The sequence below is a fragment of the Enoplosus armatus genome, chromosome 3 (assembly GCF_043641665.1).
Source record: "Enoplosus armatus isolate fEnoArm2 chromosome 3, fEnoArm2.hap1, whole genome shotgun sequence".
NCBI classification, from domain to species: Eukaryota; Metazoa; Chordata; class Actinopteri; order Centrarchiformes; family Enoplosidae; genus Enoplosus; species Enoplosus armatus.
Window position 1 is genome coordinate 11,801,906 of NC_092182.1, and position 117,994 is coordinate 11,919,899.

The 117,994-nt window shown below is 41.2% G+C and overlaps 5 protein-coding genes across 9 annotated transcripts; 3 read left to right on the plus strand and 2 right to left on the minus strand.

Moving 5' to 3' along the window:
• Nucleotides 1-2,858: 2,858 nt before the first annotated feature.
• On the plus strand, nt 2,859-8,294 carry calcoco1b (calcium binding and coiled-coil domain 1b). The gene is made up of 14 exons (XM_070902809.1): nt 2,859-2,990; nt 3,127-3,229; nt 3,587-3,789; nt 3,968-4,180; nt 4,325-4,473; nt 4,573-4,642; nt 4,909-5,163; nt 5,250-5,375; nt 5,694-5,789; nt 6,054-6,141; nt 6,235-6,290; nt 6,345-6,401; nt 7,772-7,854; nt 8,267-8,294. The coding sequence occupies exons 1-14, from the start codon at nt 2,859-2,861 to the stop codon at nt 8,292-8,294; spliced, it is 1,659 nt and encodes a 552-aa protein (XP_070758910.1).
• Nucleotides 8,295-11,671: 3,377 nt separating this feature from the next.
• On the minus strand, nt 11,672-35,048 carry rargb (retinoic acid receptor, gamma b). 2 transcript variants are annotated; one of them, XM_070903435.1, is made up of 8 exons: nt 34,865-35,048; nt 15,470-15,618; nt 14,320-14,461; nt 14,028-14,191; nt 13,696-13,872; nt 13,242-13,446; nt 12,929-13,087; nt 11,672-12,391 (listed from the first exon to the last, which is right to left on the minus strand). In XM_070903435.1, the coding sequence occupies exons 1-8, from the start codon at nt 35,031-35,033 to the stop codon at nt 12,072-12,074; spliced, it is 1,485 nt and encodes a 494-aa protein (XP_070759536.1). In that variant the 5' UTR covers nt 35,034-35,048; the 3' UTR covers nt 11,672-12,071. The 2 variants fall into 2 exon arrangements, with proteins under 2 accessions (XP_070759536.1, XP_070759535.1); XM_070903434.1 differs by lacking the exon at nt 34,865-35,048 and adding an exon at nt 25,954-26,445.
• Nucleotides 35,049-58,425: 23,377 nt separating this feature from the next.
• LOC139282421 (nuclear receptor subfamily 1 group D member 1-like) lies at nt 58,426-69,380 on the plus strand. The gene is made up of 8 exons (XM_070902124.1): nt 58,426-58,891; nt 64,546-64,857; nt 64,965-65,053; nt 65,177-65,321; nt 66,774-67,345; nt 67,448-67,633; nt 67,746-67,956; nt 68,055-69,380. The coding sequence occupies exons 1-8, from the start codon at nt 58,846-58,848 to the stop codon at nt 68,249-68,251; spliced, it is 1,758 nt and encodes a 585-aa protein (XP_070758225.1). The 5' UTR covers nt 58,426-58,845; the 3' UTR covers nt 68,252-69,380.
• Nucleotides 69,381-73,048: 3,668 nt separating this feature from the next.
• On the plus strand, nt 73,049-75,759 carry faim2b (Fas apoptotic inhibitory molecule 2b). Of its 2 annotated transcripts, none has more exons than XM_070903142.1 (12): nt 73,049-73,063; nt 73,629-73,677; nt 73,991-74,058; nt 74,163-74,227; nt 74,342-74,395; nt 74,486-74,536; nt 74,661-74,700; nt 74,801-74,838; nt 74,964-75,051; nt 75,131-75,226; nt 75,463-75,516; nt 75,610-75,759. In XM_070903142.1, the coding sequence occupies exons 1-12, from the start codon at nt 73,049-73,051 to the stop codon at nt 75,757-75,759; spliced, it is 768 nt and encodes a 255-aa protein (XP_070759243.1). The 2 variants fall into 2 exon arrangements, with proteins under 2 accessions (XP_070759243.1, XP_070759244.1); XM_070903143.1 differs by having other exon boundaries at nt 73,632-73,677.
• Nucleotides 75,760-80,605: 4,846 nt separating this feature from the next.
• On the minus strand, nt 80,606-107,116 carry LOC139282386 (RNA-binding motif, single-stranded-interacting protein 2-like). Of its 3 annotated transcripts, none has more exons than XM_070902070.1 (14): nt 106,993-107,116; nt 95,184-95,350; nt 90,710-90,768; nt 90,097-90,188; nt 85,896-86,053; nt 85,677-85,756; nt 85,441-85,547; nt 85,218-85,261; nt 84,920-85,013; nt 84,578-84,628; nt 84,271-84,381; nt 84,023-84,103; nt 82,395-82,482; nt 80,606-81,296 (listed from the first exon to the last, which is right to left on the minus strand). In XM_070902070.1, the coding sequence occupies exons 1-13, from the start codon at nt 107,062-107,064 to the stop codon at nt 82,402-82,404; spliced, it is 1,197 nt and encodes a 398-aa protein (XP_070758171.1). In that variant the 5' UTR covers nt 107,065-107,116; the 3' UTR covers nt 80,606-81,296; nt 82,395-82,401. The 3 variants fall into 3 exon arrangements, with proteins under 3 accessions (XP_070758171.1, XP_070758170.1, XP_070758172.1); XM_070902069.1 differs by having other exon boundaries at nt 85,438-85,547; XM_070902071.1 differs by lacking the exon at nt 84,023-84,103 and having other exon boundaries at nt 85,438-85,547.
• Nucleotides 107,117-117,994: the final 10,878 nt, after the last annotated feature.

Below are 117,994 nucleotides of genomic sequence, written 5' to 3' on the forward strand. Positions count from 1 at the left end.
GTTATGGGGGAAAAGCTCTTTACTTTTTATCTATTTATTCATTTATGAAAACAACATTTCATAAAACACAACAAATTGAAATCTTGTCGTGTTTTGTGAAATGTCATTGTGTTTTGACCCTCAGGGCCACCGTACATTACAGCCTTTTGTAATGATCATATATATTGGGACACACAATGACGTCTAAACATGACAACGAAAAATACATTTGAAAATGCAGTGCTGTCAGTGCACGTATTAGACATATTCATTTACTTGCAAAAGGTAGTAATTTACCAAATTGAACAACTGTCGTTATAACTTTTCTGCATACATTATATAAACAAGGGCTTGCATGTTCTGTGTTTCCTAAAGAGGTTTAGGCTGTAAAGGGGCAGTCCTCAAGAAGAAAACAAAGTACCTGATGTAGCTTTTGACTGGTGACATTACAGAGTTCAGAAGTCCTCTGATATGACAAAAAATATGTTGTAAAAATACAGTTGTAAGTATTGTACAAGACTATTCTTTTTAAACTGTCTTTTTAATTGTCATTCATTTTGATAATGTGTTTTATTTGTTTATGCACTGATTTTGTCCACATTGTTTTTACCAATTCTGTGTATTTCTGGGCTCAGTAATACTGAGATTAAGAGCTTCATGTTTAGATACAGATTTGATAATGAAATATATGAAATAATTTTCTTCCTCTGATGCTCCGAAGATGAAGGCTTACTGGCAACTAAGGCTTGTATTTAGCTACTGAATGTTATCATGTTACATTAGCTACTTTAGTTACTGAAACATGCTAAACGTTAGCATGCTAAGTAAGGCTAAAGCTGATGGGGGGAAAAAAGTTTTAGAGGGATCCTGTCATGAGCTGCAGTGTTGGACAAGTGGAAGTTTTCACCTGTTGGAAAAAGTTGACAACATTTTGACATGTCACAGTAGAAATAAGCACAACATTAAAATGAATGATGGCTGAATTCCATTTAGCTGCTTCAGTCTCAGGGTCCTGGTATTGTGCTGGTTTACTGGGACACTTGAATAGAGTGAAGCCATCATTAATGTTATCAGTAACACTTGTGCTTTTTCTACTATGACAGCAGTTAAAGTTTGATTTTTCAGGATCACCAACAGATTTTGTAAACCTCTGTTGTTTCTCAATTTACATGTTGGAACTGAAAATTGCACTGGATTTGACTGAGATATAAACAAAACAAGTGGAGACCTTTGAGAAAGTTGCTTCTCTCTACAGCTATTGCCTGCAAACAAGTGCAAGCAGGAACTTAAATCACATTTTCCACCGGTGCCACATGGAGAGCAGAATTTCCCACTGGCATGTAGACAGGCAGAGGTGATAGAGGGGGTGAGGTGTTGTGCAGTATAGTTAGTGGGACAGAAGAGGTGAGAGCAAGTGATTAATTATAAAATAACAACATTTAAATAAATTGTTTAAAACCTCTTAACACACTGAGCTGGATCTGTCAGGGACGTCATAACAGACCTGCAGTTTTAATACACTAATGTACATGTCTAGTTGTCAAACTGTCTGCCATGATAATCTTCAGGGTTTTGTCTTTTGATTTTGGATTTACTTCAGACTGAGTGAGCCCATGTGAAAACCATCACTCACTTGTTGAATGTGGCTTTGTGCTAAAACTACACTGCCACCAAGAGTTCACAAGTGGCACCACATTTCTTACGCAATCACTGACAGTTCGAGGATAAAAGTCACATTCATAGAATGTTATATTTGTTGGCTGTATCCAAATGACCGCGTTCTCACACGTTCAAGAAATGAGTTCGCAGCATATTGTAGATGTTTTTATTCCTTTCACTGATTTCAGCACAGTGGGTTCACTGAAGTTGTTATTAAGAGAAGTTGTTATTTTCCTCACCCCCTCCACTGCCTCTACTGAGAATTGCAATGAGCAATACCTCCCAGCAGCAGATCCTGTATCCTATAACAAGTGTCCTGTAATGGGAGTTGAAGTCTGCCGCACCGCTTTGCTGTTTGATGGGCTGTGCGCTCAAGAACTGCATCTCCCAGGAGTCACGCTGATTTCACTGGTTCAGGAGATGTTGTGAAACTCTTGCACCTGACAGAATTGCTCATCAGTATCTACAGATTGATGCACAGCTCTATCCTTCATGAGGTGGCAGAAAAGACATCACATTCATTTCTCAGCAGAATAAGGTAAGAAAACAGCTCAAAGTTAATTAATTCATGAAAGCCAAGCATACAGTTATCTGCTGTTCTTAGAAAGCCACGAATACTAAATTATAGCAGATAGAACTGCACTTAACAAGACTAATAACAAAAGGCAAGATTTATCTGTTGTCTGTTTTTTATTTTATTTATTTTAATTAGATATTTATGAATGCAGTTATGATGTCAGTTTTGTGGTTTTTAGGGAAAAAATGTAAGATTGTTTCACTATTGGAATATAAAGCAGAGCTACTAATTGTCTATTTTTTATGATCAGTAATTAATTGTAAAAACTGCTACAATAAGATTTTGATATAATTTATGATGTATGATGTAGTATGTTGATAGGGTTAGGGTTATAGATCATTTTTACTGTTGAAATAATAAAAAAAAGATGCATCCTCACACAAGTATACAATGAAACAGTCCTCTCAATATCTCTATTTATTGGCAGATTACATGGTGTAATGTCAGTGCTCAGTCGGTGTACGAGCTTGTTGTTTAGCAACATATTGCAGCGCCATAGGCGACCGGTGTTATGACCAAGTTGCATTCCTGAACTGACTGTGCTATCACCTTTCATCAGCTGCTCTCCTCCAGATTGAAACTGCAGCGCATTTCACTAGATCCTCATATGTTTTCTTCCTAAACAGCACAGCTTCCTATTACCATGGATAAACAGTCCACGGTGGTGTTTCGAAATGTGGGACAACTGTACTTCCCCCAAACCAGAGTGGAGTGCCACTACAGCCTGACCTTGGACCACCAGTGGAGCAGCAGTGACTGGATAGGGATTTTTGAGGTAGATGAAGGCTCACTTCAGCATCACTCCTCCACACTAAAACATCATCGTTAATAAGTTCTGTGTCGCAGGGGAGTGTATGGGGATGCATGTTTGAATGTTTTGTGGTCTAAACGTGTTTGTTGTCGTGCTGCAGGTGGGCTGGTCTTCAGTGAAACAGTATTACACATATACATGGGCTCTTGTTCCTGAAGGCTACACTGAGGGCACCAGTGTCAACTCCTGTGCACTGTTCCAGGGTAAGAATTCAGCCAAACATTAAATAAACACATAAATATGACATAGTTAATAATTCAATAGATCTTAAAAGAAATTTAACACCAGGCTGGAATGTTTCACTGCTCCGTCTGGTTGAACGTTTCGGGTCTGTGTGCTCTGTTGTACCTGTAACCACACCCCACAGTGATGTCACAGTGTACCAACACATCCTGGAGTACACTGCCACTTCACTGTAGCAAAATGAAAAAAAAAAAAAAGATTTTCAACTGCTGTTAAGTTGCTACAGTGCAGTTTCTTGTCTGTGCTACTTGGTAAAACAACAAGTCTAAAAAGGTGTACAATTGTATAACTAAAATATAAGTGTCTACTTCATGCAGCATACTATCTGCCCCGCCCCAGTCCCGTGGAGTACGAGTTCGTATATGTAGATAAGATGGGAGAGGTGTGTGCCCAAAGTCGCCCCTTCACTTTCTGTGCTCCAAAGCCGCTGGAGGAGCTGGAGACCCTGAGAGAGGAGCAAGATGAGGAGGACGGAGAGGAGGAGCTGCTCCTAGTCATCCCCAGGGCTCAGCTGCTGCAGGTGGGAATAAAAAAAAAAAAAAAGGATATTATCTTCCATCACAAGGCCCTTCAGTGCTACTACTGTGTACCGTTAATCAAAGGAGTAGAACCACGAACATGACAATTCATCTATTTCATGTTGAAACAGAAATCTTTAATGTAAACCTCTCTGTCCTCTCTCCCCGTGTTGGGAACAGAGTCGGCTGGAGGAATGCATCAGGAAACAAGTGGACATACAGCGGGCTCTGGACGTGACAAAAAAGGAGACGGAGAATGAGAGAGAGAACAGCAAAAAAGCCCGGATGGAGTGGGAGGGTGAAAGAGAAGCAATGAAGGAGGAGATCTCAGAGCTTCGAGACAACTTGAGATACAACTGTGAGATGTTGAAGAAGATAGATGGAAAACACAAGGTACACACACACACACACACACACACACACACACACACACACACACACACCACATCTCTTGGGGTAGCCATCTCCTTTTTACCTCCAAAATGTTCAGAATTTCATAATCTATAATTCTCTTTCTTCTTTCCACAACACTGAAAGGATGTGAAATATAGTCAGGAAAATCTGACCTTTGAACTGAGCAAACTTATGGCTGAGAAAGCTGAGAGTCAGCAGCGAATCAAAGACCTGGAGGAGGACGTCAAGATCCTGAATGACCGCGAGAAAGATGCAAACATGGAGCTGGAAAGGCAAGTGTTCGAGACATAATGTCAACTTACATTATTTATATATAGGCATATTTATTTCCATGGGCCTAAAACTAAGCTTTCTTTTATTTTGCCCCACAGGCTGAAGGAGAGAGTGAAGAAAACGTCCAGTCAAATGAAACACGATGAGGAAAAGAGAAAGACTCTGCAGGTAATTGGTGCTTCTTCTTCTTCTTCTCTTGTGAAACACAGACAGCTTGGTCAGAGAGGATAGGCAACTCTGTAAAGTCCTCCAACACAACACATCAACCAGGACAGACTTTAGGTGGTGGGATGTCATCTTGTCAGCAGTGGAGTAAGAACACTTGCAACTCAGGAGTTGTCACCTTCCTTTCTTGTGGCTTTATCAGGCCAGACTTGTGACAGCTGAGACATTTTCTCTCCCTTATTTCAGTTGTTTGCCATTTCTCTCTGCAGGTGGAGAACGAGGCTGCGCTGGTGGAGGTGCGAGGGCTGCAGGAGCGTCTGGAGGCTAGTGAGCATGTAGCGGAGAGCCTGCGTAGGGAGCTGAGGGAACTGGGCACCCGTCAGGGCCATGCACACACCGAGCTGCACCAAGCCCGGCTGCAGGTGGCCCAGCTCACCCTGCAGCTGTCCGAGGAGAACCTGGTCCTCAGGGAGGAGCGCGCCAACTGGGCCCTAGAGAGAGAAGCATGCAAACATGCAGCAGAAGTGAGGATGCGGCAGAGCCCGATACTGCACATGTCAACCTGACTTTGCTGTTAAACTTTCTTTCATGTTTTTTTGTTTTCATGCAGACTGATAAAAATAAATTACAAGAAGTGTGCTGCGAGGTGCAGAGGAAGGAGGAGTGGCTCCAGGAGGAGAGGATGGAGAGGGAGAAGCTAGAAGTGGAGCTTGGGCAAGAGAGAGACTGCAATAGAGTGAGTAAACAAAGTACATCGCAAACACTATTATTTAATACACAAACGCATTTAGCTCCAAATATAACCGCCCCTGTGCCACGAATCTGCATCATCAGCTGCCCAGATTACATTTTGGAAACCGGAGAACGGTGCCAGAGTTCAGCATAGTTATTTTATTACTCGCACACAGGCACAAATAGAAAAGCTCCCATGAACAGTGAGTAAACATTTCCTCTCACTGTCACGTGATCAACAGCAGGGTAGAGAACAAGCCAGGTCAGATGAGTGGGGGTTCAGATGGTCTGAGTGTTATAATGCTGCTACTGCCCCCTGCAGGTGCTGCTGAGTGATGCTAAGAGAGAGCTGCAGGAGCTGAGGGCCAGTCTGAGGAGAGCCCAGGCAGAGAGAGAGGAGCAGGAGGTGGACAAACAGGCAAGGAGTCCACATCCAGCTTATATTGTTTCATGATATGTATCCTAATAAGACGGGTCTTTTAGTCAAGGCTATTAAATAAGTACAGTTTTGTTCATGTTTTCCTCTTTTGCCCTTTCCAACTGCTCATGTTTGGATTACAAAAAGAAAGAAATGAGAGGACAATACCATTATGACTGTTTATATCAAAAGCCACTCAGATTTACTCAATTCTTATTCCTTGTCTTCTTCCTTTTCTTCTTCAAATCTGTGGGACACTTGCAGGACATGGTGAACTACATCCATCAGTTAGAGCAGAGGTTGGGGATTGTGCCGGAAACTACATCAAATAGAGAAAGTCCCACGTGTATCTGTGAGTAATGAAGTCTCTTTGTACACAGCAGCATTGCTAATTCACTGCCCTGCAATGAGTACCAAAGTGAAGAGTCTGTACTGATTTAAACAGCTCCTGGCTCTTCCTCTGAGGATGACGAAAATGCTTCCTCAGCTTACCCCAGATCAGTCTCGTCACCTCTCATCCTGTCCACTCACCTGGAGCGGCCCAGCAGAGCCGAGATCCCTGCTGAGACACACATTCAGAGCAAAGACGACACGCCAGCCTCTGACACACAGGTATGCCCTCCTGTTCACACCTGTTCACACCTATTTACACCTATTCACACGTAAACTGAACAAGGTTAAACACCACCTGCATTCAGAGCTAACAGACCTGAGTGAGCTAATATTTGACTAGTTTCCCAGAGTCCTCAAGCTCCCTCGTCCTGTGAGTTTTTGCTTCAGCTTCATTGTCGAACACCAAGTTTTAGTGCTGACTGGTAGAAAGAAGTCATGACAGTGCATTTATTCTAACTGGGTCAGGTTTAAAAGAGGACGCATGGAACAAAGACTTAAACAACAACACTTAAGTTGTAAAGTCTCTAAAGTAATCTGTTATTGACCAGAGTTTGTGCTTTTGTTTCACAATATCCACAACCAACGCACGTAGGTCAAAGATTAGGATTATAGATTATAGATCAGGGTTATAGACTATAGATCAGGGTTATAGACTATAGATCAGGGTTATAGACTACAGATTAGGGTTATAGACTATAGATCAGGGTTATAGACTACAGATTAGGGTTATAGACTACAGATCAGGGTTATAGACTACAGATCAGGGTTATAGACTACAGATTAGGGTTATAGACTACAGATCAGGGTTATAGACTACAGATAGGGTTATAGACTACAGATCAGGGTTACAGACTATAGATTAGAGTTATAGTCTATAGATCAGGGTTATAGACTACATATCAGGGTTATAGACTACAGATCAGGGTTATAGACTATAGGTTAGGGTTACAGACTATAGATTAGGGTTATAGTCTATAGATCAGGGTTATAGACTACAGATCAGGGTTATAGACTACAGATCAGGGTTACAGACTATAGATTAGAGTTATAGTCTATAGATCAGGGTTATAGACTACATATCAGGGTTATAGACTACAGATCAGGGTTATAGACTATAGGTTAGGGTTACAGACTATAGATTAGGGTTATAGTCTATAGATCAGGGTTATAGACTACAGATCAGGGTTATAGACTATAGATCAGGATTACAGACTTGCCCATTTTTTCTACCTTGTAACCATCAGTCTTGTTACATGCTGAAAAAAGTTTATATATAATTGTTTTACAAATACCCAACACTAAAATGTTTAAAATCACTTCATTTTGAAATCTGATTCAAATTATATATAAATTAAGATATACATCTAAGGAAGATATTTAGATGCTAATGAAATGAATACAAGCACTGTACCTTGTATTGTGTTCTTCAGTAATGATAGCTTCTAGATTATTTGACGTTAAATTAAAAAAATACAAGAATTGACCAGTGTTACTGGTTCTCACACAAATATTATTTTGCGTGTGCATGTTATTAAATGACAGATAAGTCTGCAGTTTACATCCATCTCAGCTTCTGTCTGTTCAATCAGGACGTGAGGAGGCAGCACTGTGAGAACCGAGCTGTTGAGGTGAAGCAACTGATTCTAGCAGAACTCATCAACCCCGTCCTGAGGTGACAATTCTGGCTTTCTACCAGTCACACAGTTAACAAACCCTCGTTTCCCCCGTCTATGACTGGAATCTCCTTTCCGAAAACATTACGTGATGACTTCATTCTGCTCCTCCTGGGCAGACTGGTTGCTGTTTTATAAAAGCCGTCCTGTTCCACTTACTGGGCACTTTCTTTTCTCGAGGGACGAGTCACAGGGCACCAGAGAGTAAAAATAAGTGTAAATAATATCGAAATTAGAGTAAAAATAAGCAGCAATAATAAAATACATTGATGTTGAGCAAGCAGTAGATCTGCAGGAGCAGAGACATGGGGTTTATTTACCTTATTTTTATTAACAGTGTTGTCTGTCTATTGTTTTATCGTCAGCACCTTCTGTAAAACTTTGAATTGCCTTTCTCTCTCTGCCTTTCAGTCAGCTGGCTGACTCCCCCATGTGGTAACAGAAAGAAGGATGGACGGCAAGTTGCTTGTTTACCACTAATGCAAGTTCACGTGGGTCTTAAGAAAACCTGGTAGCATTTGTTGTTATTCTATTGTTGTTTTGTAGGTGTTCATGTAGTAGATGGCCTTCACAAAGGTCATATTTATTTATGAGTGCTAGTGTAGAGCTTTTACCTGTATTTATAGAAAACATTGCACCATTTGTAAATCTTAAGTGTCCAGAATTTCTTTTGTTTTATTAGTTTAGCTAATCCTGTTTTATGATTAATAAACTCAGGGTGAACATTAAGTGCTAATAACAATTTGTGTCTGCGTATGCATCTTCATGCTCTCCTTTAGACTTTCATATGCTTTCTGTTTATTTTAGACTCCATTTGTAATTCCTAAGCTTCTTTAGCTGATTAAAATGTAGATATGTTCCAACTGTTCTCAGATAAGTGTCAAATGCTGCCACGATTAGCTTTGAATTGAATACATTACATCTTGTTTTGGTGGCATATAACCTCTGCATGTGAGTGTGAATCCTGAAACCATGTTGAAAGTGTGGGTGTGTGTTACAGACAAGTGTGAAATGTCTTGCTGCAGCTTGCTGAGCACAGCGTCATGTTGGAATAACATGAAAGTTAAAAGAAAGTTTGATACTTTTGTTTATTGATCTCAGAGACGGGGCTCTTTAATAAAATATGATAATGAATACATGATGATGGCAGTCTGTGTTTTGGTGAAAACGTGTATTGCCTTACAGTGCAGAAATACTGTACATTCAAAACATACTAACTACAGTCTTGAAAAGATCAGTAGTTGTGTTTCCATCCCAAGACTCTCCGTGTAAAGAGATGATGGCAAAGAAGATGACAACTGGACGCTGAAACATCTGAGAACAAAAAGCGCCTTTATCAAAGTACAAGAAAGAGAACAACAAATAACAAATAAGCAAACAATAAGCAACAAATACACAATAATAAAAATGTAAAAATAAGAACAGATCAGCCCAGTCTTTGTTTTTGCATGTGTGTGTGTGTGTGTGTGTGTGTGTGTGTGTGTGTGTGAGAGAGCTATTAAGTCCAACTGAAATAAAACTCATGAGGTGTCTGAATCCCTGAACATGAAGACAAGTTATTGGCACACTACAAAGATTGTGTTTATAAAAAGACATCTGTTAAAAAAACAACAACAAAATGTAACAGAGATAAGATGGTTCCAGCTTCAAAAGTAATTTGAGATCGTGAAATCTCTTATCACACAACACAAAGTAAATATATCTCACATCGATGAGCTTAATAGAATTTTTTATGTTTTGTTTTTGTCCAAATGTGACGTAATATCTGTCTTTGGTCTTTTTTCTTTTTACTCACATGCTTACATACAGAGCTGAGGCCTGTGTGACCTCCTCCATGGCTTTTCTATTGCACCAGCTCAAATTCAAAGAAACGAAACACGTTGAAGAAATAGATAAAAGGAACAGGAAAAGAATTTGTCATGAAATATTGTGGTTATGTGACGCAGAAACATCTTTAAATACTAAACAACATAGTATGTAGAATTGGCTGACGTGCAAAATGTTAACGGTTTGTGTCTGGGTGTGTTTATACATGTGTGTGTGTGTGTGTGATAGAGGAAGTGAAACAGAGTGAGGAGAAACACTGACGATGTCTTTCACCTCATATGGTTGTGATGTTTCCACCCTATAATATCGCAAATCACAATTTATTTGTCTTAAAAAACATAATTATGGCGTCAGTGTTGATTGTTTAATACTTAAATCAACGTCTGTGTCCTCGATGGCTTCACATCTGATGCTAAAGACCTAACTCGTATATATGGTCACTGCCTCAAAGCTGCTGGTGTGTTGCCACAATGGTCATGTAGGATCTGTTTTCTGCTTATATCTTCTCTTCCTCTGCTTCATTCAGAGAGTGAATGACTCCATTTATGATACAACATATCATAGCTTCATCTCATTGTATCCCTCATGTCAACAAACTACATCAAAAACATGTACAATACAATGTACAGTGTTTCATGCCATGAAGGACAACATGCTGATGGAGAATCTTTTCCCTTACAAGCTATTTCAAGTTCAAGAGTTCAGTAAGACTCACATTGTCTTCCATTACACAAATAATGACAAGTTTATACATCTTGCATAAAAACAGTTGTATAGTCTCAATGAAAAACAAATGATAAGTATTTATTTTACAAAATCCATGTTTAGCATCACTCAAAAGACACAGCACACTTGAACACGCATCATTTGAAGCTCTCGTCCCCGTGCTTCAGCAGACACGTCGCCCAATGTAAAGCTTTCGTTTTGTTGTCAATCATGTTGGACGGTTGCGACCTCAATTACAATTGATCATGTGATTCTTGGCCAGCTTGCATCAGCATCAGTGTCCTACTGTCCACCAGAAGCCTTCAGGTGAGTGACTTCTTCTAGATGAAATTTATTTTTGCTACAAAACCTATTTTATGTGCATTTTTAAGATATTAATAATTGGACTTTTGCATAAATGTTTACTGTGGGTTATGGTGGTAATGACAGTAACATCTCATCCCTACGACGTCACTCTGTGTGTTGGTAAATGCTCTCCGTTACACACTCATGCACACACACACACACACACACACACACACATATGCACACATACACACCTGAGGTTTTCTGTGAAGTAAACGGCTTTTAAGGGTCTGTTTGGATGATTCTTTGCTTACAAATTGGAAATATTATGGCTTACCTGTACCTGGTTGCTGTACCAAGGGCATGTACAGCAGGGTCAGCAACTGCCATTTGAATAATCCCTACTCCTTTGTGTGAAAAGTATTTTTGTTGAAGATGGGGGACGTTATGTTGGAGCATTCACACCAACAGTTTTCTTAAAACACTGTATTGACAGGTGAGATGTGGCCCTGATAGAATCAACCTGAGACTGTGTGATGACATTAAATCTACCCTGCAGATTCTTTAGTCCAAGTATTGTCTTTTAGTTATTGTGTGTTTTTGTCGAGAGGTGGAGATGTGTTGCTGCATTTGTTTTGCATTCTTTGTTAAAGCTTGTCACATCGTGAGTTTGAGTCCTGCTCATGACCTGCTCTCTCTCTCGCTCTGTCTTTGATATTGCTCTCTTTACTATCTTTTCATTTCTTTTGTGTCCAATAAAGCAGAAATGCATAAAATTAAAGACAGTCCAGTCAAATGTGAGCAGGACTGAGTGAAAAATATACAAGAAAAGCAACGCAAACGAGCATAAAGAAGGAACTGAAATGTGTACATGCTTAGAAAAACCATACAATAAAAAAATAAGTAGCATATCTCTGAATAGTAATAAAAGGAATTCTGAGAAGACATTTTGCGGCAAATGGACACGACATAGAGTTCTGTTGTTGCAATGTATCTTTACCATCAATTTTGTACAAAGCATAGCCCTTATAGATAGCTGAGGAGTGCATTTTCTTCTGTCCACCACCTCTTGTTCCTCTTTGGGTGGACGAAACACTTTTGAAATATATTTTAGACAGTCTCATTTTGGCACAGTGATTTTTCAATGGTGCTCTCCTCAACACACTGACATTTAGTGCTTTTGCTTCTACCGCTCATCACTTCCCATACTGAATCTAACACATTTTCCTTTCAGTCAACATGTACAGTATATGTGAATATGTGCTGTATGCAACGCCGTTGTATAAGAGCCTAATTCTGTGAGGTTTCCGGGAGGAGATATTGCCGGGCGAGGGCTCAGTGATCCGAAGGAGGAAGCAGCATCATCGCGTCATCTCTCTCACTGTGTTTTCCCAGTCACACCTTTCTTTTGCACGCCCACTGCCGCCTCACCGCACAGATCCCCATCACTGTCCGCCCCCCGGTCTTTCTCTTCATCCCAGTAGTCGTCCTCTTCCTCCTCCTCTTCCTCCTCAACGGCCGACTCCTCTGGGGCCTTCTCCTCTTGTTTGATGGCTTGAATGGCAGGGGGAGCGGCTGCGGCGCTGTCCCCCGAGTCACTGCTGTCCTCGAAGGCCTCGGGGTTCTCCAGCATCTCTCTGATCAGTGGAGGCATGGGGCCTGGGATCTCCGTCTTCAGTGTGATGGCTCTTTCTGCACCTACAGGCACACACACATATTTATTTAATGGTTAGTGTGAGATCATCAACGTCTCTTCACTGCCACGTTCTTCATATATACAGATGATGATATATTCTCTCTGACAGAAGTATTTTGCATGCATGATTCTTTGGATTAAATTATTTCAATTTTCACCAATCAACTCTTTTAAAAAGATATTCTATTGTAATTAATATTCTAGTGTTATTTTTGAATGAAACTCCTCAAATGATCTCCAAGGCACTTCCTAAGTAAGGCTGGACATTGTTTGAAATGTTTTGACACCAGTGCCAATATGGTATTTGACTTTGGATGCTAATACTAAAACAGTGTAAAATGTTGTCTTGACACAAGTAGCAATACCAACACTTTGTCTAAAAATGGCAAAAATACAAATCTGACAAGACATGATGCCAACTTCCATTATTTTCCAGTTGTTGATACTCAACAGTATATAGTCTGCAGTAGAAAGTATTACAATTTGATACCCAGCCCTACTTCTAATCTGTAGTTATGACTTGTAAAAGCTCAGCCGACCTTTGGTGCTGATTCCTCGGAGATCCGTGACTTTCATCAGCATGCGGGGAAACATGTGAGGCTTGTTCGGGCGTCTGCGGCGGGTGTAGATCTTCAGAGCCTCTAACAGCGGCTCCTGCAGCTTGTCTACCTTCTGTGGCTCCTCCAGGTCCATACGGTCTGAAACGATGACAGAAAACACAAATTTGAAGAGTTAGCAGTTTATAAAAAATTGCTGAAAAGATGATAGCGAGGGAACTACAAAACAATGAGACAAAGTAAGATTTTAAAAGCCTGCAAGCTAATGACAGCATGCTAGTAGGCACAACTGTACCCCCGCAGATGAGGCAGATGGCACTGAGTAGGCCCGTCTCTGTGTCATCCATCTCCAAAGGTAGCAGCTGACCAGCAAAGGCAAACACCAGGTCTGTGAGCGGGCCGAAGCCAGCGTTATGCATCTGGGTCCTGTTGAGAGTCAGGCCATCTGAGAAGGTCATCGTGTCCTGTTCCGGGGTGTAGCGAGTGCATATCCTCAGCATCTAAGAAGAGAAGATGACAATGACAAGATGGAGACGGAAGAAAAAAAAACACCCAGTTAGTAAAATGAGGATGAAATTCAGTCAAAAAAAACAATCATGGCAGCCGTTCAGAATCACATTTTAAGTTTTCAGGAGCTGTTTATATTGACAAGTTAAGCAGCGTGACAAATGAGAAAGCATTAGGGAGGTGGACGGAGTGGAAGGGGAGTCGGTTAAAGAGGAGGAGTAATAGGAGCATGTGGTTGGTACCAGGATGTCCAGACATGCAGATTTGAGGAGGGTGATCTGGTCAGCGATGGTGAGCGTAGTGAAGCCTGGCAGCCGCTTGGCAAACTCCACAATCTTTATAATGCACTTAGTGGACAGCTCACTGAACTTATCCCACAGGCCCAAGTCCAGCTGTACTCTGTGGTCAGCACTTGAATTCTGGGAGAGAGAAAGAGGGACACTTTTGTCTGTGTGGCTGAGTGCAGAGTCCATACTGTGTTTGTCCTTCTGGCAAAGCAGTGAGCTATATGCTTGACTGTGAGTGTGAATGTGTTTAGGGGTGGATGTGATTATGCTTTAAGAAAAAAACTCACTGTGGTGTATTTTCCTAGTTGGCACAGAGATGGAAAGGTCTCTTGGTGAGCTTTGCTGACTTTGTTAACCAGCTCCTCCAGTTCTCCACTCAGCTCATAATTCTCTGGCAGCACCACCTCCTCCTTCACGTCCTTCTTCTTTTTGTTTCTGTCGTTACGCACCGCTGCAGGGAAAAACAAGGCACATGGTGACACACTTAAAAAGCCAACCCCCCCATTAGCTTTTTTCTTGATACTGACAGTAAAGTAATATTTTATGGAGAAATTATTGAGGCCCATATTGTCTTCTCACCTTCTTTGGACATGCCAACCTCAAAGCACTTCTGCAGCCGACAGTACTGGCAGCGGTTGCGGGTCACTTTGTTGATCTGACAGTTCTTGTCTCGGTGGCAGGTGTACACCATGTTCTTCTGGATACTGCGCCGAAAGAAACCCTGAAACCGATATAAGAAAATGTCTTGTACACTGAAAAAAAAACCCTCAATAAAATCTAAGAAAACTAGGGATGGTGTCAGTCGGTCATCCATGAATTTCTTTATAGATGTTCATGGTTTCCAGACAATATATCCAAATTAGTTTGGTGATCCCCTGACCTCTCCGATTGTAAACACTATGGTGATCCTTTGACCTGTCATCTAACGCCATCATCAGGTCAAAATATCAACTTCTAATAATTTGGTTTAAAATACCTGCAAAACTAATTATGTTCTCGTCATCCTCAGCTGTACTATGTGCTTTGAGCTAATTAGTAAATGTTAGCGTGCTAACATGCTAAACTAAGATCGTGAAAAGGGTTAACATTATATCAGCATGTTAGCATTGCCATTGTGAGCATGTTAGCACATAGCTCAAAGAACTATTGTGCCTAATTACAGCCTCACAGAGCAGCTAGCGTGGCTATCCTTTAGTCTTGATTACTTTAAAATTACATAATGTTTATAAAATAAAGAGCAATATGCTCATGGGTGATGCAGTGCATACATACAGTAGCCTAATACAGAATATTAACACAGGATTGACTGTTGTCTCTGGGAAGAACTAGGAAGTCTACTTTCACTGCTTCTGTCTTAACTGTGAACATCCATTTATTGGTTCTATATGGTACATAGAAACTACAAGCACACAAAACCTCCATTGAATGTTCTCCAAATTGAATGTTCACCAAATGCTCTAAATCTCCACTTTAACTGCAGCTTTGTTCAGTTTAGATGCAGTAACCATTTGCTGGTCACATACAGCACATTGTTTAGCTCGGTTACATTACTCATGTGTAGTATTAGTGAGGACACACTAGAGGGCAGCTTAACAGCAGCAAACATGACAGTTTTGCTAGTGCCGACATCTGTCAGGCTCCAGTCGAACATCAGGTTCTCACTCTGGCCTTCAGCTGTTCACTTCATACACGTCCTGTAAACTCTTCACGTGTCTCTGGCTTCATTTACCTTGCAGCCCTCACAGGAGCTCACTCCATAGTGATAACCAGATGACTTGTCCTGGCACACAAAGCATGGCTTGTAGACACGAGGAGGAGGAGGAGGAGAAGGAGAGCTGGGCACCATCTCCTCTGAGCTGGTGCTCTGGGTCTCCACCGCTGCAGAAAGAGAGAGAGAGAGAAAAGAGAATTAAGTCAGAGCATCTTGTTTACATAAAGTCTTTCAAACTATGATGAAAGCTAATACAACTACTGATTAAGAGAGAATGGTCAACAAACAACCCCCAACCCCATGCAGGCCACCCCTTGGAGCCAGAAGGCAAGCTCAAAGGCAGACATTTTTAAGAGAAAAGGGAGGGGGGGCACTGATTGACAGGGACTTAAAAGAGACACAATTAGCTGATGGCCAGATGGCCCTGCTGATAAAACGCTGATTGGCAGCTGAGATTTGATTGGCTTCTCCATTTACTGGTGAGTGGGGGAGCAGCATACCTCTGTTGACTTTTTGACTGACATCTGAATTTTTGCATCTGTCGTGGGTGTTTGTGTGCACGCACAAGCTCACGCTCACATTTTTATTTGAGAGGCTGTCCAACCAGACCTGCCCATATACCTCAAGCCCCATGTGAACAAACAGAGGCGGGATGTTTATGAGACTCGGCTGTCTCCCTCTGTTCCTTCTCACTGTCTCGCTAAAGAAAATGGCACACTGTATAACACCATTTGCTGGCCACAGGCAAAGTCATTCAACTGCTGCTAATGAAAACGTTCAAAACAAACAATGTAAAACAGACGCAGTGACGAGCGCATCGAGCCGATGGTTCCTTACGCTCAGATTAAAGCAGGAAAAGAGTGAAACAGCAACACGCCTGGTACACATTTGAAGGTGATGACTAAAGAACAACCAGATTCCTTCAAACATGCCTTTCAACTTTCACCTTCAGTCACCCCAACTTCACCTCCCTCTGCCCATTCCCACCCCCACTCCCTTGTTTCCTGGCCCTAAATTCCTCAGTGCACGCTGGACAGGGTTTAATAGTTGCCCAGGCTCATAAGCGGCCCTATAAAGGTTGTGTCTGGGATGGGAAGGAGGCCCCCGGCCAGGCTGACGGCCTCTTTATTGGGATCCAGTCACCTTGGGCAGCTATTCACATCAACAGCTCCATCCTTGGATCCCTTCCTAGTAAAAATAAAGAATCTGGGGTCAAAAACCCAAAGTCACAGCCCCTCCTGTCACCTTCAATGGGTAGCACAGGACTGAACCAAATGTGGCCCCCAACCCACCGCAGCAACCCCAACCTGAACCCACATCTTGTCATTAACAAGGGTGGTAAGGTTTCAAAAAACAGAGAGGCAAAAGCACAAAGGAATAATCTAATAAAAACAGAGAGTGGAAAAAATGAAAAGAGAAAGAAGGGATAGAAGGAGGTGAATCCGAGGACAGAAACTTCCCAGTGGCAGAGAGGTTAAATACAATCCTGACCATTTAACTTTGACCTTGACTGAAGAAGGCCATTACATTACACTACATGGCAGCAACTTGCTTTAAAGTTCAAAAATGTCTTCGAATATGACACAACTTTCAGTTAATCACGACTGACTTCATCCCAACGTGTTTCTGCGCAGCACTAACAGCTGTTGTCCTGCAGCTTTGAAACAAACAAAAAATACATTCAAATTCTAACAAAATTACATATAGTCTGGCCTGTGTTCAGCTGGCTGTAACGTTGTTAAAACTGAACCACTTTGTGCTGCTTAGGTCTTTATTTTGCTTTCCCATTTGGTGCATTTCACAATATTGACATTTAACAGTTAGTGGAGTAGAGACAGAGAGCCAGAACAAAATAGTTAGCGTGTCTTAAATTTTTGAATGTTTACACGTGTCAGGACCTTTTAAAAAACATAAATAACTTAATATATTTTATGAAACACGTACGAATTCACGTAGGCTCACTTCTGAAAACAGCTTAATACTTTGAGATGAAAGCGGTTTGAAACAGCATGGTAAATAGAGCTGAAATAATTCATCAATTAGCTGATCAACAACAAAAATCTGCGACTATACTGATAAATGATTACTCTTTTAAGTCATGTCTTTCCCGTGAATGTGCTGGACATTCCCCAGTTCCAGCCGGGGTTTTTTTGTGACCATTCATCAAGAAACAAGAAACAATGAAGAGACAACAAGAAATCATGTAAACAGAGACAAAACCACAATTATTTTCCAACAGTGAAAAATAAGCAATGACAGAACCAACAGCACATACAATCAGTAGTGATGCAGTGATAAAAACAAAAAGAGACCATTCTGGCATCCGTTTTATCTGCTGTGTGACTCAAGGCTTCAAGAATGCACTGAGCCCCTCGCTTTCAGTTTCTCACTTGTGAGGATCTGCTGCTTTTCTTTGTCTACTGTGAAACTAAATTGAATACATTTTCTTTTTGGATTGTTAGGCAGACTAAATAAATAATTTGAAGACAGCATCTTGGGCTTTAGGAAAGTGTGAGAGGCACTCTATTTTGACATTTTATAGACCAAATGATTTCTTGAATCATTGAAAAAGTTCCAGCCCTAATGGTAATGTTAATACTGGAACTGATGATTTATCTGGTCAGGCAGCGAACCAGATTATGAGATTATCATTTCTTTCCAGAAAAGACTGTAAATAACGTGCCGTGTTCTCCAACAATAAGTGAGTTGAAATTATTCAGAGAATGCAGGAAAAAATATCATGTTTCATTTGAGTTTATGAGTAAACAAAGAGCTGCTTGTTTAGCAGGAGGTAAATACTATTATGTCTTCAGTTTGGGGGCATCAGAGCCCAGGTGGAGGTGGTGGAGGTGAAAGGGGTGGAGCTGAATGAATAGCACTGTAACTTGATCACTGTTTTCTGTTTATATAGTAACACTGACAATGTAGAAGTGGCCCGGCGAGAACAAGTGGAAAAAATTGGTCCCATTGAAACGGAGAAGCTGCATCTGGCGCCAGGAGAGAGGTAGTGACTGACGCTGTCTGAGGGTGGTGAGAGCGGGTGAGGAGGGACGTGACGGGGAGAGACAGGGTGAGAGACGCTGGGCTGAAGGCAGCGAGAGAGACAGAGAGACAGAGAGACAGAGAGAGGGAGGAGGGGACTTTACCTGGCGTGGAGAAAGAAGGAGAGGAGCCAAAACCTGTCAGCAGCTGTCATCACCCTGAACTGAGATCAGCCTCAGAGCCTCGGCTTGAAAAAAATACATCTCTCTCCTTAACCTACGACTCACCCCTTGGCGTGTCACAACATCAATCAGCACACCTCTATTGGACGCAGAAGAGACAAGATGACTCGTGTGAATCGGCCTCATCAGGTGGCTGGATACATCTCCTGTGTAGAGCTTCACATGCAACCCAAACTATAAATATAACCTTCACTTTTTGTCACTTCTAGCTTCTATCACCTAGGTTACCATACAATAGTATTCCTTGATATTACTTCACTCGTGATCTTCTCGTGTTTCTTTGTCTTTCCCACCTTCCTCCTCTCCCATTTACTCAGTGTTTGTTGTCAGATCAACACACCCCTGTTTAGACAACAGAAGCCCCTCTGAAAGCAGACACCTTCCTTATCAGCTCTGATGCCTGAGAGAGTCTTGAAGCACAGGAACGACAGTCCGCAGAAGTTTGCTAAACCTGCATAATGTAAAGAATTTCTAACGAGAATTTATATCAAATTTAGAAACATGGACTCGCTCGTAACACATGCTGCGTCCCAAATCCATATTTATTGTTTACACTACACTATATACTATTGTTTACATCGTATACTGTTTATACAGTTAGTATACAAGAATTCAACATAGTTTTATACTAACAGGAAATGATATAATACTTCAGACATCAGTCAAAGTGCAACTTTAAAGAGACAGTGCCACAAGAAGGGTTTTCTGAGGTCTCCCTGTTTTACTGCCATCCACAATTAGTTTTCAGCAGTGAGCAGCTCCTCCATTTCCTTTGTGCATTGATTGAATAGTGTCCATCAACAGCACACAAAAATCTATGTTTTTTAGACTGCATACTAACTGTTTTGAGTAAAATTTAAATAGTATTAAGTATAGATTTGGGACACAGCTACAGCTTCTCCGAACTTGTAAATATTTGGGGGGGTTTTCTGAGGGTGTGAGTGAACCTGTTCAGGCTTTAGAAAGCCACAGCAACTGAATGCCTGTCTGCTTGGCATCTAGCACTGATGATCTATACAGCACCGATCTGTTGGGGGGGTGAGAGAGCTGATGCTTCAGCAAGACAGAACTGATCTGTCATTCTGTATTAACAAGCGCATGAGATTGAAAACAGTGATTGACACCGCGTGACATCGAGCTGCAGTCGTTTCAGTTCTGTAGCCTGAACACGACGCACAAGCGCTTGAGCAGAGTGAGCATGTGGCTTGTTTTGCACTGACGTTGAAGGTGTTTTTTTCATTCCTCTCCGAGTGGCTGTGTGGTCGACACAGTGTGACATATGGCCTATAGGGCCTGCAGCCTGGCTCGACCTGCCAACATCGCACATCTCATTGAACTAGACTTTGGCCTGGGGGCTCCAAAGAGCCTCCCACTGGAGAGGAGTGGAGGATAACGCCAAGGACTTTAATAATAAACTTTAGCCATGATCATTTTTCATTTGTTTTGATTTTGAGTCAGACCAGAAATTTTAGGAAAATTATAACTCAATGTAATTGCAAAAATACAGCAAATTCAAAATAAAGCAAAAGCACAACTTTGACTCATACTTCTTTCACCCTCAAAAATACGAATTTGGATTACAGATCCAGTTTTTACAGAACTTCTCGCCTCACAAAATGTTCAGCAGCGTACTGTGGAATGTGCGTGCACATGTGAATATGTGTGTGTGGGCTGCTGCATGGGGCCACAGGTCAGTTGGACTGTGTGTGAGGGTTTTCAGTGTGACAGAAACAGTGTGAGGAAACAGTGGAATAAATGTTACTCATTATTAAATAACACATAAAATGCCTCTGTCAAATTAACGCGGCTTGTAAATGAAGTTCTGATTATGTGACTATATCTTCCATTATAAAATGCATGTGTCATGCTTAACATTACTGTACTATGTTGTAATTCATGAGCAGACAAACAGTGGGGGAGCGCTGCAACCTCAAATATGCTGAGCGAGTAATTACCATGACAGCAGGGAGGAGATGGGGGAGATCTGAGTGACAATCCCTTTCATCAGCTGTTCTAAGTTCAATACCAGCCCCCCCCCCACCCCCACCCCCCACACTCTCCCCTGTCCTGCCCTCCCCCCCAGCTCAACCCTCACTAATAACCCTCTTCCCCCCTCTGTCCTCTCCTGCCTTCCTGCCCTGGCAGGAGGAGGAGTCCTTCCTGTCATTGGCAGCGCCTTTTAAAGGAAAGGCTGTGAAAACCAGGCTACTGTCCAGGAGATGGGTCCATAAAAACAGCAGCACAAACACTTAAAAAGGAGGCAGACACACAAACACACACAAGCAACAGTGCTCAAAAGGCACACACACACATTTACACACTTAGGAAAACAGAAATCCTGGACAAATCCTCAAACCTACGAACTCTTACACAGTCGTGAACCTTGTCCTGCTATTTTCAGAAGCGCTCTAGAAATTTGGGCTACAAGAGCATAAAACAAATCTTCAGGAAGTCACCGTTCACTCCCAGCTGAGCTTGACAATGTGTCATTCAAGGTGAGGTTTAAGACAAAACCTTGAAAACAACATTCATGTAATATTGTTTTTTTTTTCATGGTCATGGAGTTGAGCTTTGTCTGCAGAGTGTCGGGTGGGGGTGCGTTTACGGGACAGGTTGTTAATTCTGGGTTTGTCCCTCCCATTCATCATCATACATACAATGCACCCTTTCTTTTTTATGACACCCAATAAACCCAGCTCTCTATTTTTGCCCTTTTTTGATATTAGTCCACAGAGTAAGCTCCCACCTCCATACTGGGCACCCAAACACAACTTCTGCTACCAACCACAGTATAACCATCAGGCAATGTGGAAATGAAAACAATAAAGTTGTGCCAGTGAGATGATGAATTTAATCTCGTCCCTTCTTGTATAATAATGTTTTTTGTACCTGGTTTCACTTCAAGTTTACAGTTTACACACTTGTTTTGTCAGCTAAACAACCAGTGTGTAAACATGTAGCACAGTGTGGGATATCTGACAAATACTTTAGTAGACACATGAGATGGACTAATAATTCAGAATCATTAAAGGCCTCTGGTGGAGACATGGCTGAAAGCTGCGACGCCACAATCAAGTTGGAACACGACTCGCTGAACCTCACAAGATGTTGTTTTAAGTTTCACTCAGGAGCCAGTCAGCAGCCAGGGATCGTCTCTGTTCCTGTAGCTTTTATAAGAGCATTGTAATTGCAAAAATATGCTATTGTGAAATTTTCTTACATGTTTTAAATAGGCGTGGGTTTATCATGCATCATGAAATGCAGCTCAGTCTGATCACTACTCATCAACTGTCCATACAGTAACAGATGAGTCTGTAGACACTAGTTCACAGTCAAAGGCAAATGCTGTACGTTAACAGGCAAACTGTAATCATTACTGTGAATAACCAGATTAGAGTAATAATTTGATTACAGTGTTTGCATGATTCACAGTAACTAAATAACCTAACCTAAATAATAAGTTGTTTGATAGTCTTGTTTATGACCGGAGAGAAGGATGTGCAGGAGACATCTGATGCCACAAAGACAAAACGAATGAAAGAAAGAAAATAGTGAGACTGCATTTCAGTGCATCTTCTCTCTCACTTGCAGGGTCAGTTGTAACCCGACGCCTTCTTTTTTTCTGTCCACCTATCCACTCCACTGTTTGTGTATTAAAAATCTGCTTTTCTTTGGCCTTTGTTGCAGACTCACAAACACCAAAAGAAATCAGAATAATATGTAAACACACATTTGGAAATGTGTACATATTATATAATCTAAAATATAGATCTGCTAATCTAGTTATTTCAAGTTAGATAACCTGGCTAGGGTTAAAATCAGAGTGTTGCTGTGGCGACGCTCTTTTCTGCTTTTCAAAATGTACCACTATTGGTAGTGTGTTTGATGCAAAATACATTTTCAGAAACCATTAACAACATTTTACTAAACACATAACAATATCACCTAATAGTGTTCTATATATATAATGGTATTATACGGCATCATAACATATATTCTCATATTGCGTTTCTTATCATGGCAATTACAATTGCTTTAATCTGGTTATTATTAAACTATTAGGTATTAGTGCATGCAAAGCTGTTTCGACGCAGCTACAAGAGTTTCTGCTTTCCTTGAACACATCACACACTGACTGAACTTGAATTTCCAGGTTCACAGAGGTTGTTTAGGCTTTACGGTGTAATTTCTGCCTAACCAGCGATGAGAAAGCGGCAGTGTTCTGGAAAGAAAGCCCACAGGCATCAAGAGTACAAGAGTACAGGCCAGTGTTTCACGACCCAGTGACACAGATACTTTTACTTTTATTAAAGACTAGTGATGCTGGAGCAGGTACAGCCAAAATAATTATCTGAGCCCCTTCTAGTCCAAGAAACACAACATAAAAAACCCCCCATTATTATCTGTCTCATAAATCAGGCTCATATCTTCTGTCTTTATCAGCTACTAACAGTAACAGCATCTACCATAGTTAGCTGTTCTCCTATGTGATGATATGATGGCCGAGGAGCATTGTTAAACTAGCTTTGAAGAGCTAATTTAAAGAGAAGAGGCTGCCACAGGAGAAAAAAAGGAGATTATCACTGAATGAAGAGGGGAGCATTTCCCCTCAAGGCCTGAAAAACACCAAGATACGGGGGGGGGGGGGGGGGGTTTAATCCCAAATCCAACTTCATCCCTCCACTTTTCTTTCAGCCCTCATCTCTTTTAACTGCCCGTGCCCCGACACACCGCCTAATCTCTTAATTGACTCTTTGTAATTGTAATTGAATCATTAAAAACTCTTGGTTACACAACACATGGTGTGTCAGATGAGCCATGTGTGAGCAAAGAATACACACACACACACGCAGATACACACACTGATACACACACTGATACACACACTGATACACACTACTGGAGGGGAAGATCAAGTGTAGAAAAAGGGGTTCTTGAAAAGAAGAGAAAAACAAATGTCACATAGAGGAGAACCCCCCCCCCCCCCCGCACAAGAGGCAGTGACATAGAGAGCAGACAGACTTTGGCATGTCCCCGCTCCCTTTAATGCCTCCTGACGTTGAAACAAAGGAAGGCAGAGAGGTGCTGAACTGCCTCACATAAAAAAAACACAGGAAAAGATGACCCCCCTTTAACACACACACACACACACACACACACACACACACACACACACACACACACACAGAGGCCAAAATGCTCTCAGGAATTTAGATCTGCAGTGTCCAACACATTTTCACTGAACTTTTATTCATTTTACAATGAAGGCTGCTGATCATCGACCTTCTTTAATAATGGAAAAAGTCAAAACGTTGCCACGGACCAAAAGCAAAGTGATCAATGTCAAAGAATCAGTGTAAATATTTTTAAATAATTAAAGAGATGAGGTAGATTTTATTTGCTTGAACTTTTACAATGGGCAAATGGCTGAGACTCAAGAGGTAAACTATAATATTGTCTATTTCACTCTTAGTCTGACTGAAATTATTTAAAATATATACTATATAAAAATATTAGAATAAATTAGTCGTAAAAAGGTTTACAAATAACAGACCAACCAGCAATAATAAAACAAAGTATACCAGCAATACGGCTGAGTCAGCGTTATACGTGGAGCTGCAACAATTATTTTCATTTTCAATTAAACTGGCAATTATTTGATCGATTAATCAATTATCATTTGGTCTGTAAAATGTAAAAAAAAAAGTAAAAAATGACTGAGGCAATTTTGACGTCTTCAAACATCTTATTTTAAAATGATTCATTGTCAATGACTGAGAAAAGCAGCAAATCATCACATTGGAGAAGCTGCAGCCAGAGAACGGGATGACTTAAACGATTCATCAGTTATTCATTGAGCCTTTTATTTTTCTGTTGTTTGCGTGTTACTGTCATTAATGTTAACAGGTAACTCAGAAACTGGGCTGAATCCCACAAACCCCAGTGGCCAGTCAGTGAACATCAGACAAAAAAGCTGTACACATGTATAGTTTTTTGGCTGAAACTGGACCTGCAACCTTCACAGCTAAAATACACTAAACCGATTTTTATATGAAGAAAGAGGATTAATGAACATTTGTGGACATTCGTCTGTCAGGCTGGCATCTGGCGAAGCTCCTTAGCGAGTTGGAACAGGCTCTGCTGTGGTGTTTGTCATCCTGACTGCTCATCCATCATCATTAGCGAGCACTGAGGACCTGACAGTGCTTGATGCCCTGGTATCTAAATAATTACTGATGATAAATAGACTCAAGGTGCTCAGTGGGGACATCCCAAACCGCTTGAGCACAGTGGAGGGGATGTATATTTGAAAAAACTAAATTGTGCGCTCAGCTCAGTGACATGTGAATAGACTTCAGCAGGTCTGTTTCTATAGATAGATAAGAGGCCATGTTTGATTTTCCAAGCCACAAAGCCAAGTGTTAAGAGTCTGAATGTGGACTCATGACAATAACAAAAGGTTGGCTTATTACGTATTATTATCGTATTATTATTGTCTGTGTGACTACTCCTGTGTGGCGCTTGGGCTTTTTTTCTTTAAACACTGTATGTTACATCAATCTGTGCCTTGTCCACTCAGGTCTTTTGAGGAGCTGTCAATTGGATGTCTAGCCCATGCTAGGGACTGCTTACTATGTCAAGTGGTTCATAATTTACCTTTTAACAATCAACATGTTTTCCTGTGAAGAAGATTGCTGAATCGTAGCTTTGAGTAATTTCCTTAAATTGCATATTCGCCAACATGATTCAAAACTATGTAAAAGTAAGAGATATCTCATGTTGTGGAATGATTATTAGCCCATTCCTATCTTCATTCATCTTATGCAAACTGTCTGTTTCTAGCCAACTGCGGCTCTGTGTGTGAGTTTACTGACCAAATCACAGCCACAGTGTGATTTCATTTGCCTCCGATCTGTCAGTGCTGTTTCTGTTTGGACGTCGGTGGTTGCTGTTTTCTGAACAACGTCCCCCCGGATTGTTTAAAAAGAGCTGTCAATCACATGAAGTCATTCATAAAGAAAACAAACACGATGATGTATAAATATGCACTCCCCCGGCTCACTCACTCACTCTCACAAAGCACACTAAGCACATAAACAAACACAAAGAGGGGTGAGAATGGGTACACAGAATCGAAAGGAATCTGACTCTTCCTGTGGAGAGAGCTCTATGATAACAAAACCAGGACTCTGATAAGAACACACACACACACACACACACACACACACACACAGCTGCTCTTTTTTTCCAGTCTGATGGACAGGATGGAGTACTCACACTGAATGCTGCCAGTCCCGGCCCAGGCGAAGGGGTCCAGGCCCGAGAAGTAAGGGGTGGCCTTGGCGAGCATGCAGGAACCTTGTCCGGACACATCAAAGAGGGGCCGCGGGGCCAGGCCCAGAGCCTCCATGCAGTCAAACATACTCCTCTCAAATCACAGCAAACACAACTACAGCCCTCTGCTTTTGTTCTGCAGCCAAGCGCACAGAGAGTGACTGTAAAAACTGAGAGAAAAGCTTCCTGTGGCTGAAAGTAACTCAATGCCCTGCTTGGTCCAGGTGTTCCCTGTCTCTCTGTCTGTCTCTCTCTTGTTGCCCCTGCCACTGCCCCCTGACCGCCTGTCCTGTCTCTTCCAAACTAAGTCCTCTGGATGGACTAAATCTCTTCTCTCTTGTCTTATTTCTGCTCTACAACCTTGTTCTCAGATCACTTGCTTGCCTGCCTGCTTTGCCTTGACTGCAGTAACTGATCTGAGCTCCCCTCTCGCCGGCTCTCTGGGCCTCTCACACTCCACTACAGACTCAGCCAACTATCTGCATGCTCTCTCGGCACAGAAAGAAGGAGGTGGGGTCGAGGAAGAAGAAGAGGGAGGGACGTGGTGCCTGAGGGGGTGTGTACCTGCTTTCTGATTGGCCATGAGCCAAACTTTCATTCCCTCCCCTCTTTTCTCCTTCAAGTTTTCCAGCTTGCCTCTTCATATTTCATATTCTGCAAAAGAAAACAAACACTCCTGACCTCCTCTACCTCCTCCCTCGACTCTTTCTCCTTTCTTTTTCTGCATTAATTCCCTTTTGTTCCCTTGTTTCACTTCAGCAGGGAACATTGCATCTCTTCCAAACACAACAGCTCTGTCACCTTCAGCAAAAAACATACCTCTTATATGCATCTCCGAGGCCTAAATGGCCACAGGGACACACCTGCTCGCACTGCTCACAGTTGAACATTAAAAGCCTTGTGGTGTATTTTTTCTATGATTTATATTTATTATAATTGACATAAGTGTATATACAAATACAACAAAACAGTTCATAAATAAGTACAAAAAACAGAAAAAGAAACTCATCAAATAAAACAAAAATGAGACGATAATGATTTATTTTATGGGTTCATTATTCCCTGACCATTTTTTGAAAATGTTCCTGAAAAAGAACCATATCATTTGGCACGACTTGTATGTAAAATAAAGTTCTAAGTCAGTTATTAGATTTTTGTTAGTTGTGTTAAGTTTATAAGCAGCTCTTGATTTACACGGGAATTTCCCTAAAAAAACTGTCCACTTTAAACCCAAATATATATTCATTCATTATTAATTTACTATTGGAAACTATGCCTTATATAAGTTACATATTTACCTGACCTGCTGTGCACTGGCACCTAATTGGAATTAATTGTGTACCAATTGAACACTGTCTGTACTTTAGTGCCACCAAACTAAATAGTTCTTTCCAGGAAACTTTCTAAGAAATTAACAGGTAATAATAACTAAAGGGTCTGCAGCAAGGTGGTCCTAACAGATACCCCTAATTGCATCCATTAATGAATATTTAATCATTTTGCAAAGTGAAATGAAAAGTATGGCTTATTTGAGTTCAGTTTTAAGGAAGTCTCATCTGTTTCAGTCCACACATTATTCTGTCTTTTCCTTTTTCAACAGTCGTCCATCTTCATGTCTCTCTCTTGCTTGAAGTTTTATTTGTTTTTCTCTCTTTCCATTTGGTCTTGCACATGTGCAGGTATTTGATTCAATTCCTTCAATTCACTTCAAATGGATTCAGTTATCTTCCCTCCTGGAGCTTATTGGATACCTCAGTCACACTGAAGTGCGAGTCTGCTGCAGGCGAACAACACTGGCCCGGAGTCTGGATAGTTTGTGTACGAGACAGCCTCACCCTCCTCCCTTTCCTTCCCTCGTTCAAGAGGGATGAACTCTGGAAGAAACCCCCACTGGGGCTCTAACACCCCCCTTCACACACACACACACACACACACACACACTGACTTCCCAAATTGTCCTGCCTGTGGCTTCGCATGTTGCATACTGCTCATGTGTGTTACAATTCTCTGTTTTTCTCCTGTTGTTTGTTTGTTTGTTGACATTTCTCCCAACCCCCTGAATCCATTTCTTTATATATTTGTTTCATTATTATTGGGAAAATAATAGGATGCACCCTCTCTGCTGTTTTTCTCCATAACTTTTTTATTCATCATGCAAGCACTCTTTTAGTTATCCCCTCCTCTTGTGGGTCTCTGGGTGAGTTTTTTACCTCTCTTTCACCATCATGGCCAGGAGCCACACACACACACACACACACGCACGCACACTACAATGACACACTGCAGGGAGCAGAGCTGCACAGTATCAGCCTGCTGAGCTCTCTCCACACCTTGAGACAATTACCCTCCCCGCCTTGCAGCACCCTGCCCCCTGTTGCTGCTTTGAGGAAAGAGGCACACAAATGCAGGGCGAATGTGAAGAAGATAAAAAAAAAGTGTCACTTTTAACAAAACATAAACTCTATTATTAAATTAAACTATTTTAGTTTGGCAAATTGCAGCTCTCTGCCTGTCTCACACACAATTTGTACGAGGAGCGAGTCACATTACAACTATTCACAATCAGGTTCTTCGGCTATTCATCCAGTCGTCATGTCTGACACAAACACACAGAGCTGAACAATGGCCTCTCTCTCTCTCTGTCTGTTTCTCCACCAGCAGCTCCTCCGGCTCGGCCGCAGATATTTGCACAAAGTCTCACTGCGGTCATCAGCCAGGCGCACAAATATAGTCACAAATGTGAGGCAAGGAGCGCAAGACTGCTGGTTTGTGATATTCATGGGTGTTGGAATGTGCAGCCTACAGAGTGGCAGTGGAAATGTGTGTGTTTCTGTGCGTGTGTGTGTGTGTGTGCATGTGTTCGGACGCATGGACAATTATATGTGTATGTGCTTAAACAGAGTGCCTGCGATGAAAGACACAAAGAAAAACACACAAGCCTCACTCTGTGCCTTTAGGTTCAAGTTACTAATATCACACACACGCAGACACACACTCAAAACATTACAAAGAACAAGATGTGACTAGTACAGAAATTACGAAAGGACATTGTGTTCAGTGTGGAAAAATACACTTCTTTTCCTCGTGATCACTACAGAGAGATTTCTTCCTTTTCAAAACTAAAATATGATTTAGATGTTGACAGATTTTTGATCCCGATGTCATGAAAAAACACAAAATACATTGTCCCAAAAAAACTTTTGAGAAATATTTACTTATTCCTGCGAAAATCCAGAGATGGTATCAAGTATTTACACCGATTCCAGGAAGCACCGGGCAAAAAAAAAAGATTTAACCAAAAAGAGTTCCTTGTGTGCTCTTGTGTGTGTTCGTCTTCTAATTCCCAGTTCCCACTGCTATTAGGACAAGAAGAGAGAACTTACTGTAAGATTGAATGCACAGCAGGGAGCTTTTGATGTGGATATCCGCTAATTTCAAGTCCAGGGATGTTTTGAGTTTCATCTCATTAGGGAACAAAGTCCAGTCTCCCACTCGTGCTGATTAGGACCTGGTTTGAATTAATTTGCAAATCCCACTTAAACTTATACTGTAATTTTGTATAATTTCGTTCGCTCTGCTCTAATGAGAGATAAGTCATTCATTGTAGCTTCACTTGATGGTAAAGAATGGGCTCATTGTTTGCATGGTTAGCCTTCCTCTTTGAAAATAATCAGTGCTGAAAACTCTTGTTGGGTAACTGCCGCAAGTTTACAGAAGGGATGTCTACAGAGCTGAAGGATGGATAAATGTGTCAACTCCTCTCACACATTATGATGAGAAGAGCAGGATGAGTAAACTACCAGACAAGAGGTGAAAGGATGTAAATGTCTCTTATCATATTTAAATGATCTTACACTTGCTTGGCATATTAAACAGATGTGCTCAGTACATTCTGACTCCACTAGTGCATGTTGTAAGGACCCCGGCTATAAGCTGCATATCAAACATCCAAAACATATATACACCCAGCATACCTTTGTGTTGTTTTTCAATTGGTTGAGCTGTTGCTCCCCATCAGGTTTCTTTAATATGGCGTCATGCCGTTTCAAGAGGACCATTCCCTGCCAGCAGTTGCAGTCAGGGGATTCAGTCCGTCCTTGGTTGAATAGTCCCGCAAAACTGCAGTAATGTGCGTTGAAGTCAATGCAGGTTAACCCCGCGGTCAACTCAACTCAATTCAAATACAGAAACCAGGAAGAATCGTGAAGCCCCTGGAGGCGACACTGACCCTGAAAGCTGGCTGTTTCTGCTGGATTGACTGACGTTGAGTGACTGACTTACTGTGTTTGTGTGCCTGACATTCTTCATGGGTTGACTCGACACCGTGAGTAATGTTTTTTTTCTAAGCAGGTGGTTCACCCGGCGTACAAAGCCGTCCACTGGGCCCTTGGGTGTCCGGTGGATATTGAGTTCTGCTGGTGACGTGGACTCATGGACAGCAGTGTTTAGAGCATAGTGAAACTCTTGTGAGTACTCATCCCAGGTTTTGTGTTTGTTCTCCACATATGATGCCATCATATGCTTGAGGTTTTGGTTTATTTGTTCAGTGAGATTTGTCTGCAGACGGTAAGGAAAGACATCCTTCTAAGTTCCACAGGTTTCTCTAAACACAGAGGAGAATTGGGAACCCTGAACTGAGAGGATGTAGTCTGGCACTCCTCTGTTGAGGATCTGGGAAACAGATTCAACAACTCAACCCAGCACAAGTAATAATGTACAAAGACTAGTAGGAAGATGTTAGTGAGTCCCATAATGTCGCCAAGCACTTTTTGCTGACAGCATTGGACATAGTTTTTAATGTCATTTTAGGCCAGTATGCCAGTGACTGTAGTCTCTTGTATGCTTTGTATCTGTCCAGGTGACATGCCAGTGAGAGGTGTGGTAATGTGTAATCGATAAAGAGTCTTAGGTGGAAGCTGTACAACTCTGTAGGATCATGAATCGGGTGGCAGAATTAATGAACTGTTCCCCGGAGATTAATGTGGTCACATACATTTCCTGAATCTCAGGGTCGTCCAGCTGAGCTTTTCGGACCTTCCCTCTACTTAGGGAGAGAAACAACAACAAAAAAGGAAAAAAGAAATCCTGTTCATTGATCTTTGGATTGCATCTTTTGCATAAATACCTGCACACACAAGCAAAATCCTGTATGCTCTCAACTTCACCTTGTACACAGGTCCTGACTATCTCTGCTCACCCTTTCTATCAATCCTCTGATAGAAATACAGACCAAAATCTGTCCTCAAACTCCATCCAGGTGGTAATCTCACCACGGGCTGTCCCATGTAGCACATTGTGGAGAGGGGCAATGAATTCAACATCTGTATGTGGGTGTAAAGCCAGAAATTCCTTACATTTTTCCATATATAATAATGGATCTTGTGTGTCAACTCAACTCAACTCAACTTAAAGAAACTTAAACCACGGGGGACAGTGAGACCCCTGGGGCGGACACCTCCCCAGAGCTGGCTGTTTCTGCTGGATCTACAGACGTTGACTAACTGACTGACTGTGTTCGTGTGCCTGCCGGCCTTCATGAGTTGACTTGGCTACATGAGTAATGTAAGCGGGTGATTGAAATTAACTTATTTTGTTTTGGGACTTTTGCCTTGTTTTGGGATATGAAATTAAATGAACTGAACTTGAAACATTTTGTCCTGCTGCATTGATGGACTCTTAATCACACACACACACACACACACACACACACACACACACACACACACACACACACACTCTCTCTCTCTCTCTCTTTAAGTTTCTTGTACATTGAACAAAGATCCTGTGTTGACAATTTAAATAATTTCCTGTCCATTCAAAAGCAGATTTGCCTTCCCTCTTCAATAAATCTTTTTTGAATAAAATTATGTACAATCCTGAGAACAAAATCCAAATGTTGTGAAATCATCACATGGAAAAGTATTTGCTGAATGTTGTTGATCTGTTAGAAATTTGCACTATGGGTTCAGTTAACTTGACTTCAAAACTTAGTTCATGCACCTTTAATCTATTTCGACAACATCGAAATGCCACTAGAGTTGACAAGAGTTTACGTCTCAATTTACATTAGCCTGATTCATTTACACGTTTGTCCATCTTTCCTGCCTTCCTTTTACAGAGCATGACACACACACACACACACACACACACACACACACACACACACACACACACACACACACACTTGAATTACTCCACTACATACTCAACATATAATTACCAAACATATATTAAGGCAAAGAAAAACAAAGAAGACAAAGTATGACATTACAGAATTAAACTTTTAACTGAAGTTAGATTTTTGATTATTCAATTCATGTTACTTTGCTTTACTACAAGTTTAAAACAATCAACGAGGTGTCCTGGTGTTACCATGTAGCTGTAATCCTACGTTTGATTCCAGATCACAATCTACGTTGTTGTTGGCCTCTAAATCAACTTTCAAATAAAGTTGAAATGCCATAGATAAATGTGACTTAGATGTTCTGTATGTACCTGACAGGTTTTCTGGGCCTCCTGTTTTGTCACATGTGACATACTGACATGATGCGGCCCCTCATATCTTTCTGCCACTGTCTGTATAAAAGTCCCAGAGGCAACATGTCAAAGATGTAAAGACATTCTGAGTGCTACCAGCTTACTAGACTGGAGATAAACTGATAACGGCTGCTCACTGAACACATTATCTGTGTGCTCACAATGACACACACACACACACACACACTGATTGTCAGTGTTCAGCAGGTATTCTACACCTGATGTCAGTCTCACAGGCTGACAGATACTCCACAAACATGTCTTTGATTGAACACTGCACAGTCTGCAGAATATTGATCAATATAAGGATACAAGCTAAAGCTTCAACATACATTCAGCAGTCAAATGTAGCGAACTCATGATAATAGCATTCATATAAATACACTAATGGGTTTAAGCTGCAGGCAGCTGTATCTGTTTGTTCTGAAAGTGTAAGTTGCACTGTGCAGGAAGTAAAGAATATCCAAATATATAAGGAAAACAAAATGTATCTACTGTCGAAAGGGGACATTTTAATAACATCACCACAAAATGGTACCTTTGTTCCACTTGTTATCTTTCTCTTTTCAATATTGATGTTGAATGTTTCCAGTAAAGTTTTGGAGAACAAACAAGCCAAAGACTTGAGACCAACAAAAAATATTGTATAACACACTATAACACACAGGTTTACCCTCGCTGAACATAAAATACTATGACTGGAACAGAATACATACCCTTTTTTCTGATCACTGTAACTCAGTGAGTTTCAGCCAAAGTTTCTCTCTCTCATAAGAATTTAAAGTCCACCTGTATTATACATTTGGTACAACACTAGCATTACAGAGGAGTGTAAGGGAAACAGATTCAACTAAATAGTGCTGTGACCCTGTACTGTCTGAGTAACATAATTAAACACTACAAAGAGAAGAGAAATGAAGGAAAACATATAAGAAAAGAACTTTCGACTTTTTCAGGAAATAGCGGAGCAAGTAAAGGAGAAAGTGTCTTCAAATGAACTTCCTTTTCAAAATACACAATGTTCTCAGTCTTTGTATAAACTCTTGCAATGACTCCCTCTGCAGTCTCTCTGCCGCTGTGAAGTGCAATAGCGCCCCCTATGACTCAAAACACATCTCTATCCAAACATTGCTTTTGCAAGTTGAATCTGCCAAAAGTCCCGTCCTTGTTTTAAGGAAATGTTTGCTTCTATCTGTTCTAAAGAGGATTTGAAAGATTCAGATTCTATGGAAAGCAGTAAATTACACAAGGGACCCTGTCATGCTGTTTTTTCCAGCCTGCCCTCTCTGCCATCCGCCTGGTTTACCACATGGAAAAACTCTCTTTTCTTCTCGATGCATGATTTAAAGCCTGATTATAACCTCAAACTGGCCCTGAAGACTTTTCCAAAATTGTGGAGAGTCTCCACTGTTTTACAAAGAAACATGGCTGCTAAGGACATGGACGTTCAGCTGTCACAGTTTGCCTCTCAGTCCTTTCCTGCAGCCTCACTCTCTCATCCCCAGCTCTCTGCATTGCTCTCTCTATCTGTCTCTGTCTCCAGCCCCTGCTCACTTCTCCCAGGCCATGTACTTTCTTCCAACTCCCCAGACCTGCCATCCTTGAGTCGTCCCACAGATGCCCTCAGACTTTCCCACCAGACTTCCTCATTCACCTGCTCACCTGTTCCTTCATCAGCCACTCACCACATATACCAGCCCAGATCCTTTGTTCCTTTGTTAGTTTCTATCTTGTCTTATGTTTGTTCCTTTGAGCTTCTGAACCCGAACCTGGATCTGTATACCTGCCTCCCTGCCTGTTACCTGCCTGCCTTCCCACCTTCCAGTATGTGCCTATAAGTTCATTTAATTACAATAAATCATTGAACCGCACCTGTTTGTCTGCCTGTTCGGTCTGCATTTGGGTCCTTCGCCTGCTGCCTGCACTACCCACCGTGACATTGGCACACTGTCTTGTCATGTGCAAGGGTGTGGGATTAGGATTTCTTGCCTCCTGATTGAACCTTGGACCACATTGGAGCCTTCATGATTATATCAAACTTTTGTTTCTAACAAATCTTTTCTGGAAACTGAATTAAGCTGAATGTGACATAACGTAAAGATGTAGGTCTAAATACGACTTTCAGTAAGGAGCATCTTTGTGCATCTCCTTGTTGATGTGTGTTTAAGTGACATTAAGAAATATCTTGAAATTTCTTTTTTTTGTAATGGACCCAAATGGTAAATCAGAGCAATGCACTCTATCACAGTGATGTATAAAACATCTCCATAGTTGTTTGCGTAAGTTGTGTTAATGAATAGTTGTTTTTATTACTCACACAATGCAGCCATCTCTTTGGGAAGGTCTGCCCCAAACCGGCCGAAGAGGTGGCTACTGGCCAGTAGATCAAAGGGGGAGTGGCTCCGCATGGAGTTAAAGGTGAACGGGTACATGGCACGGGGGAAGCCGGTCATGTGACGCACTTGGTGCTCCCTGTTGGTTGCCATCGTGAAAAGTGCTGCTGGTTGGTCAAGTGACTTTTCTCTGACTGTCCCGTTGTTTCCTCTTCCTGTGTCGTCTTCGTCAGGGGCCTGTGGTGAGTGTGAAATGGGCTGGTGCCATTCAGCCCCTCTCAGCTGTTGGCTTCTCTGCCGTTGAGCTGCAGAGAGGTGACAAGGATGCTGACAAGGGAGGAAGAGCCGGAGAGAGACGAGGGGCTGCGTGACCTGACCAAGGTCCAGACTCTGTAGAAAAGGAGAGAAGACAAGGAGGAAGGGGTTAGATATTGGAACCTGGAAGCCTGGTTATTACAACAGTGGCATAACAACTCACCTGAAGTCAAATCAATAACAATTCATACATAAATATCAAAAACACCCTAAAATAACTCAAAAGCAAACTCCAGTCGGGGAATAAAAACAAGAAGAAGAAAGAACAAAAAGAGCAGAGAGCATAGGAGAAAGAGTTGACAGAGCAGAGAAGCGCAGGCTGTACAACACTTTTCTCCAGCTTTTTGTCTGTCTTCAAAGTAGTGAAATAATTTCAGGCAATGCCATATGATTTCAATCAGCAGAACTCTATTATAAAGGGTCTCTCTGTTCCCTCTGCCAGCCTGACTCCAGCCAGCCTGCCCGAGAACAGCCAGCCACAACATGGGTACAATTAACCCTTTACGACAACAGACACACATAACCAGTCATTCTCACTGTACCCCCACACCATAAACCCTCTGCTGAAGCTGAAGCCGAAGCCGCTGTGATGGTCACAGTGTCTCACCTTCTCTGTCTCTGAGGACTCGTGTAGTGGCTCTGTGACCCTGTCAATACGCTGAAATGAGGGTAGCCCCCCTCTCTTGTTTCTCTTTGACTCTCTCATCCCCTTCAGTGATTTCATGAGTGGGTGGAGCTTAACTCTCTGTGGTGGAGCTGTGGTAAATACAGCTCGGCCAAAGAATGTCTTGTTGTTTTGGGCCTGCTTCGGCATGGGAATCAAACACCCAGGGTGAGAGGCAGAGTGAGAGAATTATGAATTTACAAATGTCCTTCAGTGAACTACCAACGATGAATACACAGAATCAGCAGAATCAGACTGACAATGACATATATATTCAGAGGAACTGTTACTAATCTGTCTTTTAAAGTAGCGTTCATGGGCAAATCCCTGTCCCTGTCAGGTACCACAAGTCAGTTACACACAGAAGATCCTGCCAATTACAGCGCTACTGCAAAGGGTCGCCCCATACCAGTAAACTGTTCCACATTTGGAGGTGAGAGTACTGGACATGCAAACACACACACACACACACACACACAGATGCACAAACACATGGTCACACACAAGCAATACTATAATTTACTTTTTTGATTATAAAGCAGGTCTAGGTGTTATATAAATACTGTGAAAGTATCAAATCGCTCAGTCCACAGAAAAATGCACACAGCCCATTTTCAGAAACTGTGCCATTAAACAAGCCATCAGAACATCTGTAAGGTTGTGATGTCACAGCAGGTCATCCGCTCCAGGAACGGCACGACCACCAATTACAGGGACGCTCATCCACCCGCTCAGTGTGTCTAACTTATTTGATCGTGAACTGAGGGGCTGCATAAAGGTCAAGTATAAGATAAATAATTTTTGAACTGTGAATCATGCAAAGCTACTCAAGTGGAGTCCCAGAATAAAAATATAGAGCTGAAATGATACGGGAGCTTTGAAAATCATATTAAAAAAATTCAACAGCAACATGTCTTTCCAGAAACTCTCCCAGTTACTCTCCATAATCCACAGACCTTTCTGTGAAGTTTTCATAGGGACTACTTCCGCCAGATCCTAAGAAAATGTGTCCTTTAAGTACCTGGCAGTTCATACTGAAATGCACAATATAGTCACAACAGAATCTTTTTCTTTAGATATCAGGACATTTTAGATTATAAATAAAACATGCAGCACTGCAGTAAATCCCCCCTTCATGAAGGTAATAATGTTCAGTTCTTGTTGACATAGTCTTGTTAGAGGTGTTCGTTTGTTTTATGAGGGGTGTTTGTAATATTTAGTCTACCCTCATTGATATAAATGGGGTGGACAAACTATTAGACTAATCATCAGGCATCTGTGCTGTTATTATTAGAATAAAATTCTTCTCCATCCTTTTGTTGTTGCGGCAGCTATTTCTTCCCACACACACACAGTGCATATGACACATTCACACACAAAACCACAAAGTCAGCGCAGTGAATGTTGTTTTTAAAGTCATATTTCCCATATTGACATTTTTTCTGTAACTGCTTGGCTCTGCTGCGGTTTTTCTTCGCTGCGAGGGCCAGTCAGGGTGAGTCCCTGCAACTATTTCCACAAAGAAGTTTTGTGTTTGACGATCAAAGAATGTCAAACACAGGTTGGACAAAGTGTGTGGTGATTATAAAAGTGATTACATACATGGTGTGGAATGGTCACATTTCGCAAAACATATGCATTCACGTGCCTCTTTGGAAGCAGAACACAGAAACATACAAGCACAGACATGTAGGCCGCAGACGTGAACATACACAGATGTTCTGTGACTTTAATCATGTTCATGGGCAAGTAATCAGCGGAAAACACACTGCGTTCACACATGCTGAAGCCCCATTGAAAGCTGCAATTGACCTTGAAGAATGAAGGAGTAAATACAGGACGGAGGGATCCTTCCACAGATGCAGCTCTTGAGTCGTTCGGCTTCAAGTTGACTCTTTAACCAATCAAATCCTGAAAGACTGAAATCACTCGTATGAAAGCCAGATGTATAAAAAGGATTGGGATGAATAAAAAAATCAAGTGTCGAAAGCTGAAAAAAAAAGATGGAAAAAAAGATAGAGGGAACCAGAGGAAAAGAAAGGGAGGGGAAGCTCATAGGAGGGAGTTTCAAACATCTGGCAGGCCATGTGTAAGAAATGAACAGTCCTATTAATTAGAGCCATACTGGAAACTGGATTAATAAGAGAAAGAACGGACTGTGGTAAAGCAGCATGGGAGGAGGGAGGAGAAAAAAAAACGGGCCGAGTGGTTGCAGAAAACATACATAAAAATAAAGAAACGGTTTTATTTCCACTAATAAACTATGAAATAATGTGTGCCCAAGCCAAGGAATGGTTTCTTTCTCTCTAATGAGTAACACCCCCCCGCCCCCTCACTCTCCCTCCAGGGGGAATACACCTTGGGTAGGGCAACAAAAGCAGCGCTGTGTCTCCGGGCCTCCGGGCCTCAATGCTGCTTTTATGAGACCTGGCTGGGTCAGGTCAGACTGGGTCACCTGGTGCTGGTCCTGCTGACACACAGACACACACAGAAATATACCAACGCACACACACACACACGCACACACACGCGCACACACACACACACACACAACTGATGCTCCTTTTTCCCAGACTGTGAGGATTAAAAACAGCTTTGGTGTAAAAACGATGGGGCTTTCCATCTCGCTGTCTTCTCCAAAAAGCTGCTGCATACTGTCAACTTTGCTCGTTTTCACACAGCTTCCATCAAACTGCGCTTTTAGGAGCTACGTCATTGTGTGCAGCGCATTGTTGCAACAGTTGTAAACATCGCTCAGCTGTAAACAGTTGAAATGACAAAAACAATTTTTTGAATAACATGTTTTAAGGGCTTATTAGGCGCATCATCTGGATCTGGTTATGCTGGGTGTAAATGTAACTGAACTTTATGGTTTTTCCAACCCAAATCAGCTTGAGGTTACAGTTATGAAACTACACACACACACACACACACACACACACACACACGCACAGAAGGTCATTACTGAGAGTCCGTCAACACTAAGCTGGTTAATTTAGAAGATGTAATTTACATGTGAAAACGACCTGTGTAGCAGACTAGCATTTCAGGAACCCACCTCACCAAATTTGCAACATAAAGGCTGCATGATATCTATTTCTTTTCGCTCACTTTGACATGTTTAACCAATAAAAACAAACGTTGTCCTGTAGGAAAGGTGACACTGCCACCATTTGCATTCTGCATGGAAGCAGTACTAAAACATTGGCCCACAGGTTGTTTTCATAAAGACCTCTATTCATACTGGAATGCATGAACAAAAGTAAATGTAGTGTTTTCATCCTATATTGGTCAGCTAACAACAAAACTTTCACAGCCACCATGATTTTGTAGTTCTCATTGACGTATACTTCTGTTTCTATTGTGAACGTAAGACATAAATGCTACCTGTTGATCAGGCACTCTCGCCTCTTTTTTATGATTGCAAAGTCATCTGACAAACTCAACATAAACACAGCTTAATGCGATCATCTGTGTTTTGTGATTGGCTGCATTCAAATGCAGATGTTCTGTTAGAAGTGGCAGAAAGTTGTCCTTGTAACTTTACTGCCACACAGCCCCCTCTCCATCCACACAAAAAACACCAAGCCATCATATTAAGATTTATCCTCTCTGGGAAAAACTCTGTTGTCAGGTGATAAAAAAAACAGTGTGCAGATGCAGAGAAAAAGTAGTTGTGATTTGTAATTTAGCCGGTTTAGTGTGGACGTGTCCTGAGCTGGGTCTCCACCAAGAGCTCAAATTAAACTCTCCATGACTATAACAGTCAGACACTTTTATTTGTATAGGTCTTTGATCCATCAATCTTTGGGATATTGAGATCTTTGGTTACATTTTCAGTTGTTTTTTCTTTCGGCACATTATAAAATAATGTCCTGTTGGTGTGGAGATAATGTGGTGCAGCATTTTCAAGGAAATAGATGACTGGAGAATTACAGTTAATCTTCAATTTTATGGTATAATGAGTCCAGACTGAGAAATGTGTGGTAAAAGGAAGTCTATGTGTCTTTCAGTGTCAGTTAGTAGATGAACAACGGCCTCACATATAGTGTTGAAAATGGAGCTTGATCGGGGTGCGTAGGTTAATAACAAAATATGCATGTTGTTAAGAACCGGCACTCTCAGCTATCCTCAGTTTAAAAGATCAATGCATCATGCACACATGAACGCATTCTATAATCTTAGAAATCAGGCTAATTAGTTGACATGAAACCACTTTTGCTCAAGGTTTTTGACAAACATTAAACCTCAATCAGGAATAGAGCCAGATTGATAAATGCACGATAGCGTTTGACCATGTAGATACAGGGTTTTCACAGTATCCATCTGAAAGGACTAATAGCCCCTCGTTTGTTCCCACAAGCTTCACAATGGTGCGTTGCCTGCATACTCTTGCATGATGGCCATCAGTACTTCTGCTGTTTTTAAATACTCTTTGCTTTGGAGTAAAAGAAAAGAGAGTTAAATATTCAATAACAAGGAGAACTCTTTAAACAGTCTGAAGTCCTTGCATGGTTCAGAGTTTATCCCTCTTTATTTTTGATGGCAAAAATACTCTGAACAGTCTCTTAGTCAACGTTTTAGTCATAAAATCTCCCATAAATGTCACATAGGTCATTATTACTTTAATTTAGAAGTGAACTCTCCTTCCAACAGAAGAACTAGGGGTGTATAGAGGGGATGAATGAGAATAGGTCTAAATTTACTTGGAAAGGGCTGACAGCAGGTTGACTGCATGAGTGGTATCGTTCATTAGCGCTTGGTCTTCTTTGGTACCGTGGTTTGAGCTGCACCTTCTGTCTCTGATACTGGTCCCTTTTGCCTCAGCAATGTCATAATCAGTGTTTTAAACTGAATCTGAGAGTAGAGGATCAGTAAACATTAAGGTGTATGTAAAGATCTAGAAACAGTTGTAGTTTTAAAGGTGATCATCTCAATGGGAAACTTAAAGTACAAGCACATTGCCAGGTTTTAGGATTCCAATCATAAACTACTAGGTACAAAGGAACATGGAAGAAATGAGCAACAACATTATAAATAGTTCAAAAGGTAAATGTTAATATTTTCCATTAAATCTCCAAACTGGAACCAGAAGGTATAAATGCTCCACTCCACATCACATAAAGATGCCCTTTATTTTGTTTAATCATGTGGTTGATTAGTCCTCAGTGTTACCCTGTCAGATGGATTACATGATGGTGTTTTTTTTCTTCCCCAGTGACAGTGTAAAAAAAGAAACTGTTTGTCTTATAATAAACACACTTTGATCTTTTGGACTGAGAACAGGCCACATTAACCCGAAAAGTCTGCTCCTTCCCTCAGCGCTTTAACTTTCTGCACTTTTTTTTCTCCTGTCAGTAAATAAAAAGTAAAAAATTAAGTTGTTTTTTTCTCTTCCCAACTATTTAGTCATTTTTCTGTTTCCAAACTTCCAGTGTGTGGGTTCAATCCAGAGCGATGTGAGTCAGCTGGAAAATAGGCGGGTATTCGATGGTAAAGTGCTACAGACTTTCTCTTTTTGAATGTGTTGCTTTCGCTATCTTGTTAGGTTCTTTTGTGCGTATGAGCTTTGCTTATCTGCTGTTCTTTCTCTTTTATTCTGAAATCTATTTGCTATTCACAGTGTAATATTGAGCTTTTTAAGCAACTTTTGACTTGCACAACAGAAGTAAGTTTATGGTTTTGTTCAGCTTACCTATGTATCTATGGAGATATTAGTGCATGATAGTGGGAAGGAAATCAGGAGGACAAACTTAAATACAATCTGTTTCTGTGTTTCTGTGACACCTATAGAGCCCCACAGTGAACCAAAAGGCAGAGTCTGAGTGGATATGAAGGCTAAAAAGTCCCCAAAAACAGCCAAATGCAAGGAAAAACATGACTTCAGCAGGGACAATTAGCAGTAAACCATAAAACCACAATCAAATCCGGCTTATTCTGAGAGAATGCAGCCAGGGATGAGCTGTTCTGAACACACCAAGCAGAAAATGCACGTACAGACTCACAGAAACCGTTACAGCGTAGAAAACACACAGGCACCATCACCCACAAACAACATAATTAGATTTTTCAACAAATGACCGTACTATATTTTATGTCAAACTGACATGTAAAAATGTCTTATGAGGAATACAAATATTGCTGGGCCATAAAGCATCAGTGTCTGACAGCCATCTTATTACCACAAAATGTTTCTGGCTGTGGCAAACATATTTTCAGTTTATGCGAGTCATTATGTTGTTAGCTTAGTCAATAATGTACACACAGACGTATATATTATAGGCCTCAAAACAACATTTGATATCTATTTTTCAAGCGTTATTACTCAGAAACATCTTTCAGAATGATTGCCAGACATTCATTTTATTAAAATGATTTCCAGTAAACAGAATCTGATCTCCCTCGCCTAGTTTATAGAGGCTATAAAAGAAAACTATGTTTGAAGTTTGAGGAGGACAAAGTTGATAATCCATTTGGTCCCCGTGACATCTCAACCTTAAGGCAACAGTTCCGCATTTTGGGAAATACAGTATTTCACTGTCCTGCTGAGAGTTAGATGAGAAGATTGCTATCAGTCTTCTCATCTAACTCTTGGCAAGAAAGCTAATAAGCATATTTCCAAAACATGTTGAACTAATCCTTTAACTTCACACCCGAACGTGGACTTCAGTCTTCAATCCACAGCACATCTACTAAAAGAGAATAAGATTAATATCCACTAAAGGAATGATTTCCATCATATAGAAATGTTTATGGACCCAAACAATGTTCCCAGAAAGGAGTTTAGCTACGCTGGGTATTCTTGAAATTAGTTTTGAGTCAATAAAACTTCATGAAAAACCACATGTTTAACTAAAACAGCATGCTTCTATGGAAGACAGCAGATTAAAGAGTATTAAACTTTGTAAGTAGTATAGTAAGGATAATGTACATTTTGAGCTTCATAACTAAATAAAGTTTTCAATCAATCATATATACAGCATGCTTATTGTTTTGATTGGTTTTGTGCTTTTTCTACTTATCTAGTTTGTTACTTAACTACTACTACTTTGTTTTTTTTTTGAGCATCTGAATTAATGCTCTCAAGTAAAATGTCTTTAAAGTTGAAATAATTAATCGATTAGTGAATTGGCAACAACAATTTTTATAATTGATGAATCATTTAAAAAAAATGCCAAACATTCACTGGTTCTAACTTCTTCAATGTGTATATTTGCAGTTTATTTAAATCTTCTAGTAAACTGTTAATAGTAAACTGAGTTTGGACTGTTGGTTGGACAAAACAAGCACTTTGAACATGTTAGCTTGAGCTCTGGGAAATGTATACCAAACAATGAATCAGTTAATGTAGATAATATTTGGTAGATTAATAAACAATGAAAATAATTGTCAGTTGCATCCCTAAATGTATTATTATTATTGTTAACGTGGATTAGTTGTTACCTTGGCAGCAACTTTGCTTCCTTGGGTCTATATTTAAACAACACAATATAATCAACAAATATTCACAGTACGCCAAAGTACAAAACAGAGTTACAGCAATCATCAAATCCTCTCCACACTCTAGAAAATGATCTGAAAGTCACCGTGAGCACTCACCACCTCCTTCCTTCTTCACCACAAAGTGTCACCTGACTCTCGACTAACTCCTAGCTTCACTCTTGTGCACAAATTTAAACTGTCCGGCGTACTTGGAATAACACAGTGTGAATTCTGTGTTGGCAGCGCTAATGGGGATGATGATGTTGATGATAGCAATGTTTCATAAAACACACAATGTTGTCATTATGTGGAGCCAACCCTGCCGAGGGTCTCCAGGTCGGAGCCGGGGTCAACCCCTGTCGCTCCAGGCTCAGCAGCCTGGGCCATGGGTCAGGCCTAATTGAGGCATTTGGTAGGCAGCTTTTCATTAAGAATTAAAGTGAAAAGTGAGTCTAGAGACTGCCTGAAGCCCCCCACCGCCTCACACTCACAGACGCACACACTTTGCGCCTTGTTGTTCCTCCGCAGAGAGGATTACAAGTGTGTTTAAAGGGACTTGTTGCCTGTACTGAAGAGCAGCCCCCGGGGCCACGATTAAACTCCTGGAGAGGCTCTTTAGACACATTCAGCCTTAGATTTTTTGAAAAAGTGCAGCGAAAGCAATAATGAATGTTACAAGTGACTTCCAAATCTCTGAAGCCAATCGGGCACGTCAGGCCGAAACCACAGCCAGTCCACGGCTCTCACCAAAAAAATCTCAAAATAACTCTGTGGACAATATGTAACTCTTGCAGAACAAGAAAACATTTGTGTCTTCCCTCCTCTCTCTCTCAAAAAAAAGAAGCAGCAAACGCTCGCTTCTTTGTTTTTGGAAGTTCTAAGTTTCCATTTATATGTAGCAACCATGAGAACAACCCTGTACAAAATCAAACTCAGCTGACATGGACCAGCAAAGAAGATGGAGTTTTTTTCCTTCACATTGAGGAAATAAAGAAGAAAGAAGTCAGTGAGACAGAGAGAGAGAAAGAGAAGAAAAAGAGGGAGAGGAGCCAGACAGCCTCTTCAGCCTGAGGGGCTGCCATTCTTGAAAAGTGTAGAGAACAAAGATGAGATTGCAATGCATTTAAAGGACTAACATCCAACACACCCAAAGCAATGCGCACAGACATTTTTCTACAAGTTTCTCCTCCAAATGAGAGACAGAGAGAAAAAAAAAACAGGACTTAACCAAGAGCAGATGCATCCACCCTAAATGTTAGATTTTAAAAGCTGAAAGAATCTGACCTGGGATCAGAGTTCACTCAGTAGCTGACACTCTGCGGACATCCACACAAATGACCAAGTGATGAAAAGACTGATAAAATCAAGCCCATTCAATCAGAAGAAGAAGAGTCACACATAGCGAGTCAGTCACTGTCCTCCAGAGTGCCGTCTCTAATATACTGTGTGTTGTTTACACCCAGCTGTTTATGCCCTGCTTATAGACGCGGCCACCTATTCCTGAGGACGTGCTGATGAACATTCCTCCAGACATTAAGGAAAATTAATCTGGAATAGATTTGTCGACAGTTTGCTAGAAGAGCTCGCGACGGGGGCCTTGCATTGGAGGGCATAGCATGGAGTGGCACGGCCAGAGCGGTCAGCAGTGTGGTGTTAGCGGGCAGATGCAGGCAGCTCGGATCAGCTGGGGAGAAACACTTTAATCACAATCATCAATCAAGCAATACATCTGTATTTATATAGCACATGGCGCACGAAGGATGCTATTTGAAATGATTCACAGACTGTGTAAAAATGGCTTGTGTTTTAATATGAGGGGGTCAGTAAGTTTATTCACACACACACACACACACACAAACACAATGCAAAGCAGCAGCAGCAATCAGACACACAGCAGACTGTCTTGTGATATCCGGAATAGCCTATTTCAGTGTTTCCATCCCGCTTATGTAATTGTGTGGATGGAAACCTGTTTACATAACCTTCAGGGGAGGGGGGATGAGTGACTGAGTGTGTACATACTCAGGTAGACCAGACCTACTCAGCCATTTGTGATGTTGATGGAGTGATCCATCAAGTCTGACAGCCAGTCTGTTGGCTGGGAGCCTGCAGGCTGAAGCAGCCACTTCGTCTGCTGCTGGAAAATGGCCCGAGATGGTTACCGAGCTCACCTGTAGCACTCAGACTGACAAAGACTGATGCATGCAACAGCAGAATATAGTATGCAGCGTGTTGTATAGCAACTTCTTCTCTTATTCATGTCATTCTTTAAGAATGAGGGGAATCCAAACATTCATTTTTGAACATTTTTCTTTGTCTGTGTCGAGGATCGCAGTAGTGATCAGAATATTTCAGCAACTGTGAATCAGAGTTTATGAAGTCAGGAAGAAAGACACGGATGTGCATCCATCAGTGGGACAAATGCAAAACAAGTGAGGACACACACACACACACACTCACACACATGCCCACAAGCGTTCGTCTCCTCACATGGAGCGGCCCCGGAGCACATACAAGTGCTGATCAGCTTTCATTCCCCTCCTTAGCCGTTCCTGTTGTTCTTTCTCCCTCTCTCAAAATCTCTGTTCTCAATTAAAGCTGTCCTCAGGAAACTCAATCTCTCCAGTCATGCTGTCCCAGAAACACACACACACACACAGAGGGAGAGAGAGAAGAGGGAGAGAGACAAGAGAAACACACGCACACACACCTCACTCATGCTCTGACATGTCCTCTGTCTGTCTTCTTTTCTCACACGTCGCCAACAGACTGGAGTTGTGAGGAAGAGAAGATCTTAGAAACCAAAAGAAGAAACCAAACTTACCAGACCCGGGACGTGAACACGGCACACAGTCTGGCGGTTAGTGAGCGTAAGTCAGTGGAGAAATGAGCTGAGAGGGAGTGTAGTAGTTTGTGTTTGTCAGTCAGAAGTCCCTCTCGCAGCGACGATACAACTCAGCCTGTTGCATTCCGCCTCCCTCTCCTTTTCCCGTCTCTCTCTCTCTCACTAACACACACCCTCTCTCTCTCTCTCTCGCTCTCCTCCTGAAATCATTGTGTACTTTGATTCACAAACCCTCCCTTTGTCACGTGATACAACACTTCAAATATACAGCACATTTTTTACCAGCCACAGAATGCCCGAAGGAAGGGAAAACAGGGTCCAGAAAGCTTAGGTTTCAGCTCGCTGCCCACCCCCCCACCCCTCTCTCTCTCTCTCTCTCTCTCTCTCTCTCTCTCTCTCTCGCTCCCTCTCTCTCTCTCTCTTTCTTTGTCTCACAGTCTCTCTCTCTCTCTCTCTTTACCTCCACTCCTTCTACACTGTACTGTCAGTCAACACTCTTTTGTTGGATTTCTACTCTGTGACTGTTTGTTTTGCATTTCTAAATGTGTTCCTCTTTTGCTCACCATCCAAAGATAGTACTACACTGACACACGCCGGAGAGCGGTACATGCTTGCATGTACACACACACACACACACACACACACACACACTTGCTCTAATGAAACAGTCATTAACTCACAGACATACACAAACACACAAGCTGCAGAAGGCTGCACACCTTAGGGGATATCACTATCGAGCCCTTGGCTTTCGCTTCATGTTTACAATGCCTCGACTTTGGGACGTTGGCCAGCCAATGTGGGAGTCCAGGGGCCTGGGGCCAATCAAGGGCCACTCAGTGCTTTATTGTGACTACATATCCCCAATACACCCTCTCAGCGTCAGTGTCCTTATGACTCAGGACGATAGAAGCAATGACCTAAAAACTGGACATGCAACGTTCAGTGTCAATGAACAAATTCATTATAATGCAAATGCAAAATAACTGTATTCACGTGAGCCACTCTGTACAGACTACTCACATATAAACTGTACAAATAAAACTTAAGTAATGTAAATTGCAACTACTGTCAAATGTACAATACATTTGAAGTGCTACAAATAAGAGGTACAAAATATTGTGTACATAACAAATCTACAGCATAAATATCTTCTCAGAAAATCATACAGAGCCTGCTATATATATCAGATGACTTCATTAAATCTCCAAAATGCAAACTACCATGAGCTGTTTTCCATCTTTCCTTAGTCTGAGAAGTACAAAGGGCCATTCTCCTGGCAGTTCCCCCACCTTTAAATCAGTTCAAGTGAACTCTTCTCCACCTACAGGATTTTCCTAAGCAAATCAACCCAGCGGTTTTCTGGTAAGGAAGCATTTAATGGAGATACATTTGATCCGTGATGAGATCACACCTGGCCCGTCAGCCCCCGAGGGGCAGAGCTACCTGCCTCTTCATGTCAGAGATAAAACTGTCTGCTACTGTCTGACTGACTGGCCTCGGTGGCGAGTCAGCCCCACTACAGGCCGATCCGCGACAGCAACAGTCAGCGCAGGTCACCTTCCAAAACACAAGACAAAAGCACAGTTTTGTTTTTTGCTGGTTTTAAAATATGAAATAACTCTATTTGAGTCCTCAACACATGTTTCACATTCATTAAGAAATAGTTAAATATTGTGTTTTTATCAACCATGTCTCCATAAAAATTACGTTTACGTACATTCAAGTCAATTATTCACACAGTTTTACCTAAAATGACCAAGAAAATTGCACCAAGCTTGTCAGTATTGATGAGTATTCTGCTCCATACAAGAAAGCGCGAATGCGAATAATTATACTTTAGTATGTCTAAATAAATTGATGCCTGGAAATAAAAATTAAAAATTGAACTCGCAAGGAACTATTATAAATATTCCTAAAAAATGTTGGATTTCCATATTCATACATTCAATTTTAATCAAACCAGAGTGTATAGAGGCCTTTCAAATGTTATTTTTCTCCTTATTACTAACTAAAAGAGTTTTATTTAAAAATCAACTACACCAAAATGTTAGATCTTTAAATAGTTTCCGAACTGTTTCATATCTGCCATTGTACAGGACTACACTATGTGATGATTACTTTTTGACACAATATGGCAGTGCTTTCATAAAGCACTATCAAACTCTACAATATCACAATGATTAATCTCACTTACTAAATTAGGTGTGAAAAGCATAAAATTATAGTTTTATGATAAAATATACAAAACATATATTTTATCAATACACTTTTGTGAATTTAATGTCACCATCATACCGTCAAGAATTCAGTGAAGACCTCTTCACGGGTTCCTTTCGTACATGACATAGAAACAACAGATCTAAGCCATATGGTGAGGGAGGAACGGATAAATGAATAAGTAAATAGTTCTCTGCAGGCAGAGATTGTTTGCCTACCGCAGCACCTTCATTTTGTACTTCAGGGAAATTCAGGGTTCAGGGATTGTCATCTTTAACGACTGAATGGTTACTATAACAAAACCATTGAATATATTAACATTAACACTGTATTTAGTGTCTACGTTAAACCTTTGTCAAAATCTGTATTTTCTGTTATGAGACTTCTGACTTGGATCACATTTTCTTGATCATAAATATGGAACTGAGGGCCGTCCAATCACAGCATCCACTGCTTTAACCATCTGGGTAACTGCCACACTTCTCTGCAACAGTGTCGGCGAGGGAGGTGAAAGGTTAGTCCTGTTTGTGTTTCTGTGTCAGTGAAATGCGCAAAGAGGAGGGGAGTGTATAACGTCTGGCCGAGTGTGAAAGAAGCATTTGTGTATTTCTGACTGTAAATCTATGAGGCACTAATAAGCACATGTGTCCACATGTTGATACATGCACACACACACACTCATTCAGACACATTCACAGACACTTTCATTCTGTCCCACTTTTGTTCTTGTTTAGTGTCAATGAGTGTCAAAGCAGATTGACTCAGAGAGACGATTAGGAACATGAGAAGGGCTTCGATGAGGCCTGCAGGTAGGATGTTGGAGGCGTCTGATAAAGACAGCCTAAAGATGTGCAGTGAAGAAGAAAGAACAAAGAAAAGAAGGAGGAAAACTGAAGAGGAAAAAAGAGGGGAGCTTATAACTTTCTGCAGAGCTTGAAATGGGGCCCTTTTTGGCAGCGAGCAGCGGAGAAACCACAGAATGGTGCGACTCTGGAGTTGAGGGGTGGAGAAGGCAGGAGGGGGGGGGGGCGAGCAAAGGACAAGGAAGCAGGAGAGTGCGGAGAGGAGGGAGAAGAAAAGAAAGGGTGAAGGAGGAGGGTGCAGACGGCAGGTTTTAATCAGCAACAGGCTGTTGGTAATGAGATCACTATCCCACTGCTCTCAGATTGATGTCATGTGAAGCGCTGTGGTGCACGGAGAGGCATGCAGAGGATGACAGGCATGCATGACAAGCTCGCTCGGGCACACACAAACATACAAGCATACACACAGAAAGCCAGAGAGACAGAGTTACACTCATATTAAGACTGGCAAATGCCCACAAACCAATAAACACTGGCATCAAAAAAAAAAATACACATGCACACAAGACACAAAGAAGCTTTAATACACCGCAACTCCCTGCTGTTAATTTTCTTCAAGCAAGAAAAAGAGCTGACACAAATATAATCACACCCACACATACACCATAAACACGTTTCGGGTCCCAAGGCTCCTTTATGTCTTTTCTGTCTCTCAAACTGCTAAACATGCACACAAAGAACATACTGTACCAGTGGTGAGGGTTGGCTAGACTTGCAGGCAAAAAAAAAAAAAAAGGAGCAAAGGAGGAAAGAAAATGAGGACTGGGGGAGGAAGAAAAGGAGGGAGAGAAAAAGAGTGTCACTCTGGGTAGCAGTTGTCAGTTTGGGGTTATAAAGTTTAACACACAACCTGAGAGATGAGGGAGCTTCTTCACTCAGTCACAGGCAACATCTGTGTAAACCACATGCGTACACAAAGATGCACAAATTCACGATGCTGCGGCCAAAAATGTATTTTAAAGTGCCAAAGCAAATTTGCATATTCGCAGTTGTTGGCAGCGATTAGCGTTTGCGGCTAAGTGGAGAAAGAAAGAGAGAGGACTGGTACGAGAAAAGAAGGTTGGGGGGTGTACATGTGCATCCAATGAAGAGCGAATAGTTTTTCCTATATAAATGTTCCCCAAAATTCAACCATGATGTCACCGTGAACCTGTTGTGAACCCAACTCTGTCAACTGCCATTACTGTCTCATTCCCTCTCAGTTCCCCGTCGCCGCCGCTCCCTCGCCTTTACCGCACTGCCTCTCCATCTCCTTCCACTCTGTCCCCATCTTGTTCTTGGGCTTCCACTCTTTATCTTTCGCCATACGATGTTGTCTGGCAGCATTTTTCTTTTCAACACAAACTGCATGTGACCCACTCCTCCTCCTAATACAACCCTCAAACACACACACACACACACACACACACTGCTCACAGCCATTTGGAAAGTCTCTGGTATAACAAGGACAGTTTTAATCAGAACAAGCTGGCATATTTTGGCCAAGACCTGCACTTATGGTAATTCAATCAGAAAGCGAAGAGGAAAGAGGGGGAGAGAAAAAGTGAAAAGGGGCACACGGAGGGTAGTAGAGTGTGAGACAGGGAAATAAGAAAAACAGAGGGAGGAAAAAGGAGACAGTGGGCGGATGGGAGGGTGAGGTAGGGGTTGAGTGGTTGAAGGAGTTTGATCCACATATGGAAATGATTGTCTAATTACAGCAGATATGTATAAGTGTTACTGCCTGGAGGACAGATGGTGATTGGAGGGCGCAGCGCTGCAAAAATGAAATGATTGGATGAGGGAGAAATCAAGACGGGTAATTGGAGGAGGAGGAGAACAAGATCGAGAGAGGTGTCATGGTGGCTCCTGCATCATCTCCTTCTCCTACCTCTTCAGCCTCAGACACAAGCCTATTCCCAATCCAGGGGTCTCTCATAGCACCTCTTTTGGAGGAGCTGAAGGCCAGATTCAGTCTGTACCTCGTCCCCAAATGAGACATTATCCTCATCAATTCACACAAATTATCAGTAGATGTTGTCCTCAAATGGCTGACAGAGAGTAACTACCAGTTTTAAAAGAATAGTTTTGGGAAATACGTTTATTCGCGCTCTTGCCAAGAGTTAGATGAGCAGATTGATACAACTCTCATGTTTGTACGGTAAATATGAAGCTACAGCCAGCAGCCGGTCAACTTAGCTTAGCCAAAGACTGGAAACCGATAGCCTAGCTCTGTCCAAATAAGGAAACAAAGTCTGCCAGCACCTCTAAAGCTCACTAATTAATAGGCAACACTTTACTTAGCAAGTATAATCAGCGTATAAACATGTAATAAAGTGTTTATAACGCACTACAATGAAGCAGATATAAATGTTTATTAACAACTGTTAGAACTATAACTGCTCCTGTGGACACCCATAAGTGGAGGCTACATCCTATTTGTTTAATCTGTATAAAAACTGAAGTGTAATGATAAAACATGATAATTTGCCATTTTACTGGGGGGTTTCTTGGCCCGGACCAGTAACTTCATGAAGTTTCCTGGCAACTGGTTAAACAAACAAGAAATAACTTGTCAATTAGTGAGCTTTAGAGGTGATGGTAGGTGGATTGTGTTAACTTTGGACAGAGCCAGGCTAGCTGTTTCCCCCTGTTTCCACTCTTTATGCTAAGCTATGCTAACTGGCTGCTGGCTCCAGTTAGTGTACAGACATGAGAGAGGTATCAATCTTCTCATATAACTCTTGGCAAGAAATCAGATGTATCCGACTGTACATTTACTGACTGTTATTTCACAAAATAATTCCTCTAAACTGAAGCTTCATGTTAGTCAAGTTTCCAGCAGAAGCAGTGTCACTTCAACACATGACGGGGCAACTGCCAAATGGTGTACCAGGTTGATGGTAATATATTTTCACATCTTAGCACAAATAGCAAAGGCCTTGTCATACCATAAATACTCATTCGGTCTAGAAATGTGGGCTTTTGGGGTTGCCTCTCGATTTACTAAAATTATACCAAAGATTACATGAAGACAGACGATTTCCCAATGTTTTATTTGCCCTAAGCAACTCATCACCAATCAATCTTGTTCCTCACTCTGTCTCCACTTTACTCACCGTACCGAAACAAAAGTAAATACACTAAACTGCTAGGATACAGCAGGGATGGAGTTGTCCCCCTCAGGATAATCTGGCACCTCTTCACAAGAGACTGCCTGTCAACAGATCTCAGCAGATCTTGGCTGTGTGCTGCACAATGTCTGTCTGCCTGTCAGAAAATGTAAATGCCCTCTGGAGGGTAAACAGGGGCAAGTATCAGACATAGGTTGTTACTACTATCACAGCTCTAAAGTGGCTTTGTTTTTGTTTATCAGCAGACTAATGTGATCTTTGAATGTTACTTAGTGTGTCCTAATGGCCTACAGACCTTAATGCAGCCAGCAATACAATATCTCAAATCTGAATGTTGATGTATTTGTTTTGTCCATTTTATTGTAACCAGCTGTTCCCTACATTCCCATCAAATGTCTCCTCAGACAACAGTGAAACTAAATACTTTGTGAACCTGAGCTATTTTCTACACAAATCACTATAGTGCAGTTACTCACTGCAAAAATAGATCAACAAAATTGGAAAATGTTGTTTTATTGATTTGATTATTGTCTGGTTTTGAGACAAGTGAAGTGTTGATGCATAGTTGAATAACAAATCATAGTGGTAACTCTTTGTTGGCTTTGTGGTGATGGAGACCTACGTGTGACCATTTCCATAAGTCTTTTAATGGTTTCCCCTTAAACAATTACTGTTGTATTACTGAGGAGGAAGAGAGACTCAGAGAAGAGATAGAAGAAAAGGCAACATCCTCGCCTCAGGGTCCCTCAGTACCAGAAGACACCACCCTACCTGTACCCCGGAGAAGCCCACACTGGCTCTGCCTCTACCTGGACAAACATACAGTACCTAGCATATCACCACTGTAGCCCATAGCTACAAAGGCAAAGCTCTACTGCACAACCTCAGCTGTATATAAACTCACTGGGATTTAACAGCTAATTTGCCATTGCCAACCTCACCCATGGAGTCACTTTTTCCTACAAGTCTGCTGCCTCTGCACTAACTACCAACCACTGTTTTCAAATTTTAAATTGCTTTACTTTTCATATGACCAGCTGTGTGCCTGTCTAGAGCCTGATGTCGGCCCTTTGGACAGGGCAATGCCTGAGAAACCTTTTGCAATATCAAATCTGATCACTTCTTATATTTAATAGTTGTCTAATAATAATGTAATAATAGTCTGTTTTTTGGACATATGTCTTTTAGTACATTCATATGTAATGTCCATCACATTTTTAAACTCACCTCTCCTGGCAGGTGAAACAAACCCCCATCCCTGATGGTTGTCATCACCATGGCAACTGCCAAAGTGGAAAAAACTGTAATACCTCTTCAGCCACTACATGGGAATCAGTGGGCCAGCGGAGCTGTTTCTGCATTTCAGCTGGCGAGGAAAAGAAAGAGAAGGCTGAACATCACTATTCAAAGTAAACTGGCATGCATATCATTAATGTTGGCACTCATCATGTTGCTCCAAGTTTATTTTGCTGTTCCTGTCCCATTTTAGTCTGCTATATGGTGCATTATCTTGTAGTCGGTCTGGTTATGCCTTTTTTCTGAAGAGGCAGGAGTGGGGGACAAACCTCTGTCAAGCATCTAAACCCAGGCTCTGGATCGTATTGATTTCACTTCACATGAGAACTGGAAAAAACTGCAAATGCAGAGAGCAGAGTTTGCCCCTTCAAAGTCAAGGCTATTGATATGAGTTATGCAGTATACAACGGGACCGGATCCATACAGAAGATAAAGAGCCAGCAGCCATCAATACAGTACAACACTGCAGCATCTCTACAGTTAAATTATAATGGTACTGGTTCTTTACAACTTTCCCAGTAAAGAAGGTGAAGTCACATTACATTCCCTCTAAAAAGATATTTCAAAAATATGACACTTTCAGAAACTGTCTATATACTATTAATGTAAATGTCAATATTGAGTGTGTCATGGAGGAGTCGTGAGGTGATGGATGATTGCCCCCCCCCGGGCAAAGCTGGGCTCATTCTCCCAGGTGTCACTTGGAGCCATAACAATGCAAGACGGAGAAAATCCTGCAAATTCCACAAGTCACAGTTTGTTTTGACAACCCTTAAATACAAGGGCCTCAGCACAGTGTGTGCATATACTACAAACACAGTTTCTGAGGCTTGAGCGCTCATATTTTTATGGCCCTATAACTCTAACTAGAGCACCAATGCTAATGTCATCTATGTCTAATTTAGTCCTCCCTGCATGTTTGCTGATATAAACACACACCTACGCTGAAGTGTTGTGACAGCAGAGGTTTGTAAAGTTGAATTTAAACCTTGTGAGGACTTGATGAAATAGCCAACACAACCCACTGACAGAAAGCCCAGTTCCTCATGTAGCTTTACCCAAACAGGCACTGCCACCTTGTGGAAAATAAATCGTCCTCCTTTTTAAAGCCATAGCTCTGACAGGAAGGGGGGTGGGGGGGGGGGGGGTGTCTTTATTCCTGTTGCCTAAATTGATGGCAAAGTGATCTCCAAATCTCCACAGATGAACTATGTCTCTGCCAAATATCCAAATCTTAAAAATAAAACAAATTATATATATATATATATAAAAAACTTACTATTTTTCATGAACAAATAGCTTTATCTCCTCTGACACATAGTCATGATATGCTACGATGCGATGCCCGAAAAAGTCAATAGCTTCAACTACATGTCCCAAATAACTCCTCATGTCCAGATGTCCTGATTCTTTGTTGGGTACAGTTACAAAAATAGACACATCTGTCTAATCCACCAGCTGCACAGCTTATTTAAACCACAGAGAGGCGCTGTTTAATTACTTACTGCATCTACTGCAGGTGCCTGCTTCAGGCTTAAAGCTCATGTTTGTGCTGAGGATCTCTCTACTTCAGTGACACTCAAAGTGGCACCCTGTATGGCTTCCAGGGGGGTCTGCAGCAAAATTAGATGTATTCATTTATTTATTCATTCATTCATTGTTTCCTCTATTAAAATGTTGGGCGAATTCAGGTATGGGACATGCGGTATTATAGAACATTTTAAGAAAACTGCATTTATTTCCTCACGAGATATATGATTAAACAAACTATTTTCATTCAGTTGTTCAATACAAACTCGTGGAAAAGGGTTGAGCAAGCATCAAACAGGAAGTTGAGCTAAAAATAAAAAATAATGGCATTAATTATTTATCTAAATGTGATGTAAATTTGTAGATTGTGTTTTATTTAAACAAATTAAGTACATGTTTATCAATAATGTTATTTCATAATTATTTGTCATTTTGAAATTGTCCAATTTTGCCTGGTAGTAAATAGTATGGGGCAGTTTTCAAACACTTTTAATAGAAAGTAAATCACTTTTAATATAACCAATAGTGCTGATAAATCTTAAAATCATTTTACTTAGTTAAAAAAAGATGAATAAGGATAAGCATTAGTAAGTATTTCCATATTATTAACTGTTTCATGTGTCCTGTGATGGATACAGGTATTGATGCTATATCCTTCAGATACAAAGACAATATGTTCTGAAGGACAGGTGGATGTAATGTCTGAGATTAGCTTTATTTTATGAAATACTTTTAAAGTTATATACTTTTAGACCTGTTGTATCACTGTTGATCATAATTATCCATGTATTGATATGTAAGTGGTATTCATGTTAATGTTGAAGCTGGTTGAGGTGGAGTACAACAATACATCATTCTTATAAAAAGATGTTTCTGTAAAATCCTAATCTGAAATTAACTCGTAACTGTACCTGTTAAATACATGGAGTGGAGTAAAAGTATCTCTGTCTGAAATGTACCAGAGTAGAAGTATAAAGCAGCATAAAATGAAAAGCAGAATTCAAGTACCTCGAAATTGTACTTAATTACTACTTGAGTACATGTACTTCTCTCCCCTGGGTGAGACTTGTGTTGGCTCATGTCTGGGATCATGAAGTTTTTCTTCTTTGCTGGTTAGGCAAATATAATAATCTATAGTAGACAGACGAGTCCAATTTTGGAGAAGTGTTTGGATAAACATGTAAAAAAAAAAAAAAAAAAAAAAAAAAAAAAAGCAGTAGAAGAAAATGTTCTAACATCAGATCCCTGTGGTTGAAACTGATAGCCACAAGCTCATGACACTGAAATCCAGAGCAGAGGTGATGACTTTTATATCAAACACAGTGACCCCTTAGCCTAATTCCCTACAAGTTGAAGGCTGCAGGGAGGAGTTTTTCATTCAGCACACCTATCGAGAATAAGGAACAGGTTGGGAATAAAAACATCTCACCCAACCCCCACGGGGTGAGCTACGTGACCTAAATTTAATCCTGCCCGCAACAGGCGGTCGTTTGAGGGTTCTCTTTGAGGACACCGCGGTTTTGGGCACATTTGGGCTATTTTACGCTGCTCATGTTTGCACAAGTAGCTCCCGACCTACATTCGCCTTGTCCCAGCCAATCTCCGGCGCTATTTTGGCTTTTACCAAACACAATCTGTGCAGAGAAAGGAAACGTGATGGGAGAGGAGGAGGGGCGGTGGGAGTCACGTTGAGCACCGCCCTTTCTCCACGTGCCAGCTCTCACGGGCACAGATCGTCTATGTTTGCAAAAGACAGCAACTCGTTAGTCAAAGACTGCACCGGTTTCCGGTTTGAGAATGTGGGCGTCAGCCTTTGCGCGTGCGCTCTGCTCAAGCAGGTTTGCCCTTAGGACGGAAGGCACGTGGACAGGCTTTGACACATTCACCTCACATTGTAGTGTAATGTTTTGTTTTTTTACCTTCTCTGTCTCATCATTTTTTTATTTGGAAGAATTTTTCTTTCTTCTTTTATTATTTTGTATTCCAAATGAAAAAAAAAGATACGACAGAGAAAGTACAAAAACAAAGCATTATACCACAACGTGAGGTGAATATGTCAAAGCCTGTCCACGTGCCTTCCCTGCTAAATTACAGAGAACTGCAGTATTGATTTTGCACATATGCCTACATTTCATTAATGCAAACTGGCATATGGTAATGTTTTGTTTATAGCTTTCTAACTTTGATTTATTTGTTATTTGCATATTTTTTCTACTTACCTGTGACATATGTTCCCACCTCCCTCTGATCTGTTTCTTATGCGGATGCAATGCTGAATTTGTCTCCTGGGGGTCAATAAAGTTTGATCTATTCCTATTTTAAATTATGAATTTTAAAATGAAAGAAAACAAATTATTATTATATTATATTTACTATTATATTTCATCAAAAGTAAATGAAAATGTTAAAGCAGCAGCAGTGGTGGGATGGGTTAGTTAGTAGACGAAAGGCCTAACAATTAAACATAGAAAACAAAACGCCTGATGGGATTTTTGCTTAGCCCAAATATGCCTGCTACATCTATAGAAGCGTGTCTAAAATCTTAACGGTGTACCCCTCACTAGATTCTTTCCAATAACATCTTGAAAAATAAATGGACTTATCACCTTTGCGGTGCTTTCACATCCTGCCTTCAACACAAAGGTAAATCATTGGTCTTCACTCGGTGTCGCCATTATCAATAATGGTTTCTCTTAAGACATTAAACCCTATTGTGGTCTGTAGCACACAACGAAACTGTAAGAGAAGACGGGAAACGAGGCAGGAGTGAGACCTCTCTCTTTCCCTGCCTCTCTCTTCCTCGTTTCCTCGTTTTCTTATCACCGAGCCCAGGCTGCTCATTAGCATAAAATGTGTGTCAGTAGGGCAGCGTGAGCTCACATGCCATGCGCACATGCTGCAGAGCTTTAACCAGCATTCCAAAGTCGAACGAGCCCAATGTGCCGTCTCCACGCGCGGCTCTCGGCCAATGAAAAAGTGAGACAGAGTAAAAAGAGTGGGGGCATGAGGAGAGGAGGTGGGTGAAATGTTTTCAGAGAGCGTGACACAGTGAGAGAGAGAGAGAGAGAGAGAGAGAGAGATCCCTGATATACATCAACAAACAGGCGGTTGACGGGGCACACAAAAAGAAAAAAACTGGTCACATTTCTCAGGCACCTGAAAACGTGCTGGTTATTTTAGGACGCGTGTTGCTTATTGATGAGCGGGGAGTGTTTAAACTACTTCCACTCTGGTCATGTTTTAATGGTGACTGTACATGGCAAGCAGCTAAACGCGCTGTAATTTAGAGAAGCCCCATACAGTGATATTCTCACAACAGCCTGGCATCTTAAGGTGCGCAGACGGAGAGTCCCGTGCATCTACTCACCTCGGAGGTTATTTGGATCAGCACGAGATCTGCTCTAATTTCCTTTTTTAAAAATATTTCGTTTACTTTTTCTTCGGTGACCGGCATTTTTTGTCAAGAACCCCCCAATGCTCTGCGCACACTGCTGTTGGTCTGAGCTTTTGGATACACTCTCTATGCCTTGGCAATTAGTAACTATTTCACCCAGGTCTACATCAACGAAACTCTTCGGTCTCAAGCAAAGGCAGTCAGTCCAGCATTAAACGTCCACAGTTGAACAGCACGGAAGAAATGATCAACATCGACCGACTGGGAAACATGGAAAATAGTCCTGGTGGTAAGTAAGCTTTATACTCCACTGCATGTCTTTATTTACTGGAAAAATAATGTCAATGCCAAACAGCAGCAATTTAAAAGAAGCAGGCAATGGTGCATTATGGGAGCAGATGCCATTGCACTTCTCTACATCAAATATCATCCTTGGATAGCAAATGTATTGGATAATAAAAATGATTCATCAGCACTGTCCATTATGTATAATTGCATCAGTCTATATCTACAAAAAAACCTGCTTATTATAGCGCCACGCGAGCGTAGAAATGGGTTGATGCTTTTATTTTTCTGTTCCACTGTATCTCATTTTGAAACACTATAATGCACCCAGTATAAGTTAGAACACATATATCGGCTTTGCAATGTCTGTGTTTTAAACATAATGTGGAGCTTTTGGGAATCTCACTGCTGACAGCCGCACGCTCAGGAATGATATATACTTTGGGGTGAATATGGCAGGCTTTTAACTGTAATTCAGCTGTGTAACATATGGCACGCTGCCAAGTGCTTCTGGGCTGCAGACAGTTGAGAGTTTTGAGTGAGTGAGCTGAGCACGGGAGGGGGAAGTCCTCTCTAGTCAGTCTTTGCGGCGGACTTCCGATTCTCTGCATGTAAACAAACTCATGTGAAGCGCGACCTAAAATGCCCCCTCTGACCGGGCACGTTGTATTTCCACAGTAGCCTTGTGTCGTATTATCTTATTGTCGTTACTCTCTTGTTATCGACTGTCAGACGAGGTGAAACACTGCCACACTCTGCAGTATGTGCTGCAGTTCAGACGGAGCTGCTATGGCCAACTAAAAGCGTCCCGAACAAGTAACAACTGACGCATTTACGGGAAGTTGTAACTTTGCAGTGCGTGAGTCATTTCACTTGGCTGCTCATTAATATCTCTGGCTGAAGCGCCGCTCTTTCCAAAACACATGTGAGTAGGCTATGTCAAGGAACAGGCACGCCCACTGACTCAAAACAAGTAACCGGTGCCAAAGTGCATCAATGCAGCCTACTGGCCATGACTTTTAACAGCAGTACTCAGAGTAAATATCCGGTTCTGCCAGGACTTGAATCATGATCTAAATGTAGGTCTAAGCCCAGGGGGAGCTGATGACGAACGAGTCCTATTTCTCATGAAACAAGAGAACCAGTCGATATCAGTTTTAGCCCATTCCCCGTGAACTCCGTGGTTCAGTAATAGATTCAATACTGTAATGGATACAACACACAACATTAACGTCTGTGTGAATTTCTGATACAGCACTCCTTATATAGAACTGCACAGATACGGACTGAACCAGCAATCAAATGTTGATTGCAATATAAGCGCTAAAATATAATTTCAATGGATACCATATCAGGGCAAGCACGATGACGCCACCACGTATAATACCACATAAATAGGCTACCAACAGAAACATTATAGCAAATATAGACAGATATTATAACGTCCTTGAACAGCGGATGACCATTATGACTGTCATGTCTTTTCGTGTGCTCTCCGCCCCAGTGCACCCTGGGTAGAAACAGTCGTGATAATGTTGGGAATCATGCGCCTGATTTTTAATACGCAGTTACCCCGCCTCGAGCTGACAGCACGTGTATACAACCTCAGCATCCACGTGCAGCGTTTGATTCCCTAGCACCCCGCCCCTCTCGGTCGCTCCCCTCCACCGCGCGCGTCCTGCTCGAGCTCAGCTCGCACGGGGATTCCTCTCCCTCTCCCTTTCTTCGCTGGTAGCTTGGTCAGTGGGTCAGGGAAGTTTAGGAGCCTTTTCTCTCGTCTTGGTTACAATATCTGGTTTGAAATGTGCATTAGTAGTTACAGTGGACCATATTAAACGTAAAGTACCACTGTTTGGTGACATACGTTTGGCTCCAGTCGAACTGGGTTTTGGGTGTCATGGCTAACCAGTTCTTGTTCTTTCTTACCCCTTTTCGGTGGTAGTATAACACTTTTAATTTAACAATGAACCATTATTGTGCTAACATTGAGCAATAGCAGTATTCACAAATTAAACCTTGCTGGTACAATTTGTCATTGACAACATAAACAAAGGTCAATAAAATGTATCATAGATGAAGCTGTGGATCAGTGTGCTGAGCCTCACATGATTCATGGAGGAGGCCCTAATCGATGTCTTATTTCCTCCAACTTGTGAAGGCAATATGTTAAGTTTTATAGCAGTCAAAGTCATCACTACATACTGGAATCATCAACGAGTGCCTTAATCAATATGAACCTAGTTAGCGTATTGTAGGGCATTCTAGGCTCTCCCTTCAACTTCATGAACAACCTAACTTAATAACTTGAGTATAGTTCTGTGTCTGGGATGATGAGCGTGACTCCATGGTAACGTGACTTTGTCAAGGATGTCAAGGGATGACCATGACCAATGACCGCCCCTAATGTAACCTCCAGTGTTCAGAGAGCTGACTTTGTGACCTAAAAGGTCTATAATGATGAAAAAGATGCCACAAATATACAGGCTAGTATCTTTTTATATAAACATAAAAACTGGCAATATGTTCAAAGGCAGAATGAGTAGGATTTGTCCGTTGCGATTTGTAAACATTCAAAGTTGGCCCCTGCTCAACAACAACAGTAGCTTCCTCTTGGATGCGTGCTTACGATCTGGCAGCTGGTCACTACCTTTTTTTAGTAGTCCCGCCCACTCACACCCAACACCCTACTGTTATTGGCTGTGGGCTACACACCCACTGCCCAAAGATTGACTCCCAGAAACGTCCCGAACACAGCAAAATAAGAAAATACAAAAATACTGAGTCTCTGCAGATACAGACACCGCCACACACTTTAGTGGGTCATAAGCGATGATTGAAAGGGATTCTTTTTGTATGAGACTGCACACTGTTTTTTAGGAAAATCCTACTCCTTCTGCCTTTTAGTAGATGAATGCGTCATTCATGCTAACAGGAACAATAAGCTTAATGTTGAGCTCCGATGCCAGTCCTGAAACCAGATTCCTTGTTAGCTAATTCACATTAATAGCCGAGCTTGTTTCGGGTTACAGATAGTATTTCTATCTAAGGATTGAGTATAACCAGCTTCTTCTAGTCTGTCACGTATGTATGGGTGAACCCACAAGACCTACATGTAAAACTCTTAAATGTTTGAACTACAGAACTCCTTAAAAACAAGTTCAAACTGGAACAACATACAATGGAATCATTAATGTCTCTGTATATAGCAATAAAAGATCATTGGAGGTTCATGTGATATAAAGCAAATTTTGCCCTCTGTTGCCTTCAGAGCACCATCCTCCTTGAAAGCGCTTCATAAATAGACACATGACATGAGGCCAGCTGTTTCACGTGGAGTGGGGCTTACTGCCCATGCACAGTTGTAATTGTTCTCATGAAAGAGGACAGACTAGTTTGAGTTAAGAGGGGGCGTCTCCCCCCCCAGACATGATATGTACATGATGTCTATACAGTTTGCCTGCCATGCATGCATACCCAGGGGGTGGGAACACACGAGAGGGGAAAGTCATGGAGGACTGGCAAAAGGAGGGGCTGTGGAGCAGTTTGTTTATGCTGTAGTTCTTATTGCTCTATGTGTATCCGCAGGTCACATGTTGTAACCTGTGCCTGAGTACAGCAGGGATGATATTCCCAGAGCTCGTTCTGGCACCCAGTCAAACTGGATTCCAGGAAATGGTTACAAGGACACAGAATATGGAATGTTTTTACAGCAGAGGGGGCAGAGATTGTGAATGTAGAAAGTGGGTGTGGAGTTGGTGTGACGGTAGGGTGAGACCCTGCCCTCTGCAGGTGATACACATGTCCATAAAGCTTTTATCTTTCTCACACAGACACACAAACACACACAGGAAACTGCACATGTGCATGTTTGTGTGTGTAAAGTGAAGTCAGAGTCTGCTCTGATACCAGAGCTGCCACCACACACAAGCCACCAGAGTACCTTGCATTCAGTGTTGACACGTGTGAGCGGTGGAATTAAGGAGGCACTTAGAGCTAAACAGAAATGCAGCACGTGTTTTCTCAAGGAGACGAGCACAAGAGACGAGGGAGGCTTTTTCTCTGATGACTCAAGGTCCTTGAGAGGAAATGTTCGCAGAATGACAGTGTAGACAATCCAAGGATATTTAGATACTTCAAATAACACTGCCACGACAATTAGACCAGTCATCTCTTAGCGTGACTGCAGTAACCTGTTGGGCTGAGTAGAGCAGACAACCGATATAAACTGTGTTACAAATCTGTGTTGGAAATCTCTATCTGTCTGATGGTGACCCACAAAGTGTAATCATACCATTTCTGCTCATGGGAAACGTTTTGGTTGGCAGGTTTTTATGCCAAGGTATTTAGACACCTGACACAGTAATCTGACGGCAAATAAAAAGTAGGGCAAACACTGAACTGAGGAAAGGAGCAGAAACATACATAATATTCTTGAAATCATTAATGTCTGCATTAGTAGAGATTCGATTCTCATCACTGATATTCTAAATCAAAAGAATTATGTCAGCCTGTGATATAAATTCATAATGAAAAGCTCACTTTAATTGACTAAAATTATTTTAATGTGTCAAAATACTGGCCAGCAACAACGTGACTGTTTCCAGTGACTCTGTGGAATGCAGCGACTTAAGGTAGCTGTGCCCTGCTTGCCTCCCCCTACGTCTGTAGTCACAGCATTAAAGCCCTCTCTATTCCAAACGTGATCTGCCCTAGCGCTTGTTATTGTACTGCTGCTGTTGTCTACACGGGACTGCGCAAAGAGCCTTGTGAGCCGGGCGGGAACTGTGTCAAGAGTCCATGTGAGCTCCCGGTCAGGTGGCTGGCGGATAGATGGGTCTGCCGGCCCGCAGCCAAAGAGGGGAGGGAGGGGCGGAGGAGGAGGAGGAGGGGAGGAGAATAGAGAAGAAGGGAGGGGGCGGGAGAGGAGGAAAGGCTCTATGCTGAGAGCAAGCAGGCAGGGAGCTGGCTGGCTCAGCCTGCACGTGAGGGGCAGTCTTTCGTATTGCAGGGAAGAACACTGTCTGGAAAACAAGGGGGCGGATGGGTGTTGTGTTGAGGGGTAATAGGGCAGTTCCGACTCGTTGTGACATCCATAAACAAAGGCCTGTTCATAGCATGTCTATGGTGCACATTGTGAATATCTAGTGACTTACTGTCATATTATGATAAACATTTCATGGTGTTTCCTATTATACATTTGCTGTGATGTTTGTATAATATCCTCGTTTTGATACTTCATGATACATGGTAGGGTATTGTATCACAGAAATGTAACGTCTGTAGAAAGCCTGGTCATTGTGTATTTACCATTATTTATTCACATAAAACTCATTTATATATATATATATATATATATATATATATCACTAATCTGATATGAAACCGAAAGACACAGGTATCCAGGTCAGAATTGTTGTTGCTCTAGCTGTGACATTTTTTCTAAATTATTCATCAGATCAAATTTCTGTTGTGTCCAACATGTTCAGGGTTGTGTGTGTGTTTGTGAAACTCTGCCAAGTAAGCTCACTAAATCAAAGTAGAGCATTGCTCAACACTTGCACTCCCACTCACATTGTGCATGCGAACACTGACCCAGATGAAGATGAAGTGAATTGAGTTTTCTTTTTCTTTTTTTTTTGCCCCTCTCTGTTCCTCCAGGTGGTGTTATCTTGTACGCTGGCTCGTCCGGCAGTGCCAGCCCGAGTCCTGGCAGTCCTTCAAGTGGATACCAGACCCAGTCGCCCTCCTCCCACTCGCAGCCTTCATCCCCAGAGGGTGTCTCCTTTCAGGAGATTGGGCCCCTGAAGCAGAGAGGGGAACAAGGGGGAGGAACTCCTTCCCCGAGAATGGTCTTCCAGTTTCCTGAAGTAAACAATGCTCCCGTTGCCCAAGTAACAACGGTATCATCGGCAACCTACAACCATCCCACAGTGGCCAAAAGACCTTGTGGTTTCACTGGGACGTTCACCAGTAAGTACCGGCTCATGTCCCTCCTTTCTGTTCTCCTCTATCTTTACCTGCCAGCACTTTGTTGTTGTATTTCTCTCTCTGATGATGAATGTCTGCCTCTTTCACAGAGAGCGGAGGTATGGTGCTTCTGTGTAAGGTGTGTGGGGACATCGCATCTGGGTTCCACTATGGCGTGCATGCCTGCGAAGGCTGCAAGGTGAGACAGAACAAAGATAGTATCATGTCATGTATCTCTTTTCAGTGGATACAAACACACACACACACACATTGCCTCAAAAGACACTCTTCAAAGTCTTTATTCTTTTTGTTCCTTCTCCAGGGTTTCTTCAGACGTAGCATTCAGCAGAACATCCACTACAAGATGTGTGTGAAGAACGAAAAGTGTCTCATCATGCGCATGAACCGAAACCGGTGCCAGCACTGCCGCTTTAAGAAGTGTCTCTCCGTGGGCATGTCCAGAGATGGTGAGAGACGGTGTTAAAGATATTTAGACATATGGCAACTAAAACTGAAATTCATGTGTTGAGGAGAGGGGTTCATCTGATCCATGGAGGATTACATGTTAAAGCTTCACAGAATGTTTTTAAAAAGTCAAAATTAAGAATCCTGTTGTAGCTTTTGACAAAAACTTTGTCCTCAAGCAGGTCTCACTCCTCAACACAGAATTTCATTTTTCTCTCCATTCCCCTCCTTCTGTCTTTTTTGCCCCTCTGTCTTCCTCTCTCTTTCCCCTGCTGCCTGATTTATGGCAAGTGGAGCTCTAGAGTCCCAGTAGTCATCAGTCATGGAGAAACTGTGACAAATACAGTTTATTTTGGGAAATTGGGGCACAAAGTTGTTGATTACCCCACGTGTTCACCAAGATGATCAGCCTTATCTATTTTTTTTCCCAAGACTGACATTTACAAATAATAATTTGAGGCATAATGTCATTCTGCTCCTTTGAATCATGAAAACCTGCAGTGCTCGACTTGAAATTAAAATAACACTTAATCTGCTCTACTGCATTATTCCACCGCAGGACTCTGATCTCTTGGGATGTGGCTAAACTAGGTGATAATAAATCATGCTTTTTTCTGGAGCAAACATTTTTAGCTGACCCAAAAAAGCCAAAATGTGGGAGTGAAAAATCACCTGCTATTTCGTCAGATCACAGCAGGGAAACTTTATTATTAATAATCATATTTTACATGTTTTCATATGCACACCAATCGAATTAAAAAGAAATGTTCTGTTGGTTCTACAAGCCCACAACAATAATACGATATAGCCTCAAAGCCACTATTCATGTCATGTCTTTGACTTGACAACATGATGTCTGCTCACAAATGAATTTTTGATCATCCAGTTTTCCACCTTCAGCCCTTTGTCTCCTCACCTCTCCTACCTACCTACCTACCTGCCTGCCTACCTACCTTTCCACTTGTCACTCACTCTGTTGAAAATGACATGAAGTTCAGTGCTGTTGACCCAGTGACCTACTTCCACAGAAAAAGAGAGAGCTAGTGCTCGACTGGGGGAGGTGGTGTAGCAAACAGCGTGCTATAAATAGGGCTGTCAGTGGAGGTGCAGAATTGAAAAGGGGGAAGGGAGGATTGTAAAGGCTGGAGAGGAGGATGAGGCGGTGGGATGAGATGAAGGCTTAAGTGTCCGTATTGTGGTGTAACAGCTGTGATGGACACAGAATAGCCAGAGACAGTAGAGAGATTTCCAGATTAGTAATCCACATAGAGATTACATCTTGAGCGTCAGATGTAGAATCCATCAGACAGGAAGTGGTTGTTTCTCTGTATTGTTTGAATGTTTCTGCTGTTCAGTGTGTCAATCAAAGTGCTGCCAGTAAGCAGCTGGCAGTGATGTCAATGCTTGATGCCAGTAAATGCTAACAGAGGATGCTCTCTTCTGCTTGTCCTCAGCTGTGCGTTTTGGGCGTATTCCCAAACGGGAGAAGCAGAGACTATTGGATGAGATGCAGAGCTACATGAACAGTCTCAACGAACCAGCTTCCATGGAAATGGAGATGTCGCCTCCTGCCGATGCCCCCTGCAGTCCACAGAACCAGACCAATGAAGGAGCGGGCTCCGTATCGCAGTCTTACCGCAGCAATTTAATGAACAGTGACGAGAAACCACTCAAGATGGCTGCCGGCAACGACAACATCGGCTCTTCGTCTTTCCAGAACAGCTCAGTACAGCAGCCTTCTCTGTCACACTCAGCAACCCAGACTCAGCACACAGTTCAGGGGGAGCAGGCAAACCTGACATCAAGCTACCACATCCCCACAAGCTGCCCTGTCGCCCACACCAACAATGAAAACTCCAGTGTCGACAATGCCAGGCACGCCTTCTCCTCCAATCAGAATCGGTGCCCCGTCACTGGCCGCCTATCATCTCACTCCTACTCTGTCAATCAGAACAGTTACCCAGCCAGAGATTCCCAGAACCAAAGTCCTTGCCCCTGGAAGCTGAATGGAGGAGCCAAAGTGCTGGTGAGCCCCTTTCCTTAATGACTATTTGACTATGTATCAATTTAATGTCAATAAAAAGTCCATAACACTTCCTGTCCTCTCTCCTCTCGGTCTCTCCTGCAGGCATGTCCACTCAATTCATGTCCAGTGGCTCCGGCCAGTCGCTCCAGTCAGGAGGTGTGGGAGTCTTTCTCCCAGTGCTTCACCCCTGCTGTTAAAGAAGTGGTGGAGTTTGCTAAGAGCATCCCGGGCTTCCAGACTCTCAGCCAGCATGATCAGGTCATGCTGCTCAAATCCGGCACTTTCCAGGTACATCCAGTTAAATAGAGTTTGTTGGTTGGACGGTGGCAGCTGTTCTTTACCTCCTTTCTTATCCTTTGGAGTCTTTTCTGTTGCTGATCTGGTTTGATTCTTTCCACAGGTCCTAATGGTGAGGTTTTGCTCACTGTTTGACCCCAAGGAGAGGACGGTGACCTTCCTCAATGGGCAGACGTACTCTTTGGCATCACTGAGGGCTCTGGGCATGGGCTGCTTACTGGACGCCATGTTTGAATTCAGCGAGAAGCTCGGATCTTTGGGTCTGGAGCCTGACGAGATGGCGCTTTTCATGGCTGTTGTGCTGGTTTCAGCTGGTAAGACCCATACTCACCCACACACAGAAACACATACTGTATGCACACATTTGCTCAATGTCTACGAGGTCTAACCTATTCCTCCTTCCTCTCCCCAGATCGCTCTGGTATAGTGGAGGTGGGAGCAGTGGAACAGCTGCAGGAGAACCTAATAAAAGCTCTGCGCTCCCTTATCACCAGTCGCCGCCCAGACAACAGCACCCTCTTCCCAAAGTTGCTGCTACGTCTGCCGGACCTGCGCACCCTGAACAACCAACACTCTGACAAGCTTTTAGCTTTCCGCATCGATCCTTGAGTTCAGAGAGCTAAAGCTTACTGAGGTTATCTGCTTTGGGGAGCCTCCCTGCTCCGCACGCAAGCCTGGCCCGCCACATACCGTACACTGGCCTACGCATGATGGACAGTTGTTGTGGGAGCTGTGCCAAGTCTGACACTGTGAGAGAGAGCAAGCTTGGAAAACATATCAGTGAAGGATGTCAGCACAGCAGGAGGCGGAGGCTCCTGAACTCTAGCCGATTCCTCATCCAGTTGTTTCCAGGGTTGCTAAAAAAAAAACTATCTAAACATAGACTGTGTTCTTCCTTGGGTTCTTCGAGTCAACATCAGGCCACCAAGTCATCACCGCTCCCTCCTGGAGTTCATCAGAGCCAGTTCTTGTTCTGAAGACCAAAAAGAAGAACGAGCCTGTGTTGTTCCTCACTAGACTTTGTCCTCCGATCCCAGCTCACAAAGCTAACAACAGGGAAGCACGTACGCCCGTGAAAAAACATCTACAAACATTCACCAACACTGATTTTCTTACAGTGCATTCATGCTACAATGTGTAAAGGGCACTTTCCATACATTGAGAAGACCTCTTAAATCAATATATAACATAGCAATAGAAATGTCTGATACACAGTTGGGAGGATGGTTTGTGTTTGCCCTGTTGAAATGACATAAGCTATTTTCACAACATGTCTCCATGTGGGAAACCTTTATGAAAATCACCCATTTGTGATTGAGAAGTGTATAACATTTTTAATAAATGAGAGCAAGTTGCATTGTATTTGTATGCGGTAATCAGGGAGAAATTATTGGTCATTTTAGACCGTGTCTGATGGGTTATATGCGAAGGTGTTTTGTTGTAAATTTTGTATATAACCTTTATTCTTTGGTTCGTACCCATGTTAGTTTGCAGATTCTTTGGACATGTAAATGAAGTTAGTATTGAATTATTGTATGATGTCACAAATAATAGATTGCTCCACAGACTGCAAAGAGAAAGCAGCGTTTGGACCTTGCGCTCTGAGTATAAACTTTTTATTTGAAGATATATAATTGAAATAAATGTATTGTCAACTGACTGCATCATCTTGTGAATATTTTGTAAATGTTTTATGGTCACACCATAGAGTACCATTATTAAATAACGTTATATAGCATTTTTTCCCTTGTGTTCCTCTTTTTTTTTCATTTTTACCCCTTAATGCGATGCTACCGTCAGCGTTGCCGAGGCATGCCATGGAGCCGTAGCCTAGCAACAGAAGCAATCAGCCAATCATGCTCCAGGTCTGAGAGCCATTGGGGCTTTATTGCTAATGAGAAACACCACTTGATTTCTGAGTGTGTGTGATAACAAGTAAATGTGATTTCAAAGAGTTTCGCACTTCAGTAAACACAAGGTCACATTCTTTGCACCAACACAGACAACAGGCAGCCACTGGGAGAGAGACTATCAACTAAGATGGATCCTGTTCAGTGATATATGCGAATATGACACTGTAGGTAAATTTGTGACGTGAGTATGCAAATGTTATGGAGGCACAAGGAGAAGCCCTCACCACGACAGTCTACTAGGAAGCCTAGGGAAAACGTATTGGCATAAATGTTTGGGAACATTATCCATAAACAGCAACTCTGGCCTTCAGAAGCCTCCAAATCATCTGCACATGTTTGTGATTTATATGTAGATACTTACTGCTAACGTCAGACAAATGCATATCCTTTTTGTATACAGCAAAATGGTAGGCAAAAAGTATTACAGCAAAAAGTAATATTCCCTCTGAGGTTATTATGATTGAGTACTCTGCCCTTTTTGTATATTTTTAGTTCAAACATTCAGGAGAGCCTGCGACTCCTCGTGTGAATATCAGGAGACACATATCCACCGGTATATTGGTGTTAATTCAACAACTGGATAAAAGCAATACATCGCCTCCACATCAGGTGATTCTCCGGCAGTAAAACCGGCTCTAAACAACAACACAACAACATGTATCTCCCTCACAGTGCCAAGATATGAAAAATGAGCATCGGCCAAAAGCTGCACTCTGCCTTCCATTTTTATTTGAACTCAGCCAAACTTTGCTTCTCAGTGCTGCATCAGGAAGAAAAAAACTCTTCTACAGTAAGTTGTGACACAACCAGTGTTCCAGTGATTTCTATGAATCGTGTTGAGGTCTTCACATGCCACCTACTGGACAGGACGATAACAACAAGAACACATTTTGGCCATGACATTATTTTATGATTAGACACAGGGACCAGGACTATCACTGAAACCACAATAATAATACAATAATACCACCTCTTACCGCACAACAGCATAAACCAATGTAACGATAGAGGTTTGTGGTTCCTTAAACAACAAACAGTCAGCATCTCTGTGGTGTATCAAAGGGTATCTCAAAGGGCTGAGACCCGGACCAGCATGCCTGAGGTGCAAAGTTCATTCTTGATCTCAGAAACAACAGAAAAACAATCTAAACACGAGGTCTGTTCAGTAGCTGATCTGGAGCTTTTGATCATATCAGCAGATAGAGTTTGCCAAGTCATCATCATGGAATTGTAGATCTTCAAACCTTATGGTGAGATTGTTTTATCAATGGACCAGTATCATTTCTAACCTGCTCCCCTCTTATATTACTTTAAAATGTAACTCAATTAATTATAAATGTCTTGCTGTTCTTACTCATTGTAACATAAAACGAAAAACCCTGACTTTTCATGATTCAGTATCTATGCACCAAATTCAGTGAAGGCTTCTCAGTGTAACTTGATTTTTTAAATGCTCAAATATAAATTGGCCGTAATACTGTTATCTTCAGAATAATCATCATGTTTGAAGTTTAGTTATAAACGGCTTGTGTTGTAATATATAATATTTACTGAGTTGGACAATAACAAGAAGTGTTCATAATATTTTTGATTACCTTGTTGGATGACAGAGTCTGGTTGGGACTGAGAGGTGGTGTGGTTTATGTGTTGACACTCCACTATCAATACTAAAAGAGCCAGACTGCATGTGGTCTAATCTGGTCCAAAGATCTGCTAACTTTCCTGTTCAAAGAAGCAAAGGTATTTGAGCAACAGTATTATTACATACTATGTGTCTTGCACAGGTCCTTTCTCGCATCATACTTATAGAAATATATTCTTGTCTGCTGACGCCATCTAGTGGCTACAAGAAGGAAGCATATACAGACGTACTAACTTCAACATGTTTTATGGACTGAGGACTGGAGGGAATTTACTGTGGTATCTGGTATACTTTTGCAGAAGTAACTTGGATTTAAAAACCGTCATTTATTTCATTCCGAATTTGGTTGTCTTTTTTAAAATCATTTTACCATTTAGTTTCAGGATTTGTTTAATCTTGCTTTTCTCATTGTTTTGTACGAAGTAATTCATTGAGTATGTTTTGACCCGCACTAATACTTCAAATGTAGAAAACTAAATTGATGTAATGACGTATGTAAATCCTACAGTTGCTCCACTGTGAATGACTGACTGACCGACTGAATGAATGAATGGAAACACTGGCTTTGTGGTTTCAAATTTCTTCTTTTTTTTTTTTTTTTGCTCGAATACAGCTCATATTTCCTGGTAAACATTAAAGTATGATAACGTTATCAGTTGTAAACTGTATCACTGTATCATCATGGATGTCACAGTTTATGTAGCAGCACTAAATAACTATGTAGCAGACTTTTCACCTTCATTTGAAATGACTGTCAGTGGACTGTCATTAAAATGTGATCAGCGTGTCCTTACTTTATATATATATATATATATATATATATATATATATATATATATATATATATATATATATATATATACACATATACATATCATATTATATATTATTATTATATTATTATTTATATATCATTTATTTGGGGCCCTACATCATGTCGGTGTTGTTGTCTCCTTGGTGAAGCAGATAACAGTAAGATGAATATTAGTAAAAGTAGATCAAAGGTGCACACTCGCAGGTACATCTCATTATTGCTGTTTTTAAAGGTTAAGTGTGCGCTACATAATGTTCTTAACTTCAATCTCATTAGTCTGATGCGCTTGTTACTAAACCAGTCTCTTACACAAAAACATGATGTCATAAGTTCACTAGATTACTGCTGTGCTGCTAAAAAAGACAATGTTTAAATAAATGACATGGCAACAGTGTACATAAACAAATTCACATGGGCAGGGGTTGTTGGTTTTGCTTTGATAATATATTCCTATATAATATAAATATGCACATGCTGATTATCACATATCCTCTATATCTGTGTCATTTTCTCCCTAAAGTGGAGCAGAATAATTACGTAATGCATATGTAATTCAGATGTGTAAGTCATTTGAGTATTTCTGGTGAGCAGCAGGATGATTAACTGTCCTGGAACACTGTTGAGACAGTTTGTGCCAGCAGAGAGAGACATAAACGACACCCCTGGTTAGCTACAGTAGTGGTACGGTCTGGCTTCATCTCAGTGTTTTGGAACTACCTGGACTTTGCTAGAACGACCTCATTAAGCCGAGTATAGGGGTGGCGTGGGATCAGGGTTAGAGAGAGATTAACCGCATGGAGGCCTATAAAGCTTCAGTGTAATCCGCACACTGGAGACTAATTCAAAGCAACAACTACTCTACAAACAACCTTTTTTGCTTGCAACTTGCAGTGCTTTGGACCTCACAAACCCCTTTAAACAAGAGACTAGGAGCTGAGCGTTTTCATAGTTTGGATTTAAAGAAAAATATTTGACCTGTGACTTCAGAATAGTCTTCCTCATCATCAGCAACATAAAGGTGCGAAGAGGGAAAAATAATGAAAAAGGGAAAGGTATGTTTCTAACTTTCCTGCCTTATAGTTACACTACAGCTTTGTAATACATTATTATTATTTATTATTATATTATTATAATCATTTTTGATTTAATGTAATTGCTTGAGTTTTTATCTTTTACTCTAAAAGATACTAAATAAAATGAGCTCATACAAAGGCACAAATGATAAAGTCGTGGGTTTGAGATATGGCTCTTCTGTTTCTGATCTTTTTCAATGGCAACATCACAACCAGGCTCAAAAATCATCAACCAAATAATGAAATATTTTTCTTAATGTGTGTGAAAGAGCTCATTTAGTGAACACTGGTTTCTCTGTACTTTAATCATAGTGTTATATATTCTGGCTACAAAAAGATGGAGGCGCATCACATCCATCGTAATCCTTTGAACTAATCAAACATGGAGGCTGTTTTGTGGACAAATCTGTCGGGAAACTGTCTGCAGGAGAGTTAGCACTGTGCTGCTTCATGTGTTTGTGAGAGTAAACATGATGTGTATAGGGAATACAAATGCATCTGATTAAAAGCTGTTATGACCCAACTAACCGTAACACAATCCCAGCAGGTGAGCGATGACAATGAGCCCCCCAGTTATCAGGAGGTGACTGCAGGTAAAAACTCATGTCTTTGTGGTTTGACATGTTCACTAACACTGGCTGTTACGTCTTCAAGTTCTACCTCGACTTACTACATACAGTTTATGCTTGTTTGAGGCAAAGTACTGAAAGAATAAAATGGACAATAAGTGGGTTGATGTTTATCATGATTAAATTTTTTGATTCATTGCAATTTGTAATATTGATTATTAATCGTGATAATCAAAAGTCATATTAGTACCAGTCAAACCTGTGACTTCATTTCTTGGAATAATGCTGCAGTATCATTTTAAGACAGTTCCTACAAACATGTTGCCTCTTTCTTCAGGCTATGATGAGATGGAGGCCCAGTTCGCCTGGGACGACAAGACCATCAGACGGACCTTCATCAGGAAGGTACAAATGTGTTCCGTGAGACCAGTGACACCAGCGACACCAGTACAAACACAATATCACAGTATCACGTCCATTGCTCTGACACAATGTATGTCCTCCCGCAGGTCTACGCCATTCTCATGGTCCAGCTGCTCGTGACCGTGTCAATTGTTGCCCTCTTCTCATTTTGGTAACTACTCTTGTGTTTCCGCTGCTGATCTGTGTCACCGCTTACAAGCAAAGTTTTTGTCTTTCCACTTTGATTAAAACATGAATTGAATCCATGTAATTTTTCTCTCTACAGCGCACCTGTGAGGTTTTTTATTCAAACTCATCCCAGCTTGTACATGGCATCTTAGTAAGTGGAAACATCACCACACCATGACTGACATTATAGCGTCACTTATTTATTAAGTTTTGTGTCGTTATTCTCTTCTTTTTTTGACAGTCTGATGTTCTTTGCCACCTACATTGCACTGTCCTGCTGTGGAGAACTGAGGTAACCTTTTTTTGGCAATATAACTAACAACACAAACATCCATTAAAGGACATATATAATGCTGTGTAGATTTGTGAATTTAAGTTGACAAAGTTGATTTTTCTTTTTGTTTTTACCCAAACAGGAGGCAGTTTCCTTGGAATATCATTCTGTTAGTTCTGTTTGTGAGTATTCCTCACATCATAGTAAAATACAATATTCTCTTTACTCATATGCTCAACATAAAGCCTAACTGTGGTAACATTTCTTTCCTTCTTCCCTCAGACTTTGAGCATGGCTTTCATGATGGGATTTGTGTCGAGGTAAATACATATTGTGATGCAGGGCGTGTGTTTTTGTGGGTGTCTGACGCATTGATTTCAACTCATGCGAGCCTTTCCAGACTAAAAGACTCCGTAATGAATGTGACTGCTTTCTCTTCCTCCAGCTTTTATAACACCAAATCAGTGGTTCTGTGTCTGGGAATCACGGCTCTGGTGTGTCTCTCTGTCACCATCTTCAGCTTCCAGAGCAAGGTGAGAAGTACTGCTTTCAAACAACAAAACAGACAGATTTTGTAAAAGAAAACAAATAAAACCTCCTCTCCTCTTGCAGATTGACGTCACATCCTGTCAGGGCGTCCTGTTTTCATTGTGTATGGTCATGCTCCTCTGTGCCATCACCATCTCTATTGTCGTCCCTTTCGGATATGTAAGTTCACCTCCACCCTGCCGTTCTAGCGCAATCCAACACACATTCCCAGAAGAAGTCAAAAATAGCTGATTAATGATGAGTTAAACAACAGTTAGGTTAATGCCTCAGGTTATGCCGGCTGTATTTGGGTGTGTGAGAAGGGATTAGACTCACAGATAATCTAGCAAAGCACTTAACATGCTATCCTCCTTAACAGTGTTTTGTAACGCTTTTTTTTTTATCTTGCACTGCAGGTTCCCTGGTTACATGCCATTTATGCTGTGGCAGGAGCCATCCTCTTCACTCTGGTGAGAAACTTCATCAAAACTTCAATTTTGTTTCAAGTTTGTTGTTTTTTTGTTACTCATTTCAACTCTCCTTGTTTTCTCCTTCTGCTACAGTTCCTGGCATTTGACACTCAGTTGCTTCTAGGGAACAAGCGCTACACTTTAAGTCCAGAGGAATATATCTTTGCCACCCTCAGCCTCTACCTGGACATCATCTACCTGTTCAGCTTCCTGCTACAGATCTTTGGAGGAGGCCGCGAGTAAAGCATCTCCTCCACTCCTTCCCTACATGTATACGTCTGTCTCTCAGCTGCACTGTTTGAACTCTCAACAAACTCAACAACTCACTTGGATTTATTACCCTCATGAACAAAATGACATCAGGGCTATACGGTTTTTGATGAATCACTCTTTCTAAGTTTTTTTTGTACATGCGTCAAAACTATGTAAACCAAGTGAGAGCATTCTGTGTGTTCTTTTGGTTACGTAATCTTGTCTACACAATCCTGCAGCTGCTTTCGTCACTATGCCCTGACATAGCCTACACCCACCTAATACCTTACTGTAGTTGTTCACTGTACTTCGGCCATTCCTATTGATCTGTTTTTATACCTCTCTGGGGTCCACTGTGACCCTGTCATCTGACATGGTGTGTTTTCACAGTCATTGGGTTCACAAGTTGATAACACACCAATAACAGAGCCGAAAAGGGAAGACTCCGGAAATCTGTACTTTCAAGTTCAGCAGGGTTGAGTTTGCTTTAATAACTGACTGTTACACCAGGTATGTACAGTATACACAGATTATTTTGTACTTGTTTTTAATGCACATTGTCATAGATGACAAGTTTAATGTTTTACTGTGTGTGTGGGTAAAATATTTTCATTCTAACAGCTCAGGTATGAGCATGGATATTTTCTGAGGAAATACTGTACGAGTGAAACCTGAATACAGGGATTTCAGCTAAGATACAACCAACCACAAAGGGAAACTGTGTGTTTGTAGCAGCATACATACTCTAACAACATAATTTAGTTCAGTTGCAATTTCTATTGTAACTTTAATGTGGCCTTTGGGATGTGATAGAAAATTATTATTATTAGAAATGTTTCAACTGTATAGGGAATCAAACACAAGTTAATATATTTGTTTTCTTAAGACAATGAGCTGTGTGCATTTGATTGCAACAATAAAACACATGAAAAGCACTGTCTTGCATGTGTGCACAGGTCCTGTGTAGTTTATTCTATGAGCTAAACTCATTGTAGTTGTAAATGTGAGTGTGAGTGTTGGTTTGCCTGTGTGTCAGCCCTGTGATGGACTGGTGACCTGTACAGGAGGTACCCCTCCACCACCCTGTTGCATGCTGGGATAGGATGTACGTTTGGTTTCAGAAAGACTTTTTATATTCATATCAATCTGGCAAATAACACATTGTTATGAAACTGGGCTTTCCAAAATAATGATAGTCTGTTGTGTAAATTTCTGTCATATTAATATATATAATTATTAATAAAACAACGTCACTTCACATTTACTTTTTGTTGATACAGACCTCATACTTTATTTACTAAGCACTGCTCCTTTCTGCCTTATCTTCGACTGATGTTCAAATCAAGTTTTTTAGGAGAACATTGACTTGAATTGAATAAAAATATTGGGGGGTTTTTTAACTTGTAAAATGCCAGGAGGGCACGCCCTCGCAGTGGAAATGACACCTCTGGACTTCAGTCCCCCACAACCCTAAACAGAACAAGTGGATTTAGAAAATGGACAAACAATAAGGTGATAAGTCAGTTTTGACCTACTGAGCAGCAAAAACACATACAAATGTCCTCAGAGTTATGATGACACTTACCAGCACAGTAATTATTAATACAGCAGGAGGTAACGACCCATCTGCTGCCCCTCCACTATAATGGTTGCCATAAGACAGATAATAAAACACACAGTTCACCCAATCATTGAAACAAGGCTTTTATTAAAAAAAAAAGAAAAATTGACATATTCAAATTCAAAGAGAAAACCAAGAAAGAAGGAAAATCTTATCTCAATCAATAAAAAAAACACAAGTTACAGACAATTTAGCAACTCTGGCACAGGAAGACAAAAGTAGCCAAGTGGCTTTGCAAAATAACCAAATATCAAAACCTCTTTCCTCTAACAAAACTGTACAAAATGAGTTCTTGTATAAATAAGAAAACTGTTCACAAGCAGGAAGTGAGACGAGCCCGTCGGATTTTCCAAATGTCATACAAACAAACTGGGTTCATACAGTGTGGAGCAACAGAGCGTGTTTTTACTATTTCATGTTCAAAATATTTATGAGTTTTAATAATGTAAAATACAACTATTTAAATGGCCCATTAGCAAAATAATTATAAACTGCTTTCTGTTTATTAGTATCATGAAGTTGTTACTGAAAATCAAACAGATGAGGGGGACTCTGTATTAACCAAATTAAAATAAAAGGGAACATTTAAAAAAATCCAGACTAGGGCAACATCTCACCACCCGTTTGGAAATCCTGTTTTAGCAGCAAAACATTTTGAAGCTATGAAATAAGCCATCAAATCTACATCAGGATGGACAAAAAGAGCTTTTTCAAATTGGTGTGATCTAAAATAATAAGTGCAAGGAATTTTTTTTCTTTCAAATATGGTGTGCTGTCTATAAAGCACGCCAGCGATCTCAGTATTCCTACAATTTAAATGTAACGTTCTATAATTTTCATGATGCTAAATAATTTTGGAGCATCACCATTTTCTGTAATATTATGTCTTTGTAAAAAAAATAAAAAATAAAAAATAAAAAAACACTGCACTGTAACAAGCGGTCATTTCATAGTTCCAAAATCCTGTTTTTTGTATTAAAAATGATGGCTAATTCATGGAATATAATTTCTTTGAACATACAACAATATCCATGACATTTTCCTTCATGGTGCACTGAATCTGAAAACTTGCTAGTCACTGTGTTATCTGGACAGGTTATAAATCATAAAAAAATAAAAACACACAAGGAGAAACAAACACAATGGTGTAAAGAGGAAGTGGAAGGGGGGCAATAAAAGACTATTTACAAAATTAGCTCTCGTGTCTGAAAACTCTCACCATCATCAAAAGCTCCGTGCTCCTCCTGTGTGTCTGCAGAGGCCAATAAAGTCTGAGTTCGTTTACGTGCACTCACACACACCTTTACGTACACTGAGGGAATCTCAGTTTAATCAACACGTGTAATCAAAACAGAGTTGCTCTCTTTGAAAATCAGTATCTGAAATATTTTGACACGTGTACTTTACTACATAACGGATACAGTAGTGCCTTCAACTGTAGTCATAATGTGGAATATTGTGTGCATGTTGATCTTTCTACCGGAACAAGAAAAGGGCTTTTTGTCCACCTACACACAACGGATGATCGTCTACGGACAAGACCGAGAGCTAAAAGAGGGGTGGCTACAACGTCTTTGGTTGTGGAAATGAACAATAGAAACACACAGCAAAGAGAGTTGACATGTGAAAAAAATGTGAAGATGAAACAGAATCATCAAACTGCGAGCCTCGATAAAGACGTGGTCACGCTGTGTTTTTCCCACTGGATTCAAACATGGATGGTGCGAGGAGCAGGAAATGAAAGCTCCCTGTAAAAGCTAAACTCCACTGACGTGACGACTAACTCTGGCCTGTTGCCATTTCTGTAGTATGTACAACTTAGTGTCAATCCTATGAGAGATCAGGCAGTTCATCCAGAGGAAAACGTTAAGGCTTAGCTAAAAATAGTTTTTGCAGAATTTTGGATCACTCACAAATTCATTCAGACTTGCTGTCTCACTAAAGGCTGTAAGAATCGTCTTTAATGGCACTTCCATGGTTTAGTGAGCAGTCCTTTGTAAAACCATGATTTCTATTATCTACATATCTACAGTTTTAGATGTCTGTATAAATTAAAGTTCAACATATTTTGGATGTACTGTATACGTGGTGACATGAGCTCCACTCGCTGACTGAAAGACCGACACATACTCGGGCTACGAAGCCCCTTCGAGCCACAACACTGCTGCAGCATCAGTATGAGTCTTCTGGATCAGCTCTAAATGAAATCATTGTTTGGTTCAGCTCTCCATTCTGAAAGGCTTCTCTACAAACAGGCCCGATATGAGGACAGACGACACAAGATTTGGAACGGAGATTCTTGTGAAAACAAAACAAAAAGAGAAAACTTGATGTGCACAAAAGAAAGAAATAAAACAGCATCAATCCCTACGCAGAGAAAAAACAAACTAACATCTACTCTCTATAAAAAGCTAAACTCTACAGCTAAAAATCTACTTCAAAGATAAATTCATCAAAAATAAGGCAAATTAGCTAAGGTTTTCAAGTGACAGACAAAAGGAAAAACATTTAACTTTCTACAAACTAAAAATCACTGACATAGAATCAAACCCAGGTGACAACAGCAGCATTGAAAAAAAAAAAAAAAGACTCACCGCTCCCTTTCCTTTCTAATTATTCTCAGGGATTGTGTTAGTCTTCTATTTGATTTCCCTCATTGCTTGGAAACTATATCTTAATTTAGTAACTGCATTGTTCTTTGTACACATAATCTATCTGCTCAGATCGAAAGCATGTTCACCTCATCCCTTCGACAGAGGATTAATTTAATGATACCTGAAGGTTTGCCACTACAAAACCGCTTAAAACCACTTCTCATGGACACGGACGTAACACAGAGTCACATTATAACAAAACAGGACGACTGTTAGCACGTTTTTGATGGTGCGTACAGGACTTGAACTCATCCAACCATCAAAACTACTAAAGGATAATCTGCATGAGCCAAATATTAGAGCTCATGATTAATGTGTGGGGTAAAGACCTATTAAAGATCCATCTCATCATGTCTTTATAGCCTACAGTATTAAATTATTAAACGTCTTTTCTATAAATGTATGTTTCAATGATCTAAAAACTCTACAAAATAGAACTATAATTCAAATATAAATAGAAATAATTGATTGTCTTTTGTTCACTTATGGAAGAAATGGTTTAAAGTAAAAATAAATGAATTTGACTACATTATAAACAATGTTCTTATCATGTGTGCATGAATAGAAATCTCTGCAGCAGTTACAGGAAGAAGTAGCTTTAAACGGTTTGCCTCCCGCGGTTACAATGACTCGACACATCAGACCAGCAAAAGTGTTTGTAAGTTTTTAAATCTGTACAAAGTGTTGCCCCCGCTGCTGCGAATAGAACGTCAAACAACAGACATCAGGAAATAAAAATAAAAGTTTGCATATTTTACAAAAAAATAAAAAGACACGTTGTGTTTCAACTTTTCCTTGAATCACCCTGAAACGTCCAGAATGCTTTTCTTTTTTTAAAAATAAGAATTTGTTATATTACGCGCACAAAAATAATGCTCTGTGTCTTTTCTTCCTCTCTTAAATTTTTTTTCTTTGTTTTTTTTTTTTTTAACTTCTCGTTATGTTCCTTTTTTTTCAGTTATCAAAATAGATCAAAGCTTCTGTGAAGAAGATTCCCACCTTTGGTTGATCAACTCTTGAGGATGTGAGCAGGAAAGTCCAATGATGTGAGTGTTGTCCTTTTTCTTTAAAAAATAAAAATAAAAATACAGACACACACACGCACACGCACAAACACACACATGCACACATGTTCCTTTTGTTATCCATGTTCAAGTCCGGGTGCTTGGTGATGGTATGGAGCACAGTTCTCTTCCAGCTAAATCCTGTTTGGTTGGATTCATCTCGTGCCCTCGGCCCCACCCTGCTGGGAGCTGAAACACACACACACACACACACAACTCAGTATTGACACACTGAACATGCTTAACTTCATTGTTCAGATGAATTTAGACCACAGCAGCCATTTTGCTTTCTGCACAAGTACAGCAAGCTTTTTATTACAACAAATCACGCTCTGACACTGACTACATGACTTGTGTTTGGGGTTTCTTCAGATAGATACATAAATGCATTTTGTTAATATGGTCTAAATCATTCATTGTGTCTAAAATTTTAATACATGTTTGAGCTTCTCAGCATGAACAATGAATTGCTTGAAATATAATCCCTCACTGGCAGTAAATCTGCTCCTGACTCTCTCACAATGAAGCAGCCACGGCAGACTTGACTCGTAAAGAAATAGTACGCCTTTTTCGTAAAGAGAGAGAGTTAGATGAGAAGATCGATACCACTCTCACGAATGTCCGTACAATATGAAGGATCCAGCAGCCAGTTAGCTTAGCTTAGCATAAAGACTGGAAACTGGGGGAAACGGCTAGCCTGGCTCTGCCCTAATGTAACAAAATCTGCCTACCAGCACCTCTAAATCTCAATAATTAAAAAGTTATATCTCGTTTGTTTAAATAAGCATCCCTGCTGGTTGCCAGGCAACCTCAGTGGCAACAAGACTTCAAGAAGTCACTGCATCTTCGCATCTAACTCTCGGCAATAAAACAAATAAGCATAACCGAAATGTCAAATTATCCCTTCAACACTACAGTATGTCCTTTATGTGCTATCGGGCATATACACCCATCTTATCTTCTCGTTCTCTTCGGTTTGATGCAGCAGTGACTTTAATACATCTCAATATGAAGGTAAAAAAGTCAACAGTAAGTAAGTAATCATTTGCGTCAGTCGTTAGCCAACAGACAAGATGCATCACCCCACTTTTTTTATTTATTTAATTGTTTAATTAATGTTCCAATCAGACCAGTATGTGTCCTGACTTGAATTTGTTTGTTTTAAATATCGTCAATAACACAATCAGTGTTATTTTTCATGTCAGTCCTGCCGATCGTGACTTTAAAAACATCAGCCTACGTTTGTGTGATTTGCAGGACAGAGCAGAGAAACGGTCACTGTTCTACCTTAGCTTCACTTGGTGTGTTGGTACGAGTAGTTTGTGTGTTCTGCGGGAGTCTCCATGGCAACCTGTTGCTGTTGACCACCATTCTCCTAAAAAAAGAGGACGGGTTATTCAGATTAATGACAATGTGTGACAATTAAACTGATTTTATTACAAGATCCAGAGAAGAAGACAGCCTGTATTTTCCCACTGCCCTCCCCATTGAATCAAATAGACGATCTGCCTTTGAGTGGACAAACTAAAGAAAAACCGTCAGGTTTAACAGGTGAAATCTGTTCACTACAAGCCAGTGCATGCTGCAGGACGTATTTACTAAGAAGCATGCTTAACATTTACCATGTGCTATGATTTAAGGAGTGGCTGCAGTTCATCGACTCAGTTCTACCTTCACACTCTTCTCCTCTCCTCTCATACCTCCCACTTGATCTCAAACATCCAATCACAGCCTGAGGTCCTGAGCTTTCTACTGTGCCTCTTCTCATTCATGAACCTGCCCTTTTTTTTCTCTCATTCACTGTCTCTTGCTCATCCTGCAGGCTCCGCTACCACTGAGCTCCACCTTCCAACAAATGACTCAAGACTCCCCGCAGGCTCAGACGCCCTCCTGCAGAGCGCTCAGCCAGGATCTGCTGCAGCACCGGAGCGCACACACCGCGGAGTCTGAGCCAAAAGTCTCCATGAAATGACTCTCATTGATTGAGTGGCAAAGGCTCTGATAGTTGAATAATGGAGGAGCTAACATAGACCCACACTGCGCTATTTGACAAGAGGAGAGTTACATGGGAAAAATGGAAGTAATATATATTAAAACATTCATTAAGTAATAAACAGTTATCATTAATTATTCAAGGAAAATGTGAGAAAGACAGAAATGCATTCTTTACACAATTTCTTTCTAGATATCAGCAGGTGCTAAAGCACAGTGTAATTTTACAAATATTTAAAAAAATGTTTAAAATAAAATTATTCGAATAAATAAATAATAAAAAATCTAAAAAATATATATATATATACAATTAAGCTGCATTGAAACCCAGAAAATGGATGGTGGGTCTTAACAACAACAACAACAATAACAACAAAAAGAGGAAATACATAATCATTTTAAATCTGTCTGAGCCCCATCACATTTCTCTGCAAAGAAAAATCCAGGAACGGCATGACTTCTGCTCATCCTGTGTTTCTGTTTCATTGTTCCAAAATAGGACATGAGTCAATACTGTTCATCACAACACTCTCTGGCCTCTGAGAAAGACAAAATCTTCTTTTTATTGTATTTATAGAATACAGAAATCCTCAAAGCCACTACACCTGCTTCTACCTGTCATGTTATACCACACACACACCTTCAGGGCACATGGCCGCTGTCCAGCTCAGTAAACAAGTCAGTTTGAATAATCACCTTCCCTATTTTTGTGCCTCAACTCTGCCACTCCTTAAAATACATACGAGTAAGACTTGGCGTGCTAAAAGCTAAAAGCACGCCAGGTGATCACACAGCACACATGTGTGAGCACACAGATGCATCAAGTTTTAGTAAATACGTCCCTTTAAGGAGTTTTAATTATTAGTCATCCACATTATGGAAATACTGAATGTAAGCAGCTGAGGTTGAGGCTAGCTTCATACCTCTACTGGGACACTGGAGGGAGGCACTGGGGTGTACTGGGGGATGTAGGTCCCCTGCATAGTTGTGTTGGCCGGAATATACTGTAGGGAAGGCAGAGAGGAAAACACAAGTTGTGTGTAGTATTTGACATGAATAATTGAGCTTGTGAATTTCAGGACAGTCAGCTATAGGGACAATTTTCTGCCTTGTGCATCATATCTGTGTGTGTGTGTGTGTGTGTGTGTGAGTGTGTGTGATTGGTACTGACTGTGCCCGTGCTGCCCAGGGACAGGTGGCTTAGCTGCTGGGTGAGAGGTCCCATCATGGACGTGGGCTGGATGGACATGCCGTGATCCATAGTCGGGGTAAGAACTGTACCCTGTGGATGCATAGAAACACACACAAACAATCACTAACCACCTCCCAAGATGGCTTGAACACATGGATATCAGTCCGTCTCGATTGCTTCTTGGTTGAGTTTACACTTTGCCATCTGATAGCTGTCCGATCTGCCCAAGGCACATAAAGTGTAAATGGGGTATTTGAGGAGAAGGTGGTGAAGGAGGGATACTCACAGCTGGCTGCATGAGGTATGACTGATGGTGCATCCAGGACGGGCTGTGTACCTATGGATCAGGAAACACATCATGAAACTCATTTGTAATGGTCATCTGTTGCTTTCACAGTCCCCACAGAGCCATTGTTATGTAAGTTTGCAGAGAAAGGTTCATGAGAAGAGGCAGCAGAACCCGAAGAGATTCCTCCCTGAGTGTCTGTTAACTTACATAAGGTGGACATAATGAAGGGTTCGGCACCAAAAAGCGAAAGAAAATGTTTTGACATTGAGGAAGATTAAAAAATTCAGTATGGCTATAAGATAAATTAATTTGAATTATAAATACAATGAAATGTCCCACCTGGTAGGATGAGACGGGAGAATGCATGTAGGGTGAGAGGGAGGTCTGGGCGATCATTCGGTTTGGAGCCAGACTGTAGGGTGAGGAGTAGAAGCTGGCGAACAGAGCAAAGTGAGAAGAAAACACAAAGACAGCCACACCATGCCAACAATCTGCAGTATGTCTCCAACCACATAAACAACATTTCTGTGTTCCTGCAATGCCCAGCAGAGGGCAGCACTTTACTAGAGTTTGAGTACAACGCTTATTTTCCTGGAGGGTTGGGACTGTTTTCAGTCAGTTCATGCATACCACTCACCCATTTTGTAAGGCTGTGGGGTCATACGCAAGCGTCATTCCTCCCTGGGAAAACAATACACAGGATTCAGAACCAGTGAGGTCATGCAAACACCGGTGCAGTGTGTACTCAGACAGCCAGATAGCACACAGTGAGAATGATCAAATTCAAAACGTTTGTTCTTGCTGTGATCTCCCACAAGAAATGTAACACAGGAAGTTAACTTTAAAGCTCGTCTCACCGCGTCTCCGTCTCTAGCCCAGGGCCTTCCATTCTGGAGGTACTTCCCCTGGTTCTGCCTCTTCTTCTGACCTCCGTCTGCAAACTTACATAATAAGGGCTCTGTGGGCACTGTGAAAGCAACACATCAAACAAGAGAGTGAATTCAATGATCACAGCGGGGAACAAAAAACACTGAGCTCTGGCACCAACAACAACAATATCAGGTTCCTATAACACAAAACAAACATTCCTACGCACCAGGCACTCCCGGTGGAGTCTTGATGAATTTGCCATTGAAATGCTGAATTATGGCCTCGCACTTCTCCGTGGACTCCATTCTAAAATACAAAGTCAATTCAAAGTCAAATCTAATACAGAAGCCAGAATTGCACAGACTACTTTTTATTTACAGTATTCAATTCATCATCCTACGACCACCATGGAGTAGTATATTATGTCAGGGTGCTCCAGTCTTACCTGGCAAATCCCACTCCGCGGCTGGTCCCGTTAGCATCTCGGAGGATGCGAGTGGAAATGACCTGGCCAAAGGACTTGAGCATGCTCTCCAGCTCTTGCTCATCCATAGACACTGGCAGGTTGGAGATGTAGAGGTTGGTGGGGTCCTGCTCTTGTTGCTGTGCAATTAGAGGACAAGAAAATCAGTTCACATACAGATCTTGTTTGGACCTACATGAAGAGATCATTGCATCTGAAACCATTGCTTTATTGGTACCTATCTAATTTACTACTTCACTGCTTTCAGGTGTCTTACTAGAGGATACAAGCCCAAAGTACTTCGATTTACTTTTTTTTAAGGTGCATTCATTTTAGCATAACACAAACATCTTTGCTAATGTATTTGCATTTGAGAATGGAACATTTCTTGTCACTTTCAAAATCTTTTTCACACAGCAGAAATCCCTGTGTAGGCAGCAGTGTGACCTGTCTTTCCATCAACACCTGCCTCTTGGCACATTAATGCCTTATCATATTTGTGCACCATGTCAAGCATCATTTTGTAATAGGATCCGTTACGGATAAAAAAAATTTAAGCAATTAGACCAGTAAACTAAAACCCTGAATAATTTGTCACCTGTGTGGTGCAAGTGTCATTGCCTCAACTAAGGCAAAATCCACATGCACACATAAATATACCAACACGTGCAAATATGAGTTTGCCTGCAAAGATAAAGTCACACATTTTGAAGGGATGTTGTCTAATTAAGAGATCCTGATAGCTGCATGTAAATGAAAGAGGAGAGATTATTCAGAGGCTTATTTCGTGGCACTAGCTTGAAAGTGAAACCTTGTGTGTGACTGTGCAGAAGCAGACAGGAAGCCAGGCATGAAGTTAAAGAGTACAGAGAGCAACAGGAGCCTGGCAACCAGGAGAAAAGAGGCTGGGCTAAAAAGACGGGAAGGGAAAACAGAGAGCAAAGGAAGAGGATAGAGCAGAGGGAGGGTGGGAGAAATGAAGGCTGATATTTTGTACAGTAGGAGGAAGAACTGACAAGACAGAAAGTAGTGGGAATCTTGAGTAATTTAGGTAATGAAAGAAGAGGATGGCAGAAGAGAGCAAAGAAGGGAAAGAAGATGTCTGAGTGCCTGCTGATTAACAGGCTCTTCTCTTTCATCAAAATATCTTTTATCTCTATCATTCTCCATTTTGTCCCCTCTTCCTAACTCTTATTGCTCTCAGAGCGCTTTGCAACCTACAAATAACAACATTTTTTTCATTTGTGCATCAAACTATTTAAGGAATAATCATTTGAACTAGTGTGACCCGAGCGGAGAGAAGACAGCCAGGATCCAGAAGCTAGTGCAGGTTGACACACTGTCAACAGCAACATCTTAAAAAAAGATTTACTGTCTACATGAGTAGCCTGTGTTCTTGGGTGTGAGCCACCTGGAGAAGAGGTAACTTATTTTCTGTGATAGTCGTCATTCTGGGTGCGGCAGTACGACCATTATGTAACACAGCGGCACACTGCAGGCGAGACTAATGGAGTTCAAGGCTCAGTGACAAAAGGAACAAAGAAAATACCTTTACCTCAGCTAATACACGCAATATCCCATGTCATACTCATACTTGGTGGTAGATATGGAAATGCTGTTGGATTCAGCCCAGGCACATGCAAATGGCATTTGCTGAGGCATCACAGTGCATTTTTTTGTGCGTGCCAGGCCCTAGGTGAGCCATGTCTGTTGAGGTGTGTCACTGTGTGTTGCCTGCTCGTGTGTCGAGGCAGCGCGTGCGAGCTGACGTCTGAGTTTGAACAGGGAGGTGCTGGGAAGTAAGAAGGGATCTATTTTTAACTCTGCCATGGTTCCCATCCCTACGCACACGGCTCCTCTGGGTCCGCGGCCTGGGGGCTGGGGTGGCCCGTTCAGGGACTGAGCATACTCTTGAGGACAGTGAGAGCAAGGTGTGGCTCATTCTGTTTGTGAACAACACTCTGCAGCAGCCATGGTGAACGTGCAAACAGGTGAAACTGCACTTTTATTGACAGTTTTCTGACTGGAGGTAACCCAGTGACTGAAGCAGCTGTGTATATTTAGGTTTTTATAGTGGTTATCAACACCTCTGACTGGGCACATGTTGTCTGGGTGAGTCAGGTCTTGGTGTCCAGTTGCACTTTTCGGGTATTGAGATACACAGGATTGTGTGGCAGCATTAGAGAGGAGGTGCAATGAAGTTAGACTAGGGGTTTAGTTGCACTGGACTGTTTCAGGTCAGCTGGCAGCGTGGATCTGTTACAGTTATCCAGGGCTGGGCTGAGGGAGACCCTGGTGTTACATTGCAGTTGGGTCTGTTTGGGTACAGGACAAGGGGGAGGGGGCAGGGACACTGGGGTGGAGTGTATTAAGTGCTGGTGTCAGCCCCAGGCCTGGGCCCAGACGATGGACAATGCCAGCCCATTGTGCCTGTCCCATTGACAGTGGGTGTAGTGGCACCCTCCCCTGGGTTCCCTCAATGGGGAGCCTGAGAGCCAGAGGGATCAGCTTAATGGGCCGACAAGAGTTGCTTTGACTGCAGACACTTGGACAAAGAGCTCAGAACAAGCGCTACAACAGGAGCAGGTTAGCAACATACACAAGCACAGAGACGAGGGCGTGAGGGGAACGAAGAGAGAAGGTGGCGAGGAGTGCGATGAAGAAAGAGACAAAATGAGGATGAAAGGGAAGGCAGTAAAGGATTAACAAAGCAAAGAGAGTGGCGAAATAACAAAAACTGATTAAGGGAGCCATTTTGCTTGCAACAGTTATCCTTCCTACAACTGTCCATTATGGGCACAGATTCAGCTAATGAAGTATGACGGAACACAAGCCTCCCCAGAGTTTATCTTAATAATAATAATAATAATAATAATATTAATAATAATACATTCCATATAGAGCGCTTTTTGGGGTACTCAAAGACACTTTACATAAGTTAAGGGAGGGAGGGGGCAGCTATGGAGAAGGCTCTGTCGCCCCAGGTCCAGTGATTGGACTGAGTGGTGGAGACATGAGGTTGTCATCAGAGGAGCAGGCGCTGTGGGAAGGAGTGTGGCAGTGGAGCAGATCTGTAAGGTAGAAGGGGTCCTGGGGCTTTATGAGTGAGGACAAGGACTCTCAATTGGATCGTCGGTTGGGGGACAGGGGTGATGCAGAGTTCTGGGTATTCTGCAGTTTATTAAGGACTTTGGATGATGTGCCATAAAGAATGCTGATGCAGAAATCAATTCTGGATGTGATGAAGGCACGGGTCAAAGTTGCGGCAGCAGAGAAGGAGACTGATGGGAGGAGACAATGTTTTTTGGGCAGAAAAGGGCAATTCTGGTTATTTGATTGACGTGGTGCTCAATTGAAAGGTTTCTGTGGAAAATGACTCAGAGGGTGCAGAAGTGTGGGGAGGGAGACAGAGTGGAGTTATCGAAGGTGAGGCAGAAGTTGTGAGTGGTTTTGGTGCAGATTTTGGGACAGATGATCATGTCTGATTTATCACAGTTTAGTTTGAGGAAGTTGGTTTGCACCCATGATTTAATGTCAATGAGGCAGTTGTGGGTTGGAGTGGTGATGAATTTAGTGGAGATGTAGAGCAGGACATCATTGGCGTAGCAGTGGAAATGGAGACCATGACGACGTCTGATGTTGCCAAGGGGCAGCACATAGAGGATGAACAGGAGGGTACCAAGAACCAAACCCTGGGGGATGCCCAGGACAGAGGAGCGGTGGAAGAGGTGCTGTTTTTGATGCTGATGAACTGTTATATAGATATGACTTTAGCAAGGACAGGGCAGTACTTCAAGGCAGGAGAGAAGAATGGTGTGGTTGATGGTGTCGAAAGCTACAGTGAGGTCGAGGAAGATGAGAAAGCTGAGGTGACCTGAGATGAGTCAGAGGAGAGATTTGAACTCTTGCCAACAAGACACTTGCTGCCAATCAGGCCACTGCATGTAACAGTTTACCTTTGACATCATAGAGAGGGCGAGTGTGTGGAGAAAGGGACTATGACTCTTTGTGGTCAAAGTTTAGCAGGTGGCTCTTTGGAGATCAATACATTTTGGAGAGGAGCCAAACAAGACTGGAACATAAGGTGACCTTGACAAGTTTAACAAATAGTGATTGGTGAATCTGGGGGTAAAAGAAGTAATGGATGTGAAACAGAGCTGATCAAGAGTTGGCTTATTCTTACTTTGGCCATCTGAGCCTGGACCCCACTGGACTTCAGAGCTGTAACAGCTTTCTGTGCTGCTGCTGGACTGTCAAAGTCCACAAAGCCATACCCTGTAAAATAGACAAATATTAAAATTGTGATGCTATTTAGTTTTGAAGTTATGCGCTTTCTTGCTGAGAGTTAAATAGTAAAATAGATTGATACCACTCTCATATCTGTCTGTTAAATGTGAAGCTAAAGCTAGGCGACGGTTAGCTTAGCTTAGACTGGAAAGACTGGAAGCAGGGGGATACCGCTTGCCTGACTCTGTCCAAAGGTTTTTGTACAGATTAAACAAACAAGATATACATGTTAATTTATGAGCTTTAGATATGTTTTTACCTTTGGACAGAGCTAAGCTAGCCTTTTCCACCTGTTTCCAGTTTTTAGGCTAGGCTAAGCTAAGCTAACCGTCGCCTTGCTGTAGCATCATATTTAGCAAACAAACCTGAGAGTGATACCGATCTTCTCATCCAACTCTCAGCAAGAAAGCGTGAAAGTGTGTTTCCCAAAATGTTGAAATACTCCTACAATAACTAAACGGTGTGAAATAAGTGATAGAAAATCATGATGCCAACTTAAAACAACTCACCTTTACATTTGTTGGTGGTTTTATCCAAGATGGCCTTGGTTGACACAATCTTGCCATACCTTCCGGGACAGAAAAGAATACAGAAAACAGGATCAATGACGGATGAGGTGACTATGGGGCAACGAGAGGAATCTGCTCCTACCATGTGCATACCAAGCCTGTTGCCATTCCTCAGGATACATGACTACAGGTGTAAACATGAATACGTACTCACTTCACGCAATCAAATGTGTCAATCAAGTGTCACAGAAAACTTTGTCTGCCTCCACCCTTCTGTCTTTGTCTGCCGGTGGAGGTTGTTACAGTAACTCTTTTCCCTGGCGTTGTTGTCGACAGACAGGAGACAGCACCCCAGGGCCAAAAACAATTCATTCCAGGCCTGTCTTTACCACACACACACAAACACACACCTCTCTCCTAAATACAGCTCTGCTATCGGATATTTTTGGTTCAAATGAAGCTTTAAAGTGTTGTCAGTGGCAGTGTCTGACTCGCAAATAGAAAATATGCTTGATGGTGTATGAAACACAAGCTAGTGTCCTAACCTGTTATTTCAGTCTGCCATTGTCAATAGAGAAACATGACTATGGCCAATCAGTAAAAAAGGAGAAACAAATAATGCATTGATGCAGTATCATAAAACATGGTATGAAAATCACTTTAAAAGCAGTAAATGAGAAGCGTTATGTAAGATGCGGAGGCTAATGGAATGCAGAGTTATAAGACGGTGCATCAGCACTAGAGTATAATAGACCTGCCCTTGTCTGGTGAATTTAGCCAGTGAGGGAGGCTGGTGTTCCTCTGTTTGGGCGACATGGCGTCTGGGCGGAATGTACACTGTAACCTGATGCTTCACCCCTCTGGTTCGCCTTCCTTCCCACCACGTCCCTCTCCCTCTCTCTGTTTTTCCACCCTCACATCGCAGCACACTGCTGGGTCCTACACTCCCACCTAGTTTCAGTGGACATTTGCCCAGATGACTCAGATCCGACTAGACGGTCACGACTGACACCAGAGTCTTAAGTATTTATGCTAAATTGTTGTGGCCATATCTCCTCCAAGTTCCCAAAACGTACATACACATTCAGGCCATGCATCTCTATTTAGGAAACAAAAACAGGAGCAGGTTTACAAGTGAACAAGCTACCACAATATGCCACAAGTGGATGTGTATTAACCGTATTACCTTATGAACCCACAATTCAACTCATTTATGCCACTAAAATACACATGCAGGACTCACTGATCTTGATTATTGTGAATTATGACATGAAGAATAGCGATATTATAAAGGAAACTTCCTCACAGCAGAAATGAATGATTCATCACCCATTGCCAAATAGCCAGATGACCTTTGCATGCCATGTTTATAGTTTCCCACTGTCATCTAAGAGCTGCAAAGTGGTCATTAGGCATGAATATATATACACAGGCTTGATACAATTTAACCCATTCAAGTCCAACTGAAATTTTACATTTCATTTAGCCATCTCTCTGCTTCTCTGAGTACAGCAGTGCAATTTCAGGAGCCATGTCTTTTCACTGATATTAAGCATCAGAATGCAATATTTTGGAAGACCTTGTACTGTGTACACACACACACAGCACTCTGGGACAGATCTTTAAGCCGTTTTCATCCTTTTTAGAGACAGTGTTCCTTCGAAACCTTTTATTAAATTTAGTCTGATAAGAAAATGGCTGCACAGACAAACATTTGGTTTCTAGCTCGGTACAAGTTGATGATTGACGATTAACACATACGTATGCTGTGAGTGCAAACCTGAATATTTTTGTGGAATATATTTCATTATTATTTTAGTTTTTTTCCCCTTATTGTTTTAACAGTCCAATATTCAAAACACATGGTACAATGGTTCAAAATATCTTGTCAAAACCAAAATGAAGGATATAAATGTATGTCAAACATATGTATTCATACATTACATCTTGCTTATCTAGAAACCGAAGATCTTCAGGTGCATAGTTAAGATACTGGTGTTCTTCCTCTGGCCATTGAGGTTGACAGATTCAAAATCATTCAGTGACAAACAGATTGTACCGGTGTGTGATTTGGGAGAAGTGAGTCCCATTTTCTTTTACACTGTACATACTATAATGATTTAGGTATGCACAGTACAAATGCGCTGAAATATTCTGGTGCGCAGACGATCAGAACTTGGAATCGTAATTTAATTTTGATGTGTGTAAGTTTGCTAACTTTGTCTCCAAAGCCTGGAATACTTAGTAGTAGTATAGTTCTGGATCTGGCTTATATGAATTTGTCTTGTGGCACGACACAATAATAAAAATAAAGCAATAACAGTCACTTCCACGCTGGCACTGATTTTCCTGATTTCAAGCTCGTCCCGCCAGAATGAAAAACACAGACATCCTATTGATCAGCTTTAGTTTTCATTGGAGGTCTGACAAAGAAAAACAAAAGCTGTGTTTCATGTTTTCCCTAACAGAGATGCCAGGAGAGTTCAAAGGTCTGAAGGCAGTGAATGTGTGACCCTCCACTTACCTCAGCCCCTCTGCAGCAGAACAGCAGCCCACCACACTGTGGAGGCCACGGGGACTTAAAAGACAGCTCTGACCCATATACGGCCATCTGACATTCTTTCCCAGCAGGCCATGCTACTCTTTTCCCTCTCATTTAAGTTTTCCCTTCAGCCCCTCCCACTCACCCCTAAAGCCTCTGTCCTCTCTCCACTCCTCTACCACCCCACAATGACTTCTCTGTCAATCCCCTGTTTTTACACTTGAGTCCCCGTGTTTCACACACCAACAGCAGATTTCACATTTTCTTTGATTGTTCCAGCTTTGACAATGTGTGTATCAGATACGAGCCGTGTAAATTTGTTCTGTGGATTTGATGTTTCCGAGGCTTCCTTACACAGGGTCAGAATTGGTCAAATGGAGAACGAAGCACAAATATTGCTGAGGGAGGGGCTGTGGTGTTAGTATTATCAAGTCAGGTTTTATTTGTTATGGCCCGTGCTTGTTCAGGGAGGCGTGCTGTTACTGTGAATGACCCGAGAAAATGACGAATGCATGGTTACAGTTCACAAATCACTTCTGTGACATACAGCATGACCTGCAGCAGCCAAAACCAGTTTGGGTGCTTTTTTTTTACTACGTTTTATCTAGTGTGTGTGTGTGTGTGTGTGTTTGTAGCGTCAACATACTATAGAGGCTAGAAAGTTTGTTTAGGGGTATGTAAGTCTTACTTCACGGCTGGTGAGTCAAGTCAGCCTCACAAAAAGTGAAAGGTTAGATCAGGACATGAGGTGGCAACATGCCGTACCCTTCTCCGGCCCCTTCCCTCCTTCTTTACCCCCATCCCGTCCTTTTCCTGACTCTCCACACTGGTTCCTTCTTTTGTCTATTTCCCTCCATGGCTCTACTATTTTGCTGACAATTTCTTGTGTTCCTGTGATTGTCAAGATTTAATCAAACTGACTTTAGTTGTGGTAATTCAGCATCCTTCTTCACAAACCACTTTTTCCTTCCTTCCTGCCGAAACAGCTCCTTTTTCTGAACATCAAATTATGGCCTTAAACTATTTATTTCATGTGTACAACAGATGAACAGCATAGCTCCAGACAGCACAGATGTTATCTGCTCTTGAGAAGTTAGTTTCTACATGACTCTTTCTCCAATGCAGCGTCAAAGATAACTATCTAAAGAAAACTTGTTCCACTTAAGGTGGACTGGAATGTACTGCCCGCTATAGTCAGACTATTGTCCCATTCAGTATTAAAGGACAATAACTTACAGTGAGGCCTCTACCTTTGCCTTTTTGATCCGATCAATGTTAAACAACCAAACTGTCACAATCCTAACACAAACAAATGACTTTTACATGTTTAGAGATGTACACTGTACTACAAACAATTGCTTTACGTCGCTCTGAAGCTCAAATATAACCAAAAGCTCTGATGCAGACCGTCAGCATCTTACCTAATTTGTTTCTTCTTCTAAATCATATTTTACCTTTGGCCTTTATATCTACATAGCTTACACATTATCAAAATGTTGCAGACATTAGAAAATGCCTATCCACCTGATATACTGTCATTAAAGGAATAGTTTGACATTTTGGGAAATATGTTTATTTGCTATCTTGTGGAGCTGGAGCGAAGACATGATTAGCTTAGCTTAGCAAAGAGACTGGAGGCAGGGGAAAAAGTTAGCCTGGCTCTCTCATAAGTGCAAAAATCTGCCTACTATCGCCTCTAAAGTCATTAATCAACATGTTTTGACAATTTGTGGTTTCAGAAGGTATTACTTTGTGTGACGTTACGTTGAATATTTCTTGGTATACTATATTTTATATTATCTTGGAATAACAGCCAGGAATACTGACTTTCCAGAGTCTTGTTGTTCCCTTGAGACTGTTTTGGCATTAAATAGTTACGGCACGGAAATGTACATAAATCTAATTGAAACAACAAGTTTGAAAATTACTCACGGTTGGCAGAGCTTGACCAGGTCTTGGTCCGTGGTCCCCGGATGGAGGCCGCGAATATACAGGTTAGTTTTACTCAGCTGTTCCCCTCCCCCGCCGCTGCTGTTGCTACTACTGTTGGTGTTGGGACTGGGGGGCGCCATCTGGTGGCCGGAGGACACATATGCCTGCTGCAACAAGAAAGAAATTAGTTTACTGCGTATGAATACACAACAGAAGTCATTGCCAAAATACTCCATATGTTCAAACACCAGCAAACATTGGTACAGCGAAGTTATTATTCAAAGTGTGAAAAACCCAAAGGAGTGCAAGAGAGATAGAAAGTAATCCCGCATGAGACAGATGATTATGTGGGAGCTGCGAAAAATGATATCATACAGGCCTCATGTCAACACTCACCAATACTGCTTTCTGGGGGGAATGCGGGGCCTCTTGGCTGCCTACTCCATATAGGGAAAAGGGGCCTCTTATGCTTTCTCCATGTTGGGTAACTTTTTTACTTTTGGAACCACAAAAAAATCTTGCGGTGCATATCAAATCCAAAGCTCTAAAGATCTAAAACTAACATTATAACAGTCTGAAGATGCAGAATTAAATAAGACACTAGATATGAACATTTTTTATACATACTGCAACTCTTTCTCTCATTTGACATAGAAAAGTGAGTATTTCTAAATGAATCGCTGCAATCTGTTCAAGCTTGCTATTTCTATCCATCCTAAACTTGCAGAAGCCTCAGGTCCAACAGCGCCCCTTCAGACATTTCCCTCTCAAACAGCAGCTGAGGTTAACAGTTAACAAGATCCTGAGTAGGTTCAGCTCAGGCCACATCACAAAGCCCATTTTTCTAAACAAAGCCGAAACAAGGAGAATTCAAAGAGAAGAGTAACAACAGCACACCAGGAGTTTATTACTACATGACAACACATAGTAACATGCTCATGTTGTGACCATCTGTAATGATCTGATGTCCGCCTCAACCACGGCTGAACCTCCTACTCATTTCTTACGTTGAGTTGTTTTGTTTCATCAGTCTGCGAGGACTAAGTGCCGGTGAATACTAGTCGTAAACTATGGCAGCAAACTAGTCCATGACTCACCACTAGGAACATGAAAGGCCGTTGTGCAACAACCAGAACATCATCTCATCTCGTTGTGGGACTGTGGCTCTCCTTGGAGAAATCAAACAAAAGATTGTGTAACCGTGCTGAGGAATATTTTTTTATTGAGATAAATGTGGTTTCATTATCACTTTGCCTGTCAAAAACGACCTCTCTCTCTCCAGGAATAGATCTTCTGGCTGTTTTCCAAATAAGACTCAGGCAATAAATAGAAACACTTGAGTGCAGAACAGGCTCACCAGAACTGGAAAATGTTGTCTGTTTTGACTTTAATCACATTCATCTAACAACCAAAAGCTTTAATTCAATGTTGCACATGAAGGAATAAGAACAAATATGCTTTCCGACTGAGCTCAGAGCCGTGAGGCCTGCATCTCTCATTTGAGAGGCCAGCTGGACGGAGGTGACAAGAGGACAACGGGTTAATTTCATGAGAGAGGAGAGGGTCACTGATCAGACTGGTGGTGTTTGGGAAAAGCTCAGCAGGGAGCCAGCCACGGTCACACCAGGACCACCAGCAACATCAACCAATCCGGCTAATTAGACACCATCCATAAGGCATGGAGCCCCTCTGAGACAGCCCCTCTGACCTCTGTTTTGCCAGCAGGATGGCAGCCGCTTCAACAACAGGCTCATTTCTCCAAAGATAATCCTCCTCTACTGCTGAAGAAACCTGAAAAGTCTGCATGTGTTTGTTCATGTTAGGCAAGATGGAGACACGACCTGCTCAAAAGTAAAACAAAGAAAAGAGGCGTGTGTGTTCTTTCCTTTCATCTCTCTCATTCAAGGGATATTTACACAGTCCACAAGTGAAAAGCCATAAACAGCAGGATGTACACATAGACCCAGACATCAAATAACATAAAGCAATGTATGTATTCAATGTTGCTTTTGTCATGTCAAGAAACTATGATGAAACACAGTTATCAACCTAAATGTCCATTATACGTTTTTCCATAAAATTCTGTGAGTTCTTCTTTTTAAAATTATAAACATACATACTGTATTTGGATGTGGTTATAATCCGGTATGCATCTTAACTCTTTGGCTACTAGAACGACCCAAAATGTGTGATTTCGTTCCTGCTTAAAATGAAAAAGATCCAGATGGAAATTTTGCACTGAATTCAACGCAAGACAACAAACTATAGCCTAAAAATCAACGTCTTTTTGACAGTGTCAACAAAAAATGGTCCATAATAAGCTTCTCAAAGAAAGTATTAGTAGCAGAGCTATTGAATTTGAGATGCATTATCTTGTACACATGCTTCTTTTATTATGTCCACCCCTGGTAAATCTGAATAATAACAAAAGCCCTGTCCATTTAATTTAAAAAAAGGGTTTGTTCCTTTCTGTCACACCAAAGGATTTTCAGGGCCAGTGGACAACATACAAATACAGCACGAGCCAGCCTGTAGGAGTTTATCTATCTTGTCACAGTGTAGTTCATGACGAATGCGTTTTTGGAGGCAGCTAATTTGTGAATGAAAGAGCAGGACAGCAGAGACCTATAATCTCATTCACACACTCTTTACCAGAGTGCCAAGTCCCAATCAAGCTCCAGACTGTACTGGGAGCAAATCATTGCAACAAAACCCCTTAAATCATCAGTCTGCAACCACACATATATACCGCTATAGTGTGCTTGAGTGTAGAAAATCTTTAAGAGTCAAAATATATTATTTGTGATCTTTATTATAAAAAGGAATCTGAACTTGTTATTTCTTGTTAGGTAGCTTTACATTCACAGTGATATATGGCTCAGTGTGATATGGTTCAGTGATTACCTTTCAGGCTATTTCAACATCCTTATGTATTTGATTCACATGTTTTCTGTTGAAGACCTATGCTGAAACATAATTTTCTTGCAATTTTCTTTTTTGGATTAGTTGATCAGCTTAGAAAGTTTAGAGATTAGAAAGAAAGAAATCATGTATCCAATCCAGGACTGCAATAAACCAAGTTCCTACCTCTGGGATATTATTGCGAGCCAAAGCGATGTCTTCAAATTGTTTTATTTGGTCCGACCACCAACAGTCCAAGACCCAAATATATGTTACCAATGTCATAAAACACAGAGCAACAAATGCACATGTTTGAGAAAATGGAAACAGTGAAAGTTTGGTATGTTTGCTTGACAAATGACTTAAGCAATTATGAAAATTGTAAATTCATTGTCCGTTGATTGACTCATCGATTAAACAACTCATCATTTAAGCTCTAATTCAATCCTTAGCTATTTAACATTTGAGTACATCATTTACTCAAACATTAATGCTCTAATTAATGCTCCAGAAAAAAGGCAACAGGCTGATCACATGCAGTTTTCAGTTGATCTGCACCTAAAGAATCAGTTTTAACTTCAAAGTTAATTAAAAAATGTGTTTTCTTCCATTGTTTACTTCCATTATATTTCATATTTTAATGACAATCAATTGAGGACTTTCTAATCTCAACAGATAGTCCAAGCATTACAGTCAGGTATTTCCTACCACTGACGTGAGCCTGGAAGCATTTGAAACCTGAACCTCAAGAAGCAACATATGGGTTTTTGATGAGGCTTCAGGACAACACACTAAATGAGAATGTACATTTAAAAGAGTTTGAATTTCCCAACAGAGATTCACGCTTAAAATTGAAATGTAACAAAACAGATAGATCATGGATCACTGTAGATTGAAGAGGCCTGCGCAAGTCCTACTCAATTCTGATGACTTGTTCAGTTCAGATTTAAACACTTTCAATGTGACATTTCTCCTCCTCTGCTGAACCGTTCACGACAAAAGGCCCAGAAATATCACTGGATATTTTTAGGAACAAACGAAAGATAAAAATTCAAGAACATTTCTATAAATAAAACCATTTCCTCTGTCTTGATGTAAACTTACAGCGATACTCTGAAGCTGCCAGGAAGCGTCTCAAATACAGCATGCTGTAGGTGCTGACTGACTTTAACCTCTCAACACATCAGAAATGTACATTTCAAGTTATCAGGAGTGATTCATTCATATGATCACTTTAAATGCTAGTCCATCCGTTTTTTTAGTCTCACTCCACCTCTGTTTTTATCTCTGTCTCTCCCTGTGGGGTTTCTCCAGTCGACCCCAGTTTGACCCACAGAATTCCTTGGATTTCCTGGCTGTTGTTGGGGGGTCTGCCCGCCTTCCCATGTCCTGCCTGCTTGCTCCCCACTGGAGTGCCTGTCTTCTCCTCGGGAAGGAAGGAGCCATGACTCTGACCAGCTGACTGACTTAACATGCTAATGCACAGATTTATAGCCTGGCTGAATGAGGACGCAGCTTCCAGCTTGTATAGAGTTACGCTGCTGAGCTGCCGCTTTGCACCATGCAGCTCCACTTTAGGACCAACAAGGAAAATGAGTCATGGGAGAAATAATTCGACATTTAAAGTCTCCATGTCTGAAGAATGAATAAATAGATATTTGATTTCTAAAACCAAATAATTTCCTCTTTTCCTTGTTGATCAAAATTATACCGACATAATTGTATTAACTACCAACAAGGCCTTATAGAGAAAATGAAAGTAATAGAATGGTAGGTTTTTTTAATGTTAGCAGAGGCTTAGGTGAGGACTGTGTGTCTAGTAAAGCAGTAAGCTGCAGTATGGTGGCAGGCAGGAAATCCTCTGTGTCTGCTCCTGATCTTATCACACAGCCATTTGAATGAGGAGCTCTGCATTCCAACCAGGTGACAGGGACACCGAAGTCACGTCTGGACTCGTTCCTGAATCCTCCTTCCTTTCTGTCTCGAAGCCTTTTGTCTTCCTATATGCACCTATTAGTCTTCAAACTGTCTGCCTCTTAATGTTGCTGATCGCACCTTGATGCACAGTGCAAGTGCACGTGGCATGCATGGCTTTCAAGCCGGGTCAGGTGGCCCCTGAGCTGTTGGGCTTGGAAACAGATACCTACAAACACTGGCCCTCGGCTCAGCTAGAGATCTAACAAAATGTGAGGCACACCGAGTGTCTGGCATCACTGCGGTACTTGGCATCAGATTTCTGACAGCTGTGCTTTCTCCAAGGACTCTGTCTCCCTCTCTACCTGTTCACCTTGGCTGGTTCATGCGGTTGGCACTGAAGTTGGGGACCAATCCAAAACATCTGACACATTAAACAAAGAGATAGAACATATACCTGGCAGAGGGCCAGCGGGACAAAGGTGACTGTACAGGAGAGTTCAGTGAGGATAGACTCACTGCAGCGGAACAGCTGGTTTAATACACAAACGCAAAAGTAGCCCAAAAGACAGCATGTTGTGAATGTAATGTTCCTGTTGTGGAGTCACAGACTTTGCATTTACAAGCATATTTGTGTTCAGCGCCTTTCATACACAGCAATTATCTTTGGCATATAAAAAAACTGTAACTAAAGCAAAATGATCATGTTGTTATTTCACCCTGACCAATACTGGATATCTGAGGCAGATACCAATATCGATATTTGGAAGTGTCCATTAATTTTGCAAAGATTTCCTTAAGATTGAAACTTATTGCAACTGTTTGGTCGCTGTTTACAAGCAAAGTCTGACTTCCTTTTCAATTTTCTTCAATTCATAATGGCCTTTAAATTGGACTTTAAAAAGGTCAAATCAGTGATTGAGACCTTACTTGTAGGGTTGTAGGCTACTTGTACATAATGTTACTGCTGGCAGTCAGTGACACACTTAAAGCTGCACTGAATGATTACTGACTACCAAGGGGAACGCACACTCGATTACAATCTGACAGACACACAGTCCATTGCATTAAAGATTATATGGCTAACGTGTTAGCAATTACCTACTTTCACATCCAACAGCCACAGAGCAACATCATTATCCCACTGGAGGCATGTTTCTGGCTACCTGATGAATGTAAGTCCAATATTTAGGGGACGCACTGATCAGATATGTCAGATTGGTGCTGACATTGGGTTTCTTCAATGTTGTCATTGTAATTATTCAATGTGTATCAGTTCCATTCATTCAGTTGCAACGGCCTGCCAACTCAATATTAAGTGCCACAGCCTCCCTGTGTTACCTTACACACAAATGATTCCATTGAGTTCAAGGCAAATTTTAGAAAAGAGACCACTGGCATTGGATCAGTAGTTGAGAAATCGGTATCGGGAGAGAAAAGGTTGGATCATCCTACCAATGTTTACTTTAGTCACTCTAGTCAGTATCTTTGTATTTAACTGCTGTTTGGTGCTGGGCAGGTCGTGTACAGTGGGTTTATCAGAGCTTGTTTGCTGAGAACAACTGTCTGCTGCTGCTGGAAATAGGATTAATGAGAGCTGTAAGACTCAACCACACTATAAACGTGCAAGCAAAAAAAAAGGTAAAAGGCTAAAAAGCTTTGCAGAGCTGAGGACTCGTCACTGCAAGGAAAATTCCACTTACGTACACAAAATCATTTGATTCCACTTTAATAAATATTGACTGATGAAGCTTTAAATGCACAACTCCTATTCCAAATGAGCTGGTTGTATCACTATTAAATGTTGCCCTGTTTGCTGGAGAAGTCAAGTCTCCATTGAACACCCAGGTGCAAAACACTCATCAATAGAAACACTCATTACAATCTTTAGAAAGTGCATGTTTTAGGTGGAATGATAATGAGGTGCAATGAATGAGTGTGGTCAAATGTTAAATGTTTTAAATGGATGCTCAGCTTTTTGTTTCAGTGTCATGCTTTCTAATTTCTGTTCAAAGGACAAAGCAGGTAGTTTTTGTCCATTTACTACAAACCTTGTGTAATTGACATTACTGGTAACACATTTCACAAACACGTATTTTTAGATTGATTTTCCACCTCGCAGACATCGGTTGGTTTCAGTTCGTGTCAGTATGATAGCAAAATATACTTGCACAGACTTGAATCGTGTTTGACAGACTTGCAGTAATCAATCAACACTGAACATCTCGTTTGCTCTACTTTTTTTGGTCAAAGTTACACTATCGCTGCGGGGTAAAACCAATACAATCTGGAACTGTTAGGAAAAATCCCCTCGTTGGTGCAATCCAAGGACACTTGACATCTGACATTTGACATGACTGATGACTTTTGAGATCAGACAGTGGCTGACTACAACTCTGACATAAGCACTATCCTGTAAGAAAACTACAAGCATGCAGGGTCACACAAGGACTTTTGGAAATCAAGAAAAGCAGCCGCATGTTCAAACAGCCACGGTAACAACCATTGGCTTTTGAAATGTAAATTATATTATAGAGCTACAGCAGGGACATCATGGTGTGTGCTACTTCTGATCACCAATAACCGCACATATTGGTGTGCGAATATTAAACAATTCAATATTTAATATCTATGTCAATACTACATCAACATCATTCAGTATCGTGGCACGTCTCCCTGTCCTTTGCACACTTTTCATTCTTGAACTTGATCTCCAAATTCTTTGTAGTAATATAAATCTGTCATTGCATTTTCTGTCTCATCCTAATGCCAGATTTTCCACACGTTCGTGTCCAGGTCAGCACACTATTCATCATGATAACCAATGATCCATCTTCGGCAGCAAGACAATATTAATTAATAACAATTTAAATGAAATATGCTTCAAATGTCTACATTCAATTCATCAAAAGCCTTTTTCTAGCTGCATATAAATAAGGGTAAACTCAACCGAGTGAAAAGGGATTTACTAATGAATACGGTTTCATTGCAGGTTGCGTGTGTAGTTAAAATGCTCCTGCCTCCAGTGTTGAGAGCAGAGTGATTAATCGCCGGCTGCTTAAAAGAAACCCTTGTGATTGGACAGTTTACCTGCGACTTGCATGATTTGATTCACCTGGTCAAGTTTTACTGTGGAGGTCAAACAGTAACTGCCACAATTATTAGATGAATCCATTATTGTGTGCAGCCACCTTTTTTCTCCTGAAATGACTTTGGTTTTATTCCATTTCAAAGGTCTTTTTCAACAGTAACAGTAATATACAGTAATATATAGTATATTGGATTTTTTTTCTGTGTGACTTTTACAGAAACTGAATACATGTTCATAAGCCACAAGCACAGGATCTGTGACATGACGAACGAGCTTTACCAACCAAACTCTTGTTGAATGTGCCTGTTTATTCTTTTTTTTTTTAAGTTACAAGGTGAAAATCAATCTTTCCTAAATGTTTTATTTTCCTGTATGTCAATGTGTGAGCTGTTTGAACAAACTCCTTTTGTTTGGAAGCATTGTTTTAAATTACAAAAATCCCACTGCTGCCAAATACAGCAGTCAAACTCTGAGTGTTGTCAAAGAGTAATGTCACGAAAGTAAAAAAAAAAATACTTGGTTCACATGAGGCAAGAATTGGGCAACACTGGTGACGTGTGAAAGACTGAAAGGGTGCAATCACTGATTTAAAGAAGCATGGGAGGTTTCACTTGCTATTCTGCCATGTCTGAGTGGCCTTTTTAGTGAAACCTCATACATTCCTGTGACAATTTAATGCTCCAGTTAATGTCTTTCTTGCATTTTATTTTCATATCTAGCTGTGTTTTGATCCAAGAGAGTACGTGTTCAGGCATTCGGATCTTTAAATCACAGCTTTAAGTTGACATTTGTTGAAAAGGACTCCCGCCAGGATGAGAACAAAAATCTGATTGACAAGTACAAAAACAAGCCGCTCAACGAGGCCCTGAGCAAGACGCATGATACCTTGAGAGGCGACAAGCCGCCTCCTGTTATTTTTCCATCCAGGAAGCTTTACACGGAAACCTACCAAATTTGATTTGAGAACATTAATTCTATTTATTTGAGGGAGGAAATGAGGTGCTGAGTCAGGGGAGGAGCAGCTGGCTTTAAGCACAACAGAAACCAAACACCTTTTAGACGTAGAGGGTAATCACCTCGCACGCACACACACACAAAGAGCGCTTTTCTCACCCGTCGGTGTGTTTATTTTGCGACTCAGACTTTTATTTTGTGTACTCGTGCAGCCCAGGTATGGAAGAATGTGAGCAAGAGATAAAAAGAGCGAGATGGAAGTGAAGGTGGGAGGAGGAAATGTTAAAAATCACAACACAGGAACTTGACCTCTCTGTGAACTTTAGCTCCACAGGATAGAGGAGCTTGGGACCACTAAAACAACTGGAGGACAAAACCTTACTGCCTTTTACGTTCTTTATTTAATACCTTTTTTCCATGCTTCATTTGTATGTTGTAGATGTTCATAATGTATATAGTCAAATCAAGTCAAAGGGCTTTACAATGTTTACAACATACATAGACGACACCCTCTATCCTTATATCCTCTGTACATATATAACTCAATAATTTAAGATAATCTAAAGAACAGATTGAACTTATTCTGAATGGACTGTATAATAACCCTGTTATAGGCAATCAACACCAAAAAGCACAAAAGTGAGGGTCTCGCTGTCCTTCCAATGACAGACTCATCCTTAAATTACACATAACTGCCCTGGTGCTGCATTAATTTCTGCTTAATGGAAAAGTTCAACATTTTGGGGGAAAACACTTAGGTGGACTTAATTACCTTTGAACGAGCCAGGCTAACTTTTTCTCTGTTTCCAGTCTTTGTGCTAAGCTAAGTTAGCTTTCCTATTTAGCCTACAGCCGTTCGAGTGGTAACGATCATCTCATCTGACTCTCAGCAAGAAAACTTGCAACAAAATGTTGAACTATTCCTTTAACTCAGCCAGTTTCTGATATATCAAACAACAATGAGTGACCCTAGGCTTATTAGGGCTGCCACTGACATTGATTTCATTATTGATTAATCTGCAGATTTTTTTCTTGATTAGTCAATTAATCCTATATTAAAAAGTAGTGAAAAACACCCATCACCACACCAGAAATTGCTTGTCATCAGTGCAAATCACAAAGATATATTTACTATGATATATGTGGCAAAGAAAAGCAACAAATCCTCACATTTGAACAGCTGGAACCAGCAAAGGTTTGGCAGTTTTGCTTCAAAAAAATGACTGAAATGATAAATCTATTCTCAAAAGAGAATATTATTTTTTCAATCAACTAAACGATTAATCAGCTAATCTTTGCAGCTCTAATGCTTACAGAACTTAGTTGATATTGGGCGAGACACTCCCTTTCAGCTCATTTAATACGTAACACTTGAAATCTCATCAGAACATATAGTCATTCCTGAACATCGATTAAACACTGTGTCTACATCGAATGGTTACCTAGAAAATGGCCACTTTAATCATATTATATGGTACATTTATTACACATATGGCCAGAAACGACAGGGACCAAATGAAACTGCAAGTGCTGACACTCACAAGACTGTCCTCCTGATTGCTCATACAGTGTACTTCCTTGTAAAAAGTGACATTCAACATTTTTTTTATCAGTCTCTGTTGAGCTAAAAATGGTATGCTTTGATAGTTAGGGAAGGAATTGTTTGTCAAACAGTCTCCTCATAGGAACAAAATGAGGTTAATCGACTTAGTAATAGATCAAGTGAAGAACTGCATATAAATGTACATCTAAAAATGCAATGCGAGTTCATTAAAATAAATTACAAAGTGTGTGTGTGTGTGTGTGTGTGTCGAACAAACAATTCAAGCACAATGCTGTTTTCCTCAGACAGGCACTAATGTTGACATCAGATCTGGGAGGATGAGCAGCCAGGCGGTGCCCGAGATCACAGAAAGACAATATGTCAATATACTTTTGCAAAATGCCGCTAAAGAGTTCAGGAGCAGGCAGACTGACAGGAGGACAGGAGGAGACACTGTGAAATCACAGCATTGTGTCGCCATGTTTAATGAAAGAGCTTGTCCCATCACCTCTAAGCCATTCTGGTCCATAGAGAGGAGACACATGATACATGCAACCTCAAATGGAAAAAAAGTTTTCTTTTAAATAGTGAAAATTCAGGTCTGCCATCAGTGACCCAAATAATTTAGCATTTTCAAGCAATTGTGTAATTTCGGTGTTTAATTTGTTGCGTTTGTATCCTTCCCTCACACAGTCTGCTAGTTACAAAGGTGACAATGTCAACAGCGAATGTAACCACGAGAGCGCGATTCATAATTCTGGGAATGTAGTCATCGTGGTCTGGTGGGATTTTTCAAGGGGTGGGGCATATTCCGCTTTCAGATGGGAAACGAGAAAAAAAAAGAAAAAAAGAAAAAACTTTGCAAACTTACGCGGCAGCGGAGACAATGAAAGGGCTGATTTAACAGTGGATAAGAGAGTCCGGAGCTCGTGGAGGAAGAGGCAGAATTCATTTTGTAACATGTTCCGTCAGCCCGCCGTCCACCCTACCCCCACCTCCACAAACACATCCAGCCACAGACGCGCTATCCCGACGCGGCACAGTTACCCATAAAAGTTGCTCTCCACCATTGACTTTTTTTTTTTTTTTCAAATGAGTGAGCAGAGCCATATCGACATCCTCACTGTAGTAGGCTACACACGCAGACTAAATAAAACAGCAGCCGTCCAAACATGACAGGACCGAGCGGTGTAGCAAATTGTCCCACCTACACGTACGGCGGAGCACGGCGGCTCTGGACGCTGTTTCCACTCCGCGAAGTCTTTAACTTAAATTCAGTACGTTTCGCTTTTCAAGGACACTGCAGCTCACTGTCACAAGCCCCTTTTCTGTCGCGACTGACGCGGGCGTGTTGCCCTGCAGGGCGAACAAGCCGAGAATAAAGGGAAAATCACCAAAGCCTTTACCTTTTTGCTGTTTCTGCTGTTATAGCCGTTGTATGGGTTGATTCCTGCCCTTGGCGGTACGGAGAGCAGCATTTTTCTCGGCGCTATGTCCGGAGCGGCGAGCTCAGCCCAGGCTGCCAGCTGACGTCAGCAGCTGGGGAAGTGAGAGCCTGGAGTCCCGCTGCTTGACTGCGAGAGGTGCTGCTGCTGCGGCAGGACGGGGGCCCCCGCTGCTGGCCCCCGGGCTACTTCAGGGGTCCTTCGCGTTGCTCGGGGGGGGGGGGGTGTTCACCGAGAAGGGGGGATTAGCCCAATTTAAACCACCGCACACTGTTATTTCTCTCACCGGGGGCGATGAATGCGGAAGAATAACTAGAAAAGAAGCATCTCAAATATGTGGCTCTTTGACAAAACGCTTGTAAAATCATGTTGTGATGTTTTTGTCTGAGGGTCCTTAATCCACTCCATGGCCTCACTTTATTAGAAACATTAATTATTCTGAAGAAATCGTAATCACTTATATTTGCAAATAACACAATTAAACCTAAACCACATCCCTTATCCAATATATCGATATGATGTAATATTGGGCTGTATATTTACAATATCCTTTAAACATACTATTGACCACCACTAAGTATTGTATCTCCTTATTGGAATAGCCTATCCAGAAATGAACATTTTTGTACTTTTTTGTCTATATAAGACCAACTTAACATAAACACAGGAGTTAGTGGACATGTTTTTATGAATATTAAAAACAGCTGAGCTTGAGGAGGATTTTTTTCACAGCCAAAATACAATAAAATGGTAAAACTGCTAATTCCGAGAGGTTTAAGCCAACATATAAAACAACAAACTTCTAAGGGCATTAATGAAGGATCATGCCAGACTATTTCAGCTTGATGTGTTTTTTTCTTTTTTGCCTCCTCTTCAATACCATTGAGTCAGTGCTGGTCTGTAGCACTAGAAATGCTGATGGCAGCATTATACTCGTTATCTGTGATAAGGGCATAGTATAAGTGTATAACAACTCCACCACCTTTTAACCCAACCAGAGCATGTGTACACTCTTTTGGTTTTGCCGCTGTCCTCTTCTTTGCTTGTGTAACCTTCTCGCTTGTTTGTTTGTATTGATTGCTAAGCACTCTTTAAACTTTGTTGCAAACAATATCGTCCATGTAGATTTATAAAAAGTCCTGGTCAGGAATTCTGAATGATTAGAATCCCCTTGAGAAACTTATTTCAATTCAATTCAATTCAGTTCAATTCAATCTTATTTATATAGCGCCAAATCACAACAAAAGTCATCTCTTGACACTTTGCAAATAGAGCAGGTCTAGACCGCCTCTTTATAATGTTATTACAGAGACCCAACAGTTCCCACCATGAGCAAGCACTTTGGCGACAGTGGCAAGGAAAAACTTCCTTTGATTTTTCCTTTGTTTGAATGTGAAATGACAGTTCATGTAGCCTAAGCAAAGCCTGTCTTTATTGCAAATGCAAAGATGTCATACTGATCTGTTTTATCTGTGCCATAAAATAAGATTCACTGGCTTCACATTCAATGGCTTAAATTCCTTTTTAATTGAATCTAATTTTGACATTGAGCTATGTCTGAAAACTCTCCACTAACAGTGTAAATGTATGGAATCAGTCAGTCTACTGCAGTTATTAAACACTTTATTGCTGCAAAAAAAGATAGCACACATACCCAATGTTTCTATAATGAATGTGGATGAGAAAGCACCTCTATTATAGAAAAGGAGAGATTAGTGTCCCAGACCTCGACTCAACCTTTAAAAGGTGTTCACATTGGCACAGGAGGAGAAAAAAGAACTTAATAGAATCATAATGTCCTTATTAAGGTTTTCCTTCACCACGGCCACTTCTGCTCCAGTCATTACCTCTTATTGCAAAATATATCAAGCAGTAAAAATACACAGTATCGTGTATACATATCAGGGTCTATACATGTTGAGCAATCAATTTTGGTCATGTGTGGAGAGAGCGTTGTGGAGATAGGGTCCACTTCTTGTTTGTGTATCGTGACTGCCTGCATTCGATGACACAGCTTGTATACATCCATGATGTCTGTTATAACTGCCCATATTTTCAACTTTGATCTGTAGCTGTATTCTTTTTATATAAAACCCTTGTTAGATATAGTATTTACAGGAAAATACACTTGTTAAAATACTGCATGTGGCAGTAAAGCTTGAACTTGATGTCCAAACTTGTAATTTTCTCTTGGATTTTGCCTCGTCTTACGCAATGCACAAGAGCGCCCAACGAAAAGTCTGTCATATGGTTTGGTTTGTGCTGCCCTAGATCTGACTTAAACTGCTGCTGATCCTGCTGCTTTCCTCCCATGCAAGACATTATTCCTCCCATTAACATGATGTGATTAATTATGCAGCACAACACTGATGCAAAGCAACCTCACGCAAGACGCACAGTCAAAGTGAAAACTCTTAGGGGTGAGGGAACCATCAGCTACGCACAGCCCATTACAAAGATAATGTCTTGTAAATAAACATCTGCATGATCCAGTGATGTGGACTGGTCAGGGTGTAACGCAGCAGGTCCAGTGCGTCTGGTGAGGGTGTCCTGCAGTTTCCTCTGAAGGTCACAGACGAAGGCTGTTAAACAGCAGACACAGACACGGGGTACTAAACCTAAACATTTGCCATCAGAGTGTGAATGAGCGCTGTCCTGAAGTTACCCTTCACATCTTATCCACAGCCGCCTTGTCAGTGACTCTGGCCTCTTATCTACTTCTGCTATATTTAAATGCATTTTCACTTTCTCCTGTTGCCAGTGAATGGCTGGGATATGTATCCCAACACAGATGGCAGCTGAAACCTGATGCCTAAAATGCAGAGGCATTCAAACTAATCAGTACTGGTTGCACTACAAAGCACTAGGTATTAATTACACAACAAAGCACTTCTACAACTCCTCATATCTCAGGGTGTCTATGCACAGTGGACTGCTCACTATGAATAGCATAAAATGTTATTTTATGATGTATGGTGCAACCCCTGCAAGAATAAGCAGGAATCATATTTTTTTTCCTGCAAATAGAGAAAGAGGTGACACCAAACACCACTTTTGGAAGAGCAAGAAGACTGTTGGTTGTATAACCACAGTCTCACGCTGCACTTTGATTTTTCTACAACTGGTGGGCATAATTGACTTCCCCTCAGTATGTATGTGCCTGTTATTAAAATGAGGAAGCTGAGCTGGACGACTTTGCAGATCCTCAAAACTTAAGTTTGCCTGTAGCTAAAAAACAGATGCAAACAAGCAGTTTATAATGTAGAAGATGAATTAATGCTGTAAAAAGTCACCAAAGGTAAAGTGATACTGAACATAGTTTATCCATATTTTTTCAGATAAATGCAAACTATAATTTAGGTTAAAAAGTTCACATAAGTATCATCATGCACATTGTCCCTTTTAGATTTATTAGCTTTTTAGTTGCAGAATTAGCCGAATCTGCCCACTCTCTAGCTGTGAGCACTGCATGCCCTCTGTATGGACCGTAAAATGACTAAATACAGCGGTGTGAACAGCATTTCTGTGAAGTAGCGCTGTAAGCACTTTGTGTTGGACTCTGTTTCATTCAGTCATGCAGCCGGTCTGTGGGCCGTTCATCCGTCTGCATTTAGGAACACACCAGTGACATTGTTGCACTCAGCAGAACCTCAGTCTGGCACAACCAGCCACTTTGACGACATGAACATTGTTTGGACGTCAACAGGCCCGTTGCTAAGTAACCCAGCCCCCTCCATCCCAAGTGTTCTGGTCTTATTACCTCTGGGGTAGCTAAGCAGTGTGTGTGTGTGTGTGTGTGTGTGTGTGTATGCGCGCGGCTATGTGCCTATATGTGCTTGTAAGTGTGTGTGTGTGAGTGGCTCAATTGCCTAATGGTGTGTACTGGGGATAGAAGAGCTGGTGCAGCGCCTAATTTTTTGCAGCTTAATTTATTACAACCTTGATGTGGGAGTGAACCCTAACATTCAAGTGTTTCAAACCGCAGGTCAAAGGTCATTCCATAAAACTGAGGCTTCATCTGGTCCAGTTTTGTATTGAAACATGCTTCTTATTTTTGTTGTTATCTAAAATAGTATACAGAACTGAATCTTGGCTGAAAAGTTCATCTCAATTTGCAACTTCAGCGTAAAACACAACAAAACAGCCATAAAACCTCCCCATATACAACCTATTTAAGGACAACAGCATATGTTGAGGAAATACCACCCTTCCACCCATTGCCTGCATTAACAACCAACACACCCACCCACACACACACACACACACACACACACACACAACAGCATCAATGCTGTGGGGTTGAACCTCCGTCATCAAAGTGGACTGTTGTTTGGGAGGAAGGGGAGTCTGTGTGTGTGGAGGAAAGTGGATATGAATGGGTTGGAAGGGTTCAGGGAGTTCATGTGTGAGTGAGGGGCTCGGTCATTGAGACTGTCAGTGTGGGGTTCAAGGTCAGAATGGCTAACAGAGGGGGAAAGACAGCAAACGGTGGCTGAACACATACAAGTGGGCAAAAGGAGGAAAAAGGGAAAGGTTCAGTTTTAAGAGTTAACATTTGGAAGTTGTGTGAGAAGAGCCAGCTAAAAAAACCCTGTACTTTATTTATATTTATACCTGCTTTACATCAGAAACTGGTCAACTGTGAACTGCTTCTAGGAGGAATCTCTGCAAACACGTGCAGCTCAAGTTAAACAAACTGTAAAATGTTTTTCCATGATAGTTATCATTAGGCATAAACCATTCATCCAGAAGTAGTTGTTCATTGGCCTGACTGGTTTGTGTCAGAAATAATAACATACATTTCAGTACAAACTTTTTTCAGGATAATGAACATACAGCGCACAATAAAACATATTATAACGTATTATTAAAATGTATAATACCATAAAATACAATGTTGGACGCTGAGGAATTACTGAACTAATATGTACTCTTGTAATTGTGCTTCTGCTCGACAAAGAAATTATATGTTGGTGCTGTTTACATCCTTGTTGAAGTAAATAAGAAACAGTAAAAAGACAGCACATGCGCTGGCTTCACGTGAGAGAAGTTACTTTACTCGTCCGCTGAGCAGACCACACACACACACCCTCACACACTCAGACAATCAGTCAAGCATTCCCTGTGGTTGGAATGTGTTTTTGAGGGAGAGTGTGAAAGAGGAAGTTTTGGTGAGGGAGGCTTGTGGGGAATGGTTGACAAAAAACAAATAAACGTCTAAGCCTTTGTGCACATGCATATAGAGCTCATACACAAGATTTTTGTTTTGGAGATGTATGCATTACTTATGTAAGGGTTCTCCCTTAAAAACTAATCAAAGGACTTTGGAGAGCCCGTCATAACATAACATGATATGATTAACAAGCTGTGACAGAGAAACAACGTATTTGTAAATTAAAAGCATAACAATTGTGGCTGTATCACCTCTTCTAGCACAAAATTGCAACAATTCTTCTCAAGTTCAGCAGAACCTGAAAAAAAATCTATGTTAGTCTTTTTTTTTTCTTTCTTTTTGTAAATTCGTTTTCAAGAATTTCTTGAGTGGGCTATTTACTCTACGTTCCAGCTGGAAGTAATGTGAGCAACAGATTTGAGTGTAAAGAGGCAGAAAGAAAGCCTGGTGATGGAGTGGGAGGGAAGGAAAGAAGGGGACGAGGGGCAGGGGGAAGGGGAGAGAGAGCTAAGCAGATGGGGGAAGGGCTGTTTGTGCATGCCTCGAATTCCTTAGGTGTTATCAGCATTGCCCGCTCCATAATTGTTCCTTTTGAGGAGGAAAAAAAAATACAGAGACTGTACAGCGTTGTAAAGCTTCCTCTCTGTTAGAGGACCTAAAGGGGGGCAGGACAAGATCTTTGAACTCTGATACTGCCATTTTTGACTTTGCGATTCTTTCATCACTGAAGATTAAAATCAAAGAATATATATCTTCCTACCCACTTATAATTAATAATGCATTGTTAACAACACAAATGTTACAGATTTGAATCAGCTCATGTAGTTCCTCTGTTTCTAAAACTATTTCCAATTTCTTGAAAGACTTGCAACAACTTATTTAAATCTTTAATATTTGGAACTGTACTTTTATGTGTCAAATTAAAAGCCTTTGCCTTGCTCTGCTTCCCTGCCATGTGACATTTTTTGATTTTTTTTCTGATTTTAAACTTCCGTACTGTGTCTTGCCACCCAAGACCTCCCAGACATTTTGATAATGCCATTTTCTCAATCAGCGTTAAGGAGGCTTTCGTGCATGGGCGAGATTAGCAGTTTCCTGTGTGGCTCCTTCAGAATGAGCAGATGAACAGAGAGGAACGATGAATTAATTACTTGAAATATCTTATTTCTTTCTTTTTTGTCATTACAGAATGGCTGCAGTGAGTACCCCATACTGTTTTCCTACCGAATGGAGGCACTGCATTGGTGGGACACACACACAGGATGTGATTCTGGGAACTTTGATTGATGAGGTAATCCATCTGGCTCTGGAGCGAGGGAGGGGAGGACGAGAGCACCGGCAAAAGGGAGGGAGAAAGGGAGTGTAGAAGATAAGTGATGATGTAGGTCCAAATCATGATGCAGTTGTTGTAGCTGATTCAGGCATGTGTGTAGGCAGATATGTGCGTGTATACAAAGGTGAGTTTCATCTGTGGTCAGTTGAGAATTCCAGATGTTGATGTTAATTCTTTAAACACTTGATTACTTGGATTATTAGCAACGTCATGTCTCTTAACAACAGTGTGAGAACCAGTTTCCCCTCTCTGGACTTCAACCTGGCTTCCATCACAGCTGCAGTGAACTGGGCGGAGGTGCATCATGGGCCTTAGCCGATGGATGAAAGAATGACGCATGAAAATACTTGCTCCAGTCGTGACACAAACCAGATGAATGGTGTTTTCACTTACTCCACCAGTAAAAATCGCCCTGGAAAGAAACTCACCGGTGGTGCAGGAGAGGTCTTTTGGCAAGAGGCTAGTGACCAACAGTGATCTCTCTGATATGGAAGACTGATGGCTTTCCATCCAGTGATGTGAAAATCAATCGATCTTATGAACTCAGTCAGAGGCTTTGCTGCTGCATAATGTTGATACCTTGTTTTAACACTTGACGCTGGATATTGGGGACTACTATTCTAACTATTCTAGTAGCATAATCTCGCCACTGGTATCAATGTTTTACTTGAAATAAAAATGTTAACATTTAGACTTTATTGGTTGTTCAGCTTTCAGATTGTCTCTGTGCTGTTGATTTATTAGGATGCTATAATATGAAGGCGAGACAAGGCAATCAGGCTATAATGACTTGTTTGGCAATTGAGACAGTAATCCTGAAAAAGAGAATTCATTTTTACCCTCAAAACTACAGCAAAAAATGCATGAGTCATTCAACGGATCTTGTTAGAGTATGATGTTACAACATGAGGCTGCAGAGGCACAGATCAATATACGAGAGCTACAGATGGAAAAAGAAAATTGCCCGGAGATGAATGAGGTGAGGCATTAATGCTGCGACAAAATGTCAGAATAATGAAAGATGTGTATATACAGTGTCAGTGAGTCACTTTCTAAAGACTGCAGGGTCAAATATCAGCATGAGCCATTAGAGCTGATCTCTCTCTCTCTCTCTCTCTCTCTCTCTCTCTCTCTGGAGGATGTAAAATAGACTTATCATGATCCTGGGAGGTGGATGCAAGTCTGGTGTGCAGCACATGGGATAGTAACATTAACATTCTTACAGATGTAGATACATTTGTCCTTTTCATTGCTTTACACATTTTCTGAAGCAAAGAAAATATGTTTTTAAATATATTTAAAACAGAGTTTAGTTTACATATAGTTTAGTGTAGTATATAATTATTTTTGAAAGTAAGATTCAAATGAAAGTGATGTTTGTTGGGACCCTGCACTGCTCTCCATCAGGGTGTCTGTCATCTGTGTTATGCTTCCACCTGCTGGTAGATGGTGTTGAACACGACTCTATGGCTGACTGTCACAGATCAACATTTCCCCTTCAATGAGCCCAAAACACATCTGGAAAAACAACAGTGTTTTATATGTCGTCACACAATCAAACACTGCTTAAAATGAAGTCATGTCTACTTGTGACACCTCGACACAGGCTGCATGTCTGTGACTTGTGGGCCGTTCAAGCACAGAGTGATTTTCCCTTCTCATATTTGTTTCATTTGAATCATTTTTGGACATATGAAAAAGGTTTAAAGATTAGAGAAGAACAAAAACATATAGTTTGTGATTTTGTGTGTCAGAATTATTTAGTATTTTATTATTTTCTACCCCGATACTCATCTTATGTGTTCCCAACTCCCAGACAGGGAACCACTGCTTTAAGTAACTAATATTTGTGCCAGATAAAGGACAAACCATACAACACTCAACACTCAACATACATTTTGGAGTTATGGACCTCTATGGAGATAAAACAACAAGGATTGCAGACACTGACATTAGTAATGGTGTAAGTGAAAGACCCCATCTCAGAATGAAGTACGTGAAAAAGAAAGAAAAAAAGGTATGGTTGGAATTTAGTTCATCCAGATGTATTTTTATTTGATCTTTATTGCACATCATCCCTTTGTTTCACTGTCTGTGATGTTTCTCTCTTCCATCTGACTCAACTACCCTGATAAATGCTCAAAATGTAAAACAAATGTGTAGCCTGGCTGTATAAATGCAGAATGTGACAAAAACCAAACACTAAAACACGTCAGCCCTGTGACTAATGAAAGTGGCATAATCAAATTCTCACCGAATGGTGGAAGTGTTCTGTAAACAGAACAAAGAGAAACTGCTTTTCAACATTTTTGCTGTTACAAAATGACATAGAAAGTGGGAAAACAGTGCCACCTTGTGGCAAACTGGCAAACTGGTCACAGTATTATGTAAAACACCTCTGGGCATAATTGTGTATATCACACGTGCATGTCTGTGACTTGGTTTTGTGTTTGTGTGTGTGTGTGTGTGTGTGTGTGTGTGTGAGAGAGAGAGAGAGAGAGAGAGAGAGAGAGAAAAAGCGTTTAAGGATGTCTAAGAAGTTCAACAACTGTATTTCTTTCGCGCATTTATTTTGAAAGTCTTTGCAGTTGTGTCTTTCCCTTTTGTTCCACTGGATGTCTGTTTTTAGTTAAGTTAGGATTGCACAAAAGCCTTTGGTATGAGATGAGGACATTTTTGGACTGGAACTCGACATTTGATAGATTAAGAATTTGTGTTGTGACTGTTGCTATGTGAGCTACGATAAAAGCACTAAATTAAGCACCTCGAGTCTTGCCAAACACCACCTGGATGTAGGCTAAAGAGTGAATTGTGGAAATAACCAGGCAATCCTGTTTGAATGAACACAGAACAAAGCATGTTTAGTGGCACCTGGTCTGCCTCTTCAAGTGCGACAGGCTCATTTCAGAAAATGAAGCCATTTTATCAAAAGTGCGAGCTCAACAAATATAATGGTGAGGAGGCCCTTAAATTCAAGTGAAGATTGTTGAGATTACATTTTCTCAAAATGGCTCTGTAAAGTGTTTTGCTGGATATTGTCTATGATCACAACTCATTATGTGCCGACTCATTTTTCTCTTTCTGTAAAAAAAAAAAAAGTCTCTCACACAAAGGACCTATTGTTCTTTGAAATGTAATACTGCCAATGTAGACCCACTAGGTGTCAGTGCCGTGCAGCATTTCACAGACAGTCCGGGTGGCTGTGGTGGCCACTGTCACAGTATACCTCTTGGCATAAACACACTAAAAAGTGATGTATAAATAATATGAATGCAAAACAGCTTCAAAGTGTATGTCAAATCTGCATGATAAGGATGGCTCTGTATGAATATCTGTATATGTCTGTGCAGGATTATTTGGTGTAGAAAAAAATAATAATTTAATTTGTGCTTTCTTGAACATATTAAAGATGTAAATCTTTAGACTCCAGACCCGCCACCATGTTCCTTCCAGGTCTGATGGGTTGTGCCAGATGTTTCCTGAATGTATTTTACACCGGAATGGCAAGAGTGAAATTACACATTTATGTGGAAACTAACCAGGAAAATGAGGAGATGAGAAGACTCAAAGACCAACGTCACTTATCAGAGGTGGCGACTCACACATTGAGTCATACGACTTGGATTCAAATCAAACTCGATTTACACAAGACGTGAAAGTATTCCAACTTGACTTTGACACCATTAACTTGTGACTTCACTTGGACTTGAGCCTTAAATGACTTGTTACTCTCCCAAAGCCCAGAGCAGAATAATCTTGGCCGGACGAGCAAAATATTCAGTTGTTAGTTGTTTAAAGTGTCCTTGTCTAGATGAGGGGTAGAAAAGAAAGTGCAGAGTGGATGTGACCATGCATCATTTGTGTTATTTTATGAGGAATGGATAATGCCTGCATATGTTTGCACAATGTGATTTTTATTGTGGAGTGGCATTTGCTACTCCACAAGTAGCAAATGTTGTGTTTTGAAAACAGCCAAAATCTAATTTCCTGTGCAAAAGTGTCTCTCTAAATAAAAGACAGAACAAATTTAATCAAGCATTCACTATTCATGTAATGTTATGTTGATTTGATTGTTCTCCCATTATTTGTCAGTGTTTATATTTTGAAAGGACATTCCATGTGGTGAACACACATTATGCCGTCTTCAGGACCCAAGGCTAAGGATTAGGACGTGACTTGAGACTTAAACATAAAAAAAGAATGACAAAACACAAAACAAAACAATACAATGGGTATATTATAAATACACTTCCTCTATCTCCAGGATGATTTAAAACAGTCTTATTTCAGATGGCTTGTTTATGATTGTGGCACAGTCTTGTTATATAACATGCCAAAATAATATGGTCAACACAAAGATAAGTGTCTGCTGTTTGTGCTAAGGACTGCTAAAAACTAGCACCTTGGTCATGGCCTTTTCTTACACACTGTTTGCCAAGGTTTCATTATAAAGCCTC

Excerpts from the sequence above, each read along its gene's own strand:
- calcoco1b (XM_070902809.1), top strand. The coding sequence starts at position 2,859 with ATGGATAAACAGTCCACGGTGGTGTTTCGAAATGTGGGACAACTGTAC. Across the intron at positions 3,790-3,967 it reads CCAGGGCTCAGCTGCTGCAG|AGTCGGCTGGAGGAATGCAT; the intron begins GTGGGAATAAAA and ends TGTTGGGAACAG. Across the intron at positions 4,181-4,324 it reads AGATAGATGGAAAACACAAG|GATGTGAAATATAGTCAGGA; the intron begins GTACACACACAC and ends CAACACTGAAAG.
- rargb (XM_070903435.1), bottom strand. The coding sequence starts at position 35,033 with ATGGCAACCAACAGGGAGCACCAAGTGCGTCACATGACCGGCTTCCCC. Across the intron at positions 14,462-15,469 it reads GCTCCTGTGAGGGCTGCAAG|GGTTTCTTTCGGCGCAGTAT; the intron begins GTAAATGAAGCC and ends TATCGGTTTCAG. Across the intron at positions 14,192-14,319 it reads GGTTGGCATGTCCAAAGAAG|CGGTGCGTAACGACAGAAAC; the intron begins GTGAGAAGACAA and ends TTTTCCCTGCAG.
- LOC139282421 (XM_070902124.1), top strand. The coding sequence starts at position 58,846 with ATGATCAACATCGACCGACTGGGAAACATGGAAAATAGTCCTGGTG. Across the intron at positions 65,322-66,773 it reads CGTGGGCATGTCCAGAGATG|CTGTGCGTTTTGGGCGTATT; the intron begins GTGAGAGACGGT and ends GCTTGTCCTCAG. Across the intron at positions 67,957-68,054 it reads TGTTGTGCTGGTTTCAGCTG|ATCGCTCTGGTATAGTGGAG; the intron begins GTAAGACCCATA and ends TCCTCTCCCCAG.
- faim2b (XM_070903142.1), top strand. Across the intron at positions 74,396-74,485 it reads AGCTTGTACATGGCATCTTA|TCTGATGTTCTTTGCCACCT; the intron begins GTAAGTGGAAAC and ends TTTTTTTGACAG. Across the intron at positions 74,839-74,963 it reads ATGATGGGATTTGTGTCGAG|CTTTTATAACACCAAATCAG; the intron begins GTAAATACATAT and ends CTCTTCCTCCAG.
- LOC139282386 (XM_070902069.1), bottom strand. The coding sequence starts at position 107,064 with ATGCTGCTCTCCGTACCGCCAAGGGCAGGAATCAACCCATACAACGGC. Across the intron at positions 85,757-85,895 it reads CGCGGAGTGGGATTTGCCAG|AATGGAGTCCACGGAGAAGT; the intron begins GTAAGACTGGAG and ends TTTGTATTTTAG. Across the intron at positions 85,014-85,217 it reads CCCACAGCCTTACAAAATGG|CTTCTACTCCTCACCCTACA; the intron begins GTGAGTGGTATG and ends TCTGTTCGCCAG.